The sequence below is a fragment of the Coffea arabica genome, chromosome 2c (assembly GCF_036785885.1).
Source record: "Coffea arabica cultivar ET-39 chromosome 2c, Coffea Arabica ET-39 HiFi, whole genome shotgun sequence".
NCBI lineage: Eukaryota > Viridiplantae > Streptophyta > Magnoliopsida > Gentianales > Rubiaceae > Coffea > Coffea arabica.
The window spans coordinates 22,001,210-22,145,388 of record NC_092312.1 but is presented as its reverse complement, the minus strand read 5'-3'; the positions used below and the strand labels follow the sequence as shown (position 1 = coordinate 22,145,388).

Below are 144,179 nucleotides of genomic sequence, written 5' to 3'. Positions count from 1 at the left end.
GTAAGATCTCAGAAGAAAGCTGTCAGCAAGATTCAGAGGGTAAGTGAGCTGATCAAGGATGGTAAATGGAATAGAGAAGTGCTGATGCAGGAATTTGAGGAGAAGGACAGGTTGCAAATACTAAAGATACCACTGAGCTTGGGGAAGGTTAAGGATAGGACCTATTGGGCAAAATCAAGTTCTGATGTATATTCTGTCAAGACTGGCTATAAACTAATTAAGGAAACGAAGAAAGGACAGTGTCAGCATAGAGGAACTCCAAAACCAAGCAATAGTAGGAGGATCAAGTCTCGCAACTGGAGTTTTCTATAGGGTTTGAACATGCCAAATAAACTCAAACACTTCATCTGGAAATGTTTGCAAGGAATACTGCCAACTAATATAGTGGTGAAGGGGAAGTGTGGCAAGGGGGACCATGTGTGTAAGTGCTGTGGAGACAGCTATGAGACATTAGGGCACATGTTATTTCTATGCTGTAATGCTAGAGCAATTTAGAAGGTGGCACCATTGAAGTGGGATGGATTGAAGATGTTTAGGAGTAATGGCATTGGTGGGAAGAACTAAGAGAGGCTGTGGCTCGAGAGAAGGGAAGGGAACACATAACTCTCATGGCACACATTTTGTGGCAGATTTGGAAATCTAGGAATGATAAGCAGTTCAACAACAGGAGCAATGAGCCTATGGTAGTAGTCAATAAGGCATTGATGGAATGGAATGAGTATCAATTGGCACAATGGGGGATCAAAACAGGACAACCTGGCAGCTGGAGGACAGGACAGGGGCAGGAAATGGGATAAACCTCAAGCTGACTGGATCAAAATCAACACTGATGCAGCTTTAGACCAAAAACTTAACAAAGCAGGGTAGGGTATAGTGGCAAGGAACAGCTCAGGAGAACTGGTAGGCTCATGGGCGAGGCCAACTGAAGGCTGTGCTGAGGCACAAGTGGAGGAAGCTCTGGCGATAAGAGAAGCAATAGTAATAGCTAAACAAATGGGATGGAGGAAAGTGGAACTGGAATCGGACTGTAAGCTAGTAGTGGACAAAATCAATGCAAGGGATGAGGGAGTCAGCATAGCCATAATTCAGTTGGACATTTGGAGGCTGATGAAAGATTTTGATAAATGTTGTTTCTCCTACACTAGCAGGAGCAACAACTATGTAAGTCACCATTTAGCAAAATTTGATATAAAACTAATTGATTCAGCTGAATAGAAGCTTAGCTTCCCAGCATGGCTGCTAGAGTTAGCTCAAGCAGATTTACAGGAGCAGTTGCTTTGACCTTGTATCTTTTATGTTTAATACCATGTTATCGTTTGGAAAAAAAAAAAAAAAAACCAAGGCCACTAAAACGGGATGGTAATACTTACAAGGAGGATATTTATATCTACTATAAAATAAAATAAAAAATGGTATCCGCTTCAAACACCATATGTGTAGGAAAGATATTCGTTCAATTCTAGATAAATTTATCTTCATCAGAACATGTACTAAATTGGATTGCTGAGTTTTTCAAAAACTAGTTTTTCAAATATTATTAAAATTTTTAAAAAGTATTCTAAAAGGTACTTTAAAAAGTAGTCTAATTTTTTTTATGTTTAAAAAATATCCCAAAATATATTCTAAAAACTCTTCTACTCTTAAATATCCCAAAATATTTTCTAAAAATATATTCCAAAATATACTATAAAAACTCTGATACAGTAAAATTTTTCAAAAACACCCCCGAAAATAACTAATCCAAACGGACACAAGATAATGTCTATCATTCACTAATTTAACAAAAGATATCAATAAGTTTCTTAACATAACGTATTAAAGTTATAATATATGTCATATAAATGCTCAACTACTCGTATAATATACAAAATTAAATATCAAAATTTTTCTGACTATTCAAATTTCGCTAATTTTACTTACTGACATGCCATCTTAATTGTATAGTGTAAATATCTATCTTTTAATAATTAATCATTTGTTTACAATAATGAAAACACAAAATATTTATACTCTCATTACACATAGTAAACTTACAGGTTATGAACATAAACCTTTAATTACAATTCTAATCTCACAGGCAACAAATTTTCAACATACACAAATGAATTACTCCCTTACATCAATATTTAATTACATCAAATCAATTAGCTCCATTTCCCCCTCATGACTAATACTACTATAACTTGAATTCAGCAACTTGAGGAATGTCCACATTATACATGATAATGGTCTCTTGTTTGGAAGCCAACAAAACACCTAAAATATATATTTATTAAAATAAAAATTTATAATGGGAGTGCCTCAAATACAATGACAAGAATAGCTATAAAAAACATAGTTAGAAAATGATAATTATTATAACAATAAAAATTAATTTAATATATCAACAAATATAACTATTAATTGAATCGCAAGAATGGCTCAATGACTTCAAATTACAGATAATGTAGTAAGAGATGGGCGGGTTCGAATCCTCCCACTTACACTATAAAAAAAATTAAAAAAATATAGTAAGAGTTTAGAAAAAAAACTACAACCCTAGAAAAATTCCATACGACTTCAAAAATCACACCATGATTAAAACCACCAAAAAAACATATGGTTAAATAATGATCTATTCATACTCAATTTCATCATTTAAATAACAAAACAAATAGAGTAACATCTTCTATTTGATTATGATTAATTAAAAATTGGCAACTGCTCATTTCATTACTAAATCTAATATATATATATGTGTGTGTGTGTATGTGTATGTCTGTGTGTGTGTGTGTGTGAGTGTATGTATGTAATAATTTTATTAACATCTAACCGTAGATGACATTTGACAATTGTCTTCCATCCATAATAACAAGATAAGAAAATACTCTATATTTGTTCGAAATCTACTGATATTTATCGCTTCAAATAACAGGTATACAACTTTTATGTTTTTCAACATAACATACAACGCACCAAAGGGTTTCGTCGTCGTCCTGTGCCGTCCACGTGAGCTGTCTAAGTCTGCGGTTCTCCGGATGCTCCATTGGAATGCTTCGGGTAATTGGGTCGCACATGGGTTTTCTACTTTGGAATGGATGCCCGTACCAGTTCCTTTCCTTTCCCAGCTCTCACAGCTGCATTGTCCGGAGCTAACAGCAGAGTGTTCTCAAGAATGGTAATTTGTATGATTTATCATGGCTGTGTCTTCCGATGTCGTCCGAATTCCAACACAGGTTGGTTGTGCCCTTTTTTCCTAGGGTTTTCTCATCTGCTTTCTCATTTCCATTTTCTCAAATTGGTTGTGCCCTTGAACCCATTCCCCTTTTTGAGCTGCTTCCTCTCGCCGCCTTCTCTGGCCAGCTCCTTCCTCTCGCCGCCTTCGTTTTGCCCGTTTTACTTCATCTCATTTCGATTGTGGTTTTGGATCAGCCATTCCCTCTCTTTCACCTGTTGGATTTTTCACAGCGGTGTTGCCTTCTCTTGGTTGATTTCATCGATCTTCAGGTGGCTTATGGGTTTTTTTTTCAAGGATTCGTTGTTTTCGTCTGGTGTGCGCTGATGTTTTGAGCCTTTGATTTTTGTTTCCCCGATTTGTGTTTTTTCTTGTTCCCTTTTTTTCTTGTTTTTTTATTTCGTTTCTTTTTTTCAACTGTGAAGATGAAGATACTGATTTTATTGCCTTTCGCTTTTAAGTTTTATTACTGAATCTGGGTTTTTGGTTGTTCCTTTTTTTTTTCCTTTAGAGTCTTCGGTTTTTGGCTCACTAATAAACATGCCGCAGCTTTCTTCTTCTTCGTTTTCACCGCCTTCTCTGGCCAGCTTGATTGCGAGGTTGGTTACATTTTCTTCTGCTATTTTTCGGTCTCGTCGAGCTTCTTTTACTGGTGTGTTTTAATTGTAATCGTGGTTCCTCTGCGTATTTGCTTTGCATGGATTTTTTTCCCCATGTTACACTGCAATTTGTTGTTGGCCATGGTGTTATCCTCCCTCTTAGATTTGAGTTCTATTTTATTAGATTTGTTTTTGTCGATTATAAAGGCTTCCTTCTCTTGTGCCTTTTAGATGGTTACATGAATTTTGATTACTGTTTGTATTTTTGTTATCAAATCATTCTAGGATGCTTAACTTCCCTCTTTCTTTTCTTTTTATTTTATATTTTTCGTGTAGCATGAAAATGTGTTGACCTTGGTTGATCAGTCCTTGGTTTTGATGATTAACAAACCAAAATGTAGATTTGGACTAATATTTTTTTTGTGAGAAATTTGTTAAAACAGGTCATTGATCCAAAAGAGAATCGAAAAGATTTGAATCAAAGAGAAGTTAAGAAATATGAAGGTTCGGACGTAGAGGATCGGACGCTCGATAGAGGATCGGTCGTCCGACTGACGACGACACTCTTCGGACGCTTGGATCGGACGCTCATTCATTGCTTCGGCCATCCGACACAAAAAGAATGAACGTTGAACATTCTGATTTCTATCGAACGCAGGGTGCGGACGTCCGATAGGTGGTTCGGACGCATGGTTCGGACTCGGAGCAAATGGTTCGGACGTCCGACAGGCCAACGGCTAGCTTCGACAGCATTTAATATTTGACCGTTAGAGAGCTTTTTGGAGTCATTTCTCACCTTTTATAAATACCCCAAAGCACAAGAAGACACGGACTTTTGTTCAACACTAAATACAAGCTTACAAATGAGATCTTTGAGTAGAAATATTCTTTGTTGGTTGTATAAGGGGTTGGGAAAGTTGGGTTGTGAGGTTGCTCAAGTGAAGGTTACTCTCTAGGAGGAGTAAAACCTTGGTGAAGGTGAACCTATCACTTGGAGTGGTAAAATCTTGATAAAGGTTGCATCACTTGTATAAAGTAGTTCTTAATTGAAAGGGTAAGCTTTCAATTGTAGCTAGTTGAGGGTTTGCTTGGAGAGTAGTAAAATTCCTGTGCTCAACCAAAGTATGTTTGGGGTGAGGAAGGAGTGAGCCTTCACTTGTACAAGTTGGTTAGCACTACCATCACTTGAAGAAACTATTTGGTGGATTCAACTCCAAGTTTGGAAGAAGTTTGGAAGTTTGATTGGTTTGAATTTCTTTTACTTTATTGTTACTCTATTTTTGTGCTTTAAAATTGCTTATATTTTTTGTCATTGTATTTACTTGACTACTTGTCTGGTTGAGTATTTTGGTTGTATTTGGTTGCATCGGGGCTTTCAAAATGTTATTAAACTGAAAGAGATTGTGGCCTCTCCTGGTACTTCTCCTTCTCCGTATGTTCAGAGTCGTTATTTAATTCATGAATATCGAACATATATTATATGTTTTGTTGTCTTAATTTTCAATCAAGAAAATTTACTCTTCTATGTATTGAGCAGACCTTCGGAGTTGCTTGTTAGAGCTACGAAATATGATTCGGCAGTAGACATGTGGTCAGTTGGCTGTATTTCTGCTGAACTTTTGCATGGAAACCAATCTTATATGGAAAAATGAGGTTAGGCATACACCTTGAGTTGTTGTACTCTTTTTTCAGCCTTTTTTTTTCATTATTTTTTAAAGAAAAAATCTGTCTTATCTTACTTTTTGAATTATCATAGCTTATTTATCTATCAAGGAATTTTGGAAGAGTTAAGTAGATGGTGTTTTGTCTTTTGTCACAATTGCCTTTTATGAAACGAACTTGGATGATTATCATGATTATTTATTAGATTGGTTCAGTTTGTATACACTAGAAGAAAGGATATGGAGCATTGTTGGCTTTTGGAGCATCCCAAGTTCATATACTTAATAATCAGCCCATGTTGAAAGCTTTTTATTTCCATTTAACATTTTTAGCACATCAAAATCTTGGAAAAAGTTGGTTACATCTTTAACGGCTGAGTCATCTGTCTTATTCTTCTACATACCTATAAGAATGAAACCATAACAAGATCTTTGAATGCCACGAGATAGTGCTCAGGCTTGGAAACCCAAGCATTCATTATGCTGTCTAAGCATGGAATCCCAAACAATTATCTGATGATACACTTAAGGGTTGCATCAACTGGTTGAGCCAAATGTTGTTTAGCCTTTTACTATGCCCTTTCTTTAGATTGCTTTTGTGAACTACTAATTGCAACAATTACTGTTTAAATGATAATATCTGTTCTACACAGTAATTCTCAAATTGTGCATATATTAAATTCTAAATGTGTCACTCTTTGAATTTTAAAGGTGATCATGTCAAATTCCATATTAGCTACAGCAGCAAGATTTTGAACTACAACCAGGTTTGGTGCTACCCCAAAAGTAGTTTGATTTGTTGGAATAATTACTCTCTCCTTTTTTCCCCCACATTTACAGTATGTTCTCGCTGGTGTATTGGGGTTACTTGTCATTACATCAAAAGACTCAAGTGCAGACACATACATTGGAAACAGCTGTTCGATTCATCTCTTAGTGTTAGTTTTCATTGTAATGGTTCTGCATTAGAGATACAAAATTTTTTATTTCTTACTTTGATTTGGAAAGAAAGGAGTGCATTTGTGTATCTAAAGAAGCTAACAAATGACGTTACACTGTAGACTAATAAAAAATAAAAAATGAGAGAACAATGTAAGCATGATGTTACATTGTAGACTATAGTAGGCATTAAAGGCACTCTAATGAAGCTAACAAATGGCTTTTTTTCAGCAATATCACATTAATTGCATAATGTTCTATGAATGCTGTTTATTGCCTAACCTGGCATAAGCCACCCTGCAGCCATGTTGATTATTATGTGTTGTATGTGATTCTGCATGCATTAGCGTTTCTGTGTGGGCTTTCCCCAATGTTCATTAGATACAACATATTTACACCGTCTATGACGCATCCAACACCACGACATCTACGGCCTGGTTATGGAATGCTAAGCCATTCCTCTGCTAGGTTTGATGAAGCCATGGCTACAGAAATGGAAAATTTAAGGTTAAAATTACCTTCGAAATTTTTACACAATATTCTTAAATCTTGTGTTCTATGTTTGATACGTTTCACTTTATCTTTTTGGTTAGCTTATAGTTTGATTTTGGATTATTTTTGTGGTTATAGTTTGTCAAGCATAGGATCTATGTATGATGTTCAGGATCTCTTATCTGACATGCTTCAAGCTGTCAATCCAAGTGATCGCTCAGTTGAAAACTCTTTATTCTGTTCATGGTTCCAAAATTTTCAGAAAATTTCCTCACATTTACTTCTCTGTAGGTTGTAAAAGATGAAGTGATGATATTCCAACCAGAGGAAATTGATATTCCAACCAGAGGAAATTGATGCAGATGTTGACTACTACAGGGTCTCTGTCTGTCTCTCTCTCTCTCTGCATTTCAATGGACCACTTGTCTATTCTATTCATTGCCCAGCTAAAACCAGGAAATACTAAGGATGGTAGTGGAAATCACCGTGACACAATTGCTTATTACTTTGAAGAAAATGCAGCAACATCTTCTTTCAACAAAGATTCCAGCATCAGTGTTCAGAATCAATTTCTCCAAGCTGAAGAACAGAACTCAGAAGCTGGTTCTTCAGTTTTTTTTTTTTTTTATAATTTTGCTTTCCATTCGTCTTGTTCAATTCATTAACATTGCTCACTTTTCATTTTAGAGGAACAACGATCTTCTTCAAAACCACGAATTCATCTCACAAGAAGGTTTAGAAATGCTGGAGAGATAGAAGAAGAACCTACAGAAGTCAATGACTCTGGCAACAGCAAAAAAACAAAACTTGTCTGATCTTTCATTATCTATGCTGCTCTTTCAAGTTGCATTACTGATGTTGCAAATCTTTTGAATACTGTCGAGAATAGACAAGCTCAAACAGATGCAAAGCTTGTGTTTTGTTGAACTAATATATGTGCATTGAGTTCCATTTAGATGTTTTTGCTTAGAACTAATGCTTCAGTTATCAAGGCTGACATATTCTACATTGTTGTCAGGAATGAATTTCATACGATGTAACTCCCAAATACTTATCACCATTTGGTATATTTATCTGTTTATTTATCAGAGCACCTGACTTTTGGAGCCAAGTAGCATTTTTTTGCTTAGTAATTAACTTAATGCATGCACATGGATTGCCATGATTCTATATGTGTAATGAACTGATCTATCAATTTGATGCACAATTTGATAGCTGAATCAAACAGATACATTTTGTTTCAAGTGAACTCTTTTTTATCTACTACACCAGTCAGTTTCAGAATTACAACCAATTAGACCACATTTACATTTTATACTCATCCTTGTATCTTTGCACACCATCTTTTTCCTTCTGCAACACATCGAACTTTCCTTTTTTCTTTATACTTTCTTACAGTAATTGACTTTAAGATATGTTGTACTCTTAATATTTAATCCAACCACGCCATTATCATCCATATAAACCCTTCTTAACCCCATCTAAAGGTGCATGCATGCTGGTTACTCCACCGCGCAACGCCGCGGTTATACCTCCTAGTAACATCCAACGCACACTACCTCAATCACTATCCACTGACACGTGTCAGTCCCAAATTCAACTAGTGGTAGCTCTCCCCGGCCTTCTCAATACGTTACTTCAAAACCATGTTGCATGGATACCAAATAAAGTGCAGGTTGTGGAAAGGTGTTGCGGCATTAGAGTTAGAGATTTGTTTAATTTTCGATCACTTGAGATCCTCGGTGAACAAAGCCAAAAAGAGACAAAGTCCCTGGAAGATTGTGGCATCGTTGCCCAATAAGCCCTGATGCTATCGTAATCAATGACCTCAGATTCAGTAACGGACCTGGAACGCTGCACAATTGAGCGTCCATGGAGTTGATCCAATCTTCTTTCTCATTCTCCAAATCAGCCATGAAGTACACGGTATCCTTGCCAGTGGAGGGCTTATTGAGGACGTCCTTGGTGCCTTTGGTGCCTTTGGAGGGCTTACACGGTATCGTTTTGGTTCAAAGTTTTAGAGAGTAGAGAAAATTTGTGTTAAATCAAACTAATTTGAATTATTAAAAAAATTAAAATGCAAATAATAACAGGACACTTGACGTAATATTAGAGGTGGCATTAGATTGGCACTCAAAATATGTCACCGAGGATCCCAAGTGCTTTTCGATTACCTAAAGAAATAAAAATATTCGACGTCGAACTTTTATTAGATAGGTCCAACCGTCCAATAAGGGAGACTGAGTTCTTTTTAAGTGGGAGATTCTAATACAGAACGAGGAACTGGTTCTTCGATCTTTTATTCTACATCTACAAGATTGCTCAAAGTTAATTAAGGGTCTGTTTGGTTGGACAGAAAATATTTTCCCTACGAAAATATTTTCCATCGAAGTTATTTTCCTGGAAAATCACTTCCTTCTCCATAATTTTCCAGTGTTTGGTTATTTAGTGAAAATATTTTTCAAATTCCTTTTTTCATAATTTTCGGGTGATTGTTTGTCAGTGAAAATATTTTTTGACTTTCTTTTTTAATGTTTGTTGATATGTTGCAAATGTTTTTCTATTCTCAAAACATTCATCTCATTACAAGTGTTTTTTAGCTTCTATCCATTATAATCATATTATCATTTTTATAAAACATTTATTAAAATTATGCCATGAATTCTTAAATGGAATTATTAATGACACTAATGAATTGGTTTTTGATCTTCCTTTAAAAAAAATCAATAAGGGGGTGAAGATCCCAGGCACCTTCACCTTATTCACTGAACGGTGGACGCAATAAATATATACATATACATATATATATACATATACATATACATATACATATATATATATATATATATATATATATATATATATATATATATATAAAAGACTCCAAGGCAGTAACCATGCCAGGAAAGCAATCAAGCAAGCAACGTGCTGCCTCTTATCCACATTATGAAGTATTAATATCTTGGACTTCACAAAATTTTATCTAAATAAATGGCAGCTGTTCCATCAGATAGATATAGCATCTTTCACTTGATGGTAATGCATTCCGAAATGAACTGATGTTTGGCCTAAAACAGAAATGGAGCAGTCATCATTCTGCAACCGCCTGTGCATGCATGCACAAGAGAATTTAACACAAATTTTGAGTCAAGAGCCTGAATGGCCATAGTGCTCTCTAACAGAAACATGAGCAGCCAATTGATTGATTTGTGCTATGGTAAGAGCCAATTCAAAAAATATTAGATCTATCAGATCAATAATTTCAGTACAACCTTCTATGGAGCTCAAAAGCAACAAATGCACCCATCAGGGTTTAAATCTCGTCAGCAAACAGAAGTTGAGTTTACAGTCTGAGGACTAGAGAAATTTACAAAGTTAGATCCAGCCCGTCAAACCATATCTGTCAGCAAGATTGTATATTACCAGCTGATCCCAGGCATGCCCAAAAAGATGCTCTACTCCTATGGCAAAGGTAAGAGCCCACGAAGTGAGAAGAACAGTGAACGCAACGAACCCAATGGCTGATCCAGTTCTTAGTAAACTGGGGCCTAATGCTTGAAGGTGCTTCTGCATCTGACTAGCCACATTGAATCCTCAACCCTTCAATGGAGAGAGCTTCAAAATTAGCCATGGCTAATGGAACAAGATCTTCCAAAGACACATAATCTGAATGTACTTTATCTGATATTGAGCCTAAGTTTGGAGCATTCTAACTGTGATCTATTACTTTTTGTAAATCTTTAAAGGGAGCTTACTATTATGTCAGAAGAAATTAACGATGCAAGAAAATCCCTATTGCTTGCAGTAAGGTTCCAAAATAATTGAACAGGCAACTGTAACATCAGAGCTTCATTATCTTTTCCATAGCTACCAACATTTTCAGTCTTTCTAACAAACCAGAAGTTTCTTCTTTTTCCCTTCTTTTTTTTTTTCCGTTTTCCATCTTTCTTAGTGTTGTATGCGTGATACAGGGTTCCAGAAAATCCCAGCAAAACTAATGCAACATAAATGCCATAAACAAATAGAAACCTGTAATAACAATCCTGCTCAATTATTTACTATCCTTTCCTTTTTTGAGTTTTCTTGGTCCAAAATTACCAGTAATAACTTGTACAGTGCTATCAGAGCTTCATCAAGCTCTATACAATCTCCAAGAAACAAACACAAGCAAACCCAATGTGTGATTGTGTGTGTGTAGCAAAAATTATCTTAATGGGATACAAAAGTCATCAAAGCAAGAAACTTTTTCTGCAATTTCTTAAGGGAACAAAGCAGGTTCTCAAAAAAAAATCAACAATAAAACCTACCATGCATAAATCAAGAAAACTACCCACTCAAAACTAGAAATTCCAGTAAAAATACTACTAACGATCAATAAGCAAGCAATAAGTTTGACTCACCAGGACAATGAATTGCGATATGATCCAACCCTTCAAGAAAGTAGGAAAAGAAATAATAGAAAATGATGAAGAGCTTCAGCCCGAGACCTGTAAGAAGAAGGATTAAGAGAATAGCCCAATTGAAAGAGTAGCCTACCTCTGGAAGTGGGTCTTCGCCGGAGCTGGAGGCGCTGCCGGCGAAGAAGGATTGGTTCGCCGATAAGTTGTCAATCGATGGTCTTCAATCGTTGAGAATGGGCATCTGCTGAAGTGGAAGAATGTCTTTAGGCCGTGGTGTAATTTATTTTCCGTTAGAAATTATTTTTCCAAATTAAATTGTGTCCAAACAATGGAAAATTAGTAAAACATTTTCTGAAAAATATTTTCCGTCCAATCAAACAGACCCTAAGAGTGAATAAATTGGATAGTCATAGTAATTTAAGTACTATTTTTATTAGTTTTGTTAGAGTTTTATTATTATTACTAGTATAGAATGAACTTGATATTTAAAAATAATGGACAAATGGTGTCGGGTCCCATGATTGGTTTTATGTCGGGCGTTAGCCAAATATGTAGCTTTATTCGTTTAGTCTTTTAACTATGTTTTTTTTTTTTTAGAGCCAGACTCATTGTAGCCTATAAAAAAGCACATCTAGGATCTTTGTAATCACAAGACATTTTTCTCCAATTGTAATATATTGTTGCTTGATTTTTACCAATTATGAGAGTTTTCTCTTGTTGTTGCAAATCTATGATTCAATTTCAGGAAATGGTTCAATGAAACTTTTTTCTTAATTCACGCTTCTGTATTAAGTTGCAACCAAGCAAGTCTGATCGATCAAGGAACTAGGCCGAAAGAAATTTCATACAAAGAAAAACCAATTAGGCTTCTCGGCCAGGTACTATTCTACTTCGGACTTCCCACCCCAGTTATTTCTCAAGGACTTCTCTTCAATGAATGGGATCAAAATGGCCTAAAACTCTGATAGGTTGCAATTTTATCATTTATTTTATTATTAATTTTTCTTATTACCTGACTTGATATGGATTAATTATTAGATTCTACTCACTTTTCGTAATTTGCATTTATTTCAGGGAGTAGAACGAAAATACTATAATAAGGGCCAATTTGACAATTATCAGGAAAGAGTTCAAATAGCAGGCAATCAAGGGCATTCTTGGAACAAGAAGATGCAAGATTTTTTGGTAATTTTGACCGAAGACAGCAACTAAAAAAAGGATAAAAGAAACCAAACCTGGAAGGGTTGGGGTCGTCGAGGTGTTCCTTCCTCTTGGGAAGGAAGCCGCCGCACAGAGCCAAGCATTAGTATAGGCATTAGATAGGAATTGGGGGAGCAGAGGATTTGTCCTCTAAGGAGCTTTTGATCTTTGACTTTTCTTGTTGGCTTAGGAGTAGCCTTAATTCTCACGTATGTCAGGGTCAAAAAGGAAGAACTTTGACTCTTGCTTTCTTGCTTTCGTAGTAGCTTTCCTCCCTTGGTCAAGGATAATGGCTGCGGCTTCCTCTCCAACTTTGCGTGGATTTTGTTCACCAGGAATGAATTAATTTTTCTTTTTCTAGTCAAGAAACAATGGATGCTTTGGATCGCCTAAACTTGTGAGATCGATTTAATTTTATCTTTTTCTTTTATTTATTGATATTCGCATATTCCTTGATTGCAGTGCTTATGATTATTTGATTAATTGATTTTCTTGGATCCGGATAATTAATTGATTTGGTAATCTATTGTCAATTAGGGTGTTAAATCCGTAATTGTTTAATTGCTCTAAAATAGTGACAACTGGCATGATTAGATTTGTGTCAGGAGAATATGCGGGTTAATCTAAAATAACCCTGGCAGTACGTTATTTGGTTAGAATAGGGCTCCTCTAATACGTAAGGCAATTGGGAAATTAAATTCTACGGGCGTACCTAGGATTATTTCTCAATTAGAGCAGTGATTAACGGGCGTACCTTGATCACCGACACAATAAGGAGGGGTTGATTGCCATCGCTTGTTTGGTAGTTATAACCTATTTATTGATAAATAATTGGAATTGCCTTTGTTTCGATGATCAATTAGGTGCACCATTGCTGAAGTTATTTCTTGGCTAGATTCTTAATTATCACTCATTTGATTTTAGTAATTTGTTATTTAATTTTTAGTAGTTTCTTAGATTTTATTTGAACTTCTTTTATTGTCACCTTCTGCACAAAAACACCCCTTTTGTTACTGTGAACTTGAAAAGAAACAATTACTCCCAATCCCTGTGGATTCGACCCTGCTTACCACTATCTACAGAAATTACTTTTAGTTTGAGCAGATTTTATTATTGCACAGGTTTCGACAACCTGTCAAACTCTTACCCGGAAAAAAAAAACCAATAAATTAGTTAAGCAATTGTCAAGCAAATAATAATTGTCAAGCAAGAAGAGGGCAAAATTGGAAGAAATTTCTTATCTCACTTCTACAAAAGCTGTCAGGGAGGTTTCTGCAACAAATTGTTACTGTTCAGGGGAGGTGAATGCAATTTCAAAACCTAGAGGGGAGGTCAGTGCAAATGTCAAAAATTTCAGGGGAGGTTTCTGCAATTATCCCTTTTGCAATATCTAATATCTAATTTTATATTGAGGAAATAACTTTTGCGCAAGACAAGTCAAAATTTATATAATTTTTAATGCTTATTTGGATTGCAAGGGTGTTGCCCATTCTCAATTACATGTAAACATCACCAAGTTTGGAATGCAATTGAAGGATTGGCTTCTCGAAGCACAAACCTCTCGGTAGGCCAAAACCGACATCAGTCATATGAGATTTAGCAAACCAACGGCGAGCAACGAACTGGTTTGCTAATGGGTCCGGTCCAGCTCATGCATCTTTGTCACAATCCCTCTCTGTCTCTCTTGTTTCTCTTACAAACTCCTCCGTTAAGTAGTTGCCAACGTCTCTTTGTCTCGGCCGTTTTCTCTACTGCTGATGATCTTTGAACCGTTTGCCAAACAAAGCAAAACCGGCTTGGTAGCCTGAAAAAGTCAAGAGAACCTAACCGACATCAGTCATATGAGATTTAGCAAACCAACGGCGAGCAACGAACTGGGTGAATTGTGTGGGGGCAAATATACTAGTCAAATATACTGGATTTCATGCTTTGGAGGGATGTTGAAAATCTTCCCTAGTATATGTGAATAAGCATGAAATCCAGCCACACTACGACTACGCTGGAGGCGCTTCAATATTGTGTGGGGGGCGCTTTTTTCCTTTATTTTCGTAGGGCTAAACTTTTTCAAACTGGAGGGATGTTGAAAATTTTGGTCTATACACTTGGATGCATTTCAGGCAAAAAGAATTGTGGACATCAACTCGGGGATTTTTGTTGGGTGGGGGGCGTTTTGGATAGAGAAAATAAAAAGGAAAAAAGCTTGGGCAAGACGCGAATTCTTTAAGCACCAGCATTATGTATTTCTGTGTCATTATTTGAATGCAATTTCTAGTTCCAGTTAATGGAAAATTTTACTGTAATCCGAGGTTAACAAGTCAGGGAGGAAAAAAATCAGCCGCTATTAGCAAACTCAGTTGGAGTTTTATTGGGATCAGTTGAGGATAACCGAAGCACATATATTTGTGTGCCGCTTACAGTCGATGATCAAAGCTCCTGAAAATTGGTTTATGGATTAAACAGCATGCACGTCCCGTTCCTGCCTCGTATCACAAAAGCTCTTCCCCCTTCATAGTTGAGTCTGTTTATTGGTTTTTTTTTTTTTTTTCCTGGGTAAGAGTTTTAGGCCATTTTGATCCCATTCATTGAAGAGAAGTCCTTGAGAAATAACTGGGGTGGGAAGTCCGAAGTAGAATAGTACCTGGCCGAGAAGCCTAATTGGTTTTTCTTTGTATGAAATTTCTTTCGGCCTAGTTCCTTGATCGATCAGACTTGCTTGGTTGCAACTTAATACGGAAGCGTGAATTAAGAAAAAAGTTTCATTGAACCATTTCCTGAAATCGAATCATAGATTTGCAACAACAAGAGAAAACTCTCATAATTGGTAAAAATCAAGCAACAATATATTACAATTGGAGAAAAATGTCTTGTGATTACAAAGATCCTAGATGTGCTTTTTTATAGGCTACAATGAGTCTGGCTCTAAAAAAAAAAAAACATAGTTAAAAGACTAAACGAATAAAGCTACATATTTGGCTAACGCCCGACATAAAACCAATCATGGGACCCGACACCATTTGTCCATTATTTTTAAATATCAAGTTCATTCTATACTAGTCAAATTTACTGGATTTCATGCTTTTATTGCATATCTTGGCCCGGCTGATTCGTTAACCCTTAGGTTCAGCACGCCAACCAAGACATACGTGGGAATAGTTCTATGCATCCAAATAATCTATGAAACAAATCAGGGCGCGGTACCAGTCAAGGAACTACACAGGTGGTCTTGTCCCCTGTGAGGGTGGTTGCTGACTAAAAATGCTTCCAGTGAACAGATTTGTTGCCAGGTCGACAAGAATATTAAGAGCAGTTGTGATTCCTGTGAGAAGCCCTCTATAAATGCACTGAAATACCGGAAAGGCGGAAATGATGGCAAATAATCCCCAGGAAATGTAAAGGACTATTAGGCCATGAAAGTGCGGTAACATCAGTGATACTAGCGAGAGACATGAGACCACTCCAGCTGCAAGAGCAACGCGACTGAAGATCTTCGAGTGTTGATTACGGCGATTTCGTGATTGCGTCAACTTCAATAGCACCAGGGAATAAAGGAGAATGGTTATGAGGAAACTCCAAATGTGTAGAGCAAATTTTATGGATGGATCTTCAGAGCTCGCCCGATACTTGACCGCCACGACGCCAAGTAAAAGTGGAGTCAAAAAATTGAAGGCTGTATGAAAAAGAGGCTTGATACTGGACCTTTGCTTCAATGTTGCATGCCTGCTGCAATCAGGAAGGAAGGAACTCTCAATTAGTTACAAATTCACATGCAGACACAAATTTCTTTATTGGTAAACAGGACTCAATTGTTTGCAACTGAGATGGAGACAGAAAATAAGAGAGATTTGGACGAACCCCACCCGTCTCCATTCGCAGCAAAGTACTAAAAAATCCCAAAAAAAACAGGGAGTCACACAAATACTCAACAAGAAACAGAGAAAGAAAATGAAGAATTTCATCCCAAGAATACAGGCCCTGTTGCCAAATGCAGGGGCCCCTGTAAATTGTAATAATGTTGTCCAACAGGCCCTGCATTCTCAAGAATACAACCCTGTCGACACTACATGTTAAGAATATAGCAGAAGAGAACCAACCTGCGGCCCCGGAGTGGAAGAGAGAGGCCACTTCCAATGTCGTTCCGCCTTGTAAATCTTTTTCTCTTTGTTTTCAATCTCTGTGGACCAACAGAGTTTTCTTCCCCGACTGCTTCACCTGATACCACCATTGAATCCTCCATCCTTCGAACTGGAATGAAACAGAGTGTGCTGATGCAGCTGATGCTTGGAGGACCGATGTTGTGATCTCTCCACAAGCTACAATGAAAATCGTGAAATTTAAAGGGAAAATGACGAGATATAAATATCGCAATCCTGTTCTAGCTAGGCAGGGTGTAGGACCCCCTGCTGTCCTTTGGGCTTCAATTTTTCAAACCGTGTCTATTTGTTAACTTGCATGGTGCGCTCAGTTGCATTGCTATGCTATAGTAACGGAGAAAGGAAAAAGACGAATTACACTGCGATCCAATGCGGTTGGTGTATTTGGCGCCGCTTTGTCTAGTCCTGGATGCGGTTTCTCCCTTTTTAGTCCTCGAGATTTTGAATCATATATATATATATATATATATATATATATATATATATATATATATATTTTACAGCAACGATAATATTTCTTTAACCTAATCTAAGGGGAGAGGAATCTAAAGAGACTGTGCGTATAAGAAGTTAGTAGGTATTAGCTGATTCGATTAAAGGGGTATTCTGGCTACTCTTTTAATTTTTTTTTACTGCAAAAGAAGTTCCCCATACCTACGATCCAACGAAAGACTTAATCCATTTTTGGTAGTCACTGAGCCCTCAGATAATATAATGGAACAAAGAGCTAGATTTTAAAAAATTAAAACAGAAAGAAAAGAAAAAATGGAGGGTGGAAGGTGTTCTGTGGGAACCAGGCAAATGACGCCAGCAACCATCAAGCCATGCGCAATTGAGCGGTCCAAACTAGTCCTTTCCTTTCCCCCTTCTCTTCAGGACAGCAAATCTAAACAGCCGCAAAGTCCATCCTGTCCTGCTTTTATTACACTGCCACCTAATTTCTGTTTGCGTCTGGTAACTCCCAAGAATTTTCTGCTAACATGTAGTCCCATGAGGAATGTCACCGGGGATTTCCCCCCCTCTACCATCGAAATGTCTTTTGCGACCATCCCTCCCATGCTACGTCAACACCATATTAGCATCTGAAGTGTACTTATTATTTATTCCCTTAAAAATCAGCTAAGATCCGCTTAACAGTGGGATTACCATAACTGCGCCTTCTATATCCTTTTATCTTCGTTGTTCATCTCTGTAAACCAACTTTTGTTTTTTCTCCCTGACGTCGTCACCTAGAACCACTAACAAATTCTCCATAACACCACAACCGCGAACTGGAATGAAACAAAGGAAGCAGGACAGGCGTGTTGGTGCTTGGACAAGCGTTTTTCTGTCTTCTCCATGCTTCAATTAGTTATAAAATTCAAGTGCCTTATCTTATCGAATCGAAGGGATGGCTGGCCCCGACCGGAATTATGTTGGTCGATTTTGGGATTGTCTTTTTGTTTTATCAGTGCGTGTGCAAGTAACAATTAATGGTTCATCAGTACGTGTCCGTCCAAGTAACAGTAGTTATGCTATTTTCGAATATCTAATTTTATATTGAGGAAATAACTTTTGCGCAAGACAAGTCAAAATTTATACATTTTTTAATGCTTATTTGGATTGCTATTTGGGAAGTACTGATCATAAACCCGTCCACAGTACGTCAGCAAGTACCAATCTATCAAAACTCCATCGATAATCCTGCGCGAGATTAACTTGCAACTATTGCTTCAGAGATAGGAGAAACAAATTCTTGAAAAGGTACATGTTAAAGCAGTGAAGTAGTATGTAACGTTAGATGGGAGTTAGTGCAGGAGTGATCAGTAACAAACTCACCTGGGGGCGTTGCTGGGAAGAATATTATTATTATTTTGTTACTAGTAGTACCCCTGCGGCCGCGCCTTGTAAATAGGAGTATCCTTTTCTTCATTCTCAATCTTTGAGTGCGATGAATGCCAGAGCGATTCTCTCTGATTTCATGATCAGTTGGTCGGATCACAGGGAAATTCTCCATCACCCTGCAGCTGTTGAGCTCAATTGAAACAATTTGAGTTTGTTTGTACAACAAGAATTTGGGATAAAAATTTCAGAATTTGTTTTGCTTGCATCGTACACACAATTCTCAATCACCTTTTTATCTCACATACATCACATCATAAAAAATACTACAATAATTGGATCAAATAAATCATCCAAATAAATTCTTATCTAAACAAACGCAATGCAATCCAATTGCATGAAGCTTAACTAATTGGAAAGGAAGAATTTGATGGGGACGGATATGATGTCAGGTGGCAGTAATTTGACTTTGGGTGATACTGGGTGCTGATGTCGGCAAGATGACGTAAAACGTCTGACGTAACAGTTTAACAACATAATTGATGACGGACTGTCAGGATCTCAGCCCGCTTACCTGAAAAATTGGGGCAAAGTGAGTCGGGCAGAATGGGGCTTTAATGTAAAGTCCGAAAAAAATATTAGCTGAGTTTGGGCTTTGTTAGGCTTGACCCAATAAAGTTTAACATTCACACACACACACACACACACACACACATATATATATATATATATATATATACATATAAAATAAAATTACACAAGATCTACAAACTATTCTAGCAGACGAAATTGCCCCCTTGTATATTTTGTAGTAATTTTGCCTAGTTTATTTCTTGAATTCACTTAGTTTTCTCTACGATTAAATTAGTCTTAAATTGTTATACAACCAATAATGGATGAAATACCTAATAGTGATGAATGATCAATTGTTTAGTAGTGTTTGAAAAAATTACTAAATTTTTTTGTTTGGGAGTTTTATATTAATTTTGGGTTTGTTCATTATTCTTTAAACGAAATTTTACAACTTTAAGCAATTTTTTGAGTTTTTCTATAAAAAAAAATTAAGCTTTTGTATTCAATAGTATAGATGGCTCCATAAAAAAGTAATGCAAAATGATCATTAGACTATGTATTGAGGGTAATTTTGACATTTAAATTGTTAGAGAGTCTAGGTTATGGGTGTTTATGTCATTTTTAACAATAATGAAAAGTGTTGGAGCGTCTGAAACTTATTTTAAAGTGCTAGAAAATAATAATGCATATAATCTACTAGTATACATATTACAACGTGAGGACAAACTTATATATATATATATATATATATATATATATATATATATATATATATATTATGGGGTTAGCGGGGGTAATTCATAATTGCCTCTACCATCTCCGTCGCTGTCAACGTGTTATCAGTTGCTCCAAAGCCTCCATAAGAATGAGCGTATGCTTGCATGCTTTAAGCTCCTTTGAGATTTAGAGTTTTAGTACAAGTCGCTCCCACACGCCCTTTTCAGCAATTTTGCTGAGCATGCAGTGAAAGAAGGTATTCGTAACAATCCTAGTGAAAAAAAATTACTAGTTGCACGCGGTGCAAAAATGAAAGGCTGTACAAGACGTAGTTCATATGTTAAATTTTCATAAATAAAAAGTTAATTACAGAAAGTATATAAATGCAAAGAAAAGAAATAATTATCAGTGTATGCATTTACACGATATGTTATATATGATTTTGGTGTATTAATAAGTGCTCAATAGGTACTACTAAAAAAACTTTAAAAAAAAAAAAAGAGATACAGTATTGTTTCCAAAATTTGATGAGTGACTTAACGGCATAAATTTATGCATACGTTGATTTTAGCGTTTTGTTAAAGACAATGCATTCAGAAGTAGTGAAGTGAAATTCCATAGCCTTCCTTGACGGGAAACATTACATATTTACCTACACTTGGACGATGGAATTAAATTAACCACACGTGGACTAATGGAACCAGGGAATGAAATTAAAGGACTAATTGTGTTCATCAACTGAAATAGAAAATAATATAATTAAGTAGAGAGAAAGTACAATAGTTGCTCATTCGAAGAAATAACCATGAAGATCTCCTAGTGATTAGAAACAACCGCCAATGTTCTGATTAGCGAATAGTTATTAGTGGCCAAGGCATATCTAGACTGATGATAGCTGACTAAATCACGACAGATTTATAAAATGCCTTGATTTCATTTAGACCCACAGAGTATGTGTGCTGGTAATCTCTCAAGTTTAGATGTCCAAACAACTTATACAGAACTCTCAAAAAATATAAAACGACAAACGCCAACACAAATTGGTTCAGTTGACAAAAACGAGTTACAAACTCACAAAAGATTGTGTGTTCAAATTCCGCTGCTCATGTGAAAGTTATGTTGGTGGGTGATTTGAAAGTACCTCTATAAATAATTTATGGTCCCGAAGGTCTACCCTAACTCGTAATAGTGATCGGAGTCTAATCTATCAAAATTTTTAATTACAAAAAAAAAATGAAAGGCAAAATTAGTTTTACAACTTAATATAATGAAGCACAAGATAGGAGAAACAAATTCTTGAAAAGGTATACGTTAAGGCAGTGAAGTAGCAGAGGAAGAAGTATGTAACGTTTAGATAGGAGTTAGTACACGAGTAACAAACTGCCCTGTGAGCGTAGTAGTACCCCTACGGCCGCGCCTTGTAAATAGGAGTACCCCTTTCTCCATTCTCAATCCTGATGATGTCAAACGCCTGACGTAAATTGTCTGACAACAGCACGATGATGTACCGGCACGAGCTCAGCATGCTTAGCCTGAAATTTTTGGGACAAAGTTTCGTGTTTAATTGAGTCGGGCAGAATTTGGACTTAAATGTAAAGTCCGAATTAACTGTTCTAGCAGACGAAATTGGCCCTCTGACTATTTAGTTGTAATTTTGACTACTTTATTTCTTGAATTCTAGTATCTCAACCCTTGAATTAGTTTTAAACTTTTTCACAACTAAACATGGAGGAAATACCTAATAGCAATAAATGATCAATTGTTTAATAATTATTGAAAAAAGTACTAAATTTTTGTGTTTTCGAATCATCGATTACTTTTGGACTTATTCATTATTCTTTAAACCGAATTTTACAACTTTAAACAATTTTGTGAGTTTTTTTTGTAAAAAAAAAAATTTAAGATATTGCAGTCACTAATGTAGATGTCTCCATAAACAAGTAACGCAAAATGATCATTAAACTATGTATTGAGGGTAATTTTAACATTTAAATTGTTACAAAGTCTAGATTATGGGTGTTTATGTCATTTTTAACAATAATGAAAAAGGATGGATCACCTGTTAGTAGCTAGAGTTAAGACTCCACGAGTTAGAGATTCTAAGTTCTAATCTCTCTTCTAATCCCATCCCTTTCCTGCTAAAAAAATTAAAAACAAAATGGGCAGAGTGCCTAAACTTCTTTTTAGAATGCTGAGAATAATAATGCATATAATCTATTAGTGTATATATATTATAAAGTAACAAATTAATAATTTACATACAATTGTAGAATAATACATAAATATTAAACATATATTAGATATAATTTTAGTTTTGAGTTTGAACCGAGTCTGATATAAGTCCAAAGCCTCACATGTGTATATATATTTGTGAGTTGAATATGAAACTTATAGTATAAGCTTGACCGAAACCTAAAAGCTCTAATTTTTTTTGTGAACCGAACTTGGGTTTATCAAAACCCGACTCACAAAGCTTTATAGTGTTAGGACAGAAGGTTTTAGAAATAATAGTCAAAAATAGTTAGAATTAATGACTGAAATAAACATTAGTGATACGACACCGTTTTGAGGTCAGCTGAGTTACTTAGGTTAGTTAGTCAATAATAATAAGTAGGGCCCACACTTGTAAGTTTGCTCAGACAGTTATGAACAAGAAATCTCACTTTCTCTCTTCTTTCCTCTCTCTCTCTCTCTACATCTTTTCATCATTCCTTCTGATTCAATTCTACAATTCATCATCTCAATATTCTAAATTCCTAACATATTGGTATCAGAGGAAGCAAATCCTTGGACAGATCCTTACGAAATCATGGCAGAAGGCACTAGATTTAAGACACTGGAAGAACAAGTAAGGAGGCACGAGACTAAGCAACTAGAAATAATGGAGAATCTTCAATCTTCGCAGTCATCGCATCAACAACTCAAAGAGGAAATCCAGGTGGAACTAGAAGAAAGTAATAAACGCATGGAGAGCTTGGTAGCTGGAATGGAACAGAAATTTGATGCATTTCTGGAACACAAATTTAGTTCACTGATGCTAAATGTGATAGGCGGGAAAGAGAAGTTGCTCGAAGAGGAAATCAGGGGAAGAGCAGACCAAACACCGCCATTGTTACCAACTCCACCTCTTCAATCCAGACTATATCCAGAAACAAAACTTCCAAAAGCTCCTAGGAGAGAAGGTAAATTCCAAATCCTCCAAAAATTGATTTACAACTGTTTTCGGGGAAAAATCTAAGAGATTGGCTGAGAAAATGCAACAAATATTTTATCAATTACCAAATTCAGGATGATCAAAAGGTGACAATAGTAGAGATGTATGTTGACAGAAGGGCTGATGAAACCAAGACTAACCTGGGAGGAATTTAGGGAGATACTGTGTAAAAGATTCAATGATAATGGCTACAGAGGTGTGGTTGAGGAATTTAACGTGTTACAATAGAAGGGGAGTGTTGAAGAATACCGGGAGAGGTTTGAAGAATTGAAGCCATTAATGATGATCAAAAACAAGAATCTTCATGAGAGTTATTTTATTTCAAGTTTTATCAGTGGTTTAAAAGAAAAAATTAAGCCTATGATACGAATGCTGAGACCAACTACATGGTCTGAAGCTTTTGAAGTTTTTCAATGGCACGAACACAACATTAAAGTCCAATCTAGAGGAGTTAAAGAAGGCCACAAGAGTATTGCAGAGAGTAAGTTTGGGATCACCAAGAACACTGCTTCAATGGCAGTCAACACTACCACGTATAAAATTCCTTCAACTGGGAATTTTAGGAGCACTAAATTCAAAAATTTGCAAGCTGATCATCAAGATTCAAAAAGGATTTCACCTCAAGAGATTCAGTACAGAAGAAATCATGGCTTTGTTTTAAGTGTGGGGAGAAATATGGACTTGGACATCAATGTAAATTAGGTCATCTAAATTTTCTGATCTATGAGGAAGAAGATGACTCAATGTTTGAGGATGCAGTGGGGGAACAAGATGACCAAATAGGAAACCATGGCCAGGTTATGGAAATGTCCCTTCATGCCTTATTTGAGGCTTTAAAAGGGAAGACTATTACCATAACAGAGAAAATGAATGGGGAAGAGGTGTTAATTCTAGTAGATACTGGCAGTTCAGATAGCTATATCAACAGTGAATTGGTCATTGGCATGGATATTAAATATCCAATGGTCTCAAACCCTTTCTCTGTGATCATGGGAAATGGAGCCTGTGTTACCAGTAATGCAGTTTGTCCGGGTATAATGTGGAAAGTCAATCAACACAAATTCAGGTTTGATCTTAAGGTAATGGAGTTAGGAGGTTGTGACATCATATTAAGAGTGGATTGGATGGTACACTTCAGCCCAAGTACGTTTGATTTCCATCAATTGAGAATCTCCTTGTTCAACCAAGGACAGACAGTACATCTACAGGGACAAGCTGAAAATTGTGACTTAGATTTGATCAGAGGGAAAGATTTGAGGTATTTCATTGAATATAAAAGACATGTGTGTGCAGCTATGTTTGAGTCAATGTTTGAGGATGCAGTGGGGGAACAAGATGACCAAACAGGAAACCCTGGCCAGGTTATGGAAATGTCCCTTCATGCCTTATTTGAGGCTTTAAAAGGGAAGACTATTACCATAACAGGGAAAATGGATGGGGAAGAGGTGTTAATTCTAGTAGATACTAGCAGTTTAGATAGCTATATCAACAGTGAATTGGTCAATGGCATGGATATTAAATATCAGATGGTCTCAAACCCTTTCTCTATGATCATAGGAAATGGAGCTTGTGTTACCAGCAATACAGTTTGTCCGGGTGTAATGTAGGAAGTCAATCAACACAAATTCAAGTTTGATCTTAAGGTAATGGAGTTGGGATGTTGGGACACCATATTAGGAGTTGAATGGATGGTGCACTTCAGCCCAAGCACATTTGATTTCCATCAGTTGAGAATCTCCTTGTTCAACCACGGACAGACAGTACATCTACAGGGACAAGCTGAAAATTGTGACCTAGATTTGATTTTAGGGAAAGATTTGAAATATTTCATTGAATATAAAAGATATGTGTGTGCAGCTATGGAATTGAAAGAAAGTAAAGGTGGAACTGAGAGTGTGATACCCAAAGAAGTGGAAGACATTCTCAGTGAGTATGCTGATGTATTCAAAGCACCAGATTCCTTACCCTCTAATAGAAGCATTGACCATGAGATTACTCTCAAACCAGGATCTCAGCCAGTCAAGCTCAAACCATATCATTATCCCCACTCTCAAAAAGGGGAAATATAGAGACAAGTTACAGAGATGTTGAAAAATGGAATAGTCATACACATTACCAATCCCTTTGCATCTCCAGTCCTGTTGGTGAAAAAGAAAGAAAGGTCCTGAAGATTCTGTGTAGATTATAGGAAACTGAATGAGATTATTGTTAAAGACAAGTACCCAATACCAAATGTAGAGGAGCTACTGGATGAGTTAGCAGGAGCTATATTCAAATCAAAATTAAACATAATAGCAGGATATCACCAGATTCGAGTACCCACAAAACAGCCTTTCAGACTTACTGTGGCCACTATGAGTTCCTAGTCATGCCATTTGGCCATACTAATGCACCAGCCACTTTTCAATCCTTGATGAACAAGGTATTTCAACCATATCTAAGGAAATTTGTCTTGATTTTTTTTTATGACATACTAGTTTACAGTCCCACATTGGAGTCACATGTCTAGCATTTGAAAATAGAGCTTGATACATTGAGGCAAAACTAGTTATATGCAAAAAATTCCAAATGTGCTTTTGCTCAGAAGATAGTAGACTATTTGGGGCACATTATTTCTAAGAAGGGTGTTAGTATGGACCAATCTAAAGTCAACTGCATCTTGAAATGGCTTGTATCTCAGATTGTGAAAGAATTAAGGAGTTTTTTTGGGACTGACAGGGTATACAGAAGGTTCATACAACACTATGGGCATATATGTAAACCTCTGACTGAACTTTTGAAGAAAGATAGCTTTACATGGAATGAGGGAGCTCAGAATTCTTTTGAGCAATTGAAGCAACTCATGGTCACTGCACCAGTACTTAAACTACCTGATTTCAGTAAGCCTTTCATCATTGAAACTGATGCTAATAGAGGAGGTCTAGGAGCTGTATGAATGCAGGAGGGCCACCCTATTGCATTTTTAAGCAAAGCACTTTCCCCCAGAAATCTTGGATTATATGTGTATGAGAAGGAATTCCTTGTCTTGGTCATGGCTGTTACTAAGTGGAAGCATTATTTGGTAGGATATTACTTTATCATTAGGACAGATCACCAGTCACTGAAATACTTGCTTGACCAAAAACTGAACACTGCTCTATAGCACAAGTGGTTAACCAAGTTATTGGGGTTGGACTATGAAATTCAATATAATAAAGGTGCTGAAAATCTTGTTGCAGATGCACTTTCAAGGAGACATGAAAGGAGTGTCACAGTAATCAGTAACACTAGATCCTGCTTGGCCCTTTTTGCTGTAAAACCAGGCTGGATTGAGGAGCTGTTGAAAAGTTATGAAGGTGACTCACAGTGCCAAGAAATCATGTCTCAGCTACTATTAGATTCAACATCCTAACCTTCTTACACCTTGACAGATGGGATACTGAGATATCAAGAAAAGATTTATGTGGACACAGGGAATGGCATCAGAAACAAACTTATCATAGCCTTACATGCATTTTCAATAGGGGGAAATTCTGGACAGAGGAGATGTTGGCACAGGAATAAGTCTTTGTTCTACTGGCCAGAGTTCAAGAAAGATGTTATTACCTATGTATCGGAGTGTGATGAGTGCCAGAGAAATAAGCCTGAACACCTCCCATATCCTGGCTTATTACAACCCATTCCAATTCCTCAACAAGCTTGGTCCCACATTTCTATGGATTTTATTGAGAAGCTTCCCAAATCACAAGGCTATGATACCATTCTAGGTGTTATTGACAGATTTACTAAATTTTGACATTTCTTGCTACTAACACACCCTTTCACAGCAAGACAGGTTGGACAAGTTTTCCTAGACAATGTTTTCAGGTTGCATGGTTTACCAGAATCTATTATCTCTGATAGGAATAAGGTGTTCACATGTTGTTTTTGGAAGAAGCTGTTCAAACTAGTGGGAACTCAACTCAATTACTGTTCGTCATACCATCCACAGTCAGATGGCTAGAGTGAGAGGCTCAACTAATGTTTGGAATCGTATTTGAGATGCATGACTTGTGAGTTTCCATCCCAGTGGAGCAAATGGATACCTACTACAGAATGGTGGTATAATTCTGCATACCAGACAAGCCTGGAACTCTCACCATTTGAAGCTTTGTTTGGGTACAAACCAACTCCTCTCCCATTAGGACCCTATTTGGATTCAATGATACCTGCTGCAGCCCAGATATTGCAGGAAAGAACCAGAATTGTCAGCAGCATCAGAGAGCGCATATCCAAAGCTCAGAACAGGATGAAACATTTTGTTGATAAGCACAGGATTGAGTGAGAATTTGCAGTAGGGGACTGGGTATTTCTAAAATTGCAGCCTTATAGGCAGCAATATGTGTCAGTTAGAAAATGCTTGAAGCTCTTTGCCAAGTATTTTGGACCTTTTCAGGTTGAAGAAAGGATTGGGAAGGTAGCTTACAAACTGAAACTTCCTGCAAGAGCCAAAGTGCATCCAGTATTCCATGTATCCTTACTAAAGAAGAACGTTGGCCCTCTGCAACAGATGTCTACTACATTGCCAGAATGGGATGAACATGATCTGTGCCCTCTAAAATCGGAAACGGTTCTTAAAAGGAGGGCAATCTTACGGGATGGACAGCCTATTGTGCAGCTCTTGATCAAATAGAATCATCTCAACTTTGATGAATTATCTTGGGAGGACAAAATTTTCATTGAGTAACAGTTCCTAGATTTTGCAGACTTGAGGACAAGTCAGATCGAAAGGGAAGGGATTGTTAGGACAGAAGGTTTAGAAATAATGGGCAAAAATAGTTAGAATTAATGACTGAAATAAACATTAGTGATACGGAACCGTTTTGAGGTCTGCTGAGTTAGTTAGGTTAGTTAGTCAATAACAATAAGTAGGGCCCACACTTGTAAGTTTGCTCATACGGTTATGAACAAGAAATCTCACTTTCTCTCTTCTTTCCTCTCTCTTTCTCTCTTCTTTCCTCTCTCTCTCTCTACATCTTTTCATCATTCCTTTTGATTCAATTCTGCAATTCATCGTCTCAATATTCTAAATTCCTAACATATTGGTAGCCCTAAATAGTGACCAAGGTGGCCTAATCAAAAGACAAACAACTATTTAGTTACGAGAAAGGGATTAAAATTCTTAGGAATGTAAGTTGGGTGTTTGAAAACTACATCGTCAATTAAAGATGTAGAGGATATGCTGTACATTGCATCCCTCTTGACCCGATGGTCGACTCCTTCTAACCCTTCATGTAAATGGTACTAATTAATTAAGACCATATTCAGGTTAGTAGTTTTTTTTTTCAAGTTAATATTACTAATATACTAAAGGTAGTAGTAGTTCTTCTATTATTACTAGTAGTAATTTTAATATTACTTGTACACTATACAAACGATATTATTAATAGAGTTCACTTACAAAAAAATTATTCTAAATTATGATATTTCTAAGTGGTAGATACAAATATGAGAATTCTTAAAATTAATGAGGTAGATTATTTATTAGTTTGTTTTTATCACTTAAAGCGTATGTTGTTTAGTATATGATTTTCCTTATTAATAATACTAGTAATATTTTTCATATTATTATTACTTGGGTCCGTTTGGCTTGTATTCAATGGGCACTAACTATACATCACTTAGTGTAGAATTTTTCTTGTTAATAATACTAGTAATATTTTACATAGTATTACTACTTGAGGTGTTAAAATTTTTAAAATATAAAGTTAATTCGAAAAAGTGTATAAATACAAAAGAGGGTAATAATTATTAATACTTATATTTACATGATAAGTTGGTTGTGATTTAGGTGTGTTAATCATTGAATATTGTGTTTTCTTTTAAATTTCCTTACTTTTTGATAGTGGATCTTCATTGCTTACCCATAAAAAGACTAATTCGATTTGCACCCTTTAACCCATGACTAATTCTCATTTCGCACTATCAACTATAGTGCTATACATATTACACCTTAAACTTTAGATCCCTACTAGGTTACCACTTACAACTGAATATCTCTCTGTAGAATAGCATGTCTTTTAGGAGTATCTTTTTATGAACAGATACTCCTTTAACAAATAGATACCTTTACCACCGGGCACATATCTTTATCTTTATGTTAGGAGACACTAAGACTTGTTTGATAATCCAATTCAACATTTAAATTTAATGGATTCAAATCTTAATTTTTCAAATACATTTGATAATAAAAAATTGAAGCTGAATTAAAAATAATAATTATGAAATTACTAGAATTAATTTTGGATTTAGAAGGCTCGAGGCCTATGTGCGCATCCTTTGACATTTATACATTATTTAACCCAACAGTCATAATAGGTCAAATACATTAAAATTTGGAATTTCCCTCTATAATTTGTTCACTATCCAATTTTATTTTATTTTATTTTTATCAGATGGCAATATCTAGCATAACTTACTTCTACTCTTACTCCTATTCTAATCTATACTAAGAGAGGGAGATCCCCAGTGGAACCTAAAGAAATCGACGAGAACTGATCCATCATCGGACTAGATGGGCGCACTATGCATTCATATAAATTTAGAAGAAATCACATATAGTTACACATTGATTGGAGGCAAGTTTGAACTTTTGACCTTTCACCCCCACTAAAATTTAAAAGCCTTTGGTGGTGGCGAACCATCCAAAATGCCGTTGATTACTATCCAATTTTATTTGAATTGGTGTACAAATGTATGTAATCTTTTCATCCTCTACAAACTTTCCAATGTGGGATCATCAATAATTATATCCAAAAATAATGACATAGAATGTGTACTGTTGATGCTGGAAAATTTTGTGACTTAACCAAGCTTTTTATCCTTTTATTTTCTTAATGTGTCATCCAAATTTATCGAAAGACTGGTCTAGAAAACAAGCTCAGATTTCTTATTTTAGGAAGAGCGGGACTCGTAAATTTTGAAGGTAAAAACCCCTCTCCTTGGCTTGACGGTTAACGCTTCAACCGCTGCAACCGCTCTCCAATTGAGAACAAAGTGTGTGAGCCAAAAATTTCGATGAATCATGATGTGACCATTTCCCAGCATCTAAATGCAGCAAAATAATTTATATAGGCCAAAATTTAGATGCCAGGAAGGGTGGAGCCCCTGTATTAAAATTTTCTTCTGACATTCTTAGCGTCCAAATCCAAGTGAAGCATTGAGATGAGACGTAACTAAACTTGTGGTGGCACAGCACAAAGCTCCTGCTAGGCCAATAGTCGAAGATAGAAATAAATCATATTGCATGAACAAAACTTCGAAAATTAAGACATGATTCTCGAAAAGACAGCTCCAGTACGTATTTCAGGTGGGCTTTCTTCTATATTGGGTGGGAACGAGACTCTTCCACTATGGCTTTCTATTATTTGCTACCTAAAACTAAAAGTGCAACACCTTATCACAGATCTTAGCATGATCACGATGACATGCATCCCCCTTTAAGTATGAGATAGAACTCAAGTTTACCTCTAAAAAAAATCAGTGGTTCCATTCTTCTCTCTATCATGGAAACTTGTTCTCCCTTTTCTCCCACAAATCCCAAAATCCAACCTCATAGCATTCCACGTATGAATAATCCAAACAGAAAAAAGTAAAACCAAACTGAGTAGCTTCCCATTCTATTGTAAAATTGATTCTGCCAATTTCTTTGAATTGACTGAAAGTATTTTAGAGGAAAAATAAGATAAGAAATTGCGAGACAGATTAGCCAATCTGGGAGGAGAAGAAGGAGAAGACGTGAAGGGAGTGAGGAGAAGAACCCTAATCCTTTTTTTTTTCTTTTTTGTCTTAATCTCTCCATTAGAAAAGGACCATCGTTTGCTGCTTGAGTTGGTGAGAGTTGAAACTTACACAAGTCTTTTATAGTTTAAGGATGACACATGTCACCGTATTAAGATCTGAAATAGGGGTGTTATGCTAGTTCTAGTTCCATATCTACTGAAGATTCCTTATTCCATGGTTCTTTCCCTCAAATTTGATCAGGGCCACATTTGCTTTCCAGCCCAGAATGAATTCCAACATTAAAATGTTCGTGTGGCTTTTGCTTGTGAAAGGTTTGTGTCTGAGAATTGAAATGTTTTCGTGAAAATTGTAATTACAATACAAACACGTTGAAATAATATAGTAAAAACTAAAACGTAAAAGTTTACTGGATTTCATACTTGTTATTGCATTTAAACCTTAGTTTCAGCTCGCTAACCCAGAATCAGAGTGTGGCACTAGTCAAGGAATTACACAGGTGATTTTGTCCCCTCTTGGGGTGGTTGCTGAATAAAGATGCTTCCATTGAAAAGTTTTCTTGCCAGGTAAACAAGAATATTAAGCACAGTTGTGAGTCCTGTGAGAAGCCCATTATAAATGCCCTGAAGTACCGGAAATGCTGAGATGACAACAAATAATACCCAGGAAGTGTAAAGGGCTATTAGGCCATGAAAGTGTGGGAGAATCATTGATACTAGCGAGAGACACGAGACTACTCCAGCTGCCAGAGCAATGCGGTCGAAGATCTTCCAGTAATCATTACTGCGATTTCGTGATTGCTTCATTTTCGAAAGCATCAGGGAAAAAATGAGAATGGTTATCAAGAAACTCCAAATATGTACAGCAAATGTTTTGGATGGGTCTTCAGAGATCGCCTGGTACTTGACCGCCACAATGGCAAGTAAAGCTGGAGTCAAACCTTTGAAGACCGTATGAAAGGAGGCTTGGTACTGCATGTTGGATCCTTAATCCAACATTGGACTTATATGTGAATAATTATGTATTGCAAACTGTCAATTAAAGTTAAACCCAATTAAAGTGATCAAATATAGTTTGGGTTTAATGTATCTAATAGAATGTGGGCCCTTTTATGTGTAGAAACTTATGGGCTCCTATTTCAATGATGGGCTGAAATAGGGCTCCAAAGGTAACAGGAATGTTACCTATAAATAGGGTTATGGTCCCCAGGTCACAGGCATCGTTTCAGTTGTCGTATTTCCTAATACCACAAAATACCCCTTCCCTGATATCCCATCGTCAGGAAAGATACCAGAGAGAAACTAAAGGCCTCTCTCAAAGGATCGGTGAATACCTGTTGACCTGGAAGGCTACCCCAAATCTCTAGGAATTCAAGTATCAAGTTTATCAATATGGATTCAAGTACGCTTCCGCTATTTTACAGTTAATGTATTTCTTAATAATCGCCATACAGGTCTTGGGTTTAAAGGTGATGGTTTTCACCAGTGGTTAGATTTAGATAACCACCCCAACAAGTGGTATCAGAGCCCATATGATTGATTATTGGGAAATAATTTAGATTTAGTAATTTGTGTATACAGATATATTTTATGTCGTGTGAGTGTGGATTTTTGGTTATACGGTTATCTCTTAAATGTAGTGGCCGATTGTTCATATTTAGAAGTTGCGTGAATTCGGTAGAAACGAATTGTATGGAAACTCGTTCATGTTGTGTGAATTGGCTTGTCCTGAATATTGTTAGTTTTGTCTCTGGTGCTTTGGTCATAGTTATTCCATGCTTCTGGTTTTTTTTATTCACGGAAACCTTGGTCAAACACTATTCTACTCATGATTGTTGGAATATGGATTCAGGAGCTAATTCACGGACAGTATTACATATTATTTTGGTTACATGAATTCTGTGATCCCACTTTGGTTTTTGTTTTGGTTTCTCACATGGTTTACATACGGATATTTTAAGGATCCAAATTGATAATAGAGAATGCATGAATCAATTATGTGGAACTCTTTCATCCGATTGCATAATGTTTGTGGAATTTGCATGCTTGTGATGATGTAAGCTATTTTGTTTTCTGGCCACGGGAAGTCCCTTGTATTTTCCTCCATCATTATGGACTAGTTAATTTTGTCTTAACAATTTCACAATTCGTGGTCTTGTTTGCTTCCGCGGCTTGAATAAGGTGCTTCCGTATTTTGACTTTCGATGGTAGCAAGTCTTTGCTTTCATGGTCCCAGTGTCATTCACATGTATTGAATCAAGTATGAAATTCATGTACTGGCCTTCCATTATTTCTTTATGAGATTTTAAGTTGGTCGATTGTCTAATTGCCAAATTAATTGTTTATATTGCTGGAATTCAATTATGGGTATGCCTTTGGTTATAAAAATTAGGGCAATTAACTTGAATTTTTGACTTGTTTTTTTTTTATTTAAGAGCCAATACATATATTTTTATGTTAAGGATATTAGGGATTCTTTAATTTAAATGAGCCCTAATAAAGTTAAATAGGACATTTAAACTCTATAAAATTCATATGTGTGGCCCATTAATTATGTAGTTTTTTTTTTTTAAAGTACTTATGGATTTCAAGAAAATTTTTGGGCTTAAATGTTAATTTTGGGTCAAATTATGGATATGGACCTTTGGTCCAATAAGTCATGATTTAATTTGATTGATTTGACCATGTCTGATCACATTTTGACCAAAGTTGACCAAAGTTGACTTTGATCAAAATTTTATTTAATTTAGATAATTTTAATTTCGAATATTGGTATGATTATATATATTTTGGAATAAATTAATTGAAATAATATACCACCAAAGTGACCTCTATTATGGAAATTAATTTATTTTAAAATATAATTAGTTGGGTGCTAATAATTTTATAAATATTGATCGGCCCAAAGGAAAGTCAATATTTAATGAAATTACATGTACACTTGTGGTAATAAACATGTGATAATTATTCGGTTTTTTACATGTGAATTATAAATTGGCCCAAAGGAAAATTTATTTTTTGACATGTTATTATTGTCAGTGTTTATTATTGCGCCAAGATATCACTTAGAAGTTAATATTTTGTCCAAAGATAAAATATTAATGGAATATCGATATCTTGGGATGGGGTTACCATTATTTAAATTTATTATTATTTTGGTTTATGTGAGCATTGTTTTAATTATATTATGTTTTCTGTTCAGTTGCGAATGATCTTACAAATATTACTTCCAACATCAATAATATTCCTATGCTGAATGGCACAAACTTCAAGTCCTGGAAAGAAAATCTCTTGATAGTACTTGGAGTAATGGATCTCGACCTTGCGTTAAGGAATGATTCACCCCCACCTCTTACAGATCAGAGTACCTCTGATGAAAAGAGAAATAATGAGAGGTGGGAGAGATCAAATCGCTTGTGTCTGATGATCATTAAAAAGGTCGTTCCAGAAGCATTCAGGGGAACAATGTCAGAAACGACTGTAACCGCTAAAGAGTTCCTTCAGAACATTGAAAAAAGGTTTGTCAAGAACGAAAAGGCTGAAGTTAGTACGTTCTTGACACGCCTAGTTTCAATGAAATATAGTGGTAAAGGCAATATCAGAGAGTATATCATGGAAATGTCTCATCTTGCTTCGAAATTAAATGCACTTAAGCTGAAACTCTCTGAAGAGTTATTAGTGCATTTAATTTTAATATCTCTTCCTACACAGTTTAGCCAGTTTAAGGTGAGTTACAACTGTCAAAAGGAGACTTGGTCTCTAAATGAACTCATCTCACACTGTGTAGAGGAAGAGGAAAGGTTGAAACAAGAGCAGGCAGAAAGTGCCCATCTGGTATCAACCACTAATAATAAAAGTAAGGGACTTAAAAGGAAGAAGGAAAAAGAAGCTGCAGGTACAGCGCCACAAAAGAAACAACAAAAGAAATCAAATGATCAGGGAAAGAATAGTTGTTTCTTCTGTGGGGCTGAAGGGCATCAAAAGAAGCATTGCACCAACTATCACACTTGGCGTGCTAAGAAAGGTATGCTTCTTAATTTGATTTGTTCTGAGGTTAATTTAACTTCGGTACCTAGACACACATGGTGGTTAGATTCTGGTGCAACAACTCACATCAGTGTGTCTATGCAGGGTTGCCTGAATTGCCGAAAGCCTAATGATAATGAAAGATATATCTACGTGGGCGATGGCAAAACAGTTCAAGTTGAGGCAATTGGAGTTTTTAGATTATTGTTAAAGACCGGATTTTATTTGGATCTCTATGAGACATTTGTTGTACCGTCTTTTAGACGGAATTTAATTTTTATTTCTGCTTTGGACAAATTTAGTTATTTTTGTTCATTTGGAAATGGAAAATTTGAATTGTTTCATGATTCAAAATTGGTTGGTTCTGGTTCTTTAATGCATTACGATAATCTATATTTAATTGATACGGTTGCCTCATTTAATGAATCTCTGCATTTGAGTACTAGAGGAGTTAAAAGAAAATTAGCCAATGAGAATTCAGCTGCATTATGGCACAAGAGATTGGGACATATCTCCAAACGGAGAATGGAAAGGCTTGTGTCAAATGAAATTCTTGACCCCTTGAATTTTATAGATTTTAATGATTGTATTAATTGTATAAAGGGGAAACAAACCAATAAAAGGAGATTTGAAGCCAATAGGTCCTCAAACGTCTTAGAACTTATACATACAGATATTTGTGGACCATTTCCTACATCTGCCTGAAATGGTCAATAATATTTTATAACGTTCATAGACGATTTTTCAAGATATGGCTACATATATCTTATTACTGAAAAATCACAGTCACTGGACGTGTTCAAAAATTTTAAGGTTGAAGTTGAGAATCAACTCAACAAAAGAATTAAAAGTGTCAGATCTGACCGTAGTGGTGAGTACTATGACAGATATGACGGTTCAGGTGAACAACGTCCAGGACCATTTGCTAAATACCTAGAGAAATGCGGTATCGTCCCACAATACACTATGCCGGGTTCACCCACTATGAATGGTGTAGCTGAAAGACGAAATAGAACGCTTAAAGACATGGTAAGGAGTATGATATGTCATTCTACTTTACCAGAGTCACTCTGGGGTGAAGCACTTAAGACTGCAGCATATATCCTTAATAGGGTTCCAACTAAAGCAACTATCAAAACCCCTTATGAGCTTTGGACAGGGAAAAAGCCCAGTTTAAAGCATCTACATATTTGGGGATGTCCAGTTGAGGCAAGGCCTTATAGGCCTAATGAAAAGAAACTGGACTCAAGAACGATTAGTTGTTATTTTATTGGATACTCTGAAAGATCCAGAGGTTACAAGTTTTATGATCCCACAACTAAGTCAATTTTTGAGACAGAAAATGCTCGGTTCTTTGAGAATGTCGAGTTTGGGAGAGAAAATACAGTAAGGGATATTGTCTTTAAAGAGGAATATATTAATATTCCCACAGGTGTCATTGCTCTTACTCGGGACCCTATTCCTGAATTTGATCATGACATGACAAATCAAGACAATGTCGAAGAGCAAACTGTTATGGAAGAACAAACTCTTCCTCTTCAAGAACCAGTGCCATTAAGAAGATCCACTAGAGAAAGGAGAAGTGCAGTGCCAGATGATTACATTGTTTTTCTCCAAGAACATGAGGATGACTCTGGATTGATGGAAGATGATCCAATTAACTTTCGTCAAGCCATGGAAAGTTCAAATTCTCAAAAGTGGATCGATACCATGAATGAGGAGATTAAATCCATGAAGGACAATGACGTTTGGGATCTTGTCCCATTGCCAGAAGGAGCGAAACCCATTGGTTGTAAATGGATATTTAAAATCAAGAGGGATTCGAAAGGCAATGTGGAAAGATACAAAGCTCGTCTTGTTGCTAAGGGATTAACACAAAAGGAAGGTATCGATTATAAAGAAACCTTCTCTCCAGTCTCTTCAAAGGACTCTTTTAGAATTATCATGGCATTAGTGGCACATTTTGATCTTGAGTTACATCAGATGGATGTAAAGACAGCGTTTCTCAATGGTAACATTGATGAGACGATTTATATGGTGCAACCCGAAAACTTTGTATCAGGAGATCCAAAAAATTTGGTTTACAAACTTAAAAAATCCATCTATGGGCTCAAACAAGCGTCTCGACAATGGTATTTCAAATTTCATCAAATGATTATCTCATTTGGTTTTGAGATGAATCTAGTAGATGATTGCATATACCATAAGTTCTATGGGAGCAAATATATTTTTCTGATATTGTATGTTGATGACATTTTGCTTGCCAGCAACGATATTGGTCTATTGCATGAAACCAAGAAATTTCTAACTAAGAATTTTGAGATGAAAGATCTTGGTGATGTATCTTTTGTGTTAGGCATACAGATACACCGTGATCGCTCTCGGGGTATTTTAGGACTATCACAAAAGGGTTATATCGAAAAGGTTCTTAAAAGATATGGCATGCAAAATTGTAAATCAGGTGACACCCCTGTGGTTGAAGGAGACAAATTTAGACTTGAGCAGTGTCCCAAGAATGCTTTTGAGGAAAGAGAGATGCAAAAGATTCCTTATGCCTCAGCAGTAGGGAGTCTAATGTATGCTCAAGTATGTACGCGTCCGGATATTGCGTACATTACTGGAATGTTGGGTAGATATTTGAATAATCCTGGATTAGATCATTGGAAAGCAACCAAACGGGTCTTACGGTATCTACAGAAAACAAAAGACTACATGCTCACGTATCGGAAGTCAGATGAGTTGGAGATCATTGGGTATACTGATTCCGATTATGCTGGATGCAAAGATACTATGAAGTCAACGTCAGGCTATGTCTACTTGTTGGCTGGAGGTGCCATATCCTGGAAGAGTGCTAAACAGTCCATCATAGCATCTTCCACTATGGCTGCAGAGTTTATAGCTTGTTATGAGGCATCCAACCAGGGAATTTGGCTGCGAAATTTCGTCACAGGATTACGTGTAGTGGATGGCATTGAAAGACCACTCAAATTATTCTGTGACAATAAGTCAGCAGTCTTATATTCCAATAACAATAGGAGCTCGACCAAATCTAAACATATAGATATCAAGTTCCTGACTGTTAAAGAAAGAGTGCAGAATGGACAGTTATCAATAGAGCACATCGGGACAAACTCCATGGTTGCGGATCCGCTTACTAAGGGATTGCCACCCAAAATGTTTCATGAGCATACTGCTCATATGGGTGTCATATTAAATGATGTATCGTTTTAGTGGGAGTTTGTTATTTTAAATGCTCTTATGATATTTTTCAGTTATTAAGGATTTAAGGATATTTTATGCATAAATAAAGTTTGGATTTATTTGCACTCTAATTTTTGTATGTTTTGATCTCATAAAATTTAAGGTGGACCAGTTGGAAATAGGAGTGTTTTGATCACATTACATGAAATTTTCATGCTACACATCCACATCATAATTCATGTCATTCAATTGCACTGATATATGTGACCATTAATAGGTCGAGTTACGAAATTGTAACAAAAGCCGCTTTGATCCTATATTGGTGTAATTGATGGACCGAATTGGTTACAGATACATTGTGATAATGACAGTAAAGTTGAGCTCATACGGTTAATTGCAAAACATAATTATAAGGTTACATATATAGTCCAAGTCGAAGATTGTTGGATCCTTAATCCAACATTGGACTTATATGTGAATAATTATGTATTGCAAACTGTCAATTAAAGTTAAACCCAATTAAAGTGATCAAATATAGTTTGGGTTTAATGTATCTAATAGGATGTGGACCCTTTTATGTGTAAAAACTTATGGGCTCCTATTTCAATGATGGGCTGAAATAGGGCTCCAAAGGTAACAGGAATGTTACCTATAAATAGGGTTATGGTCCCCAAGTCACAGGCATCGTTTCAGTTGTCGTATTTTCTAATACCACAAAATACCCCTTCCCTGATATCCCATCGTCAGGAAAGATACCAGAGAGAAACTAAAGACCTCTCTCAAAGGATCGGTGAATACCTGTTGACCTGGAAGGCCACCCCAAATCTCTAAGAATTCAAGTATCAAGTTTATTAATATGGATTCAGGTACGCTTCCGCTATTTTACAGTTAATGTATTTCTTAATAATCGCCATACAGGTCTTGGGTTTAAAGGTGATGGTTTTCACCAGTGGTTAGATTTAGATAACCACCCCAACACTGCAATCAAGTGGCAAGAAACCCAATTACTTCATAGTAACATGCAGGCGCAAATTTCATTATTGATAAACAAAATTCAATTGTTAGCAACTGAGATGGAGACAGATTCATTTGCCAATAAGAGAGACCGGCGAACCCTACCCATCTCCATCCGCAATAAAGTTCTCAGAGAGCCACAATACCAAAAAAGAAACAGAGAGAAACCGAAGGAAGTTCACTCCAAGAATGCGGGCCATGTTGCCAAATGCAGGAGCCCCTGTAATAATTTTGTCCAACAGGCCCGGTATTCTTAAGAATGCAACCCTGTCGACCGTATATGTTAAGAATATAGCAGAAGAGAACCAACCTGCGGCCACGGACACCGACTGGAAGAAAGCGGCCACTTCCAACGTGGTTGCACTTGCGCCTTGTAAATCTGTTTCTCTTTGTTTTCGATGTCAGTAAACCGATCGGGGTTTCCTCCCGGACTTCATCACCAAGGATGACCATTGAATTCTCCATCTCGCTACAACCACGAACTGGAAATAGAATGAAACAAACGAAACAGAGTGCTGATGCAGCTGATGCTTGGAAGACCGGTGCGCTGACTCCAGTAAGCTACAATGAAAATCGTGAAATTTAAAGGGGAAGTCGTGAAATTTAAATGTGGTATCTTCTGCTAAAAATGGTAGGACCCCTCCTTGTTGGTTGTCCTTAAAATGGTCGGGACGGTTGTCTTGCTATGCTATGTCATCAGTGACGGAGCCACGATTTTTTTTTAGGGGGGGCCAAAATTTTTTCTTAATAAAATTATCTTAATATATTATGTTCAAAATAATTTTCTTCTATTTAAATATATGACATCTAAAAATATCAAATATTAAATTTAATTATAAAGGTATGTCTATTCATAAATATGCGGTACAGTCATAACAAAAATTAACAAAAAAGATAACATTTGATTAAATATTTTATAACATCACAAACCATCCAATTTGCACATTATAAGAAGATGTTCTCCAATATGTCACATATGCAATATATATATATATATACACATATATATAACCATGTAATATAAATATAACTATTTTCAATTGAAAAAAAATAAAAGTTATGTTAACATACTTTGAAATTTCAACATCTTTTTTTAGAAGTAAATTGAGCTCTACGCTCTTTCATAAAACTAAATTCATCTATGATTGAATCACTGCTAAATTTTTCAGCAATTTTCTTTTCTATATACACAATTAGACAATCATTCAAGAAATTATCTTCCATATTATTTTGGAGCTTTGTCCTGATTATTTTCATAATTAAAAATACCCGCTCTGTAGTTACAATTGATACAGAAAGAGTAAGAACAAGTCTGATCAATCTATTAATAAAAGGATATATCACTAATTTTCTTGTCTTTACCAAATCTTGACATAACTCATTAATATAATTCTTGCAATTCAAGATGATTTGGAATGTTGAACTCAAAATGTTGAAGTTCTATTCTTAGATGTACTAGTTCTTACTCTATAAAATCATTCGAATAGAACTTCTCTGCAAGTTTACAAATATTATCAATCTTGAACATCATAAATTCATTTCTAGGATCTAAAGCAGTAATCAAAACAAGCAATTCCACAATATAATCATTAAACCTGCTATGTAACTTTTGCAATTGATAATCAATTGTTGCAAGAAATATATCCACTCGATAATAATGCTCCATACTAATCTCATCATGATTACTTCGAGATCTACCACATCTTGCAATATATTGAGCATTCATACATGGGATGTCAATTTAATGTTTGCTTACAAAATAATTTAACTTTCACCAAGAAATCATCCCATCCCGAATCTCGAAAATTCTTCAGTAGCTTTGTTGTGCTTGAGACAAGATGCATTGCATTCAAAATATCTTGAGATTTACGTTGCAATACTATACAAAGAAGATGAGTAACTTCCATAATGTCTTTCATAAGATGTAAAGTTAAAACAAACGTTAAGAGTATGGATCTCCATCTACTGCAATGTTACTTAAAATCACACAAGTAGCATTGAACATTTTCAGTAAACTAGAAATATAATCCAAATGAGAACTCCAACGAGTATTTCCAACTCGTTTTAAAGTGCCAATTTGATTAAGCCCCCTTCCAGTTTCAAGTTCACCATTAGCAATCTTAGTAGCAACTTCAATTGCTTGAACCTTCTTTAATTCATCAGTACATTTGCTAGATGCAGTAACAATGTTGATAATGAAAACTAAATTGGAGAAGAATTGGTGAACAGAAGCTACTTCTCTAGAAACTGCAAATAAAGCAAGTTGAAACCTATAAGCCAAACAATGAATGTAATAGGCATATGGACATTCATGTCAAATTAAAAGCTTGCAAGCCATTCCATTCAAATATGACTAATTCATATATATATATATATATATATATATATATATATATCAACTCTCATAATATAAACTAAAATTATAAAAATTTAGGGGGGGCCAATTTTATTTTACACATATATTTACATATTATGAATTAAAATTTTCAAAACTTAGGGGGGCCATGGCCCCCTTCTGCCCCCCTTGGCTCTATCATTGTATGTCATACAGACAACGGAGTCGGGAGAAAGTACGGTTGTGTTTGTATGCTGTTGTTAGTCTAATTGATCCCTTTTTTGGTCGTCGAGCTTGGAATCATATGCCAAGTCCAAAAAACAGGATCCGCAATCTAAACAAAACGCGCAAAAACTCCTGCTTCTATTATTAAACCACCCAATTTCACCTTGCACTCCCAAGAATTTTCTGCTGGACGCAAACTCATCGGCAATGTGGCAGGGAATGTTCACCCCTTTTAGCATCAGAAACCCTTTTTGCCACCATCCTCCCATGGTACATAAGACACACATGCAACTCCGATGTCTTCCCTTAGTGCGCAGGACCCATGTAAAACCCTCTGATGACGTCACTTTGTACGTAGGATCATCAAGACTCTGGAAATCCTCCCATAGTGCGTAGGACCTGTATGTAACCCTTGAACTTGAGAGGAAGTTCTCCGTTGGTGGGTGAAAATTTTTCAATTTCTCACTCGCCATCTAAGCTCATTGTCGCTTTTCCAAATCAGCATCTAAAGTGTAAGAATTGCTTGTAATTATCATCTTTGGCCATTTTAATATCGATTAATCTAAATATTAAGATTCAATACTTCTATCAGTTGAGTTGTTGTACACTTCAATATTGTGTGAAATTTAGATAAATATGTAAAACAACGATTAGTTGTAGCTTGTGTTTCCTGGTAAATTGTTTCTTTCTCTTTTTTTTTTTAAAAGAAAAATTTTAAGCAAGAAAAGAGTGGGATGTAAAAAATTGGAGATTTAATTTTGATTTTTTTATGTTCTTTTTTTTTTTCAGGTAAAAGACTTGTTATGTTTACCCTTCCTAGGCACGATCAAGGATGGCTAGCCCCGCCAACATATATTAGTTTAGTTGACAAAAGCAAATCATTTTTTATAAAAGGTATGTAATTGAATTTCATTCAAAATTATATTAGTGAGGAACAGGGGCAGAGCCACAAAAAATTTTCAATGGGGGCAAAAGCAACTCTAAAATTTTTTACCTACTATTTTTTTTAGTTTTTTAAGGAAAAAAATATTCACCAATAAGTACAAATGATGCATATATTTCTTGAAAAATATCAAAAAACAAACTCAAAATTATTAATGTAATAATAATTTTATTTCAAAAGCAAACTAAACCATTTACAATTGCTCATGACGAGTTTTCATATTTTGATAACGGTTTACAACCTTTTTATTTTGAATTTCTCGAAGTATATTTTTCTTAATATAAGTAACTAAACAATTAGTCATCCAAGTGTCTTCCATTTTATTTTGTAACCGATTTTTCACTATATTCATTATTGAAAAACCCTTTTTACGGTAGTTGTAACAACAGGTAAAATCAAAGACAACTTTAAAAGCATATAAACCAATAGATACACAACTCCAAGGGGCACACTTGAAATTACATCAAATTTTTATAGGTATTATAGAAATTTAAGAGGGACAGTGGGGACCTATAAACCAATAGATACACAAAATTTCAGGAAGTACAGTTAAAATTACATCAAATTTTTATAGGTATCATAGGAATTTAAAGAGCCCAGTGCCCCCAGTGTAAATCCGCCACTGGTGAGGAATTTGTAAGTATTCTTGTAAATGACATATAATTTCAGTGCATGTTACGATCGATGATAATAGCTAGAGCTGAATAATTTAACCCTTTTCCTATTTAGAAAGAGGATGGGGTAGGGATAGCTGGACAAGGGGCCGATTTGTGCATTTTTCAACAGCGCGTAACATTTTTTGTACAGCGCGTAACTTTCTTTACACATGAAATAACTTTAGAACAATTTTTTGTGGGCCCCACACATGACGTGAAAATCGAGTTACATGTTGTAATCTGAGCCGCACAAATTTTTGAGCCACCTTCAGGAACGATTGTCTCTGTCAACCGTTTCTGCCCCATTTCCGGTACAGCTGACCCTGACCTCCCCCGTCCCGGTAGGAAATAGGTTGGTCATTTTTCAGATTGTCATATATTTATTAGTATATGTGCAAGTCCCAAAGATCTTTCAATTGCAGAGTGCCAGTTTCAACTCTCGACCTCTAATTTAGACAGGGATTTTAAATCACTTATGACGGCGAATATACCTTTCACAAGTTGATTATTAGGAATCAATCAATTGCAAAGCCAGATAAGCGGTATTTGCCGCAAAACCTTCATAAGAATGAGCATATGCTTGCACGTCTGAGCGCCGTTGAGTTTTAGAATTGGATAATTTTAGAAGCCTCTTAAGATTTTTAATAATTTCATCTAACTCCTCTCTAAATTTAAAAAATTACACTAACATCCCTTATATTTACTGTTTGGGTAACAAAATTTATAGAAAGACACAAAATTTTATATGGGAAACCTAAATTACCTTTCTTGTTAAAAAGATTTAAAAAAGAAAAACTTTTTTACATTCTTCACTATACCATCAAAACCACCAACACTACCATCCTTTTACCTCTATAACCACCAAGAAGTCCCCACTTCTATCAAAACTACCTTAGGCTGCCAATTAGAGAAGAAAATAAAGAAAGTAACAGGGGACTGTCAAATATTCTTTTCTTTCTACCATTAGAGCCATGTCACCACTAACATTTCTATCTGTGTTACTTACTATCATATTCCTAAGGCAAAGTTTTATCAAATTAAAAAAAGAAAAAAGCAAAAAAAAAAAAAAACCACATAGAGATGTTCCAACAATCCAATGTAGGCTACTAGTCAAAAAAACAAATCACGTCTTTTGGTATACCATATAAATCACTTTCAGTAAAATCCATAACAAAAAAAATTCACTAAAATAAGCTGTTTCAATTGGTAATTATTTTAAGATGTTACAAAAATTTTTCCAATGAGTTTTTTTCTGATTTTTTTTCCTATTTTTTCTCTTTTAAAAGTACAAGTTTTTTCATGTAAAATAGTGAGAAAGGTAAAAGCTACTTTCAATAAGATGTTACAAAAATTTTTGCAATGAGTTTTTTCTGATTTTTCCCCTATTTTTTCTCTTTTAAAAGTACAAGTTTTTTTCATGTAAAATAGTGAGAAAGGTAAAAGCTATTTTTACTAACTCAGAATATCAATGGAGGTCGGTATAATATTTAAAATTAAAGGGAATTTAAGTGAAATTATCAGAAACTTGAGAGGAGGTTTATAAAATTATCCCTTTAGATTTTTAGTACAAGCCACACGCCCTTCTCAGCAATGTTGCCGTAAATGCAGCCAAGGAATGTGAGACCCCTAACAATACTCAAAAATTCTTTTGTTGCGTGAAGGGTTAAAAGGAAATGAGATACAAGTTGTTTCCAAAATTTGATGAGTGAATTAACGGTGTGGACCGTGGATTTATGCAAATGTTGATTTTGGCCTTTGTTAAAGAAATTGTTTGCGTAAGTAGTGAAGTGAATTCCATAGCCATCCTCGATGGAGGCTCATAAGCCGAGCAAAGAAACCTAACATTTTCATACAGATGGACTAATTGGACAAGGGAATTAAATTAACCGGCTGTTGTTTTTATCAATTGAAGTATAAAATATATATATATAAGCAGAGATAAAATACCAAGAGAAGCTCATTCGAAGAAACAACCATAAAGATTCTGGCTAGTGATTAGAGAGACAAACACGAATTAATGTTCTGATTAGCCGATAGTTATTAGTGGCCAAGTCATCATTAGACCAATGATATTTGACTAAATCACTACAGATTTATAAAATGCCTTGATTTCAATCAGACACTTCTCAAAAATGTTTTACAGCATGTGCTAAACCAGTTCTTTCTGCAATCTTCAATTATTATCTTATCCTTGATCGTTTGGCGAGCCAAGACCCCAAGATTAGAGAGAGTTATTCCTAACCGCATAGAGAGTGTAATGATAATGGAGATAAGACCAATAAACATTGATGTTGGACGTGCCTCTCTTTTCTTTTCTTTTCTTTTTTTTTTTCAATGTTTTGTGACAACCAGAATAAAAGGTGGTTCTCTTGACGGGGTAAAAATTAAGGCAGCCCCATGCATGCAACCCCGCGACGTTCATATTGCATCTACGCTTATCAAAATTTTTCACGGGACTCTTCTGGACTTGAAGAACCTAGAATGGGAAGCAAAGCATAATTGCTAATGTACACTATAGCTGTTACAATTTTATTTGGTTTTGGCACATCGTTCTCAAAATAGGTCTCCTATGGCCTAAATAGTCTGATGTTGGTCCTTCAAAATACTTTTTTTTTTTTTTTTTTTTGGAGTTCAAAGGAGATTCCAAATATTACAATAGAAAGAAGGAAAGAAAAGAATTTAAGAGTCGAATCACGAATTTCACGATCGCCTAATTAATGTTCTTGCCAATTAAATTGGATGTTGGAGATAAAATTTAAGTGCTTCAATAGATTACGCCTTTTTTGTCTGTTCTTTTTTTTTTTTTTTTTGGCAACAGGGAAGGGTTAGGAGTCATGGGATTTAAGACGCATTGAGGGACAAGGGGATTTTTTGGCCTGGTTTTTGTCCTAATGTATTTCAACTTCTTCGTGAGTAATCTACTTCGCAACTTCTTTGCGTGTAATTTACATTTTTCCACCCTTTCTGGGCTCAATTAATTGTCACACGGATTCAAGGCCCAATAAAAAATGCTGCTTAAAAGTTGAAAGTGAGCCCATTTATTTCCACGGAGGCATTTGCTCATTTGCAGTCCTAAAACGTCATTTACTTGTCATTAGGATATTTGATTCCGACAATTACTAGGAAATAACCAGGCCTTCTTCTGGTTCTCCCAAGTCCCACCTCACTGCCACTGGGTAGATTGTAGAAATGGTTAACCTCTCGATGGTACTTTCTCTTTGCTTTCACTTCCTAGTTGCTAATTACTATTCCGGTATCTTTATCTGAATCTTGGTTTCTTGGCTTCTCTGATTTCCTACCTGATTAATTGGACACAGAACCCATAAAGAGTTTGACTGGTTTTAGCATATAGCTGGTTGCTTTTTATTCTATCTGATCCCCAGTTCATCTTAGGCAAACATTACTTAATTTCTTTTCCAGTAAAAACGTATCATACAATAATCTTGGTGGAGGTTTTGGTAGTTTCAAACTATAGGAAAACCAAAGAATCTTTGAAAATGCAAACTATAGGTGATTTACATAATAATTTCTTGGGTCCAAAATGATGACATGATTCTCATGGGTTCCAGAAAAAAGCTTTGTTACTATCTTTTGGATCTACTTCTTGATTGAGTGCATCTAGTTTCAGAAAATTCTTTAAAAAAAAAAAAGATTTCACCAATAAGGAAATTAGGCGTGGATTTGGTTTTCATAGAATTTATCTATTATGTTTGATCTTTGAGGTTCTGGGATTGCGTGAATTTGCTTGAGATGTTTCTGCTTGCCTTCGAGTGATTTAATTGATAAGAAATTTCAACCTCTTATGGTTTATATTAAAAAACGGGTCTAATAAAAATTGCGAAATCTTTGTTGGATTCGTAAAAGCGAAAGCCATTAGTTTATAAGAAAGTAGACGGTCATGTGCCTCCCTGTTTCAACTATTTTTTCCTGTTCGATGACTGAGCTTCTTTGCTTCGTTAAAGATCACTTTGTTGGTCCTGTACTTCTTTAAGCCAAATGGTGGAGTCATGTAGTTCAGCTTGATTGGGGAAAACCGTGGACAACAACCGGAACTTCCTTGGTAGGCAATCTTAAACAGGGGCTGGAAGCAAATGAACTCGAGAATAGATTGAGATACAATGATAGAATGGTGTTGTATTTTCTATGATTATCTTTACAGTATATCTGAAAATGACTATCAAGTTCCTTTTGGCTAACCATTTATATTTTAATTCATCCTAAATCCTAACTTTGTCGATTTCTTCCTATTTCTTTATCAGCTTGGACACTATGTTGAGGTTTACTTTTTTCCTTTAATTGACTAAATGATTGTTTCAAAGCATCAAATCTGGAATCAAACTCATTTCTTCTGGGTAATGTCGACACTGTGACGGTGAACATGAATAGTATACTTTCAGTGCTCTGGTTTTACTGATTGTGGCATTGAAAGTCCTTGAGTTGTAGCGTAAGTTCTTTGTAACACCCCAAGAGGTTTGGACCTTTTGCTTGTGATTTCATTGGAATCTTAACTGGAAATATTGTGTAATACAGCAAATGGACTCGGTTAGCTTTTCTCATTTTAGTCTATACTTGAATCTTGCTGAAGATTTTTTTTATTTCTTATTCAGGTAAGTGTCAGGATTTTTCCATCTTAGCTGTTGAGCTCATTCGTGGCAGAAGGAATGGCAACTTTAGCCCATTCAACATCTTTCTTATCGGTGGGTAGTCTATCCTCTGACCACCATAAGCAATTGAAATTGTGGAAATTCCAAAAGCCACTAACAAGAAGAGGCTTCAAGCGCCTTGCTCTTTGCTCTTCAAATATGACCCCGTGGGAACCTGCGGAGATTGCGTATGCTCCCGCTAGCGATGCTGAAGGTAGATTCTTGCAGAAGTCTGGCACTATATTTGAAGCCCTGAATTCAGAGAAAACTGATGAAGCTACAGCAAAAAATTCCAAAGAGGATGCAAGTCATCGGCCAATGTTGCTGCTCCCCTACCTGAGATGGACGGTGTGGCTTTTGGGACCTCCCATTCTGTTAGCAACAGGCATGGTGCCCACCTTGTGGTTACCAGTTTCGTCAATTTTCCTCGGTCCAAATATTGCCAGCCTTCTTTCATTGACAGGACTGGACTGCATTTTTAATCTTGGTGCATCCCTGTTTCTCCTCCTAGCTGATTCTTGTGCTCGTCCAGAAAATTCTGGACATGCTTTCGGCAGTAGGCCTCCTGTTAGTTATCAGTTCTGGAACATGGTTGCAAACATAATGGGCTTTGTTGTTCCGCTGTTGACGATGTTTGCTTCTCAAAAGGGTCTGCTTCAGCCTTTTCTGCCTCCTATATCATTTTTGGTTCTGTTGGGTCCCTACCTTCTCCTTCTGTCTGTACAAATACTGACAGAGATGCTTACGTGGCACTGGCAGTCGCCAGTATGGTTGGTGACCCCTGTTGTGTATGAATCTTATCGGTTATTGCAGCTGATGAGGGGGCTGAAGCTGGGAGCTGAGCTCACTGCACCAGCATGGACGTTGCACACCATCAGGGGACTGGTTTGTTGGTGGGTGCTCGTTCTTGGCATGCAGCTCATGAGGGTTGCGTGGTATGCTGGTTTTACAGCTCGTGATCGTCGTCAAAAAGAGCCTTCAGTGCTTGTTGGTGGTAACTAGTTTGTAGGGCCAAGCCGGTTTTGCTGGCTGCATAAGCAAATTGTAAGTAACAACTGAATTGGTATAGGTTGTATACGTAGAGCAAGGCAATATGCCTTCATACTTTGTTTGGTTCATGAGAAAACCAATGTTCAAGCATTGCATGCATGTCTCAGTTATTACACTTGTGATGTTTAATTTTGATTTGTCTTGCATTTAGTTTATTTTCACATGCACTTCTTTAGTCTAATGTTGCTTAGCTGTTCATATTAACGATACGGACACCCCAACAAATATAGACGAGGTTGCTATTTTTTGGAATAACGAGGAAGATAATATGCCTCCTTTGGCTGGTAATAAAAACAGACGTTTTCAAGGATAGAGATTACAGTTTATGCCCTCTGTTTCTACTGGTAAACATCTTGGATACCATGCAAATACTTAGCTCCACTCATCGTGGATGTAGTTTGACAATTGAGTATTGATTGGGAAATGGTTCATTCCATGTTAAGAAAGACATTTTCAATCTCCCAATATTAATGCAAGAGAAGAGGGGATTGACCAGCAAAGAGACTGTAGAATTATCTGATCTATGAGTTTTTCTTTTTCTTTTGTCAAAGGACCTATGAAATTTTCCGCTCTACCATGTTTACAAGCTTTTGTGTGCTGAATCGGCTTCTTTGATTGCTTGTTCAAGATGTTGACCTTCAAGAGTTTGTGGAGCGGTCTGTCCACTTTAGCAAAGATGAATTTGAGGCAAGAACAGTTGTAGCAGCAACAGTTCCTGAACATTTTACGACGGGGCAGACTAATTTTTTCTACGACGGGGCAGAACCCCATTCCACTTGCTATTAGTGCGTTTGTCAAAGGAATTTGTGGGCCAAAACATGTGACCAGCATCAGCAAAGCGCTGATTCCAGATGACAAATTTGTTGAGATGATTGTTTTCTTTCACACCATAAAGTTGGTAATAAGGAGAAGAAAGTGCATTTTACCAAAATAGGCGATTGTGCGGCCATCTTCCTGTGCTCTTGGAATCTCTAGCTCTGTCGGTTCGTTGTAGGACTTTTCTTCTCTCCTCTAGTTTTCCCTTTTGCACTGAAAACAATTGTCCTAACTTCTTTTGGGATTCTTGGCTCCCAATTCTAGCCAAACATTTATCTAATTGTTGTGGCTGCACACGAAACGAAGAGACTGGATCTCAGCTTTGGTAATTGGAAGTTGGAGGTCAAAATGACACAGGAATCTCTGAAGATGACTTTCAGTAAAGATCTGTTCTTGTTTTTTTTTTTTCCGGTAATTTTCATCACTTGATCCAATTGAAGAAAAATTATTCTTTAATGAACAAGAATATTTATATCCGGTGGAGCATGGATTGAATATTTACCCCTTCTCTAGTGCCATTGAAAGTGGCATGCTTTCCACTTTAGGGTGTTTTAAATTGTGGATTATCTTATCAAAATTAAAATTACTTTTGATCTATTTTTTTCAATAATGTTATCTCCATCTTTATCTACATTATATGCTAAATTCAAACTTGAAAATTGAATTTTTAAGAACAATTATAAAAACAAATCCACTAATATCACTAGTATCAAGTCACTCTGTACTTAAAAAGTTGAAATATCGAAATATGACGTGCAATCTGGGACTCAGAGGATACTTACTTCGAACTGTCGTTGACTCTACATAATGGCACATTTCTTTTCTTTTATGATCGCACGCTCGCAGCTCTCTACTGCAAAAGTGAGAGGGGAATAATAGTCAGGTAATGACGTAGGAGACAACAAAAATTTTAATGATGTCAAAATGTTATAAAGTACCACCAATTGATGCATATTTAAGATATTTTTCATGTACTAGCATGTAATGAATTCGTAGCATCAGCAATATATTGAAAATTAAAAATTTTTCTCCTAACCCCTTCTGCAATTTATCTCACCCAAACAAAATTTGTCCAAGTAAGGCTGCAAACGAATCTAGCCGTTCAGAGTTAAAGCTTGATTCGAGTTTGATCAATATTGAATTCGAGTCGAGTTCGACTTAACTAAATCAGAGCTTTTACCACTATACATATCGTACGTTTTCCCCTTTTAAGTTTTTGAGGAAAAACTTGAGATAAAGAACACCCGGTGGAAAGCGAACACATATTATTCTTGGTACGGTTGCATGCCCAATTTGCAAAGAAATTCTTTGATGCTTTTGCCGAGGGAGGTGGTAATTAGGTTGGTAAGGAAATTCAAAGGAATTATGGGTTAGAGCTCTCCCTTTTATAACGTGTTGGGCTGTTTGCATGTGGTTCAGGCACTACCAAACCCAATGGTACCTTCATAAATAAGGAGAAAAGTTGCAGAGATTGATTGCTCAAGAAGGGAATCATCACATTCCTCAAATAGTAGTTGTCAATTTCTAAAGATTTTTTGCCTCCCCCCAAAAAACACGAAATGGTATAAAATAAAGAAGATAATTCTTCTGAATGTGAAAGCTCTCTTCATTGTCTTTGATACGTTACTCGTGGTTCATGTGTTATTTCTTGCTACTGAACATTTTCATCAAATAAAGAGATAATACATTAGTCTACAAAAGAGCGAAGATTGTGCTTGGATTGCAAGTTTTCAAAGAAAAATTGTTACGTTTTTCGTAAATATATTTTTCAATCATTTTTTTATCTTACACATATCAAATTATTACGAGAATTTTTCTACAAAAAAAATCTAGAAATATACAACCCAAACAAGGCATAAAGCGGTTGCAGTATAGAACGACTTGTAGCCGAGCAAGTCCGAGTGGCATCCAACACACAGACAAAACGCGACTGTCCCACGCTTCCTCTCTACGCTTCATTTAAGAACTTAAAAATTATTCCTAACTCTCCAGATCGATTCCAGCCCATTACCCCTCTCTGTCTCTCTCTCTGTTTCCGTCGGAAAACCAGTGTTCCGTCTCCACCGGTAGCCGGGAAACAACTTTCAGTCTCTTTTAGCCGCAACCTCTGCCGGAAAAGTAACAGTTCCTTCCCTGTTAAGTAGCTAATAGGGGATCGTATTAACAATGGGCAACGAGGAATTGCTTCAAATCGAACCTCAAGAGCTCCAGTTTCCATGTAATCTCTCTTTCTCTCTATCTAGGCTCTTAAGCTACCATTTTGGTATTGTTCTTGAATTTTTTGAAATTATTTTACTTTCCAGATCTGCTGTTTGATTTTCTTTGCTTTAATCAATTTTTTTTTTGCCTGTGTTTTTTGATTTGGTAAGTCGAATTGAGGAAGCAGATCTCATGCTCTATGCAATTAACCAACAAACGTGATAACTATGTTGCGTTCAAGGTATTTGTAACTAATTCTTACTTTCACGCATAGAATCCTGCAAGTATATTTTGCTGAATTTTGTGCCCTAATTGAGCAGAAACATGGTTTTTAAACTATTGTATTTTGTTGCGAACAGGTGAAAACGACCAATCCGAAGAAGTACTGTGTACGGCCTAACACCGGAGTTGTCATGCCTCACTCTACTTGCGATGTTATAGGTTTCTCTCTCTTTCCTTTCTGCGTTTATGTATAGGTGTATATTTTGTGGCTGTAGGCAAGGTGGTTTGAGTGATTTTGTGTTTAAAGTGGAGCTGACTACTCGGAAGAATTTCTTGTTTACCGTAACAAAAACTTCTATGCTTTATCGGGAGACTCTGTCATTTCTGATTACAAAGAAAAAGTGTACTCGTAATGATTGGTTTACATGGTTGTTCTTTTATTATTATTTCAAATGTAGAACTTCAAAGCCTAATATATTTACACTAGTATTAAAGGAAAAAAGTAATTATCTTGTATTGGTGTGTGTGTGTGTGTGTGTGTGTATGTACGAGTGTTCTTATGTGTGAAATAGATGGATGACATATTGGTATCTGATTGCAAAGAAAAAGTGTACTCGTAATGATTGGTTTACATGGTTGTTCTTTTATTATTATTTCAAATGTAGAACTTCAAAGCCTAATATTTACACTAGTATTAAGGGAAAAAAGTAATTATCTTGTATTGGGGTGTGTGTGTGTGTGTGTGTGTGTGTGTACGAGTGTTCTTATGCGTGAAATAGACGGATGACATATTGGCATTTGTACATGTGTCAGTAACAATGCAAGCGCAAAAGGAGGCTCCGGTGGATATGCAATGCAAGGACAAGTTCTTAGTCCAAAGTGTACTTGCAAGTCCAGGAGCTACGGCCAAGGATATTACATCCGATTTGGTAAATTTCATCATAGCATGTGAGTCATTTGATGTTTCACGGTGTGTAATTAAAACAAGAGTGGTTCATGTGAATTTCTTGGTTGTAGTTTAATAAGGAGGAAGGACATAATGTTGAGGAGATCAAGTTGAGAGTTTTATATGTTGCACCTCCACAACCACCATCACCTGTGCGAGAGGGATCTGAGGAAGGTTCATCTCCGAGGGCTTCAGTTTCGGACAATGGTACCATCAGTGCATCTGAGTTTAGTACGGTGAGCTCCTGAGATGTCCTTATACTTTAATCTGAACTCGAAGTAGTTGTATGTGAATGACAAGTTTATGTACTTTAATTTTTGCAGGGTACAAGAACTCATGCTGAACCACAGGTTTTAAGATCACATGCTGAGGCGCAGGGTTTAAAATCAAATGTTGAGTCGGTAGACAACTCCTCAGAGGTCATATCATACTCTTTCTATTTTTTACTGATAATTTGATACTTTCTCTCTTGGTAGGAGGCTAATTATTGATGTCCTATTTTATAGATAACTGGGTGTTTTGTCTTGTGCTATTTAATATTTCTAGGATTGGTTGATAACAAGCTTCTTCTCTGACTCATTGGGCATTGATTTTATTTGAATCACTACTCTCATCTTGGTTTCTTAACTTTTGAATATAGTTTCATAAAGGCTAGTGTTAATTTCATGAATTATTGTCCAGGCCAGAGCAAATTTGCACTATATGTTTTGTCCTCCTCAGCAATATCAAATTTTCTCATTACCTAAAGCGTCCCTTATCTTGCCACTCTCTTCTCTTTCATCTCTGCTTTCACTTTCTTCTCTCAGCTCAACGCTGTTGCTTTCACAGTCAGCAGTGATCATCAACTAAAGTGCAAAACTAGCATTATATTAGAATTTTGAAATGTCTCAATAACTGATATAGTACCATTTCTGGGGGTAATATAGTACTAATTACTTGTGGTAAACCACCTGAAATTGTACAACATAGGATTTATATGAGAAGCTTCAACAAAGCACCCAAATTCGTATAACAATCATAGATATAAGCACATGGGATGAAGAGTAGAGGTGGCAGCCATAGTTCGCCATATCATCCGAGTCCGAGTTGACTCGGATGATATGAGAAGCTTCAACATGGGATTTATATGAGAAGCTTCAACAAAGCACCCACATTCGTATAACAATCATAGATAGATAAGCACATGGGATGAAGAGTAGACGTGGTGGCAGCCATAGTTCGCCATATCATCCAAGTCCGAGTTGACTCGGATGATACATAACTGGATCGAGGCTTGCCGCTACGAGACCGACACCCGACACTCTGATTTATCCATTTCCATGACAACTCGTCCAAAATTGGCCGATATCACCTGAGTTGGCACAGATAAATGAAATATCAATGCGACTTGCCCAAGTCTTACTGAGTCGTCTTGGAAATTAGTGAGCTTCAGTAGCAGAGACCAAATTAACAGTAATCATCGACCTATTAATATAGAGGAGCAAGGATATTTTCTTTAAGATTAGCAGCTTCACCTATTTGATATTTGGTGAAAATTGTGATAATTTTCAGTAAAAGTAAAGAAGTTTCATTCAGGGATAGGTTTGAGAAGGGAAACGAAAGAGGAGAAAACAGAGGCAGGCAGAAGGAGAAGGAAGAAGGATCATGGAAGGGATGGGTTGATTTTGTAAAGAAAATAAATTTGAATGGTCTTGGAAACTTGGACTATTATGGTGACCCATTTCAGCCCAAGTAGCTAGACGGCAGATTGTGGGCCTAGAATTGTCTGATTTTGGTACAAGGAATTGTAGGCTCCATTTATTTTCTTTATTAATCAGGTTCTTTTCTTTTTTGTTTTCACTGTCACTTTGATTGCTAAGGTTGAGTTGTAATTTAGTCTCCATTATAATAGTATTGCCCCACATTATATAGCATATGATTATTTCTATCATATATTTGGATTTGATATGTCTCCTAAAACAGTGTATTTGACTCTAGAATCAATTTTCTTTGTGATACTTGTTATGCTATTGGTTAAATTTACCGATTATCCCGATTAATGTAGGCATACAGCAAATCTAATTTGATCATTGTGCTTGTTATGGTATATTTTCTATTTTAATGATTTTGTCAAAATTTTTGAAGAACGTTGTATGTTAAAGTGTGTGTATCACCCGATTCGCGACCGATGTGGAATCACTGTGTCTGATACCGTGATTGTGACTGTGACAGCCAGCCATGGTTGCAGCAGGAAGGGAGAGATAAATTTCGTTGGATGGGATGCCATGGTGTTTGTGGGGCTGGGAGGATGATGACTCAAATAGTTTTGAAGGGGCTGGATGTGTGGGATTGGAGCAGGAGGTGTAGCAGGGTGAGGGGGGATTTGAGCCGGACACTAATTGGAGAGAGAGAGGTTTGAGAGACCCATGAAAAATTAGTGAGAGAAATGATTTGACTTGAAGGGTAATTTTGTCAAGTAAAGAAAATTTGCTTTGGCTGGAAAATAATTGGTCTGGCATTAACAGCTGCTTTTCGTAAATTGTGTTGCGTGATTTTATGTGCTAAGACCCTACTATGAATTTCTTGCTTATGTAGCATTATTATAATTATTGAGTCCTCTTAATTTGTTGTGGGTGCTAAACTTTGGACATTTGTTTGATAAAAGCACTTTGCCTTATTGTAATTGAATTTGACAAATTTAACAAATCATTTTTTAATTTCTCATTTATTTGGGAACCATCTTGTTCTGCCATGGTTTAATTGTATGCTGAAAGTTCTATTGAACTTCTCCATGTCCACTTGTTATTTGACAGGAATATATAGTAGATTTGTCGTTTCTTTTTTAAGTGTAGATTTCAGTTGTGTTTTCTTGTTTCTTCCTTTATGCCCCTCTACTGGACCACTTGCATTCCCATGAATAGTGTGTGGATCTTTTCGGATTCTCTGGGGCATTGATTATAACAAGTTTGTCCTCTTTCTTTGAACTTTTGACGGCATATACTCTAGGTGCTGGAGATATGTAGAAAACAATTCTTCTATCAATAGTTTTGCAATGGAAATATTACTCCAACATCATTATCTGGGGCTTTTTGCTACGCATCTAAGCTTCTCGTTTGAGCCTATCCACATGAGCTATTCTAATTACTTGCATGTTACGTAGACGAGAAAAGGAATCAAAGGTACTGTAGCTAAAGCTGCTGATGGTTTCTTACTCCAAGCAGCAAATGCTTGTATGCTAAATAAGTTACCATAATTAATTAGTGGAAAGAACTTTTGGTACCTTAGACATTAAATTTGAATTAGCTGAAACGGGGATAGCTGTTCAAGGCAAATGGCAAGTGAGTTTTTGTTTTTCACTTGGCCTGCTAATTTAGGTCATTATGATGCTTTATTGTTTTATATTTAGCTCACACTTTTCCTTAGTTTGAGCCTCTTACGCAGAGATTGCTATTCATTATATTAGTTTAATTCAAAAAAGAATGTTTAATTTGAAATAAAATCAAAATAACCCATTTGGCTGCAGTTGATGATATTTTATGATAATTTTATGGATCAACATGTCTAGGTTATCGTTTGGATAATGGACTGATTCTTGGCAGAAAGTGCAATCATGTGTTTGAACTGAACTGCTATTTTGCTTCCTTGTTTCAGGTCAAGGCCCTCATTTCTAAGCTGACTGAGGAGAAAAATTATGCTGTTCAGCAAAGGAATAAGCTTCAGCAAGAACTGGTAAAACAAAGTCATCTATTTGATCCCTCTAGTTGCACTGTGTTTTGCGCCTTGGTGTTTTTGTGTTTTACTTGTACCACATTTGGTCATTCAGATTTACATTATATGAATTGTATTCACCTGAGACATTCCTAGTGAACGTAGTTTGTCCTTTTTTCAATTATAATTTTCCTTTCACTACCACTTGAGGAACCTCTAGAAGTCCACAAATACCAATGAACGCCTTGTGGAATTATATGAGAAGGTAAAAAAAAAAATTTTAAAAAAAATAGCAATGAATATGGAGTGTTTTTAAACAGCTAGGCATGACAAGTGAAGCAAATAGCACTATTTTTCAGCGTGAAGATATGAAAAAATGGCCTAGTATAATGACCATGAAGATTCAATCAGAATAAGCTATATTGTAAGAAAAAAGTTAACCAGAGACCACTGGACTATGTTTTTTATAGGAAAATGCGCATGCTATAGCTGTACAACATGAATACATATTATTCATTCACTTAAGCCTGAGGAAGGATGCATGAATTTGTTTTGTGAAATGTTCTAGGATAGTTTATGATCAATTACTCTTATTTCCTTGTTTTAATTTCATTCTTTTAGGAAAAACAGGGTCTATTTTATTTTTGATTAACACCTGGATTTTTTTTTAAATTCCAATTTATTTTGAGCCAAGTAGTGGGTGAGTTCCTATTTTGAGTATGTCAAAAAGTAAGTGCAGCTGCTATGCCGAATTAGGATTGCTTTACATGAGAAATTTGAGTGAAATTACTGGCTTGGGAAATTTGGATTTTTATGGACCTGTAATAGATTGCCCCTTAGCTGTATCATATGCATAAATCGGGATATTATGTTGGCATCCTTTATTGTACCAGATGAAGTACTACCAGGAGAAATTCTGAATGGAAATATGCCACTTTCTGAAGCATATACCAGAGAACCCCTATTGTTCAGCCCTTTTACATCCATTTTGGTGACTTGGAAAATTTAAATAGCTGAAGCTTGTGTAATAAAATTCTGCAATTATTTAATGACTTAGATTTGTTATACAATTCTGGATAGTAAGATTACAATAAACTTTTTGAACATTCTGCAATAATTTTACTTTATAGGAAGAAAATTGCTCATGTCTAGAAATCCTAGATGTTTGACAAGATTTGCATTTAGCACATGCAGTTTAGATATGTCAATAACTTTGATAGATTTCTGTATTATATTGGAATGATTTTTTTGAGCATTCTGCAAATGATATACTCAAGTAGAATGATAGTCTGGAAAACTTGATGTTTGAAAAGATTCCAGATGCAGTTTGGATTTGTCAGTGCCTCTCAGAAATCTGCCCCTTGGCTTTACCCCAGGCTTAGAGATGGCTTGCTGGATTGGTCTATTTTTATCTATTGATTTTCATTGTGAATTTTTGTGTTTGAAGGTCCTGTCGATTCAGAAATAGCTCATTTGATGCCCACTGTCTTGAGTTCATTTTTTTTTCCCTTGATTTCTCTGTTTTGTGTTTTGGCCTGTATGGTTGCTTCTGATCTCTCATGGTTTGGTATCTGTAGGGTAGGAGAAGGGGCGGTAGGATATGGTGCTAGAAATCCTATTTTTTATAAGAAATATCTCCAAGTCAATAGCTTATGTAGATGAAAGCCTTGGGATATTCTGCCTTCTAACTCTCTGACCTTTGTCGTGTCGTTTGCAGGATCTATTGAGGCGTGAAAGTAACAGAAGCCGTGGTGGCATCCCCTTAATGTATGTCATTATTGTGGGTCTCCTTGGCCTTCTCCTGGGTTATATTTTGAAGAGGACGTAATCAATGGAGGTTTTGCATAACCTGCAATATCATGTGTCACGTAGCCTGTTTCGAAAAAATTTAGATCATTCAAGACAGAAGTACAACTGATCGGGAAGAGCTCTGTATTGTGTGTAGCCATCTGATTGACTTTAGAAACATGCTTAAGAAGGTGCTTGATGGGTTTTTCTTGTTGCCTTTGGGGCTCTAGAGCATTCATTGTGTGACTAATTGCTTTAACATGTTATGTTGGTAACTCAATGAGAGGGACATAATTTTTATCATGCATTTTGTTGGCTTTTGCCCCCGGTAGCAGTTAGACCTGCATGCGCCTATATTGAGTGGTCATACTTAATTTTCCTCTTTGTGGCCATGATATAAACAATTATTGATTCATTTTCTCATTGTCTATTGTTGATTTGTTATAGTTAACGTGTATACTACACAGAATATGCTAAATGCTAAACTATTCGATTTGGAACCTTCATGACCTGTGCTTTCAGTTTCATTAAGCGCGCTGCAAATCTGCTGCCGTGGTTTGATGCGTACGTAGAACTTACATTAGCCAACAGTTATTGAGGGTGTCAAGTCAGCACACCAGAATAGTTTCTAAGTTTTAACCAAGAATAACACTATCCCAATGTCAAGGAACCATCAATAAGATTACGAGGCTTTTCATCTTTTGAGTTTCAGAATTTTGTCTGATTTGAATAATAATAGAAATCGAATTGAATTACTTTTGGAATTGAGTAAACAAATAGCACCTGCATTGTTAACTATTTGGTTTTTTTTTTCCCCTTAAAAAGTTTCTTGTTTGCAAAAGTACAAGACTAATAAAATATAATTTGTTTTTGAGAACAAAAGCAAATGATCAATAAAGAAATATCTGAAGTTTTGACTTTCTTGTTTTGACATCTGCATCACAGCATGAAGCTGCATCCCCCGGAAAACTTCTTACCATTAGTTATCGACAGAGTTTTCATTGTGAGTTTGTCGAGGCTGCATTCAATCGTTTGACTTAATCAATCGGAAGATTCTTTTGATTTTGCGCCACTCATGGAGGGAAAAGATGAGCTTATTCACAAGTCTGGGAATTACGAATTGGACTTACAGGAAACTTCGCCGCACTAAAGCTCTCAACCAAGCACAGCCTGCGAACATTCATTCACATGTAGCATGTGGGACATTGACCCCCACATAATTGGCTTACAGGAGCAAAATATTCTAAAAATGCAAAATAAAGATGTACTCCTTTCCTTGCCTCGAGCAAGATCACTGTACAAAAGCCAAATGAGGTTACTTTCGGCAACTAAAACAGCCCGAAAATGGTTAGCCACAGGAGGGAATTCATTGTAACCTCAAGGCAGTGGATGAGTGGATCAAGAAGCACAATGTCAGAGGGAATGTTTGTGAGTTTAGAAGACAAAATTGAGAATAAGGAGCAATCAGCCCAACACAGATAAACACTAACAACAGTTTAATTACAATCTTATCAATAAGACTGTTAACATGGTAGGATCCTGCATTGGAAAAGGATATAGCTTTAAATTACAGATATTTGGTTAAATTGCTATACCTACTCTGAAGCTTTGGAACTTTAAATCAGTCCAGCTCAACCATTTGCAAATTATGCTTTCATGTTTTAAAAAGCCCTAATGTTTCAAACCCCTACAAAATCACTTTGGAGCATTTCTACCATTTAGCCTTGCATCCCAAGTATAGAAAGCATCCTGAAATCAGCAGAAATCGAAGGATCAGTAATTGATTCAAAACACCATCCCAACATGATAACCAAGTCACCTTCACATCTTATCCAGCTGAAATGAAGAGCTTTCAAATTTCACAAGATTTCCATTTAGTGATTGCCATAACAGATAAAAAGGAAATATGGAGCATTGATTGTCCCAATATGCAAATCCCTATTTGCTACCATACCTAGTAGTAGTAGATATGTTCCAAGCTTATCATTCCATTCACACCCATCACAGCAATTTAGGATGCCTGTATCATGCTGCATCGACCAGCAATCTTGCGAAAATCATCAAGACTTAGCTGCAAGAAAGTGAGTTACAGGGCCTGGATGAGTCAGTGAAAACACAAACCATGGCAAATCAAGAACTTCTTTCCAGGAAAAGTTTTCTAAATGTTGTAAAGGTCAACTATATTAACCCAAGGTAAACTGACAATATGGACAGATAGGAAATGGTAGAAAAGGATAGTTTAAATTTCAATCATATGAAGGTAAACTTTACACCACACAAGCTAGGTGGAAGGTTTGGGCGAATGATATTTCAGCACACTTCCAAGCCACTTTATTTTCCATATCTTAGGACACTCATCAGGGACCCTGAAAGGGCAAGTCAGATGACAGAGAGAAAGCAGTGACCTTCCCATCTCCATCAATGTCAAAGCACTTTATCATATCTGCCATCTCCTTGTCAGACCATGTAAAATCATGGGCAACTGCTACTCTCCTTAGATCTCTCAGGGTTATGCCCCCTTTTCCCGCTTCTGCAACACAACATACACAAGAAGAGAATGTTAATGATATGTGGAACAAATGGAGAGTACAAGTAGTAAAAGAATCTTCTATAATATAATAAGAAACATAGGGAAACTTCAGTCAACTTCATTTAACACTGATAATGCTGCAGTTATTTTATATTCCTAAAGAATGTAAAACAAGGAGCTCCAGGGCAAGCATCCACAGCATGCTCCTAAGTCTGATTTATGGAAAAGGAAATGTAAAGTTCCGCATGCTCCTAACTCTGAAAATATGGAAAAGAAAAAGTAAACTTCATCACTAATTAAATACAGCAAACTGTTTTCAACTACACCAAAATGGACGTTGCTAACTATTATAACATGAATTAAATGAGCACTTTTTGGCAAATACTAATTACTAAAAGAACTTTATATGTCAAACACTGATACTTCTATCTTCCATTTGTCACACATTACCTAAAAGCATTTAATATAATATCAAGTGCCTTATACTCTCAAGACTTGGGTAAATCAAATATATTTGTTTGATTGCATAAAGGGATGATCCTTTTGACTTCTTGATAAGTGGCAGACACCCTTGCTTGCCTCTTAGTGATGATCCACATTTGCCTATCAAGGTTAACATGTAATGTAGTGCCGATGCCCAATCAGGCAATCAAAAAAACAAAAAACTTCTAATTCCTCAACATGTTTGGTTTAATAGATAGGAGCATGTTATCTGAAGTAGCAAATGGAGAAATTGCCACTATTCTGAGCTCCATAAATGGCAAAGGATCCATTTTATATATTGGAAGAGAATTTTACTCAGGTGCAAAATACCTATGACATTATTTACTTGTTATGCTTATAGCTGCATTCCACTCATGAATAAACACACACTGAAGTCTTCAGGAATACCTTGACCCTATATTATAGCAACTTCAGAATTCTCTGACAATAGCTTAAAATCTTATAAAACAGATGCACCATTACCATCAAACTGAAAGAAGTGTAGAATCAGTTCATCTTCTGTCATTTGCACCCGACTGTTCATCTGCTGACCACAAATGAAAGCAAAAAAGTCTAAAGTCTGGAGTAAATGAGAAATATCACACAAGACAGAGGAAAAGAAAAGCTCTTCTAGTAGAGCCACCAGTCTAAGCTGAGACGCACTGATTTTTTTCTCTTTCTCTTTCCTGCATCTTCCTGAACGTGGCTATTTTCTTTTCCTTCATTGGTCCTACCGTTTACATGATAGCCAGTGGAGCTTTGAGAAGCCCCAGTCCTCCTATTGGAAAACCCTGCAGAATCTTGAAGTGAAAGAGCAATTGCCTGAAACATAAAAACTGAAAATCAGTGCGGAAAGCAACATACTATCAGAAACTGTTGGTGGATTCATTATCAAATGACAGTTTAAGAAATTACATCAAAAAGAAACATGCATCAATTAAGTTATTAGAGCTTCCACCTGCAATAGAGCGTCGTTATCATCAACAAAATCCAAGTCATTCACAGGCTTTTGAGGGGTAACATTTTTCTTAGGCATCTGAATTCTGTTCTTTGCCTGGAAGAAGAGATTCAAGGGAAAGAACATTAGAGTCAGCAACTGAGCATGTTGGATATCAAAATCAGCAAATCCGTCAAATCAAAATATAGGGGATGACCCAAAACATGCAACCGTAAAGGCACTCCAAAACTGAAAAGTTATCAGATTGAGCCTATATGGACTCTAACAATAATTGAGCATTTTGTTGATGTGCAAAAAACTCACAGGCACGCAAACCATAAATTGGCTATAAAGATCATTGCTCTGAGGCAACTTCACCTTCGTGGAACTAAATCTAACAAAATGCATACAAAAGAAAAAGTCATGAATGCAAGTTCTTGATGAAGGACAAAGTTTAACGACGAGTAGGATGAATAGTTGAGCTTCTATACGGCTTGAGCTTAAAAAACACTTTGTACTGAGAAGGACATAATTCTAAGACATGCAAGTGGTGATATCACTAAAATCTATATAACCACCTGCAAAGTTAACCCAAACCGACAGTTAATATGAGATAAATCCAAGAATGCCATCTAAAATTGTAATTTTTTTTTCTCTTATTTCATCTTCTTTCAAAGTTAATTTCTCTCCTTTATTAGTATATACATGCAGCAAAAAATTAACATTCAATTCATCTTTGCTGCTTGCCAACCACTAACTGCAAGCAGAGTTTATCAAATAACTTAAAATGAGGTCTTGAAACCTGACCATACGTTAGCTACATTCTGAATGACAGCCTCTTTAAATCCAATAACCAAGGTGGCAAAAACATCTCAACACAATTGCTTTCAACTTTCAAAATGCTTATTACAGATAGAAAGTAGTATATACTGATCAGCATCCACCTTTGTGGTTAGAAAAGCTAAGTTGCATGGAAATAATCTCAACAGGGCAAACACCAATACAATTAGACTCACCTCTAGAAATGTCTTTCCTCTCTCTCTTTCTCCTTTTTCTCAAAATCAAATCCTCAACAGGAAGTTCGTTTTCTCCTAACCCACCAGCACACAAACCGCCCCTTTCTCCAAAAAATTAAAATTATATAAAAGGAAAGAAGTTTGAAAAAAAGACGTTTCAGTATAAGGGTTTTCTTTTCAAGCAAGAGGCTTTTTAATCCCCCTATTACCCAAAAAGAGACCAGTCACACTGTCATTCAACTCCCAGATTCTCTCTTCATTAAATCATGCCAAACACTCCATTAGTGTTTAAATTGAAACCAATACATAAAAAACTTGGAGGAACTCTCGACTCGTTGTATCCAATATGATCCTGATAAGAAAAATTTCTCCTGGTTTATGAAGCAAAACTAAGAACATAAACTATCTAATTAACTCCAATACTAATCCAACCAATTAAAAGTCCACTCTACAACTCCACCATAACGTTTTTCCCTCTATTATTAGCAAGCACACAATAACATATACCACCACAATCATTAAGAAAAAATAAACCACAGCAATTCAATCAAAAGTACTACTATTCAAACATGGTTCAAAATCAAATCTTTTAGCACCATAAACCCCAGAAACTGCCAACCATACCTTAAATGAAAATAATTAGTACCTTCCTCTTGGCACTGGACCCAGAATAGTCTTCGTCATCAACATTTGTGTCATCATCTTCACTTGAAGAACTCAATGCTTCTTCTTCACCTTCATCAGAAGGTCTATACTCTTCATCATCATCATCCATTTTTCTTTTACCTTTTTTGTCAACCATTTCCTTGGCTGATTTCGTAAGAGAACCCACAAAAGAATTTGCCATTTTCTTCAAACCCAAGGCCTCCATTCTTGCTCTGTTCTCTTCAATCCTCTTCATTCTCTGCCTCTCATATTCGGTAATTTTCTTCTTCTGGGCCACGTTATTTTCTGGGACTTCGACCTCTTCCGAGCTCGATGATCTCTGAGCCGACTCAATTTCATGAGAAATCGAATACGAGTTCTTGCTCTTGGGCATTTTTCTGCAACTGGGGTTTTTTATTTTCTGTTCGTCGGATGACTTTTTGAGAACTCCTGATCGAGAATCATTCGTAACCCCGGTCTTTTGGGGGAAAAAAAAAAGTTTAAAAGTTGGGGGTCATTAATAATTACATTTTAGTTATTTTCTTGTGAAAAATTAATGAATCAGTTATTCAATCTTACTTTTTTATATTCATGTAAACTTGGTTTGTTTGATAACTCAAATTAGCACGGATGAAGATATTAACATGTATTAAGATATTAACAGATATGTTTGATAATAAAAAAAAAATCTGTATAATAATAAACCGATGTGGAGTTCATTTGGTGTTAACTTTTTCCATTAATCCTTAGTTAATTTGATGTTAATTTTATTCATTAACCCTTAATTACCAAGATAACCATCAATTCACATAACTACCAAAATAACTATCAATTCATTAAAGAAAATTTTATAAAAATTAATTTATTCTTAAATTGCATACACATGGATGTGCCTTTAGCATTAGTCTAAATAAATTTTGAATTGTCTTTAATTTATTTGAATTGTGTAGGTAAAATTTATTCTAACAAATAAGTGATTGATCACTTAATGCAGAATGCATGGTGATGTAGAATGGGTATTAGGATTTTAGTATTTACAATTCAATAAGTTAATGGATTCAAATTTTATATTTTAGATTTTAATTTTGGGAGAACTGCACAAGTAGTCCCTCACATATTGCAAATGTGAAAATTTAGTCCCTCAAATCGAAAATGATCAATTTTAGTCCTTAGCAAATAAAAAAGGATCAATTTAAGTCTCTTTTCACTTTTCCGACTGATTTTTACCCGAAATATCTCACGCGCACACCACGTGGCTAACTTTTCAAGGATAAAAAGGCCAAACCACTTATTTGTTGACCAAAACCAAAATGTAAATGACGAATACTTCCCAAAATTCTTCTTCTCCTTCATTTCAACCAAACCTAAAAGCAAAGCTTCATCTCCATGGCAAAACCACCAACTTGTAATTGCGGTGTACCAGCTATGGTGAAAATGTCGTGGACAGTTGCAAAATCCAGGAAAGAGGTTCTATGGTTGCGCTTACTACGAAGTAAGTGTGCCTGATTTCTGTTTCTTTTTTCTTTTAGAAAATGTGAAATTTGAAGAGGTAATTTTGAATAGCATAATAGTGGTGGCGGCTGTGGCTATTTCAAGTGATATGATACAAACAATTGCGAGAGGTGCGATAAATTAGTGAGACATACAAGAAGATTGACGAACAAATTAAGAGAGTTGGAGGCAAAGTTGGAAGAAACAAGACGCAAGAAGAAAATGATGAAATTGTTGTTGTTTGTGGCCTTTGTTTTCGTAGGGCATAATTTGCTGAGCAAAGATTGAGTTGTAATTGGCACTTGTTGGTGCAGGTGGTGAACTGGGAACTGGGTGGTTTTTATTTGTTGTATTTAGGTTGGGTTACGTTTAGTGGCCCTGTTGATTGTACAAATGGGAGTTGGAATGCAATTATGAAGCTTAAGTTCTCTCTGATATATTGTGATTTTTTCTTGAATATGAGCTTACAGCATAAGATGGAATAAAAGTCTTAACTTGAAAGATAATGAAGATGATAATGGCGATATTATAAGCGAAAAAAGATTAAAAAGTGAATCAATAATCAGTCCCTTCAAAAATAAGAAGAGCATGCATTCTATTGCAATGAAAAAATAGCATATAATCGAGCCAAGTACATTCATTACAATACGCCTCTTATAAAAAAAATGCAATGAATTAAGAAGCCAATTCCATTGCTCCAAAAAAAAGGTCTGCTGAAGTCAAATACAAGACAAAAGTAGATATCCATTGCAAATACAATTCAAGTCAAATTCCATTGCAGCACTTTCAGAAGTAGATGTCTTTGCAGTCATCCCTCTTTGCAATAACATACTGTAGTCATCTAGACCTTTTTAGCCCTCTTTGCAGCACTTTTAAAAGTATATATCTTTGCAGTCTGATACAAACAAAACAATGAGGAGGTCATTACTTACAGTCAATAGCAATTTTTGCAGTCTTAGAAGTAAACATGTAGTAGACAATACTTATAGCCAATCCAGGTGGTTCCTATGGGTGTCTTCTATAGAGAGAGGCCAATGTTGAATCACAACTACTTCGAGTATGTCCAAATCTCCAACATACACCACATTTGTACTTGATTTTCTTACCCTGCCAATTGGCAACCAGAAATTCAAGTAAATAATAGTATAGAAAGAAGTCAACATGCTATTATTAGTATGAACAAATAGAGAAACATGAACTGAAGATGTTGCATTCTTTGTTGTCGATGTTGGAGTAGATGGTTGGCTTATTGTAGGTTGATCTGGGATTTGACTGATGAGATCAAACAAGACTTGGTCACTTGTATCAGTCCCCAAGCCATTTTCACAAAAAAATGCTTTAGGTGTGAAATTGGACTGCTTGATTGCAATAGGAGTAGCATTTTGAGGCCGGTAATCTATTTGGGAATGCTGAGGTTGGGACTGCTGAGGTTGGGACTACTGAATTTGGGACTGCTGAGATTGGGCTGCTTGTTTGCACCAGGATTCACAATGTTAAGAGTCTGCTGTTGTGGCTAAGAGCTACTTGTAACCGCAGTAGCTTGTTGCTGGACATTCCCTTGATCATGACTGCTTGGACACTTCCTACTATTGTGGCCCTTCTGTTTACACTTTCTGCACTTATAATCCATTAGGCCAACTCTAGACAATCTCTTTGTTTGTCCTTGAGAAGTTGTTGTAGCTGGTGGCTCATCTGGTTCTCTCCTTCTTACCTTCTTTGGCCGGCCAGGAAGCTTGATGGTTTCAAGTGGCAAGACAGACCCCTATTTCAAATCCTTTCGCAAATGCTCACAATTGAAATGATATATTATAAGCCCATATGCGCTCATATAGGTCTCTTTTGAGTAGCATTCATGAACAAAGTTCTCGAAAGGCTCTTTTGTCAAAGCAATGGCACTCATTGCATAAGCACGAGGAATGCCATTTAGTTCCCACCTTTTATAACTACAAGTTCTGCTAGCCAAATTCACAGTGTATCTATCCCCATACATACATCTTACCTCATAATTCCAGTCCCCTGAAGGTGTAGCTATGCATGCACTAGAAGCAGTTTTTAACTTTTTCAACTTTTTAAAATTTTGAGACATACCTTTCCTGTATACTTCTTCATCCACTCCCTCTTATTCTCCATTCTAACCATTAAATAAAGTCGTATTGTTTCCAACATACCTAGTATAGGCCTCTACCTTGCTTCTAAAATGCTAGAGTTGAAACTCTCACAAAAATTGTTCAATAAAATATCATATTTAGGGGAGGTTCTGAAGTAAACTCTGGACCATTGCTGCGGTGTTGTGTTGTCAAGCAACCATTGACATGCACCCTCATCAACTGCTTTCAAAACTTCCATTAAAGCCTTGAACAGATTTTTATAAGGAGCTCTTGCAAGTGCCCAAATTCTCTCATTTAATGCCAAATCACCATGTAACTTTTTTAAGTTATTGTACATGTGTCTCACACATATCCTATGCTCCACATCTGAAAACAACTCTTGAATAGCTTGAATCAGTCCCTTCAACAAATAAAAAGGTGAAAACAGATCATCAAATTAAAACTAGCAAACTCAGCTTTAAAAAACCCCAGAAAAATACATTAACATACCTTTTGTTTATCAGTAATAATTGTCCAATGATTTTCATTTCTGATTTGGAGGTCATTCAACAATTCATCCACGAACCATTTCCAAGTCAGCTTATTTTCTATTTCCACCACAACATAGGCAATGGGTTACAACTGATCATTGGGGTCAATTCTTACAGCTGTAAGCAACACATCTTTGTGAGGCCCTCTAAGATGGTAGCCATCTAACCCGACAACAGGCTTACAACCACTTAAAAAGCCTGTCTTGCATGCATTGAGACAAATATACAACCTCTCAAACCTATCTTCTCCCTCATCATCTTCAACAGTAGTCATGAAAACATTTGAGCCAGGATTAGCCCTCTTTACTTCCCTACAATAGTTTCTTAATTTGTTGTATTGGGTTTAATGTTCACCATTAACTAAACCCTCTACCCTTTTCTTGATTCTATAAGCTTGTCATCTAGAGATGTTGACATTAACATCAGTATTTACTTTATTTATAAGTGTACTCACCTTCATGTCTGCCATAGCAGCCAGCTCTTTTTTGTATCTATCAACCAAAAAAGTTGAGTTTGCTAGTTCGTGGTCAATTGTCATCCCACAACTGTGTTCACCTTGTATGCTCTTGATTTGAAAAGTCTTTTTGTCTAGCATAACAGCTGTAGAAACTTTCCAACTACAGTCCGTGCAATAAGCCGTAGCTCTTTTACCATCATTTTTATTGAACTTTATCTTCCTTCCGTGAATCACTCCATGGCTCTTGCATGCCTTTATGAACAACTGCTTACAAGCAAAAATCTGTCCAACATCAAATTTGGGATCGACCATATCAGTTTCAGGCTTAAATTTTGGAAACTTAGCTCTTTTTCTTGGCTGATCTTCTTATTCTAAGTCACACCAACTATCAAATTCATCTGAATCAATAGCATCTTTTTCCATCTCAGCACCATTTACTTGACATGTTCTTTCCTTTGTACTCTTATTTGATTTGTAATTTTTGATAATTTTTTCCCATTTAGCTTTTCTGTCTTTAAAAGATTTTACTATATTTTCTTCATCACTAAACTCATAGTCACTATCAATGAATTTGTGACCATCACTAGATTCCTCATCTTTCTCAATATGTGTCTCCTTCTTACTCTTCTTCTTTCTCTCAATTTTTTTAGCCTGCTCTTTATTTGTTGAGGATTTTTTCTTTAATGATTTCTCTTTTGGTGATTTGCTAGTAGAAAGTGCATTTTTTCCTGCATTCTATACTTCTGAGTTTGTCCTATCTTGTTCTTTTCTAAAATTCTGATCAGACCCTCCTATATCTGCTGCATTATCTCATTTATCAGCAACTCTAATGTCAACTTCTGAAAGCATTTCACCTAAATTCTCCTTTCTTATAGCTGCTTCCTCTATGTGTTTATTAGCTCCTGACTCACCAGCACCTATGCTATCCTTTTCACCCTCATTTTCAGATTAAATTACAGAAATATTAGTCATCACTATTTCTTCTACATCAGAAGATTCTTCATGCACCTTACCACCTTGTTGATTTTCCTTAGGATCAGTCCCCTCTTTTGGTTTACATGATCCAGCTTCACATTCACTTATGGAGTAGGTTCTTAAGTGCACAAAGTATATATCAACCAAACTATATTTCACTCCGTCTCTAACTAAATCCTGAGCAACATCTTCACATAATAAATACACTAACCCATCCTCCATGTTTTTTTCGGGTATTAAATAATAGTATATTACACTAAACTCAGGATAACCTAGTTTTTCTGCAACCCTATCAAGTGTACATATAGACCATCTGTCAGGATTACAATAGTCAACAATTTTTACACTACCCCTATGGTATTCTTTGTTCGGTAACTCAGTGAATTCACCTCCATAGTGGACCCTAATAGAAAGTCGATTCATACCATCTGCCAACTATTTAGGAGACAGTTAACAACAAAAGAATTGTTTTGGGACCGACCGCCCATCTATGTAAAGCGACAACACAACACAATACAAGGGACCACATGTACTTACAACAATTTAATACATAAAATTGACCACCATCAACCCTAATCAATATATTAATACTTCTTAACTGCACAAATCATGCTTATTGCAACTGTATTTAAACTATTCACATAGTATCTGACATCATTCCATAAATTTTACAGTTTAGGGTTTAGAAATACATACTGTAATTTGGGATCCATTGAATGTGTACTTCGTCCATCACTCTGATACGCTTGTTTCTTCTTCGCTTCAATCACCAACGCTCATTTTCATCAAAATCAGTCCACTGCTGGGTAGTGATAATTAAATTTCTTTTTATGTTGAGAGGAACGGAGATGGAACGGTGAGTTAGTACCAAAATGGAGGTTTTTTTTGGGAAGTATTCGTCATTTACATTTTGGTTTTGGTCAACAGATAAGTGGTTTAGCATTTTTACCCTTGAAAAGTTGGCCACGTGGTATGTGCGTGAGATATTCCGAGCAAAAATCAGTCGAAAAAGTAAAAAGGGACTTAAATTGATCCTTTTTTATTTGCTAAGGATTAAAATTGATTATTTTCGATCTGAGGGACTAAATTTTCACATTTGCAATATGTGAAGGGCTACTTGTGCAGTTCTCCCTTTAATTTTTATCAACACACACTTGGTCTATAAACTTATTTTAAAAAAATTAATCGAAAGGCTCTAGTATAATGTGTTGGTCTTGTGTTTTATCCCACAAACTGTATAATTTATAAAGAGGACACGATCTTAGAATTCACTAATTTGTAGATGCCTAATATGCAAAATTTGTACATTTCATATAAAATCTAATACAAATACTCCTTATGACGATAAACATAGAGGTTGCATCCTATTGAATTAGGATAATACAGTATGTGAATTCTATTTGAATGGTTTTACATTTTTGGCTTAGAACAATATATTACGTGAATTCAGTTTAGATGATTATAACAAAAAAAACTTTTACTTGAACCGGATAACACTTAATTGAACAAAAAATTTTCAAAATTAGAATATCGACCTAACATAGTTTGATTGGTTTACATGCATTGATAAAAATTTGTGAGGGATTAAATGGTAAGGTAGGGGAGATTGTGAATGGGAGATCTTAAATTCAAAGACTTCAACTTTGGGAAAAAAAATTGGGATTCATGATTTATTTTCTTAAAAAAAACAAGAGAAGGAAATATATGATTTCTGGTTGGTATGATTTGAGAACTTGCACAATGATTCTTTTAACGAGGGAAAAGGAAAAGAAAAGAAAAACAAAGTCTTGTTATCAGCCTTGTGATATATCCTTTGATGTCCTTTTTTTTTTTTTGTCAAAACGATAGGATTCCTATAACCTAAACTAGCCTATTCTAAGGGGAGGGGGGAGGGGGTTCGATGTGAGTAGAAATTCACTCGAAGAAAGTCAAAAAAGACCGTCACATATTATAACAAATTTTTGAGGGAGACGGGATTTGAATCCATAACCTCTTTGCATCACCAAACCTTAGAAGGTTTGGGATGATCACTGGACCAAAGGCCCCGTGGCTTGTGATATATCCTTTGATGTCCTTGGTGTACTTCAATTTGTCTTATTGATCTCGAAATTATCGAAGTCTGAAAGCAATTGCCCATTTTCCATATCAGACCTAACAGCCTGAATACATAGGTTTCGTTTCGTCCAGAACTTGAACAAAAAAGGAAGGTCGTGAAAAATAAAAAACACATGCGGCCGCTCTCATTATCCTAAAATTACAAAATTGTTCCATATTCTTCGTCTTTTCTCTCCCTTCACAAAACAATGGCGACAGAGTATAATTACACTTGAGTCCTTGCTCTTCCCCTAAATTTACTAGCCAGGGAAAAAATGGCTGCCTTTTCTGCTTCTGGTTCTGCTTCTATTTCTTGCTCTACTTCATCTTCATATCCTTCCTGCGTCGACGTTTTTGATAGATGCAGCTTGATTCCGCTCTTTCTCACTTCAGTTCGCGGGTCGCACTCCGTTCATCATCATCGTAGTGCCATTAATTCCTCTTTTTTTTATTCTGCTTCTTCTTCTTCTTCTTCGGTGAGAAGTAGTCTAAGATTAACCCGACCGACCACCCGGTTGTCAGATTTGAGAATAAGTCTGGTTTTTGATGGACAACCCGCGAGGCATACAATTGCTCGACCCAAGTCCCGGATTCCTGGGGGCATTTCTGGAAAGTGCTTTCGACGGATTATCACTGCCGTTGCGAGAGCTGAGCCTGACCGAATTGATGACTCTGCCCAAATTAAAGATGTAAATTTTCAATTAAATCAAAAGTAGCTTTTCTTCCTTTTCTTTCTTTTTCTAATTCAGTTGCGCGTGATATACATCGTTTTTTTTTTCATTTTTTGCTGTATGATGAATTGATTGTGAAAATTGAGTCATTCAATTTTAGTTTTCAGTGAGAGAATCATATTTTTATCTCATTTGGACTTCAGCAATGTTCATATGATGCAATTTTGGCTTTTTTCTAGTATTATACTCTTATTGATAAAAAAAAAATTAGGAAAGGTTTGGTTGACAAGATTGAAGTGTTAAGTTTTGCCTAAATAATGGTAACTGCTTCATGCGAAAAGCTGTGCAAGTCTGAGTTTTTCAACCATGGTCTACTGTTTTTTGGATGGTCTTGTTAGACAAGGGACTGGGATTTTGGATTGGATAGCAAGATAGTAATCCTTTTTGTTTGGTCATTTGGGTTATCTGGAAAAGTAGAAGGCAACACAAAAAGCTAAAGTGTTTTGCTTGTGAGATCAAAACAGTACTGGTGCTGGCCTTAGTTGACAAGAAGTGCGAGAGTCCCTTAAAGAATTCATTTCAGTTCGCATTCCTCGAATTAAAGGATATGCAACTGGCACATCACTTCTTTGCATATTCTTCATAGACAGATTTTTTATGATGACCATAATAATTGTGAAGATTAGATTTTTATAGGATAACTGCTGATATTACTCTTCATTTCTATGATTCTACATTGTTTTCCAATGTAGAGATTGAAAATTACAGATAATGCTTCAATGTGCATTCTTTGATTATGCAAATGAATGCACAATAGATCTTAGGCTAATTTATGATTTACTAAGAATCTGAAGAAGTAAAATTTGAAGCTCAGAGAAGCATATGTTGTACATCAGACTGATATATCTGGATCTCTTTAGGCCTCTTAAGGTGATTAAAATGGAGTTTGGAATGTTGTAGGAAGCTAACAAAGGCAATGATCTACCAGTGAATGAAGATTCAGTCACAGAGAGTGAAAGAAAAGCAAGCCAACTGAAGAAAAGGATTTTCTTTGGACTTGGCATTGGCTTATCCGCTGGAGGTATAGTTTTGGCCGGAGGATGGATCTTTACTGGGGCTCTTGCAGCTGCTGTTTTTGTTGGTTCCAGGGAGTTCTTTGAGCTTGTACGAAGCCTTGGAATTGCTGCTGGGATGACCCCACCTCCTCGATATGTATCACGAGCTTGCTCTATTATTTATGCTCTCATGCCTTTATTCACACTGTAAGATTTATTGTTATACTTTAGTTTTTCCTAAAATGAATTCAAAAAATTGTGCAAGCATGTTATAAGATTGTAAAAGGTTAATTTACTAACTTTAACTGGATTTGATATTTCTCCTACGGGAACACCACCTATCACAGGGCTCGTATGGATTGACATAGCTGTTTCTCTGCAGTACAAATTACTCGGGATTTCAAGTCATTTTGAAATGTTTTTGAGTCAATTCAAGCTTTGCCAGTTAGACTTGTGATGGCATCCCCTATCACAAATTACCAGATGGCTAAAGATTCAATGGCATACATAGTCCTTTTGTGATTTTACTATTCAGATTGCTTTATGCTAATTAATTTTGTGCCTTTTGTTATCATTAGCTGATGGACTAGCATGCACGATCACACTTGATAATAGGGGAATTTGGTTTGGGTTTCTTTTCTTTGAAACTTTTCTGATCAATACTCTGTCACTTTTTTCTCAGATACTTTGGGCACATTGATGTTTCTGTGGCTTCTGCAGCTTTTGTTGTTGCAATTGCATTGCTTCTGCAAAGGGGAAGTCCTCGTTTTGCTCAACTCAGCAGCGCAATGTTTGGCCTGTTTTATTGTGGTTATCTTCCTTGTTTCTGGGTTAAGCTGAGATGTGGTTTGGCAGTGCCAGCCCTGAATACAAGTAAGAAGTGGTGCCTCCATTCTTTTGGTTCAGAACAATGAAAAATGGGTTCCCATTTTATTTTAAATAAAATAACTTTGTAGACATAATAGTAGAATGATCTATTGCATCAAATTTAGTGTCCAACTCATTTCTATTTCTTCATAGATGGAAAATGTGGAGAATTGTGGTCCTTGGTTATTGGCTGAAAGCTTGCACTGACATTATAGGTTGCCAGCATGATCATATCTTATTCCTTACAGTAATTAAAACCCAAAAGGAAAGAAGATGCAGGAGGGGAAAAAAATACTTTGATGGGATTGAGTGGCTATCATGTGGTCAAAGAAATGTTGGAATTTTTTTGTTAAATTATCAGTTCTAATCTTATGAATCGGCATAGTATTCAAGTTGTCTTTTTTCCCCTTTTTCTCCCTGCATGTTTCTGTCATATCTGGATATTTGGTAGTATACACTTTGTAAAAGGTTCTGCCTGCTTGATCTAGCGGTTTCAGCTATCCTTTCCTTGGGGTAAATGGTCAACTGGGTTTCTCTTTGCAGAAGTGGCAGCTGCCTGGCCGGCATTGCTTGGTGGGCAAACACAGTGGACGGTTGGTCTCGTGGCAACCTTGATTTCAATCAGCAGTATTATTGCTGCAGATACATATGCTTTTGTTGGTGGAAAGGTACTCTTTTGCCTTGCACATCATCCTACCTACTATTGCTCTACGCTCTCTTTCCTTTTGATGACCATTCATTGACCAGAACTTTAGAATGTAAATCTCTCCCAACTAGGTATGAGGACTATAGGTTGCGATCACCAAGATGTGTGACTTGGAGATGATGAACCAAGATTTGTGACTTGGAGATGATGAGTCGGACCAGAACCTTAATTGTTTTGCTTATAATTGTGAACCAGAGTAAAAGTTTCTAGGTTCATTCTGGAGATGATGAACTAGTGTATAAATGGATGGAGAAGATTTGGAAAACAGGATTCTTGCTATTATCACTAACAATCAACATTTGCCTAAATTTTTCATTCTAGGTAATTATAGAGATTTTTTCTTAGGTTAATTTTGAAGATTTATAGTTGTGTATTTGTCTACTTGATGATAGGAATGCAAAGCTGACAATAAGGAGAAGTTTGCCTCCAATGAGTAAAAGGAAAAACAATCATTCAACTTTGGAGCTATGTTACTCGGATTCTTTGTTTTACCCCAACAAAGCTGTCTCAACCCGACATGACACTGGTACTGCTGTGGGATCCATTTGGGATAGTTTGAAAATTTTTTGGCTTTTTGACTTCATTGTCTATGGATGTTGATAGTGAAGGAGGAGAGACGGAAAGTGAAGTTGAAAACTTTAGGACTTTCAGATTAGAAGGAAATGCGGCCTAGCTATAATTGCAAATTTCCGTTAAATATGTGAAATATCAAAAAACTCCCTAGTAAGAAAGTCCCTGTTTGTTAATGAGTAAACAATGATTTACATAATTTGTATATTTGCTAGAATCTCCGTTGTACTTAATTACCAGTATTTGACTCTTTAAAAGTGTCCTCATATCCTTGTTTTAGATGATTGACGAAGTAGACAATTTTGACACATACCTGTTTCTGACTCCCATGCCTGAGTTCGAGTAACATAGCTTTAGAGGAAAGGAAGCTCTTCTTCCTTTTGGGTAAGCTCTTCTTCCTTTTGGGTTGGGGGGGGGGGGGGGGTTGGAGGAAGCGGGGTAGAAATGGTTGTTGTAAGTACATGCCCTTGTATGCATCTTTAAATAATTCTCAACATGGTGTGGATATATTGGTCGGTCTCATGTCTCATGAGTGGAAGACACGACTGTTTTGTACTCAATGCAGGCCTTTGGTCGGACACCACTAACCAATATTAGCCCAAAAAAGACGTGGGAGGGAGCTCTTACTGGCTTAGGCGGTTGTATAGTTACTGCTGTACTGCTGTCGAAGATTCTAAGTTGGCCTGGATCTGTGCTAAGGTGAAAAGCTTTATTTCATATTATCTCCTCTGAGATGTTTCCTATTAAATTGCTGTTCAAGCTTTCTTTTGTCTTATTTTTCAAAGTGCAAAGAATTTCTTAGATAGAAGGTACATTTAACTGGAGAAAGATGATGGAGGATGGCACTGATGTTTCTCTTCTATTTGCGAGAGTATCTATTGGAATTATCCATTAAAATGTTTGTCATATTTGACATTGTCAGCTTGATCTTTTTCATCAGAAGCATCTTTAGGAGTTCTCTGTAATTAGTTGCTTTTTGAAAAAACAACTTCAACTTGTTAGTATCATCTATAGTGGTTTTCCTTTTCTCGATGTGGCATTATGTTGGTCTTCCAGCATATCTTTTGAGTGTCAAGGTGTGCTCGTGTATAGAGGCATTTTTGTTGTACATGTTACCAGTTTCATGACAATATTAGTCTAGAAAATGGAATAGATATGGTTTGCACTTGAAGTAAAAGCTTTTTTGTAAGATATAGGGCTATAACCATCAGACATTACTTGGGTGGAAGGAAAAGTCTATTCTCTGGTACTAAAGACTGCACACCTTGACAGTCACATATTTGGTTTGAGTTGATGGTACTGCATCCCAGCAGTTTGAGTTGATGGTATCAATGTGAGTTTGATAGACTGTGGCTGTAAAATTGTCGTGATATAACAACTGAATAGTGGGACAGTTTTTAAGAAACTACTGCAGATGCATAATTAAATCATAGTTCAAAAGCTTATCTTGATGCAGTCTAATGTTTCTTTAATTTTTCGTTTTGGCCAATGAATTTTTAGTGCTGTGGCATTTGGGTTTTTGAACTTCATCGGATCCCTTTTGGGTGACCTTGTTGAGTCAGTAATCAAGCGTGATGCAGGTGTCAAGGATTCAGGGTCTCTTATACCTGGGCATGGTAACTCTCTCCTGGCCTTTCTGTAATTATTTTGTCGTTATGCTTAACATCTTGGATTGATGCTACCTGGGAAGAAGATACTCTTTTCTCTAGTTGCCTTTACTGTATAAGAACATGTTATGCTGCTTAAGTTTCTGTCACTGGTTAATTGGTTTCCGGGTTAAATATTGTTTTAAGTTTCTTGGTTATCTGTATCATGAATGACTGATGTTGGTTTCTTTTATCTGAGACGAGCGTGCTTGACTTGCAATGTTTCAGTTTTGTGTGATTTGATTGGCGAGTAACATGGAACTTGTGCAAGACATGCTGTGCATTTTGCAATCTAAGCATTTGTATGGATGCGGACTGACCCATTTTTCTGGAACTGAGTTGAATGAGATTGTCTTCAACACTTCCCTTAGCCATTCTTCGTTTGACCAAAGCTCTCCCGAAATCTGGAGTGTTCATTTTGAACCCAAAACCACTAATCTACCCGGGCCCACGGGCTTGAAATGGGTTTCAGTTGCTAAAGCCAAATTTGGTTGATGTTTGTTGCTTCCCAAAATTGTGACAATTTAAGGGAGAAGTTCGTCTCTCCTGTTTTTTAGGGGCTATATAGCAATCGGTTGGGCCTGTTTATCATGAGACGGTATTCTTCAATTTGCAGGTGGAATACTAGATAGGGTGGACAGCTATGTATTTACCGGCGCACTGGCCTATACCTTTGTCAAAACCTTCCTCCCACTTTATGGAGTTTGATAAAACATTTTGGCTGCTCAACAGAGAGGAAGCAGAAGCAGAAATGTTATGACACCTCTATTGGCATACCCAGAAGCAAATTTTGGATCCTTGAGCTCGCCAACAGAATTGCAAAAAAAGTGGAGAACACATCCTCAATTCAGCCAATTTGTTATAACAAGCTGGCGTCTGGTTGGGGAAGAGATTTCGTGCTCCAATGCTTGAGATGCATTGCAGTTTTAGCGTCTTTGTATACTTTTGACATGTTCTTCATGGCTGACATGTTTTGGCTAGACATCTGGTAAATCCAGATGGATCTCATGTTTGAATGGCGATTTTGCATGCTGAGGCCAACGATTTGTGATATATAATTGTAAATTTGTTTTTAAAGCATGACAATTTTCTAATAAGATTCTATTCAGGGGTGACCTCTACTGGGAAGCTCTTGTCAAAAGTATTTTAGGCGCATACTTTTAACCTCTGCAGAACGGTCTTGCGCACGGTTGTATGAATTACTTGTATGTAAACTGCTAAGGAACGCATGAAATAAGCTGTTGTAATCCAGCAGCATGGAAGAAAATTGCTGCCCTTGGAACTAAATCAAAATGGCTCCTGTGTTTCAGTTGTGTGTGCGCTGACGGAAACTGTTGCTTCCTTGGGGCCAATGGCAGTAAGTACTTTATGTAGCTGATATTAAACCAGTTCAATGAATCCAGGTGACTTCAGATTTCTGCCATTCGTTGTTACCACTTCTTAGGAGTCTCATAGCTCCTAATGGTACTCTGCACCATTTTACTCGCATGCATATTGATTTCAAGGATTAATCTTTTCTATGCCAGCGAGCGAGCGATGTATATAATTTTTACTCTTATTAGATTATTTATGTTATTCGGTAGTAAATCAGGTCAAAACATTTACTCGGGTGCATGGCATGATGAAATGCTAGAAATTAATTAAAAGGGTTAACCAGAGTAAGTATCTCCTCCAACTAATCGAGCCCTTAATTCCATAATCTAGTACCGGCACATTGTGACTGTAGTTTCATTCACCAAAAACCAAAAGAAATTATGAAATCTATATATAATTAATTAAAAAAATGTTTTTTTTTTGGTTTTTGTTTGCGTGAGTGAGGGGGAGGTGGGAGTGGTGTATTGGGCAGGGGGCCAGGGGGCATTTATTTCCAAAAGCTGAAAACAGAGGAGACAGACAGGACAGCTCCAAACAGCACAACACAAGAGGTGCGAAGCCTCGGCTTTCACGTGGATTTGTCTCTTTAAGCTCTCTTTGTGCATTTATGATTTGCCCTCTCTCTCTCTCTCTTTCTGCGGCTCCGCACCTCCCTCTCTGTGTGTTTGCGTGACGATGACATCATCAATTGCACAATTTTTTTTTTTTTACCTTTCTTTTCATTCAATTTACTTTTGTAGATATGCTGACATGTTTCGTGTAGCATACATAGGCTTTTCTCGAGGCGTTTCGCAACAAAATGCCTTGTATTTATTGTTTGATGCATGATTAAGTTGTGTTTCCAATAGTTTTTACTGACGCAATTTTTATTGGAGTAAATCATTTAATACATGTTAGTGCTGGTGACAATTGTTTTGAACCTTCTTTTGTATATCTATTTTTTGTATGAAAAAATTTGGATGAATGGATTCAGTTCCGATCACTGCTACTAATCAGAACGCGCTTTCAGAATCAAAAGTCATTCACAGAATTCTTACAAATCATTCGCAAACATAATCTTCGCATTAATAACAAAATTCGAATACACAATCTTTTTGGTTACAATAGAAAGAGTTCTAAATTAACATGTTGTTGATGCTATTGTTGTTATAGATCATTTACACTTAGCGCCCAAAATAGAAATGGGTGACGATGGTTTTGGAAGTTGTTAGGCACTTGAGCTTGCGCGTTGGGCTCCTTGGAGGAAAAGCGGGATTTAATGATTTACGGGCTTTAATTTTCTTTCCCCTTTAGTTAGCGCTTTTAGAGGAAATGGGGCAAAGTCTTGAGGCCTCTTTTCACCTTTTAAATTTTGTTTTTACGTTGATTAACATATGGGGACCTCTGGCCAGACAGGAAATGGGTTTGTTTGGATACCTCAATTATTCCAAATAATATTTCGCTTGCATCATAGACACATTTTTCAACCTACCTTTTTATATTTCCAACCACCTTTTTATCTCACATACATCACATCACAAAAAGTGATACAGTATTTATTTCAAATAATATTCCAAATAATACACTATCCAAACACTCCCAGATCTATTTAATTATGTCCCAAAAGAAAAAGAAAGGGGAAGAAGAAAAGAAAAACAAACAAAGAAAAAACAAATGTTCACAGTACAAATTGGAAATTAAATCATGACGAAACAGACTAGACAGGTGCACCATATTGGGTTGACCTTTCATGAAAGGTCGCAAAACGAAAGCACATAAAGAGTGGAGATAAAGAAGGATGCGCGGCCATGCGGTGCAATGCAGCTGCATGGACTTTCTTTCCCTTCGTAAAGCTTCAGCATTACATGCACAGATAGCATGGGAATGTGTGGGAGGATGAGTGATCGGGAGACCAATGAGGGAGTTGTATAGTTTTCGGGAGGGCCTACCTCTACTAATCTAGTGACTTTTGACAAGCATGAGTGGTTGTTACTTTTTAAGGGTTTTTGGTATAAGCAAACAAATATGTGGGAAGGAAAGATTGCGTTATTTTAAAGCGGACTAAGAAAATGGAAGCAACCCCATATGAAAAATTGAGGCGATGAAGGAAACTAAAAGATGAGATTGGGGATGGTGGTGGGCAGGCATCTTAAAAAGTACGAAGATTGGGAGAGAAGAAGAAGAAGAAGAAGAAAAAAAAGCTTTGCCTGATGACAACCCGAACTTTTCTTGCACACGCACATCCATGTAGTAGTAGTTTCTCTTCACTATCCTAACTTTTCCTTTGCTTTTTTGTCACTTTTCTTGGGCCATATATGCCTTGGATGCTCAACATATTGGATTTCTTGGCCTATTTTTTTTTTTTCGTTTTTGTACCTTAACGCATTCTGGTGCTTAAACTTATCATCGCCCCTGTAACTTTTAAAAATACTCCCTCCGTTCCTTATTAGATGTCCTAATTCATTGTTTCTTTTTATCTGTCATTTTATGATATCAAGAAAGTATTTATGAACTTTTTTCCAAATTTACCCTTGCTTACCCTTTCAACTTTCTTGAATTGGAACTCTAAATAATTAAATGCAGTATTTGTAGCATTAACAATAAAAGTAGTTGAAGAGATGAAGAGAGATAAAGGGTAATTTTGAGAAGTAAAGTTAAACTTTTGTTGACTTTTAGAAAATAACCAACTTTCTTAATCTAAGAGAATTAATTATTCAGGCCATCTAATAAGGAACGGAGGGAGTATTGATTTGGTTATAGAAGTTAGGTGCTTCGGTTGATTAATTGCCAGTGTCAAGAATTTATAATCATCTTTATTCCTTCGAGAATAATTGAGGGGCACACGGGCTTCTTCGTTTGCCGAGTAACCAGTAATATACTAAATTTATTAGTGAAAATCAATAATGTAATATGAATTCTTTTTTCTCGTCAACCCTAATAAACATGTGTATGTCTAGGAATGCAGGCCAATTATACATTTTAGGTAGGGCTAAGGCATACCGAATATTGGAATTCATCTTGCTAGCTTTCGGTAAAGTAATTAAGGTAATTTGTGGGTGTCAGGATTTCGTTCTTATCTCTCTCTCTCTCTTTTAAAAAAAAAAATGTTATTAATTCTAACAAGCTTATGATTTTTCTTTTGGTCCCACAAATGTCTTTTTCTTTTTTTCAATAGATGGAGGCTTGGAGGCTTTAGTTGACATGCAAACAAGACTACAGGACTGAGGATATGGCCATTCCTCTGAATTATTAGGCTTTTTAGAGAGTGACCCCCACTCATCTTTGCCTTAGCAAACATATTGTATCTTCAAAGAAGGCAAAAGCTGTCAAAATGTCCGGGGCCATGGGGCATATAATAGCATATCTATCGAAAATGTTCTCAAATGGCACCCAAATCCCTCACTCCAAGGAGGCTTCTGCATGACAAAAGACCTTTAACTTACAAATTTCAATTCCTTAATGAAAAGTTGATTATCATTATACTTTCCATGCTAACGGTGTGTGTGTGTGTGTGATTTATTTATTTATTTTTTTTTTCCTTTAAGACCATGCAAAAGTTGTCTGCTTTTTACGTGTTTCTATATCTAGAAGATGCTTCGATGTTGCTCGGTGCTCTTTCCCCCTTCCCCTTTCCTCTCTCGCTAGAATCTGCTTTCATTTTCTGAGGTGACTAAAGAAGCATCAAATATGCACGGAAGGTCCATATATAAATCAAAGAGCTTATAAGAATTATACGTTTATGGTTCTCGAGTACTAAGGCAAAGCCTCTTTTTACATCCCTTTTACATTCATCCCCTACTGCTGCCCCTTCAACTTGAAAATGTTTAATTTTGCTGGTTTTGGCCACCTAGTATAATCCCAATATTTGACACTAATAGAACCGTGATTCTGTCACACTAGAAGATGCGATTGGCTTTTGGCTCTTAATAGTCCTCAATAGTTGCACGCACGTAGAGAATGGAAAATCTAAACACATTTTTACACCCTTCTTATATTTATTTAATTTTTTTTGGGCATGGTTATACATTCTTGGTACATTTGTTTAAAGTCCATAAGGGACTTGATCTGGAGGAATTAATAATTATTGTGATTACATGGTCTAGTACTTTAGCTGCGAATTGTTTCTAGTGAGACACAAAATGAGGAGTATTCTTTGTCCTACTACTCCTAGCTACCGTCAAAAAACTTGGGTTTGACTTCTATTTTTAATTTGCATGCATGTTGTACATGTTAATTAAAGTATAGATCAATAAATTTAAATACCTAGGATTTTACTAATCGGAGGAATTATCAACCTTCTAAAGCTCTTTGATCTAGCCAGCTCTGTCTCAGAATATAGGATGAGAAATGTAACGACACAAGTTGATTCATTTGTTAATGACAGATCATTTTCCTACAAAAGATCATATGTTCGAATTTCGCTGCTGATGTGATGGTTGTATTAATAGGAAATCTGTAATAAATTTCGTGAGCAATTTATGATTTTGAAGGCATATCTAACTCATTGTAATAATCGGAATCGAACCTATCCAAAATTTGTTTAAAAAAAAAAAAAAAAAGAAGAAGCGAACGAGAAATGTATAGGGTTTTGATGAGCTGATTATGAATGGAAGGACCGGGAGGCTGCTATCCTCTCGAAGTCTCCCTCATGATTGGCCAAGGCACAGCGGTGAAAGTAGCTCGACCAAAGTAATGTGGGGCTGCATCATGCAATAAACTTGCGGACTTTGGAGTTGTCGAGTCCTGGAGGGGTTTGCATTTCAATCAATGTACTTGCCTTGAAGAAGACGTCCTTTAAGATTTTGGAAATATCCCTTTTCAAAAGCACATATTAGTGATAAAGAAATTCCCTTTGTTTTCGACTTCCAAGACCTTATATTTTGCTCTACCAATTATAGAGCTTCAAGCAGGGACTATGGTAAAGCTTATCCTCTTGGTATGCACTAAAAAAAGATAGGAGATCGAAGTTGACGGGTTTTATAATATATTGCACCACAGTTGACATATGGTCCATGCTTCGTGATGGTACCAATGGCCTCTGCCCCTCGAAAGCGTTAATTGGACCAGCAGAGCGAGAGGGCTTTACAAGTTGCAAGTTGCAACAGCTGATCTTGCTTTGCTTGACGTCTCGAAAGAACTAAGGCTGAGTTGAAGCATTACTTGATGTGTTTGTTTTGGCATTGATAAATATGTGGCAGTAAAACTTCGCAAATAATTGAAGCCGTGAAGTCATAATCCTTATCTAGTTTCCTTGTTTTGTGGAAAAATTTAGTTGGAATTTTTGAAAGTATTTCCTCAACGCATTCTTTAGTTACTCGTTCACGTTACATAAATTACATCTTAAAAAAGTGATATATATATATATATACACACACATATATACACCTATGCAGCACTGTAAACAGGTATCTCTATCTTTGATCAAACAAATTATGTACATTTCCGTCCGACAAAGGTACTTGAACTTAATAGGTAAGCGTCATAGGCCACATGCTAATGCCATCTATTTTTGGAGTAGCACTATACCAATAACCTATGCGCGAGGGGAGTAGGGGAGATATGCATCTAGCAGATATGAGATTCAAACTTCAGCAAGTCCTCGAGAGATATGCTGACATTATTCATTTGGTCCAGTCTAGAGTGCATGATGGAGCTGGAACTTCCTGCTAACTTGAATCAGTAAGGGAAAAAGCCAAAAGAAGATTGCTTGCTTGAATCATCATTCTTCTCCATTTCAACAAGGAAAGCTTGATAGTGCATGGGGCGACATACTATCTGCTATAATTTCAGAAGCTGGAAACGAGGGAACTAAAAAAGATGAGATGAATTTGGGAAAATTCCAAACAGGAAATCGGTTGCTTGATACGCTAACATCACGAAATTTTGGGTAATCGTTCCTTAACTTATGTGAACTCATTACTTCAGAGCTTTCCTTAGTATGGAAACTGGAATATCATCCATACATAGCTGAATACGAGTTTCTAATGTTGCCATGAGAGATATATAATGCGTGAAAAAAAAAACAAAAAAGAATCCCCACTATCTGATATTGGAAAAATGATACTGTCACACTAGATAGCAAGAAACAAGAAAATTACTGAAAGTTCTAGTGGAAAAGTGTAAGAGCAAATCTCAGTGCAAAATTGATGGTTGTTTAAAGTGCACCTCAAGCTTATACATATTTCACTTATGCAAGAATCTTATTAGGCCATTAAAAAAGAAAAGGTAAAACAGTCTTAATCAATGGACGTAGGAAGGCGTTTCTTGGTAACAATTAAGCACGCCTTCGTACCATGCATATGCATGGGAACCAGGTTATTCTTTTGGCATTGATTAATCATCGAGATGGATTGTCTCGTTCGATGTCCACCTTTAAGCCAATCAGGCTTTTATGTAAAGGGTTTTATTAAAAGTCCCCCATATGTACTCGTGAAATGCTTTTGCAACAACAACAACAAAAAGGTGAGTTTTTGTACAAGGAAACGTCAATTGGGTACATTCTACATCGTGCACTTAGCCCTAGGCATTTGAATTTCGTACAAATTTTGATTCCAAAATAGTTCAAATATTGGTTGCATGAAGAACATTTGATAAATTATTTGACCACATATGCGATATTGCGATGTTGAGGCGTGGGATTCTAAATGAATATTCTGCTTTTATTTTCCTTTCCTGCCTTTTGTTACTCATGCAAGCAAGTAATGCATGCCAAACTTTTTTTTTTTTTTTTGTTTTCTCCCGTAGGAAATTAAGTAGGGTAAGATATGCAGTTAATTTTTAGTTGGAGAAAGACTACATGGGATAAGATTAATTTTCAATTTGGTATTTTGTATGAATTGGAAAACGGAATTGAAAGTATTTGATACATTGATATATTTGTACAAGTGTCACAATAATGTGCTAGCTTTCCCATACTAATAAACTTTTAATTCCCATGAAATTAAAAGTCTAAGATGTAAAGTGCCGAAACAAAGCATTTCTAGGGTGCAAAAGCTAATTAAACCATTAGCAAATGCTTCTAATTAAAGCTGCTTATGTTTATTTTTTTTAAAAATTAGAAGCTACTGTCCGAAAGTACCATCACTTGGGTTGATTAACTTGTAGTATTAGACGAGTGTTGCGATGAGGAGTTGACCTGACTTCTGTTGTCACATTATTGTTGCTTGTCGGAAATGAATAAGGATCCTCAACAACCACTTCAAGACGTTATTAATCTTGGGAGTTCAATTAATTAACATCCTGTTGAAGAAAAACGCAACTCCTAACAATTTTTGGGCTTTTTTTTTTTAATATGCTTTTTCCATAGATATGGAAGAAACACACACACAATTAGATTAAAACATTTAGAAAGTCATCGTCAAATTGAGTCAGAGACTAATCTAAGGGAGACCTACAAATCAACACCATCCAACCAATTGATGATAGGAGATGTGGCTAATAACCTTAAATCCAAATTAAAGAAATCACAATCTTTCGACGTGGGACGGAAAATTTTAATATGCTAATGACAAATTTTCTCTCGATATTCTGAGATCGATTCCTTTCTCCACCAACTTAATAGTATCGAACACCCAAGGTGCAATTATAACCTTCAACAGATGACATCAGTATACGGGGTCACTTCAGCAATCATTTAGGCAATACGTGCAATCCTATCATTATTTTATTTAAGGGCTAAAGTCTAAACATCTACACAAAAAAATATATATATCAGTTGATAAATTCAGCAACTGCCATGCTTGTCATCACCTAATTCTATGGAGTTTGTGACGTACATAAATTTGATAGGGCACAATTCACAAACAAAACCAGATAAAGGGCAAGAAAAAAAAAGGAGAAAACTTAGAACCCATAAAACTCACTAAAAAGTTATAATATGGAGATAGTAAATGGGAAGTCAATTTATGCACATAATAATATGTGTAGGAGTAAAGAGATAATATTATCAATATATCATTAATCACACAATAATGGTAAGAGCGTAAATCTTCCACTTTCCTCAACTGATCAAAATGATAAGACTCCTTGTTTATAGATTAGAGATTTGGTAACCAAATCTTACAACCACAAAATTTTTTTTAACAGAATACTAATTGCTAAATAATAAAGCTACCATAGTTATGACTCCAATAGCATTACTAAATTTTAATTTGATTAAGATAATATTAAATAATAATATGAGAATTTCCATTTTTGATCCTTGATTTAGTATGGCAATAGAAAATGTACTACAGTATATATGAAGCTTAGCAGAAGAGCATTAAAAGGAATTTACTTGCGCCAAAAACGGGACATTAATTCGTGATTCATAATATGTTCTCTTTGTTTTTACCTATGAAGGTAACTGCAAAAGTGGCATGACCCAACTAACGGGACAAGTCACTAGATTTAAAAAAAAAAAAAAAATTGTACTGAACTAGTAAAACTGCAGTTTTTTAAGGTTAACAGCTGTCAATTTCGGTCGTGTTACTTCTTCCTAACAAATATACTGCATCCGTCACCATCATTAGAATTGAGGTTTAGCCGAACTTTTCCTTAATGGACAAAGATATATAATTACGACAGAAAGAATTGTGATAATTAATATCTCAATCGGGTTTAACTGCATACAATAATGTATTATTTAAGTGGAAGTCTTCATCCTCTAAAACTTGGAAATCAGTTAGCTAAGCATATCTGAACGATGTAAGAAAGCTGTTTAAATTAATCAATTTTGTCTTCAATCTCTTTTTCCTGCTAATCCAGCTCTCAAGGCAATTAGACATACATAAGTATACCCCAATCCTTTTGCAATTGCTTGACGCAAGCAATTATACTGAAAATAATCCAACCGTGGCATGCGTTAAGGAGGCAAAGCATTATGGTCCACGGATAATATTATACTACTAAACATGTTTTCGGTGATTTAATTATGTTTTCCACTGCAAGTTGCATAGACCAAAGTACTTAAGCATAAGTAGTTCAATCGTGTATTAGGTACTCCTTTTTGGGAAATCGAGTGTTTAATTACATCATTAGTTGAATATCAGTCTCAGGTAAACTGTGGAACTTTTACTTTTTATACAAAGCACCTTCGAGTTTTTCCTAGTGATGTGATTCATCATGTCCCAAAAAAGAAGAATCAACAGTGCCCTAAAGATCTGCATATTTTCCCGTACACTAAATTATTATTATTATTATGAATAAATTTTATATACACTGACAATATATATACTATCATGATCGGATGCACGATAAATTTGTAAAATTTATGTTTCAAATTCAAATTTAGATTATATGTCATGCATCTAATGGTGAAAATGTATACATTATCGGTGTATGAAAGATTAATCCTATTATTATTATTATTAACAATAATAATCCATGATCGGATTAAGTATAATCTTACATCTTTGGAGTTTACAGTTTAGTAAATGGTCTTAACAAACAAAGGAAATCTAACCACTCTTGGATCCCCAAGTCCAAATTTTGTAGGGATGGATTTGGTAGTTGGAATCAATAATGATTCTAAGTTATATCTGCAGAACAGTTTACTGTATCTTCTTCTTTCCTAGGCATTGGTTAGATCAACTTGTCAGCTCAAGTAATGATCTAGTCAAGTCAAAGGTAGAATATGTCTTCTGAAATGATTTATTATTTGAATGGCTCCTCTAATGCAACAAGCAAGACATTTAGTGGTAACGATGTTGATAACATGTAGAGCAAATCTTTAAATATATATATATCAGATTTCATGTGCTTCGAGGCATTAAGTTAATCAAAAAAATTGCATGTTCGGAGAACTTGCAGAGATGGAAGATTTTCATCATTAAGAAAAAAAAAAGGAAATTATTTTGTTTTTTGGTTAGTTTGGCAGTTGGGAAAAAGGAAAATTGGATTATTTTCAGGCACGAGATTATAACGTGTGATGTTGAATATAGAAATTCTCTTTATTAAATACATTAATTTGACATATTAAGAGGAAAATATAGATTGTGTTTGTGTTCTTATGCAGCACTTCTCTTGGTCATCTCCTCACGATCGTAATATGTAACTAAAATCAGGTATTTTTCTGCAATGCTCATCTAGGGTTTCCGGTGCTCTCTAGGTCATACTAATTTATAACAAGAAAATGTTATTCTTTCTTAATTATTTTATTTACAGGCTATAGATTATAGCAAAGGTCATTTGACTCACCAAAAATTCCCAAATTATAGTAAAGCATGCCAAAAAGTAAACTTTGAAACTTATAGTGGAAGTTTTTTTTTACCTTTTTTTTTTTTGCTTGGAATGGCAAAAACAACTAGATTTCATTGCATCAAACTGAACAATCTTTACAGAGTCATTTGTGTAACTTCCATCTCCCACTCTTATGATGTCAAGATGATGTTATAACGAAATTATTCATTTAAAATTCTTTAATGCCTCATTAACAACTCTTAGTTACTATGTTTAAGCTAGAGAGGATGCAGCAAATAACATTTACGCGTGAAAATTAACAAGCCTAATTTTAGCTTTAAAAACATGCCATTTCTGAACCAGCTATTCACATGTATCTGACTTTTCTTGTTTAAACTTACAGATTGTTCGTTAGAAAGGATTTGAAGGGTAAAAACATCTGCAGAATGGCTGATAATTTGAAGGGCTCCGCTGGTTTAGACTTGTTTTCAAATTTAAGAAAGAAAAACAGAAAATACATAAAGGTTGCAAATAGGGTCCTTTAGCCTCTATAGAAGTTTAGTTTAACTAAAAAAAATTGTAAATATTAACATCCATCAAGCCCAGAGAAAAGAACAAAAGAGACATATTTTCAATGGGGGGAGAAGAAAAAAGTTGTAGGGGAATAGTTGGGACGGAAAAAATGACAGGACTAAGGACTGGTTGCCATTAAACTGCGAGGCTAATGGGGCACACATTGCAGACAAATTTAGACAAGAGACAGCCGGTCCACGTTCTGCCTTCTTCTAATTTCACTTACATTACTATTGATTATGGGACGAAATGTGCTTACCAATAATCCAGTCCTTTGACATAGAATTTTTTGTTTTTAGTTTGTCTAAAGAGAAATATACAATTTCTTTAGCAAAAATATAGTAAAACGTCTCTTCCGGCACAGGGAAGAAAAATCCCTATATTTATTTCACTCTATCTTCTTTTTTTTTTTTTTTTTTTAAAGTTTACCCTATCCATATGTAACGGAGTACAAGAAGGAAAACCAATTGCCCCGCTTTAATCATCATGCAGAGGTACGCGCAGAAAATGCATGAAGAACAAGAATAAAACTGATTGTCTAAGAGAAAAGAAAAAAGGAAAAGGAAAGGTACCATTACAAAAAAGTGTTCTGTTCTCTACTGTACATTTTATTTTAGGCTTTAAGTAACAGTACAGCTTATATCTGCCAGACAAGACTCAACAGTGAGACGAGGCTTTTGTCCCAACAAAAAGAAAAAAAACAAAAGTAATATAGTACCAAAACAATAACACAGAGAAAGATATAGAAGCTTTGAGAAAATAGTTTTAGGTTCTAATTCAAGGATCTATAGTAGAGATTTCAAAAATCTAAATTAATCACTATTAAGCTTGTTTTAGTTTTGTTTTTAAAGGATTAAATGGATTATTATTTAAACATGCAGGTATGTACCTTTCTTCTAAAAAAAAAAGAGAAGCAAGCGAGCAATAAGATTCAAGAAATAGGGAGGGGCGAATCCGTTTGGATTGGCCATTTTTTTAAAAAGAAGTTTTTCAAACATAATGCTACAGTACTATACAAATAAAAATAACTCAAAAAACATCTCATTCATACAATATATCAAATATTTCAAAAAATATTTATAGTAAAAATTTTTCATATACACTGTTATAATAAAATTTTTCAAACGGATACTGCTAAAATAAAGGCTCATCAGCTAAGCATGTACCTGACACGGCACTTTTGTCCAACTAATAAGTATATCGAGGCCTTAATCTCGAAGAAAAGACAAAGCAGTAAATATTGATAATTACTATATTAGCAAAATGAGAACTTCATTTGATACCCTCATCCTCTAATCTGAAACTAATTCATGGTGTTTATTGGCCACTTGTAAGTAGAACGTACATATTGCAGGCATTTATATTGTCCAAAAGACTAACGTGCTTTCCCTCTCTAACGTGGCTGAAGTTTTATTAGCTGTTTGCTTAATTATTTTCTCAAATCAGATTAGTGTGTTTTAGGACCAATATGGTATGTAAACATACTTGCAATTAATAACTTGTGAAATTAATTAAATTACTTTTTTTTATCAACATTAAGAACGAGAAAGAGATATATTCAAACTTATAAAGACCATTTAAACTATTGAGCTTTTCTTGTACTCCGTATAATTACCTTAAAAAGCGAGGGATGGTTTGTTTACTTTCGATTTAAAAAGGGAAAAAAAAAAAGAGAGGAAATGAAGAAAGAAATAAAAGCGCTGAGAAGGTAAAGAAGACATGTCAGTCTGTCACAATCGATTGGTATAATGGCCCCCCAAAATACTTTAATCAACGCAAGCTTTATTGTAATCAACAACGTTAAACAACGATTAAACAAGCCAACTAATGGCTCTCGTCATATTTAAGACTATACTTATTAGGACAAAAGCATGTCTCAACGTCCCAAGTCTTGTGAAAAGGAAATGAAGTCATTATCTGTCTCAATATGATTATTACTTTGATACTTTCTCCCATAAAAGCTGCACAAATAATCCTCAACTGTCACATACATGATCACCAATGAAATGCAACAGTATTCTGATACTCTATTATTCACACAGTATTCGTCAAAAAGAAATATATATATATATATATATATATATATATATGTATATATGTATGTATGTAGATACACACATTAAAATTAAAAAATCCACCACCCCAAGGATTGAGGGCAGTTTGTAGCTTCTTCTCACTGGCCTAGGGCTAACTGGCTATCATACATGTTCAATGAAATGCCCAATGTATGTAGCTGTACTTATTACATCCCTTCATTACTAAAAATTCAATTGTAAAAAGGTCATTGAGCCCTCCAAGGAATATAAATTGTAAAATATGCAAAAGCAGCTAAACTACTACCATCACAAAAAGCTCTTAATTTCAAATAGGAAAAAGAAAGCTCTTTGTAGGGCTGCAAAAGTTCTAACTATTTCATGCACCCAATCATATATATATATATATATATATATTAGGCTCAATATTCTCTCTGTCCCGTTTTGATAGATTTGATTTTTTTTTTGGTTACATACTTTAAGAAAAATAGTTAACTTTATTGAAAAAATAAATCTAACTCACTATCTTCTTAATATACCCTTACATTAAATGGAGTATTACTAATTAGCTTTATATTATATAAGTTAGGTTATACTCAATAACAACTTATATTAACTAAGGACATTTTAGAGAAACTATAAATTAACTATATTCTTCAATTGGAAGTGAGTGCCCTATAATTTGGAACGCATGAAAAAGAAAAACAAATCTGTCAAAATGGGACGAATGGAGTAGTATATAGAGTAACAAGAAGTTTACAAACCATCTCTCTCTCTCTCTCATTGACATGCATGTAGTTTCCTAACAAAAAAATTTTTACGTTTTCTGTAAACGTATTTTCCAATCACATTTTTACTTCACAAATATCAAATCGCTCGAGTGCATTTTTTAACAAAAATTCAAAAAAAAAAAAATTTCAAACGCGACCATAATTAAAATAATGCTTAGGGAAGGACTTCCAAGGCGATGATAGGGTGAGTTTAAACTAATCATGCGGGGGTCCAATGGTACAAGTCCCATGTGATTTGATTAGGACAATCGTTATAAAAATTGGCATAAGCCTAGAGAGCAGCAAATTCAATGCATTAAAATACAGTTGTTAGCATGCATGGTAACGTGCTAGATTATCTAAAAACATTAACTGTCTGATTAAACTAATTCCGAGGGATGATTGTATAATGTGCCCACCATTGATTTTTAATCATTCAAAATTGCTGCAATCAACAGCATAGCCCTACGGATGCATGTACTAAATGGAATACAGGCCAACATCCGATCGTTGATAACTACAAACACCCGAATTCTACGCCCACCGTCGTACAAATGACGGTTCCAAAGTTGCACAAAACAATACTACTAAACTATATATTTTAGTTAAGTTTCAAACTACTGAGTTGGTTCATTCTTCTGCTCCGAGGTAAATAGCCATGCACTACTGTCATCGACTCCCAGCTCTCAAGAGGAAGAGAAGAATGGGAAACCATTAGCATAAGACATCTAACACAATAGATTGCACGAGTAATTGGACCACAATCTCCATCTATGTCCCCATTTTCATGGTCATTATGCCTCAAATCTCAAATGGGATTTTTTATATTCCACCTCTTTCTCTTAGAAATGAAAAAAGCACCCAAGTTCAGAGTTCCTCGATGTTTCATCAAAACAAAAGCAAGATAATTCTCAACTACTAATGTAACAAGATGCACCAAAATCAGTTTGTTTGCATAAACTTTATGGGGTTCTAAATAGTAATGAATGGGAATGTTTTGTACTTGATGAATTTATTTTTGCTCTGTCAATGACATGCTATCATAGCTAACAGAATGGAACTAAAAAACCGCTTTCAATCACCAAAAAGCATTGGACATAGCCTACAGGCCCAGATATCACACCTTGAAGATGTGCCTAACCAAATTTTTAAGAACTTTCTCTTCTCCCTTCTGAATGCATAGATGTAAAGAGAAGTTATATGGGGATGGGGGGAGAGAGATGGGAAAACTTCTTTGAAGAATTCTTTAGCGGCCATTCGGAACTGATCAAAGATCAACCTAGACAACTGAACTGGTATGTTTTGCCATTGACAGAAAGAGGACAAGAGCTGGTAAGTAGAAAGAAACTAGGTCAAATCATGCTAGCAAAGCTTAAAGGAGCTTGAATTCTGGCAAACCTTGTACATCAGAACAATCCACTAAACTATAACTGCCAAAGAGCTTGAGTCGAGGGAAAGAGACAGCTGGTCAAGACTTGATGAAGCTAAGATGAATTTTCTATTATAAAAAAACATACAAAATGATGCATCAATATAGAGGTAACATCATGTTTTTCCTCTTGTTAATTTCTGCTTTGCAATGTTGTTGAGTTTACAACAGTCTGAACATAAAATTAGAACCATGATGCCATTCCCCAGAAATGTATAACAGCACCATAACTATGGATAATTGCGTCCAACATAATACAATGGAATAAGATAACTATATTAGAACATCCAGTTACTAAAATGTCTGGTTCCTCTTTAAATGGAATAATCTGCCTAAGCCACAGAGACAATTAGCAGAAGGATATATCACAAGCATGAAAAGTTCAAAATGTCGAGAGACTAAACCAGTGAGTTGTGAGTTAAGAGGCAGCTTCATCGATGAAATCAATCACTAGTATCTTAAATATCATTTGCTTAACACCTCCAAGCTGAAGCTGAGATGAGCTCCTTTCTTTGCCAACAGAGGACAAGCGCAGACTGCCTCTTCTCGACATGGAATCCACGAACAGGGGTCCTCTTCACGACGCACTCAGCTTGTGATTCTGTAAAATTGCTGAAAGTTAATGGGGAGAAGCCAGATGACAAAAACAGGGTCCTCCAATGTTGTGTCTTTTCAGGGGAATGATAACGACCCAACAGAATTCTTTCGATCCCAGGTTGGAGCAAAAACCTCTCAATCTTTTGCAAGGAATCTAAGTTCACATTTACAGCGTCAAGGGACTCGAGAAGATTGGAATAAGACTGAAGGGCATGAATCACATGGTTTGGAAATGGAAGGTCAGTCCTATTACAACCTCTGTCAACAGATACCACAATCTTTGGAGACAACTGCTTCACAAAACGGAGAATCAGAGAGAGTGGCAATTGACAGCTCGAGAAAGAACTGACAGGCAGATTAACTGCTATGGCTTCATTCTCTGAGACGTGAAGAGGCAGCGACCATGAAGCAGAATTCAAAGAATCAATGCTCACAATTTCAAACTCAAATGCCATATTTATCTCACTGGCAAAATGCATTAGATTTTCCCGCATTAGGCCGAGCTCAAGCTGATCATGAGTTGAGGGAGAGGCAAATGCAGTAATTCTCAATGATGGTGCACCACCACTTCTCAAGGCAAGCTCTTGCATAAAAGAAGCCCATTGACCACCATAGCCAATATCAAAATCGATAATATGAATTCGATCAAATCCCTCTAAAACCTCTAGCAGGGCTTGAATGCAAGTGAAATTCGCAAATTGTACAACTGGTGAGATCTCGGAGAAGGATTTATATGCACCAATCTTGAAAATGAGACTAAACGGCGACGAATTGGCCGTACAGGGATTTAAGTTGTTAGTATGGAGTAGCAATTGCAAGGCCTCCTTACAATAAAAAGCAGCCCTTTGGAAAGGCTTACCAATAGGAGAGAGCTGGTGATTGAGCCGCGCCAATATCCCTTGCGCGAGTAATGGATTCCCCGTCTGGACCAACTCTGCTGCCTTGTATAGCTGGTCAATTATTGCTTGCTGCTGCTGCTGCTGCTGTTGCTGATGTGAGTGCCCCATTTCATCCCCTATCATTTTCTGCTTTGGACTCGTTGCAGCAGGCCTCTGCTGCAGATAGTGAGGAAGCAACTGAAGCTGATGAGATAGCCCCTGAGGCATTGCTTGCTGCTGCTGGTGTGGCTGTTGTCTTCCTGCAAAAAGCTCTTGCCCTGTATCCGAAAACGGAGCTTTGGAGATCTGGAAGCCGGGATCAGTCCCTCCGATATGTCCTGGATTATGTCTTTTCGACTGTGGTGGCATCAACAAATTCTGCTCCTGCTGTCCATATGCCAAAGGCATAAAAAAAGAGGGGTTCTGCGGGTGCTGAGCTTGGTGCTGGTTTATTAACATTTGTGGATTGAAAATTGGGGGTTTCATCTCAGCACACTCAAATGCTGCTGTTGGTGTCTGTTGGATAACGTGCTGTTGCCCTTGATTGAAGGCAATAGGGACCCCAAGATTGCTCGATAATGCAGGAAAAATCGAATTCTGAGGGTTAGATAGCTTATTCACAGCAGGACTTCCTGACGAATTCGCCAACAAGCCAATCTTTTCACCATTCACCCTATTGCTTGACAAACTGGCAGAACTGGCCATTGGCAGTGAGGGGTTCATTGGAGGCAAAAAATTGGTCACTTGGCCAACAGGGTCAGCTCCAAAGCCTTGATCAACAACGCCAAAACCGGGATTGAACTCGTCGTCTGCGGCCGCAGGGCCACCACCAATCTGGAGAACCTTGTTTAAATTGGCCATAGAAGGGTCATCCACATCCCCCATGATCCAGCGCAGAATAGACTGCTCTTGGCTGGGGGAAGCAGCCACGGACTCCGGTAAAACACTCTCCCACTCCTCCGCGGCGGTGGTGCCACCACCACCCATCTCAAGAGATGGTGGCACAGGTTGGAGCTCAGATTCAGCTGCAACATTTGAGCTGGTGGTAGTGGAGGGGGCATCTTGGTGCCATTTGATGGATGAATTTCCTGAAACCGCCGCCACCCCGGTTGTATCTGTAGAGGCACCACCCCCACCACCAGCAACTGCACCTCCGCTGTTTTTGTTGGGCCCGCCTCCTCCTCCTCCTCCTAGAGATGAAGACAGGGTTGAAGAAGATGTAGGAGGACTTTGACTCCTTATGTTATCCAGGACAGATGTGGGCTCACTATCACTGGAAATGCTGGTATTACGGTTCAAGAGACAATTTGCCTTACAATTGCTAGCGTTTTTATAGTTCCAAAAAGAGGAAGAAGAAGAAGAAGAAGAAGAAGAAACAAATTGTAAGTCTAAGTCTAACACCCCCTTCCCCTGAAAATCAAAGGGTAAGGGCATCCCCTTCATTTAAACAAAAACAACCCAAATCACTATTTCTCCCCAGTTTGGAATCACCACAACCACCAAACAAAAAAGAGAGATAGAGAGAGAACGAAATCCAAAATTATATCTCGAATTGAAGCAAAAGAGGATGTAGACTCCTAAGTTTGACAAGCCAACCCAAAATCTCTCTAGACAGTGATCAAGAGTGATGCATGCAACTCAAGAAGCCCACCCCAAGAAGAGGTAGATTCAAGAACTATGTATGAAAAATCACCTAGCTAGCTATTTACACGAGTAACCAGAACACCCCAACCCAATCAGAGGTAATTGTACAGTGGATGGCTGCTGCCTTTCGCTTGCTGCGGATGATTTTTGTTTATTTTTGAGGATGAAAGGAAATGCTACAAGACTGGTTGTACTAATAGGTAGTTAAGGTATATAGGGGGTGGAGAGAAGGAAGGAGAATGGATTAGTTAAAGGAGCTGATGATATTTTTCTTGTTTAGTTTCGTTCGCCTCTCCTTCTGCTGTCTGTCTTAGTTTGTAGAACTCTTCTGTCTTCCTTCGGTTCTCTGCCATGGATGCGTGCAACATAAAAAAGTGGTTAAAGTGCTCCCTCCTTCAATTCATCCCTTCCCTTCTCTCTCTCTCTCTCTCTCTCTCTCGATATCTTTCTTTTTTTTTATTTTTTTTAAAAGCTTTTGCACCTTTAGTTAATTTTTGTGGCTTGTCTGGAGACGTAGTTATCTATCTTGCAGCTAGGGTTTGTGTCCTTGGCACAACCACCACTCGCACCCATCGAGCGTGGATCATCGGTACTCATTCTGTGCGGCAGTAATTAATAGGGTTAATATCAGAAACCACCCTCGAAGTTTCTCTTAATATTACTTAGCGCCCCTAAAACTTTTAAAATATCACCTACCTATTTAGTAATTACAAAAAGCCCTCACAATTGCATAATTCACATATCAATATATCAAATAAATGGAGTTCAAAAAATATGAAAATAAAAAAAAGAAACAAAAGTTACTTTCTTATCTTTCTCTTTTCTCCAACGCTCTCTCTCTCATATTTTTTTTGGATGACAATACAATTTTTTATTTATAAATTATTGTAAATTAAATTTTTTATTTTTTTTTTACTTTTTGTGATTGTGACAGAATGGGGTGTAATTTCTCTGTTTTATTTTGGGTTGATTTTTATAATAATTAGAACAGTTTAAAGGCTTGTGCCACGAGTTGAGAAGAAGTTGAAAAAACAATATATAAAGTTCACAAGAAATTGGTTTTGAAAGTATAGAGTTACATTTGTGCTAATGCATTTCTTTACAAATATCTTTTTTATTTTCAAATTGATATTTTTATGGACTATAATTTTGTGATGTGGTGGAATTACTAGAGATTTTTTTTAGATAGTGATTTTTTTTTTGGAATAAACAAAGTGGCTTATGAGTATTTTATTTATTTAGTAAAATGAGCAAAATGGTAGTTCAAGGTTTCTGAAAACTTTGTTAAGCAAATAACAAAAGTAAGGGGTGATAAGTGAAATTTTTAAAATTTTAGAGGTGCTAAGTGATATTAAGAAAAATTACAAGGGAGGTTTATGATATTATCCCTGATTAATCCTTCAAAAAGGCAGCATATTACTAATTTACCAAAGAAAGATTTTTACCGGTCTTTTCCCCTCCCAGCTTTCTTGATGAATGATGAGATGTCTAAATGAGAAAATGGATAAATTCAAGTGCAATGAGACAAATTACACACCTAATACTAATGAAGTTAGTTTTTAAATTTTCTTTTAATTTAAATATTTTTGGTCTAATATGTTTAGCAATTTTTAATTAATTAATTACAATAACATTTGGGTAAAGGAAGCGAAACAAACATTGGTTTGAGAGATGTGGACTGGACTCAAGAATTATCCTTGTCCATTAACAGCCCCTTTCTATTTATTTAATGCATTGCTTTTGGCTTTTAAGTGGTGCGCTTCTAAAACTATTTCCCATTCCTTTACCTCTCTAACCATATGGCTCTGGGCATCCTTTTAAATGGCCACAATTTTAACTTGACTAGGCAATTAATCAATTAGACACAAGAGATTAATATCGCATGAAAGCACTGATTTAGATAAAGGGTCCACATTAATGACAGGATTTGATGTGCAATAAATGAGTAATTACATGCATGTGGATAATTACACATTTAAATGTCTGTATGAATAGAAACCTTCATGTAATTTGAGGGATATTAAGCATTAATCATTTTAAATAATTCATTAATGACAGAGGTCTAAACATGAGTACCTGATAATTCTGGCTAGCTACATAAATTCTACGTATACAACTAAAAGTCGACAGTCAATACATGATATATTCAAATGGATTCTGGGTTATCTAATTCAAAGATGGAAAAAATCAGTTGTATTAACCAAAAAAAAAAGAAAAGAAAGACAAAAGAACAGTTTCATGAATTACACTACAATGTGCTGTAAGATTGTTGTCATAAATGTTCAATTACAACTTACATGAACAAGAACAACCAAACAATTTATTCAAGTATTTAAGTAAAAGAAAAGTCCAAAACATAAATAGGTGCGTAAATTTTTTTTTTTTTTTTTGTCAAAAAATAGGTACGTAATTTAAGTCACATAATAATTATGTACAACGCACTCTATGCTAGTACGAGATTGTCCTGGCTGAATTAAATAATAGGTCTGCTGGAACCTATGCATCTAATGGTGTAGCTAAATCTACATACTACCATTTTACATTTTCTTTTTTCTATAATTAAAAATATCCGTTTTTTTTTTTTTGTATTTTTTGGTGCCAAATTCGTATTCATTCTGTTTAATTGGCAAGGTTTTACTATAAAATTCTGCTTTAATCTGCACAATTAATTTTTTCATAAGATCTCAATCAATTACGTTGGAGCACTTAATGATGAGTTACTTTTTCCTTCTCAGGGCTCCTAAAATTTTTAAATTTGTTGAATTTTCTTTGATGTCGACACAAGTTGAATGGTCAATTGCGCTTAAACAGCCTCATGCCTCGACCTCGGCCTACTTGCGCTGCAAGCACTTTGGTCTGTGTAAAAAGATTGCGGCAATTTCATAAATTAAAATATTTGTTTTGATGAGAATGTCGAGGTGGATTTCTAATGGAGCAGATATATTATGTGCTCGAGATTGGGGCGTGAGGCTGTGATTCAATACTTGATTAATTTTTTTGGAAAAGTAAGGTCACACTTCATCTTTTTTTTTTTTTTTTTCCAAAACTAAAAAGAAAACTGAATCGGTTTTCAATTTTATGGGGGCTTTGAAAAAAGATCGAGTAACATACACTAATTAAGCATTTCTTGTGTGCGTAGTTTGGATAAAATTTGATGCATTCTCAACTATATATAGTACATGCATTGGACCTTTGGATTAGGTGCTTCAATTCTCATGCATACAAATTAAAGAATCAAATGATTTTTTGGAATGTTGGTTTTGTAATGAAAATGAAAAAAGATACTTCACAAGGGAAGTCACGTTTAGTTTCTTGATTGATTAGCATTAACTTGTTCTTACAGATCGAGCAGGAAAGCCCATGATTTCAGCTGCAAAATTGCACGTAAATTTCCACTGAGAATTAATGACTGTGAAATACTTTTATCAACGCCTAATCTGCATGCATAATTCTTATTGTTTGCTTTGACATCTGATTTGACTCTGGAAGAGAAACTTTAACAGTGTGTTTGGATTGTATTTTTCATGGAAAAATTACTGTAACGATTTCATATATGTGAGGGAAAAAGATAATAGGAAAATGTGATTACGGAAAACGACGTAATTTTTCAACGAAAAACAGCAATCCAAACAAGGCCTAAAAGAATATCCCAAATTGGTTGCTAAGTAAGTTCTGTTTGGCTTAATTGAGAAGGATTTATTCTAATAGTTGAAATCTTAAAAATTAATGATTTTAAGTTTAAATCCTCTTTCCTTTGGCTTTAATTAATTCTAAAATCTTAGAAAGTGTCGCAGGTCAAGGTGGAAATTTAATTTCTAGTTTTCAACTTCATAAAGTATGCAAGACTAATCAATCACTCGAGGTTGAATTTGATGTTTGATGTCTTTGAAACCATGGACAACTTTTTTGGAAAGGCCCTTCTTTTTCCCCATGCAGGAACATTAGGAAATTTCAAACATGTTATATATACTGACTAAACTTCATTGATTTGTGGCACGAATAAATCTAGAGAAAGTTTTGCATTCATCAAGATGCTACAAAGGGCGCTTCATTGGCCAAAAATTGGAGTGCGAACTTATGTTGTAGGTAAAAGAGAAAATGATCCGAGTTTACAACACTATCTTCAACATAACTTCTATTTGATTGATGATTTGATACTTTCGCATGTGTAAATGGTTTGGTTAAGCCACGGTCAATCATTAACTATCCGTGTTTAACTTGTCATCATGGAGGGGTGAAGGATTAGGACACAAAGGCAACAACTAAACGTTCAAACCTTGGAAATTGTTTTTTACTTTTATATATATATATATATATATATATATATTTTTTTTTATTATTATTTTTTTTTTTTGCTTGCACTCAACTATGATTCTTAACAATGTACTAATTAATTATTTTAAGATAAAATTAGCGTCTCATTTTCATATGGTCCACGTACTCTGACTATTTAATCCAGATGACGCCAAGATGTGAAATTAGTACAAATCAGGTTTCAAACCCCAAAAGAAACACCAAACTGTACGTCTATAGATAATGTAAAATTTTCAAGACTTAGGCACTCTGCAGGGATCCCTAATTGTGAAACAGGTGCGACTGTGGGAAGTGGAAACTTGAGCCATCAGTCAGCAGTAAAATGTCTCTCTCTACTCTAATAATTATTGAGTATATATGTGCGTTTAGTTGGAAAGCCAAGTAAATTGAGCCCTCAGTCTTAAAGCAGTAAAACGTCTCTTTAACTAGTAGTAGAAGAATTACGTAATCGGTTAGACCATACGGGATATGCCCATATGTGGTCATTTTCTCATTCTGGTTCTTGAATGTCCATGGTCAGACGAGGAAGATTGATTGCAACATTTCTTGAAAACAATTAATTGTACGTGAGAATTTATCACGACAAGATTTCCTGCAACATGCATGAGCATCTTAATTCTTGTAACTGGATCATGCATGCATGCATGCATGCAGGCAGGCAGGCAGGATGGATCGAAATTTATAAACCCTTCAAGACTCTTCCCACAGGAAATAAATTAGAAGACGAAATGCCAAAGACAGCAATAAGGGCAGGCAGGCATCGATACACTGAACTTTGATTGATTGCACATGTACTTTGGGGACAAATTCTTCCTCCTGAATTTCTTGACAAGAGATGCACACTGCACTGTAGCTTCCGACACGAATGTTATACTGCTCCTGACCGTATCTTTGGCCTGTTCATCTCCCGGTTGACTATAACCAGAATGTCTTGCGCAAATTGGTAGTGGTTAACGCCTAAGTGCAAAGATGCTTGTTGTTTGTTAGGATTTAGAAATCGTTTTCTGCTGTTGGACTCGGGACATGCATTATTATTCTCTTCTTTATGGCTAATATATATACGCGATCGATCTTATTTAAAGGTTTTACTGCATTTCCCCCCCCCCCCCTCAATTTAATTAGTAGATTCAATGGCTTTATCCTAGATGCGTTTGTCATGATGATACATATAAAATATGAGGTACGTTTGAGGTTCATCAAGAAGTTCAACTGTACGTATGTTAATTAGTTATTATCATTCATTGCAAATAGCAACCGTTACATATGTATATTACTACTTGGCTTGTTTTTCATCCTTCATTTCATAAACATTTTTCAAATCAAGTCAGATTGCAACCCTAAGAATTAAGCACAAAGAAAAGATCATTCAACATTAATCAACTCAGATTGCGACATTAGTATCAACAAGATAGATAGATAATGGAACGTTGACATACAGGAAGAGTATATATATATATATATATACAACCATCTTCTTTTTTTATAGACGATCGAAGACAAATTAGCATCACTAACGAAATGGAGGCCAAATTCAATGGAACAAACATATCATTGGCCATAAAAAGCGGTATAAATAAAAACTAACAAGTTTAGCGATAAATTCTCATGCATAATGCGCATAGCTAGCCTTATTACCTACCCCCTGCTTTTTAGCTAAAAACCGAAGGGTTATTTAGGTGGAAGGAAGGGCAGGTTTATGACACCTAATCGTGTATTTGAATAGTTACTTTCCTCTCCCTTCTGTCCTATACCCTCTCACCCAAACCAAAACAGTGATAAAGAAAAATGGAAAATAACCCAAAACACAGGGGGGGAAAAAATGGAAGAAAAATCCAAGGGTCGTGGTTGACAGGTTCGAATGACTTGTTTAATTAGCTGCCTACTTGCCTGGACAAGAATTGAAATTTGGCATGTATGTGGGAAAGAAAGGGGGGGACATACTTAGTCCCGGAAAGAATAGTTTAGCAATGCCATGATTTGGATTTGTCAGAAAAGATGTTTAGTTTAAGCCCTTAGGCATGTGATGGGTAACAACTTCTTCTTCCTTGATGAAGTGGAAAGTGAATCCAACTCACAGGGCCTACCCTTCCTGTTATTTTATTTTTAATTGCTAATTCCAATCTCTAATCATCTCTCTCTCTCTCTCTATATATATATATTTGTTTAATAGCTTAAAAAGGTTGATGACATGTTCTTTTCTCTCTTCTCAAGGCACCCTACATCTCAAGCAACACAAAAAATGAAAGAAACTCCTCATCTAAGCCACCAAACTAAAAGTAAAACATAATGGTTACAACACAAAATCACTACTTTTTGTTTGAGAAAGCTTGAAACTTATTGGATTTGCATCAACCATTTTGTTTCTCACGATCAAATAGATGTAAAAAAGTTTCACAATCCATCTGGCATCGGACTTCCTCAAAGGCCTTCAGCCAGGGAGGCTTCACCAGCACATAGTTCTTCCCCGTTATATAATAAATAAAACGAAGTATGTTTTTCAACTAATTGATCCATTCCGTAGAGCTATTATATTTGTTAATTTGACCTTGTGTCCCGTTCTTTTTTTTTTTTGTAGGGACATCTAAAGGACAAATGATTAGGTTACTAGGACAATCAAAACTTAGGGTGTGTTTGATACAAATGAAATCTAAAATTTGAAATCTAAAATTTAGATTTATTAAATTATTGAATTGTTAACTATTGCAATTTTAATATTTATTATCAAACACGTCTAAATATATTAAGATATGAATTTATTAAATTTAAATGTTAAATTAAATTATCAAACAGGCTTAGTAATCCTTCTACTGCTTATATGGATCACGGGTTCATTTGATTGTCACTGCTCCCACGAAAACAATTGATCAAGATTAAAGGTTAACAAGGTACATGCATTTGCACATACCCTGTAGTCTTTACCAAATACTTTATCTAGCTACAAGACTAGGATGAAGAAAATGCAAACCTTTGAAGCGCTGGAACCAAATATTTTTTTAAGCCTTAGTTCAATAATTGGTTTTCTTAAGCCTTTTTTTTAAGTTTTTTTGTTTACAAGAATTAGCAACGGTTTTCTAGTTTCACCATCTTCTGTCATTTCCTTTTATGAAATACTTGAATATATTACTACTTTGAACAGTGGTAGGAGAATGGCTGCCACGAAAAACAGAGAGCAAGTCTTTTTGTTTTTGGCCCCACATTTTCCCCTAGTAATCTTTTTTTTTTTTTGTTTTGTTTTTGGACACGGTGGATTCTATTCTATAGGCATTCGGTGGCGAATTTTTTTCGAAAAATCCTGGATTTAAAATGCAGGTAAAGAGATTTGATCTCTTGATCTACACACAAGTAGAGTCTTAAAACTCTTTTAGTGGCCAACTAATTTATAATTAGTTGGTTTCCCTAGTAGTTGATGTGAATAGAAGGTTTGTCATCTAAAAAGTGTCATCGGCTGAGACCTCCTCTATGAGCATGCAACGAGACAGTGACCGGGAAAGAAAGTACACACAAGAGAACTTGTCATCAAAACTGTAACCTTTATAAACTACTGCATAATTTGCTCTAGCTATTGAGATTGTAGTAAAGTGATTAGGGGCAAGTAGGCATGGCCTATGCTGGTACGTAAAGGTTTAGCATTATAAGGCCAACAGAAGAAAAGGCAGTTGAGGGATAATGCAATTCAACTGAGGGGAGGCCGACAAGCTTCAACTTTTTGAAAAAGGGCTTGTGTAGATGTAGTGCTACCAAGATATTGAGCCTCAGCTTTCAGGACGACAATTGTATCTTTAATTAGCTATTGTGACAACAATGGCCATTATGAGGTTGTGATTAACATACTTTGTTAGTAGTTAATATCTTAACATAATGTTTTAAGGCAGATAAGATACATCAGTTGTCAAAGAATCACACGGTGATGGTGCTGGTAACAAATATATTATTATCTAATATACTTTCATTCACAGATACCAGTAATCCCGTCGGTACCATGATGGGATCAATAAATAATATGACATTATGATGGGATTGATCATTAGACTTGATTCTTTTTTGCTTTTGTACTAGTGTAATTGCATCTTCTTTGTGTTCTTTCTTTCAAATCTTTGCAGCAGCTCATTTCTATTGCATATTTGCATTGCATGGGATAAAAGCAGCCACGTTGAGGGGAAGTAGTTTAATTTCTTTAGGAAAATACCAAACTAGAAACAGAATGGATACAACTGATCATTGCATCATTTGTAAAATGGAAGAAAGCAGCAATGCAGACCGCTCGCCTGTGTTAATGGGCAGTTGGAAGGGAACCATATGGCTGGGGAAGTGCTTAGAGTTTTTGCCCTTTCCCTCTTGTTCGTTTCATGGGCGTTGAGGGTATTGGAGATGGAAAGATGTGCTTGCTGGGCTAGGGGATGAAACGTGGAGTCAAGTTGTGGGCTGGAAACAACAGTTGGCATTTGGTCGCATTAGATTCAGATAGAGACAGACACTGGAAACCACAAAATGGGCTTAGAGATGGCCCAGAATAGGACACATCAGAACAAATTATAATTTGCTTTTTTTTTTTTTTTTTTGTAGCTCGAAACATGCCCCGACCCGAGCCCTTTGGACCCGAGCCGGCACACCAAATCGGAGGGAAGCCGATAGCCCCATACAGCTTTCTCGGACGAGTCAAGATATGCAACGCAGCGGACACGAATTGAACTCCGATTAGTGGGGAAACCAGCAACTCAAGGCCGACCCCTCAACTGCTGCGCCATATGCCTTGGGGCAATTTGCTTGCTTCTTGCTCCAGGTATCATTGTGGTTTTTTTTTTTCCCCATCGGTCCACCCCCAACTATCAGGCGTTGAATGTATTATTGTGGCTTAGTTTGCTATTCGGTGGAAAGAAGCTCTTAACGTTGCCCCGCCCAAATGCCTAATTTATAGGAATGCAATAGCACCATAAAATCCTCTTATTAACCTATTTAAGGAAATCTTGTTAACAAAATTTATCTATTTTTTGACTGCCCAATTTAGACGGTTTGGGTGGAATCGGCTTTTGCCATGGCACGAGCAGAAAATTGACTTAAACGAAGAGGGCCTTTTAATTTGGAGCAGGCCGACGCTGTCCAAGTAGGACCACAAAGTGCTTGGCACCTTGGACAATCACATATTCACAGTCTATGGTCAACTAAGCCCTTTTATAGATGTTGAGCCCTTCCTCTCTTTCCTTCATATTCAAGTTTCTTGAACGCTTATTCGGATTCCATGACCTGCTTAACTTCCATTAAATTTTTGAAGCAAAGAGCAGGGGTGAACAAAATTATCTGCTATTCTGAAAATCTATCACATTCTATCTAATTCGATTCGAAAGTTATGATACTTGATTTGTATTATCTAATCGAGTCAAAAGAGGGTCGAGTATCCGCTAAAATACAAGGCGGGTTAGGAACTTAGGATCACATAATTAAAAACTCGCGAATACCCGACTCGCGCCACATATATTTTTTATTATTTATTTATATATATACTATAAAATAATAATTTAGAGCTAAATAAGTAATTTCATTGAACCAATTGCATTACAAATATGAGAGACTATAGTTTATTTACAAGATTCATTTATAGATATCATGATCTTATGTTTTATAGAAAAGAGTTTAATTAATGTGGAACATATATTTAAAAAAATGTGCTACTATTTCAAATTTTTATTGATTTTGAAATCTTTTAATTTTTTTCCTTTATCTTGTATTCTATTTGCATGCTTGTTTCTTGGTGGGAGACTTCTTTTGAGAAAATTTTTTTTATTAAATCTTAGATGAATGTGTAAAATATAAAATTAAATTAGTATAAATTATTTTTAAAAAATTAAATGATAAATAAGGCGGGACGGGGCGAGTACTCGTTGATCCGACCCTATCTCAACGGGTACCTAATATGCAGGGCGAGTAATGATCAGAAAATGGCTGACCCGCAAGATGCGGATCGGATAGCTTAGTGTTATTCAAACTCGGTCAACTTTAATATTGAGCCTATTTTTTGAGTTCATACCCAATTCTACCCATGCACAACGCTAACCCAACCCTTGAATTATAGGGTCGGATGGACCAAGATCGGGCCATCCCCACTAAGTTGTAATTATTAGTAAATGTAAAACTAAAGTAGACTCAAACTTTCTAGAGTAGAATTGGGTATTTGAAATATTGACCCATGGGCGGTTTTGGCACCCTACTTTGGATGAAGACAAATCTAGTCCTCAATTTACGATATTTAAGCACATTTAATACATTTGACTGATTTTTTTCAAATTCCAATTGAAAAAAAAAAAAATCATGTGATGTCTGTGCCCAGCAGCGAAATTTTTTAAAATTTAAAAAAAGTGCTAACCTGATGGGCCAATTTAAGGACTAATAGAATATGGTCATTCATTTAAGAACAAAATAACTTAGAATTGAGCTAATGATACACACTCAAAACTCCCCTTTTCTCTCCGTACTCTCTAATAAAAAAAATTTGAGAACATTAGTTTAGTCGAGCCTTTATTGATTCAACCATGGAATCGGGAAAAAAATTTGTGAAATTTAGTTTTACATGAAGAGCTTGAAGTAGCAATTTCAAGATCGTTCAATTTGGTAACAACGTTAAAGTTTTTTTTTATGATTTCATTGTCAAACACATGATAGCATGTACAAATTTCGAAAAAATCTGTTAAGGATACCAAATATGCTTAAATATTGTAACATTAGGCATCAGATTTGCTTTCATCTAAAGTTTGGATATCAGAATCGCTTAAGAGTCAAAGTTTGAATATCGAAATTGCATTTTACTCAACTTTCGAAGATTTTTTGACGAGTTGTAAAAAGAATTCAAATTGAAGGTACAACTTGGTATACCTGTATAAATTGGCCTCACCATTTTCTTCAACATTTGTACCCTAATAACATAGTTATTTAAACAAGTTAACAGTTCATCCGAAAGTTCATTGGTTGAACTATAGTTATATCATAGAAAAATACTATATTTAAGTTTTTACGTGTATAAATTTTGAAAATTTCAAAGAAAAACATAAGTAACAGAAGGAAATTGCTTAGCAAACTTACTGCATTTCCTCCAACTGAAAAGTTATAAACCTCAAAGGCCCATGAAATAGTAGAATTGGTAGTTAAACTGTGATTGAGCCGACCAATTTCGTAGGTTTGACTTCTTATTTTGTTTAACTATTAAGTTGGCCTGCCTAGGTGGCTCGTTGAACTGCCTGGCCGGATCGAGTTTAAAAATTATGTCTAATAATATTCCATTAGTATTTCCCATACGTTAGGGATGTTAGATAAAAATGCCAATTTATATGATTAGATAATAGTCATGCTTAATATTATTATAGTTGGTTTTAGTGTTAGAATCAAAATGCTTTGAAACCGAAACTGACAAATGAATCGGATGAGTTTCCGATAGTCGGTTCAACCCTGGCTCAACGATTTTAAAAATATTTAGTTATTTTAATATCAAATTATTTGGATAAAAATAATACATAAAGAAAGGAAATATTTGGTGAAAATCAATTCAAAGGCTGATTTGTTAGTGCTTTTAACTGGTTTGATCAATTCTTGATCTGGTTTCACCAACTTATTTGACCTCCTAAGCTAAATATAAAATCGGATCGGGCCATAATTGGTTCACGGTTCAATTGATCGAAATGATCAATCCAATCCAATTTTCAAAATGCTAACTAGAATGCACTATATCACTGTTACCGTGGCGAGTATTTTTTAAGAGCGTTTGATTTCTGTTCTATCCTTCCCTCCATTCCTTAGGTTACATACTTAGAAATATCCAAGCGTTCACAGCGACCAAACTTGAGAAAGACCAACTGAATTGTTTCTCAAAAGAAAGTTTGGGGTGAAACTAAATTGTTGTAATGACTTAGAACAGCGTGGAAATTAAGTCTTATTTGCGCGCTCTTAGGAGATTAGAAAACTGATTGCGTTTCATAACTAGTTTAGTAGAGTACCAGAATTTTTACGTCTTTAATCGTTTTAAGTAAGATTCCTTGTTGCGTAATGGCATGCAGTCGGCCTTTTGGTTGATCTAGTAAGAAGCTAGAGAAGCAAATCTGGCGCTTACACTAAGGAACGCAAGAGACTCGTTCAGTAAATTTTTCTTTCTTTATGGAAATTTTGTTGGATGGAAAATGCTTTTCTAAATGAATCCCAGGTACTAGCGACCAATTTGCACTACCGATTGATAAGGACCTTTATTTTCTCACCTTCTTTGTTTCTTCTTCCATTGCTGCTACTTTTTGCCCACTTTTCCCTTGCAGAAAGCCTAAGGAAAAAAACAACTGCTGATTTCACTCTCACCGTTTCACGTCTTGGAAACTTTGGTTATTTTTTTCTACATAGTGTGAAAAAAATGATGATAAATGGTTTAGCATCATCACAAATGGTTTAGCAACATTTGTATGCGCTTAGTGAGGGCTAATTATAGTTTTCCTGCCATATTTGTGAGCCAAACAATAATATTTCTGCTTCAAAAGAGAGAAAAAAGAAAGAAAGGGTTGAAACTTATTATTAAGAAACATTTGGGTTGATTCAAAAATAAAAAAAGAGAAAGAAACAAAATGCAAATGTGTCAATCAAATGAGAAAGTAAAAAAAAAAAAAAAATCAATTTTGGCCTCTAAATTTTGATATTATGCCTATTGAGTCTCTTAGATCAATGTTATTTTTATTCAAGCAGTCCATTGTACTAATTGTGTACAAGTTTCGAAACTCAAAGAATCTTGTAGTAAATTATTCAAATTTTAGACATGTCATATATCTACTGGTGATGTTATATATACTGACACTACGTACTGACAGCATATATAAAATTAATCCAAAATGTTTTGCACCGCACCCTAAGAGTCGTTTGGATTTTGGAACCGTTGAAGTTGTTTGACAAGCTAAGCACCGAAGCACGTACGTATAGATGTTTCTTGGTTACTCCGAAAGAACCACTTAACAAGTGGAGTAATCTATTTCTTTGGTACTCACATTGTTGGCTAAGCAAGATTGCCTTCGGAAATTTGTCGTGAAGGCATTGCGTGATTAAGTCCGTTGTATCTTGCTGCCTTAGACCCCGGCCGTGCAGTTTTGTCCCACAAGTAGGATGGGCAAAAGAATCAGCTAAGAACTTTCGTATTAATTATGGTTCAGAACCGCATTTTTGCTGTTTTTCTTGCTGCACGCACCTGATTGTTTTTGTTTATTACCTTAGAGAAAAAAAAAAAAAATTTTCGGACAAAAGAAGCATGACTGGTTTTCTCATAATGAATATAAAAAGGGTCTAGCCAATTATCAGGTACGTACTATCAAGCTAAAAATCTGTCCAACTGAAACATTTCCTTTTTCCTGTTTTCTTACATTACATGTCAAACTAATTACATACTGCTGCATGTATTGATTTACCATTTGTAACTAAAAACTGTGAGGCGGCGGTGCAGTGGATTCTAATTTGATATTTTTGTAGGCTTAGTACTACCAGAAATAAGATCAGTTAATTTGACTGTATGTACTCCACAATTTTACAACAGAAATCAGGATCAAACAGGTCCAAACATTACAAAATTAAACGTACATTAATTGCAAGTTATATAGCTAAATTCTTTCCAGGGTTTAATTACATGGAATCTTTTTTTTTTTTTTTTTTTTTTTTTTTTTTGCGAGGGATGAGATGACAAGCCTTGTGGACATCCACCAGGACCACCACTGCTTCCAAGTCCCAAGTCCCAGCTTTCTTCAAGAAAAATTCACACTCACCCGTGTCCGCGTACAAGACTTTCAATTAACTGGTTAATTTGGAACGGTGATGGATATTTTTACTGATATTAATGCATGGTTTCCAGTCTAGGATTTAAAAAAAAGAAAAAAGAAAAAAGAAAAGAAAGATTAGGGTGGGGACAGCGGTGATGAGCCGTCCAAGAATGCTTGGCTTTAACAAGACACACACGAGCTTGATCCGATTGTCAACGCCAAACAGAGTATTCTGCAAAATGAATCCCAATGCCGCCTCGGTAACCTCTGCTGTCCCGCCGTCGCTCTAATCCACCACCACCACCACCACCATTTTGTGTGTGTGTGTGTGTGTGTGAACTGTAAACTTCAAGTACTAAAGTGGAACAAACAAGTGATCGAAAGAAAACAAATCAATCAACACGAAGAAGCAATTAGGGAGTTGGTGCATGGTTTCACTTTTTTCCTGTTTATTTTCTGAGATTAAAGAGGATTCTTGATCAGTTAGAATTATGCATTAGTATGAACAACTGCTGTAGATAGCCATGCATGCATCAAATACTAGTTAAAGAGTAGAACGATTGTTTATTTATCCATGTATAAGTGTATATTTACCATCTCTTCTTCTTCTCGAGAAACAAAGGAGCTACTATTTCTTTGCAAAATTTTGTCTATATGCTTCTTCTTCTCACTTTCTTTTTTTTTTTTGGTCCTCAATGATTAACTTACGACGATTTCTACGGTGGATCCATTCTTCGTATGGTTATTACATTGCTTCAAACGACCACCTAGTCCTAAGAGAATTACTACCATATATATATATATATGTGCATAAAAAATATTTGGCGGCCTATGTGGGGTTATGACCACGTGGCAAGTTGAGTCTCCTGGATAGGTGCAACGTGGCGGGTGTGACCGTTATTGATGGTCCGTTTAGGGCGTTCTCCAATGTCCCTGACAAGAGTAACATGGGAGGGATAGGCCATATAACAATAATGTCTCGTTCTGTGACTTCTGTTCTGTCCTCAGAGTCTTGTCCGTGCTTTCACCTTTCTTCCTCTTTAGGTCTATGTTAAATTGGAAGTTGGAACCCCCCACATATACATGCTATTTCTTCCGTTTTAGGTCCATGTCTACGTGGAAGGACTTGATTTCAATCACTATCACGGGTCAGAGCATGGTTTAGAGCTATATATCATAAAATTTTTTACAGATAATTTACTAACACAATTTTTATATTGATAGCGGGATTCGAACACAAGATCTTTTGTCAAAAGATAGATCGTTCTTACTAATTGAACCAACTTATATTGGCGTTCTATTTTCTTGCTTGAAATGGGGAAAAAAATGGAAAAGAGAAGGAACAGTTGAAACTCTCATAGTGTCAAGACAATAAGAAGCCTATTTGAATTTTCATTTAACGTTTTCAATTACATGAACAAGTAAGAAGGATAATTACACTTGAGGTTTTAGTTACATATTTTCATGTTACATTATATCACACAACTTTTAAAGTGACAAGAAGAAATATTTTAAAACTCAAATTCTTATTCATTATTGCATGGGACATGTGTCAATCAACTAAATAATATAACGAGTGTAACGGAAAATATTATAACAAAGAATCTCTTGTCAAATAATTAGCTTTCAAGAAACCGTATCTTTATAATTTCAGCATTTAGCATACAAATCTTTCGTGAAGGGATTAACAAATTTTGGCTATTACTTCGATATTTAATCGCTCCATAAACGAATTTTTACAACACTTGTCTCAGAAATGTTTATTGATATTTGCCATAGTGACGACTCTCGGTCAACTAGTCATAGGCTGCTGATTCTTGCTCTACAATAGCAGAGGTCAAATTACGTTTAAATGATAATTGCTAACCCCTTTACTAAACCATCAAAAAGTCCAACCAAAATACAGGGAACTTACCCCAAAAATTAACACTTTTTTTTTTTTTTGCCCCGGCGGGTTTTTTTTTGGGGGTGGTGGTAACAGTTTTGTACACAAGAATGTCTTTTTCCATGTGTCAACAGGATAGGTTATATTTGCATAGAAAACATACAAAGAGGGGTTGCAGTTTCTCCTTTTCCTTCTAATCCTTCTCCTATTAACGAATTACGTTCTGATTAGCGTTGAAGCTGATCGAGCAACACAAGAACCAAGGTTTGTTTTTAGTACTTAATCGATCATTCCCTCAATTTAAAAGTTGGGGGTCAGGGGACATGCAAAGTGAAACTATTGTACTGCAAATCTTGGTGCTTCGTCAACTTAAAAAGGCTACTTACTTTTTCGCTCTTTGGAATAGAATAATCATCGATCTTCATAAGATTTTCATGGAATATGGTGGGCAAGAGCTAGAAACCAGGAACCACAAGCCATGAAACACCACAAAATTCATACACGACAAGAAATGAGGTTCCTCGGTGGACACAAAAATTCGACAGGCTCTTGCTTTATTGTTTCTCTTGTTCTTTCTTTTTACCTTCTCATGATCTTCTACTTTTATTGCTTAATGCTTTGAACTTTGAAGGAACAAAAATCTCTCTTTTTGGACTCTTATTTCTTTCTTCATATTCATATATATGGCAAAATTCAGCGAGTCCTCCTCTCTTTCCTTGGTGGGGTTTCTGTCTCTTGGTCCCAATTTGATAGACATCTGAAAGAGACATACAAGAAGGCCACCCATATCTTCATCTTCCAACTTACTTCTCATCCCCCATACATTTGCATGTTCCTCAAAGAGAACCATTTGATCAGCATTTAATGCTCATTTTGGTTATTTTAGTACTACAAATACCATTTCCGGCTGTGCAGAAGAAACCAACAAATTTTGTTTCCTCCTTTCAGTTGCTAGACCATTAGTCAGATTCATCACTTAGTATCACTTCCAATGTCAAGCACGTCCTTCTCTATTGTTCTTCTACTTCTATTTGTTGCTATCTATTCATGTAATGCTCGACCAATTGGCGCCATCAATAAACAGAGCAACATGGCAAAAAATTCCCATTTTTCCAGCAAGGTTAGTAAATACTGCTTAGAGGATTTCACTTTATTTTGTAACTTGATATGGTTGATAGTAAAAATTAAAAGTTTTAGGGCCGTCTTTTTCGCAGAATGAAGAGAAGTCAAGTCTTGCTAGGGTTTCTGTTTCCTCAAACGAAAAACCCTCGATCCAAAACAAATCAGAAGCACCCAAAGAAGGCCTGAACTCCCCTGCGGAAAATGGGGTGAATGAGAACAATCAAGGGAGAAAAGCTCAGAAGCTTGCAGAAAAGAAAGATGAGGTGAAAGATGGTGATCATGATGAGAAAATTAAAGATGGAGATGATGATCATGCTGTTCAAACAGAGTCTATTGCTACTGTTTCTTGGATGTTGCCTCACCGCAAAAGAGAAGAGCCGCAACCGGGGTTCAACTTGGATTATGATCCACCCCAGACACATCCTCCAGTTCACAACTAGCAATATATGTTGAGCTGCTCATCCATCATTTTCTGCTGTATCTGACGATAACTATTCTACCACCTTTCTGAAAGCAGATAAGTTTTTGAGAAGTTAGCTTTGTTATCTCTGGGCTGATCCCCTGATGATCATGATTCATGATCAGTGCTCATTACTATCGACATGATCTGTTTAACAGCCTTAACAGTTTGTAGTGTAGTTACTTTAACATCGCACCATGAACTTGATGCTCTAATGATGTCCCGTCGATCAAATGACTTAATCAACTACTGTAAATTGAGTTATGTTTTGAAGAAATTGAGGCTGAGTAAGCCCACATACTACTACTACATTTTCCTTCATTAGAAGCTCTATGTTTTGGTTTCTAAATTTGATATTCCCTCTATTCATGGTGCATGATCATTCGACTAATTGAAACTGATAGCAAGATAAGATGAATATATGAGTTTGTCCACATGAAACGACAAAGTGGATTTGTACAGCTTTACTAGAGGATGAAGGAAATCAAACACGGAAGAGGATTTGCTTGTAATCAAAAGTATTCATGCATTGATCGTCGCAGAACTGGGATGCAATCCAATCTTCTTATTTCTTGCATGGAAAAAAAAAGTACTGGTTCAGATCAAAGTGGATAAAAACAAGGCCCTTTTTCATCAATGTATCCTGCTTGTAAATCAATAACTATATTTGGAGAATGCCAAATTAAGAGAACAACGATAATCAGGGATATTTCCTATATCTTCCATGTTCGTTGGCAGCTTTAGCCTTTGGGGTTGGTGGTTAAGTATTCATTGATTCATTACGAGAATGTCGTTATGGGTTGCTGTCGGCACTTTCAGTTTTATGTCAATTAACATTTCGCAGAAGATATTTGGATTGGTCGGTGGATTAGTTGGGAGCATTCAATTCTACTACTATGTATGATCAGCTGTTCAAGATAATCCAGCATTCCAGCCTACTTAGGAAAACCTCTTTATGGTTAATTGTGGTTGCACTACGAGATAATTGTCATGGATTACAGCAAAGATCTTCGTACAATACCTATGTTTCTTTTTTGATAAAAAAAAAAACAAATTTCATAACGAATTGATGGAAACCGTTCAACACAATACCTACTAAATATGATTGTATTGAAATAATTCTCATGGACCACTGCAAAGATTTTAGGATCATAATAAGGTGAGCAAATTAAACCTTTTTTTTTTTTTGTGTCAAGTGGGAGATTTTGAACCTAAAATCTTCTACTTACAATCCATTTCACTTTACCACTCAATCCAACCATTTTCCTGTGAGAAAATTAAGCCTAACCTAGCTTCTCTAATATTAGGAATATTTTTTATGTCTAAATTCTATGATTTGATACAACAAAGGATAAAATACAAAGTAACAGTTATGCATCCCTTTTCTCTGCCTCTTTAGATGTGCTAAACTATTTAGTGGTAGATACATGGCGATTTGATTAGGGCAATAGATTGTATATTTACATCTCAGATTCGTCTAATAATGGATAATTGATGGACATTTTGTTGGTTGAACCAAATTGAGATTTGGAAGGCAAGACTAACAAATATGTATACTTTAAAACTATTTTTTTTTACAAGAATATGATTTAAATCTTTTACCATTTTATGCGAATTTAAAAATATTTTTAACTTTTGGTAGGCAAACTCTAATTTTCTATAAGGATATAAATGAAAACTTTTATTTTTTTAAAATAATTTTTAAAATCTTGAGGAGGTCGCCCTTCCTGCCCCACTTTGCAGCAGTCAATTTGTCATTATAGTGAGGTTTATGTGTTATATTTTCTAAGAAAAGTAAAATTAAGGTGTCAATCGTTTAAAAAGGTAAATTAAATAACTGCCTAGATGCAATGGGTAGTGATAAATGGGACAAAGTTTCTATCCCAAGAAAGTACTGGCCGTTTCATCAAGAGTATGAGTTTCAGCCATTCCCAAATTTGAGACTGAAATTTTGCAATTTAGTTAAAACCCTAATTTAATACTGCATATTGGTATTTCTGCTTGAAACCAATTCTTAATTCTTTGAATCCACAAGAATTAGGAGCATCGCTTACTCAAAAAAGCTAAAAATGAAATAACTCAATGAAAATGCCATCATTTACTTGTAAACTCGAAAATTCTTTGTTCTACCATACAAACGATTTATAGCTGGTGTATATTTGCAGATGTCTTACCTACCTGTATGTGAATATGCACTGCTATTAGTGAAGAGAATTTGAATTATGTTTATAATAAGAAAAAAGAACAAACAAATCTTACCTTAGAATTGAAAATATGCATAATGCAGTGCAGAAGACATGCTTCAATACGGCAAGTACTACTAGACATTACGGTTGGGCAAAGACAATTAAGTTGGACCAGTGTTATCTCATAAATCTCCTTACTAAAACTTGGATTCCGAAAGTTTTGTATAATGTAAGAGCTGAAGCAGTACAATTAGAGTCAAGCTACTGTAATAGAAAGAATACGAATCCAATAGTCTTACTCACAACTCCAAAGCGTATTACACCAAGATGTTCAACATGATATATATATCAAACACGCCAAGAAATGAGAAAAACAAAGTTTGGACAGAGGCTCTTGCTAATTGATTGTGCTTGTAAAGATATAAACTACAAACTCGATTAGGAATTAACCACCCTACTTGATCAATTGATTCGATGGATAATGTGCTTCTTTTAGATGAAGGATTTTGTATAGTTTCCAAAGTGTTGTTTCCTTGCCTTGTATCTCCATAAATAATACTCATGTGAACAAACGAATACCTTCTAATAAATATACGTTTCCCACAAAACTCTAGTTATTGTTTGAAGTTGAACCGATTCTATCTCTTATGGCATTGCGTTGCTGTCTTCTAGCTTTTATATCTCTCTTCATGTACATGGCAAAATGAACAAAATTACCTCTCTTCATTGTCCTCATTTTAATAGAAATGTGAGGCAGACGTACGAAATAGCACCCATAAGTTGTTCTTCCTTCTAAAGTTCTCAAAACTCTAATCGCCCATACAATGCAAATACAATCTGCATGCTCCAGCATCTAAGGCTGATTTGAGTTGCATTAGTACTATAAATACCCCTATCAGCATTACAGACGAAATCAACAAGTTTCTTCCGCCTTTTCAATCATCCAAAAACATTAGCCCTCGTACATCTCTTCCCATGTCTGGCACATCCTCTTCTCTCCTTCTCGTTCTCCAGCTATGCCTTGCTGTCTATGCATGTATCGCTAGGCCAATTGGCAACAATGAAAATGAGCCTGGAAAAAGTTTTCAGTCCTCCTCAGTCAAGGTTAGTAAAATCTTGATCTAACTTCATGCATCTTAATTTAGTTCCTAAGGGCGTATGCATCTACATGCTTTACACTTTGAGAACATGCACAATAAATTCATCAAGGGTTTTGTGCAGAATAAAGAGAAGTCAAGTCTTGCTGGGGTTTATATTGTATCGAATCCAATCCCCAAATGGGCACCAGATAAAATGGGCAGCTCTCCCCTGAAATATGATAAGGTGCATGAAGGATGCCATTCAATTGACATTTGCTAATTTAAACACCATAAACTTAATTATTGAGGTTAGCTTTTGCGCAGAATGAAGAGAGGTCAAACCCTGCAGGGGTTTATATTGTGTCGAACCCAATCCCCAAATGGGCACCAGCTAAAATCGGCACCTCCCTCTTCAAAAATGAAAAGGTGCATGAAGGATGTCATTCAATTGACATTTGCTAATTAAAACAACATAATTAACTCAATTATTGGGGGTAACTTTTGTGCAGAATGAAGAGAAGTCAAGTACGGCTGGGGTTTATATTGGGTCAAATCCAAAACCGAGATGGGCACCAGGTAAAAGCAGCAGCTCTCTCCTGAAAGATGATAAGGTGAAGGATGATATTCAATCGCCATCTGCTAACGATCATCTTGCTGATGAGAAACATGAGGAGAAAGTTGATCAGACATCTGAGGTAGATGAAGCAAATGATGAAGATACAACCGAGATTCCTGCGTCTCGGAGTTCCGAGGATGAGCATCTGGGACAGGAACGACCATGGTATCACGTCGATTACGCACCAGTCGGGACACATCCTCCACATCACAACTAATTGATATGTATATGTTCATCCTGTCGGAAATCTAAAGGACATATAGCTTCATGATCATGAGTTAATTGAAAGCTCTTTCAATCATATTTGAACCTTATTAATTATCCCTAAGTTGATCATGAAGACGATTGTCTCAATATATTACTACTTGGTTGCTGCATTTAAATGTTGAATTATCTGTTGAAGAAGTGGAAGATCAACAAGGCATTACTAAACTCTATACAGTACTAATTGTAGAGGTGTTGGATGCTTTTCGCCTTTTCCTTTTTTTCCTTTTTCGGGTTAATATGGGCAGCTCAATTCAAAGACGAGCGGTTCCATATATAACTCGTTAGTTCTTGTCCTCTATTTAGAAGGAATAAATGACATGCCACCATCTTATTAAAGTCTCACGAATCATGACTTATATTTGGGTTTATTGGGATTAATAGCCAAAATATTGCTACAAAGTAAATCGATAAATTTGAAGATGTTCATCAGCATTTGAAGAAATTGATAAAGTTGTCAAATCATCAACAAACAAAATTTCTTTTGATGACTACACATTAAAAAAAAAAAAAAAGCTTATCTATCTCGCCTCTATTTCTCTATGATGATGTCATCAATGATTCATAGAGGTTTCAAGTTGAACAAGGGAAATGCCCAAAGAGTCAAGATAGAATATTTATAAGGGTCCATTTAATGCCCCATCAAGCTACATTCGATTGGAAGACCGCCTCCTAACAAGTTTTTGCATGTTTGCTAAAAGAATGAACAGAATGTCTTTGGAAAAGGGAAATTGCTCAGCACTATTAAGGTTTCCAATTTTTTTCCCCAGTGTGTAAGTAAAGGTTTGGAATCCGAAAACTTTCCCTTACACTCCATCTCTCAAACCATCTAACCCATCTCTCCCTCTGTTAAAGTTTCCAATTGATCTCAATTGAGGTGGCTCGGATTCGAACCATTAACTTTTCAAGAAAAAAGGACAAATTGCATTTTTTATTTTAAATTTTTTAAATTGAATAACCCAAATCAGCCCGATTTAATTGTGGCCCAAATCTAAGTCATTAATTATTTCATTTTAATTGTGGGCAATTGGAAAGGGCTTTATCCATTCTATTAGTCAAATTTGTAGTATCTATTCTTTACATCTATTCTTTTGTGTATGTTTCATAACATAACTTTTGCTATTAATACAAATTTTAATATTTTATCACCAAAAAAAAAGTAAGGGGCCTCATCCCATATCTACAACCAATTTTGTTTCAACTAACTTAATTTCATGTATCTTTTCACAAAGTTTTTGTAATAAAATATTTCTACTAACACTTTCCAAACTGACCAATAACGTGTAAGTTTAACAAAAAATTCTCAAAAATAGGAGAACAAAGCATACAGCTTTCCTACGGCTAGGAGGAGGAATGAGTTAAGTGGCTTGGAAAAGGGAATATAAGTTAGAGGTCTTGAATTGAATCGCTTTGGCTTACATTTAAAAAAAAAAAAAAAAATCTTCCCTTAGGCTAAGAATAATCCTCAAAAATATAAATAAATTAAATAAATTTATTAGCAACAGTAGAACTAGAATGTCTGTTGGACTGATCTCGGAGAGGGCCCGCGTTCACCCCCGCTGCTATCACCACCACCACTCCTCCCAAAAAAATAAAAATAAAAATAAAAATCATGGGTTCCCGCCAGAAAACGAGAAAAGAATTCAATTCCACTTCATTTTCTCTGGGGGCCCCTATTTTGGAGTTTTTGAGTTAGTTGGGGAGAAGGAATTTTGAGGGAGATGGAGGAGGCGAAAGAAGCAGGATCTTCACTGGAGTGTCTGATGACGTCCTTCAACAATCGGATAGCCCAGCTCCAACAGCTCCTTATCGCTCGTAACAGTTAGTAATTCGCTTCCTCTTTCTCTCTTTAATCAAATGCCGATATTACGACTATCTTTTGGTTCATTTGCTTTTGTTTTTTTTTTTTGTTTTTGTTTTTTGGGTCATTAATTTCCAGTGTACCCAGCAAGCAACATCAGCGATTTAACCGCAATCGATGCAGCATTGAAGGGCATGGAGCTTCAGGTTCACAAAATCAAAGACCGCTTGCGCGAAGAACGCCAAGCTATCCCCAAAGCCCAAGTACTTATTTCTATCCAATTCAATCAGCATCCTCTTCTTAATTACTCGTAATATGTGATTTACACGTTAAATTCCCTTTTTTTTATATAGTACAATGTGTCAATTTCTTTGATTTCTGTATAGGATTTTTTTTTTATTAAGACCTTCATCCGTAAACGGTGGTTAATGATTAAGATTATGTTTCTTTACTACACAAAATCTTGGATTGTTTTATTTATTTATTTATTTGTCATTATGTAGTTTGATTCGGTTTACTTGTAAATTAGGGCAACAAAGTTGCCCCACCTTCTGTGGAAATCCCTAATTTATCTGATTTTGCATTAGATTTACGCAATGACAAATTTTGATCCGATATTTAGTATTTCTTTTAGATTTTTTTTTTGTTTTTAATTCTGCAAAAATATAACTTTTCTCAACTTGACTTAGTGCAAGTAGATTAGAGATAGGAGAAGGTATGGAATGAGGCTTTGTGGTTTCTGTAATTCTGAATTCTTGTTGTAATTGTAGAAACTGATAAAGGCATCATTGAGGCAACAGAAGATATTGAAGGATATATCTGCTTGTGTTCCGGCTTATTTGCCTGAAATGATGACTAGCAGAAACCAGATTGCTCAAAATTGGTATCTGTTCATTTTCTGTGTGTGTTTGTGTGTTAGGATAGGTTCATCTTTCTGTATTCTTATGGTTTGCCTGGTGGTTCACCTATCTTTGTATTCATCAGTGTCCCCAGTGTACCGCAGCAGTGCCAAGACTATCAAAGTATTGAGTCTTTGAAACTTGAGGAGCCTGCTGCACCCAAAGTAAGGAATCCTTCTCTTAGTTTATGTTCTGTTAAAATGTCGTAAAATGTCGTACACGTATTACTCAATCCTGGAATCAATGTCATGATGAATCGATCAGCACAATTACCTGGTATAGAATGTCAAGGTAATTTACACCATGTCACCTCTCAGCAGATGAGTTTGAGAGCTCATTGCTCTGTACTATGGTATTCTGCAGTAATTGTACTATGTAGATTATTCACCCACACTGGGTTTTATCAGTTGTGTTTAGTTAAATTATGGCAATATTAATGTTAATCCCATTTCTGCTTGAAATGAAGAGTGACAAGGTCATCCCTTTTTCCAATCTCATACCCAGGAGAAAAAGGGACGTGCATCTGCACCACTTTGGTATATTACTGCAGATGAATTGACTTCCTTGCCACAGTAAGCATATTCCAGAAAATTTACTCAGATAAGTTTGTGAGTATCAAGCATTAAGGATTCTATTTGCGTCCTTATTGTGTCTTTAGTACAAACAATTCTCTAATTGATAGAAGTACTTTCCTGCAAATTTCCTCCTCCATCGAAACTAAGTATTGCCCTCTATTTTCTCTGGCTTCTGGACTAGAAAACGAAGTACCTGGAAGGATACATTCAAAAAATCAGATATCTTGTAGCTGTATAATTCATGCATTCTTCTAACTTAGCAACATATAGGTACATGAAAGGAAGGCTCACACTGGACAAGGTTAATGCTGCCATTAATGACATGGCAGCCTATGCTGATGCCAATGCCCAACTTATAGCAGCACCACGGAAGAAGGTCCCACTGCATCTTTTCTTTTTCTCATTCACCTTTATCTTCATGCCAATTACCCTGATTGTGCTTTTGTTTTCCTTTTCTGAAGCTGAATGAGAGTACCTTGGAAAGAGCTTTGGTGAGTAAATCTTTCGCACAGAAGTTTATCTCTATTCATCAATGCTCAATTGAAATATTGATGTGTTTGCCTGTGATGATGTTGGCGTCCAAAACCAGTGCCTTATCTAGTAATCTCACTTCAAGCATGTCATTGGAAAAGATGGCACGATCAAATTGCTAATGGAGCTATTCCTGTATATGTAACTGTAAATATTGTAATCTAGGACAGGAGAAAAAAAATTGGTGTTAAAATCTAAGTTTGAATCTTCTAAATTGGTTCTGTTCCTTTCCATGCTTACCCGCACCTAGTGGTGTCAAGTTACTTGGAATTCATTTGCATAACATCTGATGTTGCTAAAGCCCTGCAGGAACTAAGGGAGATTGCAACGTCAGAGGTTATCAAAGGAAAACACTTCTTCCTCGAAACTGATATCAAGGGGCCTACATTGAAGTTTGACACTACAGGAAAAGGAATAATGACTGTGAGTATTTATTTAATCACTTTCTGATAACAAATTGTCTGCTAGAAGGGGGGTAATTAACTTAAGAGAAATCCAGATATAATTTTTAGTTAAGTAATTTATCATATCCAGGATTAGAGACAGTGAACACCAAGTGATACTGAACAAACATGTCCTTTTTCTCCTAGTGTGGCCTGTCTGTTATGGCATGTGGCTGCAACATTTTATGATCTTGAGACAAGTACCTATAGAAACAAAAATTAGGCAGGTCTTTAGATTGCATTTTTATAGGTTAACCTTGATGATTGCATTGCAGGTCCTTCGACATCTTGGTCGCATTACTGAAGACAGAATTGGGCATCATCGTGTAATCATTCTTTTGAGGCCTCGGTAGATTGCAGCACTTAGATTTGCTTATTTTGAACTGGAATTCATCACCTTACTAGCACGTCATAAGGCCAGCAGAAGCCATGGAATTTGGATTGAACGATATTTTAACGTTTTTCCTTTATCAAAATTGAGTATTCTCTGAGCCCTTTGTTGCGGAGGATTACGAGGCCTAAATGAGCTGGATCATTCAAGGATCTTTACACGGAATTTCATTAGCGCGGCGACAACTTCCAAAGTTTATTCAAGGATCATTCACCTTAGAATCATGAGTTGCAAGTTTTACTGCTTTAGAAGCTTCTTGATATTCAAATCCAAATATCAATATATGATAGAACCAAAAAATGAGACAACTACCTCACTCTCTGTTCTTTCCATTGTTTATGGTGCTTCAGAGAGAATGGAGTTCTGCTTGTGATTTGGATCATTTCACCATTGAGCCATTCAGGTGCAAAGAATTAGGTGCGAGACATCATTAAGAGCTTGGGACTCTTACTACTACTCAATCTGGACCGTGTGTTGAGCAAAATAAATCTCCATTTCTAAAACCAAGAAAAAGGTCGAAAGATTTTGAAAGGAACTCAAGTGCAATAGCTAAGTACCATTACTCCTGTCAACTTGCCTGAGAATTGTTTCTGGAACTCGACTCGACACATGAATGTATCTTTCATACTGACATAGTACGATGGACTAGTAGCAGTGATCAGTTGTGAATTTCAATAGCTAATGCGCTGTCCTGTCCTTGGACCAGTTTGACCGACAAAGTCTATGTCTGTGTTATGTCTATCTCCCTAGGTTGGCATAATTTGCTAATAGCACGGCCCCGGAGATTGTGTTCAGATACATTTTAGAATTCATCAAGTTGGCTACTACTTCTTGACCTTTTTCTAAAAAAAAAAGTTAGAAATTCGGCTTTTATAAACCTAACTCTCGGAAGAAACCTCAAAAGCCGGCAACTTTTGAGGTCTTTTAGGAACTTATAAATCCAAATCCAACTCCCTCCATAACCGATATGGGATGGCAATCCCACAAGGGCAAGCCAGTAGGCCCGCTGCTGCTAAGAAGTAAAAACCCCCAACGAAACCCAATAAACTACCCTTGCAGGAATTTGCCTCTTGACATTTTCTAACAGAAGCTAAAAATTCGACTTTTATAAATCTAACTTCCAGAAAAAACCTCAAAAGCCGGCAACTTTTGAGATCCTCCTAGGAATTTATAAACCCAAACCCAACCCCCCAAGAACCGATGTGGGATGGCAACCCCACAAGGGCATAGTTAGCTACTACCTAATTTGCCCAAAATGAAATAATGTGAACTAGGCAACTAGCCTCATGGAAAAATGTGGCTTGAAACAAGTTTCCTCAGCGTGTCTCTATGCTCTTATCCGTTTTTCTACTGAGGAAAATATTTGTAATAAAACTCTCCAATACAAAATCAACAAACCAAAAAAGGGCTGCCAATACTACTCGGCTGCCTAATGCATACAAAATCCTGCAGAACATTTAATACACATTTGTTATCTCGTCTGCTGCACGATTTATATGAGATAAACCGCTCTGTATTTTTTAGACACACCCTCCACAGTTTCAGCATTTGAACCTTACAAGATAGAAAATCGAACCAAGTAAAACGAGTGATGGTTGAAATGTTCTCATTCGTGTTCTAATGTCGAAATTTGTATTTGCAGCTTTTTTTTTTCTTATATATTATACTAGATCTAGATAGTACAACGAGCTAAGTTACAAAACAGTGCGCCATCAAATCTTTCTGCGCAGTCTCATTGAGCCACGCAGGGAAATTGCTTCCCATTTCATGTCACTCGTTAGCACTACTGCGCAAATTTTGCAAGCGTATGACTTGATTCATTCACGTCACTTGTGCATTCAGATATACTTTTCGGGTGAATTTAATAGATGGAAGTATACATTATTATTTTTTTTGACGTTAATGGAATTATAATACCCATTTAATTCCCTATAATTTTTCATAATATCCGTTTTACCCCTATAATATTTACATTTATCCACATAATTCTTCTATAATTTTATATGTAGTGGTTAGATAGTTATTTGATTTAGTTCCTAAGTGAGAGCAATACTAGTATTTCAACTAATGACATTACAAAAATTATTTTTTGGTGAGTTTTCACTTTCCATAAAATCATAAAGGGTGAATTGAATGTTTTAAAACATTAAAGTCATGTTATAATGATGAAACTATAGGGAGTCATGTGTAATTTAATCTAATTTTCTTGATCCCCGTTAATCCTTCACCCATTCTCAGATCAAACTAAACCGTGTTAGAGTTTCGATGTCCTGGTCTCCATCTAAATTATCTAAAACAAATTGTCCACGACATCTTAAGCAATCGCGCAGCATTTGAAACCATAATCGGTGCCTTGAATTGTTCTAGCTACTTGTCCACTCGGAATTTTCTTCTACAAATGAAGTTAAACACGTCTCATGGTTCGATTTGTTGCCACATTAAGAAATTTTTTAGTGAGTGGGATTCTTGAACCAACAATCCCTTACTTACAATCCCAATAATCGAACTAGTATACATGCCTTACTCTGCCGCTGCTTGCTTCACTCGCTCACCTAAACCATGGCACGGTCTCTCAAAGTTGCAGTCGTCGGAGCCGGAGTTTCCGGTCTCGTCACCGCCCGTGAGCTCCAAAGAGAAGGCCAACAAGTGGTGGTCTACGAGAAATCAAACCAAATTGGTGGGACTTGGGTGTACAGTCCTCAAGTCGAGTCCGATCCTCTGAGCCTTGATCCCAAGAGAGAGATAGTTCACAGTAGTCTCTACTATTCACTTGAGACCAATCTTCCTAGACGTCTCATGGGATTTTCAGACTACCCTTTTACCATCAGGAAGAATGGCGAGCTAAGGACATTTCCCGGACATCAAGAGGTGCTGCAATTCTTGAACAATTTTGTTCAAGATTTTGGACTCCTTGACTTAATCCGATTCAATACCGAAGTAGTTCGAGTTGAGCAACAAAATGATCAGTGGGTTGTTGAGTCGAGAAGGAGTACATGTGATGAATTGAGCTCATCAGAAGAGATATTCGAAGCAGTCGTGGTTTGTAATGGTCATTACACCATACCAAAAGTAGCAGACCTCCCAGGTAAGTTCTTGAAATTATGTCATTTGCCTAAGTTAATTGTTTAACTGCATAAGTTTAGTTCGGTGGACTTTTTATTGGTTAGTAATTAGTCTAATTTCCTTTGAACCTTGGATCCTGTATGAAAGAAAATTCCCCTATATATCATGCTTAATCTTGTGATTATCCGCCGGCCGCAGTCCTAAACCTATTAATGTACTAGCTAGCTACATTTGGATCCTCGGAAATTAAAACTAAGTTTGAAGATGGTATTCAACAAAGTACTTGGGAACAGTTGCCCGTGCTATATACCATCTACAGAGGCGAGGACAGCAATATGGTCAAGATGGGAAAGTACTTGAAGACAACTGTTATGCTAAGCTATCAGGAGCATGGTTCGAAGTCTCGGCCGAGACCGAGACGACTCGGCCGAGTCGTCACCGTCTCGGCCCCTATCGATACGATACCGTGACGAAACGATACCGAGATACTTGACTCGCCGAGAAATCAGCTGAGACATCACCGCGACGGATTGACTCGGCCGAGTCACTCCGAGTTATCCCGAGTCAAGACGAGAAATCGGTCGAGTTATACCGTGACGGATTGATTCGGCCATTTCTTTTGCTATTTTTTATTATTTTTGTTTAGCATACTTTTTTTATATTATTATCAATTTTTAGAATATTAAATACTTTAAAATTTGCATCTCACCGAGACCGCGACCGATATGCCGAAATCGATGTGGAACGTTCCGGGCCGCGACCGTGACCGCGACCGCGACTTTGAACCATGATCAGGAATCAACACTAAGGTATCGTATCGGGAGGGTTCAAGACGGGTCGTCTCGTCTTTGAACCATGACTCAACACTATGGTCTATATTGAAAAATATCACCCATCATATGTTTTAAAAGAAAGATTAAGGTACCATATTTAGTAACATGACTAAATGGGTTATGATGAACTGATAGCTAGTTGCACTCTCTTTACAGTTTGAGCTGGACCTACCTATGCACAAGCTTTTTTTTGCAGCAAAACTTCCCAAGAAAGAGGTTGCAACAAATGTTCAAGGCAACCATATATAACTTGCCTTGAGATCAGGGGCAGGAGCACGTAGTAAGCTATTGAGAGCAAGATACATCCATTAGCTCTGTATGTAAGATGATCTTTGATAAGAGTGAGATGGACTTTAGCCTTCAGAACGTGCCCTTATATGTTTTTTCTAGCAAGATATCTATATTTTGGCTCACAAATCAATCAGGAGTTCATGAGGCAAATTAATGTAATAGAAATTTGATGACATTGAAATTAGATTCACGAGTTCAAGGGGAAGAAATGAATTTTACCTACATCGAAACTCAACCAAGACAAACAGATACCTTGACCTAACCTTAAGGAGTTACTACGAAGAATAATTATTTTAGTTTTATAAAATTCAAATACAGTTGCTACTGAACAAATCTTAGACTTGTTGGCAGTTGTCTCCTCATGTTTACTCGTGCAATTCCTGCTGTGTGGTTTTTGTACTTGATGGTAGTTGATTAATCAGGATGAATCCTTCATTACCAACAAAAAGAGGAAAAGGTAAAATTACTTGATCAGAGTTTTGTACTGGATGCTAATTTTACTTTCTGGTTCCTTCAAGGAATCAAAAGTTGGCCTGGTAAACAAATTCACAGCCACAACTATCGAGTTCCTGAACCATTCCGAGATCAGGTACTTGTTTGCAATATTGTACTTGATTGGAAATTATGTGGTAAGATTATATGCAAAATCCTACATTGTCCAAGTTGGTGAAAAATACAGGTTGTAATTGTTATTGGTGCTGGACCTAGTGCCATGGATATTGGTCAAGAAATCACCAAGGTAGCCAAAGAAGTTCATCTTTCTTCAAGATCTCCAGAGATCAAAGTTTCAAAGTTGGAGATGTTCAACAATTTGTGGCAGCATTCAAAAGTATGTAATCCTGCATTCCATTGAGTACTGAACATGCTGGAGTCACAGTATGAAAAACCTACATTTGTGGACTAAAGAAATTTAACAATTGAAACTTCTCATAGATCGAGTATTGCTATGAAAATGGTCTAGTAGCTTTCCAGGATGGAACTTCTGTTGCTGCAGATATCATTCTGCATTGTACCGGGTAATTACCTCCTCATTTTGTTAACTGAATGCATTGCGTGTCAGAGTTTGCTCTTCTTCTTAAAACTGTCTCTTAAATGTTGCCTGCTAATACTAAGCCCCTTAACGTGTTTGCTGAATTTGACATTTTACAGGTATAAGTATGATTTTTATTTCTTGAGGACGAATGACACTGTAACTATTGATGAAAACCGTGTTGGACCATTGTACAAGCACGTCTTTCCTCCAGTACTTGCCCCAGGGCTCTCTTTTGTTGGACTACCTTATAGGGTCAGTTTATGAGATTTTGCAGCTGGCATATTTATCTTGCATACGTTTTTCCAAGGTTAATTCAAACGGTACCTAAGTATACCACGTTGTGCAAAATAAACTTTGCATTGAAAAACTTGTACAATAGTCATACAGGAAAACTTGCACGGTAAGATGTTGGTTGACAGTTTCAAACAAGCAAGCAACAATTTAATCCCAACAGTTGATGATATTGTGTATTAACAGGCTGTCACATTTTTCATGATCGAAGTACAAGCCAAGTGGGTTGCATCTGTTTTATCAGGGAAGGTGGTTTTACCACCAAAGGAAGAAATGTTGCATGATGTTGAACAACATTACCGGCTTCTGGAGGAGAACAGGATCCCCAAGCACCATACTCATAGGCTTCCACTTGATCCGGTAATCAAAGTTCCAGAGATTATTCATGGGTGTTTGTTATTTCCACTAGATTTACTACGATGCAGGTGTTTGAATACTTTATGATCATATCCATTTGGCAATGAAACCTTTGCAGTTTGAATACTTAAACTGGGTAGCTGCTCAAGTCAGATTTCCGGTGGACACTCAGCTACCGGAGATTTATCACAAGTTTATTGAGTTCATTTGTGGAGCTTCGTGGATTAAATTTAGGGAGCAAGATGTTGAAAGTTGGATAAACTAAATATTTGATAAGGCTTAGCAGGGTATCATGCTTGAATTATTCTTTACATTGCTCGTTCGAATAATGATTATAAAAATTTGCAGGATTTTTCCAAGGAATGTCCTAATGTTATTCCTTAGCACACATTTTTCACTATACTAGGTGGTAACACCGCGCTGTGCGCGGTGGTATACATGCCCAATTAACGTTTAGCTAGTAATATTGGCGAGAATGAAAATTAGCGGTAGAAAATGGAGCTATGGGCCTGTTTGGCACCCTAGTTTTTTACCAAGTTTTTTAGCTACTAGTTTTTTAACAACTTTTGCTACAGGAACCCCAAAATACCTTTTAAAGTTTTTTACCTACACACTTCAAAAATCTATACACAAAAAATTTCTCAAAAACTTTTCTTCCTCCCTCACCCAACCCACCACACCAGACACCCGCCTCCACCACCTCTCCCGGCGCCGGTCACCTATTCCGGCGCCGCCGGTAACCTCAAAAAAATTTTTGAATTTTTTAGTCCCTCACCCTCAAAAATTTATTATATATATTATATATTTATATATTTATTTAAACATATTATAAAAATTTTATTTTATTTAAAAATATTTTTATATATTTAAATAAATATTATATACCATATAAATTAATATTAATATAAATATGTAATTATACATTTATATAAATATAATATATTATATATTTAATATATATAATACATATTATATATATTACACATTTATGTACCTATATTTATGTATATTTATATACAATTATATTATGTATTATGTATAATATAATACATTTATACATAATATTAACACACAATATTAATTATACATTTATACATAATACTAATACATTTATACATTTATATTAATTACATTAATACATTTATACATAATATTATATATTTATATATTTATATATTTATAATATATTAATTTATATATTTATATATTTATATAATATTCATTTATAATAATATACAATTATTACATTTGTAAATATATTTATATTATGTATTATATATAATATAATACATTTATATATTTTTATTTAACTGTATAAATATATTTATTTATAAATGTATTATAAATGCATAAATATATATAAATATTTAAACAATAAAATATTAATTATACATTTATACAATTATATTAATTATATTAATACAGTTATATATAATCATCATATATATTTATAAATTATAATTTATACATTTATATAATATTCATTTATAATATATACATTTATATTAATTATACATTTATACATTTATAAATATATGTATATTATGTATTATATATAATATAATACATTTATATATTTTTATATAAATATATAAATATATTTATTTATAAATATTTATAAATGTATTATAAATGCATAAATGCATATAAATATTTAAACAATAAAAATTATAAATTATAAACATTATTAATTATACATTTATACATTTATATTAATTATATTAATACATTTATACATAATCATCATATACATTTATAAATTATAATTTATACATTTATATAATATTCATTTATAATTTATACATTTATATTAATTATACATTTATAAATTTATAAATATATGTATATTATGTATTATATATAATATAATACATTTATATATTTTTAAATAAATATATAAATATATTTATTTCCTGTATATTTCCAAGTCTCTATCTACGTCTATTGCCTCTTCTAAATGCATGCTCCTACTCCTTCTTAATTGTCTCCCTATATTTAATACACTAGTTCCTACTTGTGTGTTTTCGTTGACTGTTCTACTAGGTCCTGAAAATGATGTTCTACTAGCCATCTTTTAGAATTTTTGTGGTTTAGGATTTACTGAAAATATATTACTAAGATGTGGTTTACTCTCTTTCTTTGTTACAGGTAATCTTTTAAATTGGTCCGTTATTTCTTCTAAGTCTTTTTCAAACTTATCTATTTGTAGGACTCTGACCTTTTCTGTTATTGTGTCTACTTTTTTATGTAGGGATATTAATAATGCGATTATAGAGTTATTTTGTTTAGGATATATTTAAACATATTATAAAAATTTTATTTTATTTAAAAAATATTTTTATATATTTAAATAAATATTATATACCATATAAATTAATATTAATATAAATATGTAATTATACATTTATATAAATATAATACATTATATATTTAATATATATAATACATATTATATATATTACACATTTATGTACCTATATTTATGTATATTTATATACAATTATATTATGTATTATGTATAATATAATACATTTATACATAATATTAACACACAATATTAATTATACATTTATACATAATACTAATACATTTATACATTTATATTAATTATATTAATACATTTATACATAATATTATATATTTATATATTTATATATTTATAATATATTAATTTATATATTTATATAATATTCATTTATAATAATATACAATTATTACATTTGTAAATATATTTATATTATGTATTATATATAATATAATACATTTATATATTTTTATTTAACTGTATAAATATATTTATTTATAAATGTATTATAAATGCATAAATATATATAAATATTTAAACAATAAAATATTAATTATACATTTATACAATTATATTAATTATATTAATACAGTTATATATAATCATCATATATATTTATAAATTATAATTTATACATTTATATAATATTCATTTATAATATATACATTTATATTAATTATACATTTATACATTTATAAATATATGTATATTATGTATTATATATAATATAATACATTTATATATTTTTATATAAATATATAAATATATTTATTTATAAATATTTATAAATGTATTATAAATGCATAAATGCATATAAATATTTAAACAATAAAAATTATAAATTATAAACATTATTAATTATACATTTATACATTTATATTAATTATATTAATACATTTATACATAATCATCATATACATTTATAAATTATAATTTATACATTTATATAATATTCATTTATAATTTATACATTTATATTAATTATACATTTATAAATTTATAAATATATGTATATTATGTATTATATATAATATAATACATTTATATATTTTTAAATAAATATATAAATATATTTATTTCTAAATATTTATAAATGTATTATAAATGCATAAATATTTAAAAATATAAAATTATAAAATTATAAATTATAAAATACTCAAAAATATGTTTTAAAAATACCTCTAAAAATAATCCTAAAAACGTCTACAGTAACATTTCAAAAACTTCTACAAAAAAGTTTTTTACCTTACAAAAACTTCTACAAAATTTTTTCAAAAACTTCTACTGTGCACTACAGTAAAGTTTTAGACAAACTCCCAAAAAACTCAGGTTCCAAACAGGCCCTATATCATACAGGAATTTGAGGGAAAAATTGGTAGCACTGGAAAGAAGCTGTAATTATACAGGCATTGTAAATATGAAAGGCAAACAAGTTTAGTTTTCATCTTGAATGTTTAGATTGTGAAAGTTGAGCTGATGAACGCCTAGAAGATCATCCAAAAAGTACGAAGCTATAATGTTCAACGCAGTTGCTCGAGACAGCCTGATTGTTGAAGGAGAAGGTTGAATGCAGCAAATAAGTGTTCTTCCGTGCAATTTAAAACAGACCACTTTCCCCCAGCCATATAAAGAAACAGCATGAACAAGGGAAGCAGAATCTGTGAGGTCATACAATTCAACATCTCCCCTTTTTGTACCCACAGCAAGAATTTGTTGCTCTGAAGCAACTGATGCACATACAGCATAACCAGATGCCAGTTTCTTTTCGACTTTAATTAAATCAGCTTGCTTTAATCCTTTCTTACTTGCAGAACATGACACAAGTTGTCGATCACAAAAGAGCAAAAGCAGTAACCTCAGTGAGAAGGAAAACCCCATGTGCACAATAGCAGACTTCTTCCTCATATAATTCATGGGAAGAGAAACACCTTGTGCTCCATTAGAAGGAAGACCATTGTCCAAAGAATGAGACAATTTATCAGCTCCACTTCCATCAGAGAGTGAAATGTCAAGATCAACAACCCCACAGAACTGCATCACAGAATAAGTTAAATGATAACCTGATTGAACCTTTTTGAGAGGGAGATGCGGGTTTCTGGATGCTTTTCAATCTCCATTAACATCATGTTAAGCAAGTAGAAAGGGAATAGACACAGCATTTTATAATGGTGCTAAAAAATGAATTCAGTGCCTAAGCTACAAATATGCTTCTTCAATGTGCATTTGAAAGACATGGAGGAACTGCTACATTCACACTACATCTTTCTTCCATGATATATTATACAATGACCCATCAGAAAGTCCAACAATCATATGTTTGTTATCACAGATAATGTTGCTCCTGACAACAGCAAAAATAAAATAGTATCAGAAATTCATCTGGAATGAAATACATAAATATATCAGATTGTCAAACATCATATGAATTTCAATCTTCTGGACACAAATATATCAGATTGTCAAACTTCTGGATCCCGTTTCTTATAAAAAGAAGCACTTATATGAACTTATGAATTTCTCTGGTGATTTGCCTCTAAGGTATGTGAAACATAACCAAAAACCAAAATTTTGGAGTATCAACATTTCGATTATATCTTGATCCTTTGAATTGAGTAGATTCTTGCTCATGTAAACATGGAACCATGATTCCTTTTATCAGATTTACTTAACTCAATGATAAGTTGTACTTGGTGAAACACAACCATCAATCTATAGCAGGAAGGGACCTTATTAGTAATATCACGTGCACAGAAGTCCAAAAGCTTAAAGCTTAAAATATGCAACTGAAAAGTACCTCATAACATCAGTTGCAGTGATGTTTGAAAACTGAAAGCTTATCTACACCAATACACACACACACACACACACACACATATATATATATATATATATATTATGACAAGATCTTATACTATAACTGGCGACTTAGCAGATCTTTCTTCTAAAGGTATACTGTAAAAACATTAGTGGCTTGTGTAAACAATTCCGCAAGCCTAGACATTCATTAACATGCTTATGAGATCTTGTTCCTTATCTAAAGTAACCCTTTGACATATTGACATTAAAAACTATAGCATGTTGACAAATATACAAATGAAATCCTTCTTCTCCAAGGTCCAAATATCTGGGCCAATAAAATACAAAAAATGAATTTCAGCTCTGAAGTCTCAAATACGCACATTTTGTATCTGTATATCAGCCCTCAAAACCAGCAGTGACCCAAACCCCAAGAAAACATCAAGCTATTAAAAAGAACAACAAAAATAAATCACAGCAGAAAGTGCAGTTTCTTTATTACAAATAGTTTTAACGATGACATTAAAGCAGACACACTAATTTTTAAGAAAACTCAAAAGTTTCAAACAATGTCTAATCATTTATCACTCCGCATCTAAACTTCTTATACTAAATAAAATCATTTTTGGATTAGAACATTAAAGCAGACACATTAATTTTTAAGAAAACTCAAAAGTTTCAAACAATGTCTAATCATTCATCACTCCGCATTCAAACTTCTTATACTAAATAAAATCATTTTTGGATTAGAGTGTTGTTGAAACAAAATAGCACTGGACACTTCAGCATATTCAGATATGTACAAATTTTGGAGGCTCATACAACTTTCAACATGCTTAACTTTAAATTATGAGTTTTACTAGGCAAAAAGGCTTAGTATCTAGAATAGACACAAGCAATTTTAAGAGTTAGGACATGTACCCTTAGAGCCTACAAGGTTGAGTTTCAAACACCTGAAAAATGATTTAAGAATCCCTGGTAACACACCACATCCAACTGTCTAACTACCTTTGAGAAGCAGTATGATCACAGCTAAACATTCAAGAAGACCAAAAGGGTGCAAGGTGTCCAATTGGTTATGCAAACACTTAGAACAGCATTCAACTTGCATATGCAACATCTTTCCATCAAATTGTACCAGAAAGCAGAATGCATGCATTAGACCTTCCAAATAACATTTGATATAGCCTGCGATCCTTACTGCAGCTTCCCAAAGAGCTTTGATCTTAGAAAATAAGCCATTAGCATATCAAAGCCCTTAAATGTTATGATCCAAACAAATTGCTAAACCATATTATTTTACTGCTTGGGTTGTTAGAAGTGTATACAGCTAAGCATTTCAAATTTAATGCATATTCAAAACAATATTCTGCCATCAAAGAGGGAAATGAAAACTGTGAAGCTTGAAATTCAATTACAATTTCTAAGGGAACTGTGTACGCACACTTACAATGTCATACTCTTGCCTGCAAAAGGGATCTGCTCACTTAGAACTAAAGAAATGGTAGCAAGAAATAAATCGGATGGCTGCTTTCCTAAAATTTGTATTTTCTTTTCTGTGAAACAAATCTTATAAATATGAAGATAAAAAGAAGATGTCTGCAAAGAAGGCAGGAAAAATCGCCAGAAACAAATGAAGCATTACGTTACGAAGAAGGAACCAAAATGCACAATAGTGACATGAATTTAAAGTGAGACATTTTAGCCAACCCTTTTTGAAAGCTAAATGAAAGATCACAGCTATTTACATTTTAATACCATTCCAATAACAGCAATCAACCAGCCTTGCAATCATACCAGTCTACTTTCAATGTCATATATCAAATGTTTTACTGCAACAGCCGCCGAAAAACTCAAAATTCTCCCCATTTTAAGCAACGGTCCACATGGATACTGTTGATACAGCTAATGCAGATCTGCAAAACGTCATAATAAAAATTTCTTTGTAATGTCAATCCGAAAGTCATAGAGAATCCAATTTCTCTGCAATTCTTCAAATATCAGTCCCAATTATAGGGCAACATCACTATATTTTGCATGGTAACACTCAGTTATAGATAGCCTTAAGTTCTATTATAAGATCACCATAAATTGGATGAAATTTTTACTTAGACATTTTCTCAAACAACTCAAATACACTACACAAAATCACTGGATTCTAAGGCCACAACTAATGGACCACTCTAAGGCCACAACTAAGGTAAATCACAATATATCAAAAGCTCTACTACATCACTCAATACTAAATACATCTACCATCATCAACGTCCTCAAAGAAAAATCTCCAAACACTTCGCAGCCCGAGGCATATCTTCTATCACTACCTCAAACTTTATCACAATTCCATGAAAGCCTTCATAATACATATACCATAGCTTTAATAAGAGATTATCCATTTTGAAAAAATGTTGTTCAGGGGATTTTGAGAGGATTCAAAGAATTTATTTTTCCATGAGAACAGGGAAATTGACCAAAACTATCATGGGCATGTAATTAGTAGTTTTCAAGTACTCTTGGATCACTTAACGTATCTGTGAATGTTTCCAAGTGGATAGACAAAGACAACACAAATAGTAAGTTTTCACAAACTTTTCATTATAAAACACAATGCAAAAGACAAATAAACCATGTATTGAAATTCAATAGTGAAAGGCGAAGAATTAATAATATGCAAATATATGTACATATATGTATATGTAAGCAGAAGATAAAGAGTTGGATTATATTGGATTCTACAACCAAATGCTTCAATTAACATTAGGCTATATGTAAATTTTGTTTGGCTCACTTATCTTTTTCCGTAGACCCAGGTTTAAAAATAGATAATTAATTTAAAAAAGCATCGCATTGGAAAACCCACTAAGAGGAAAATATAAAGGGCAAACCAACTATGAATGAAATTAGCATTAGAAAGTTTTGGATGATGCAAAATGAAACCAAAGCACTTACAAATAACAAAACTCAGAGATCAAAAAACACTTACAAATACTCGAAGGAAAGCAATGCCAAAGTAAGACTACGAGCAGCAGCAAAACCAATAACTAAACAAGACATTAAAACCTTTAACCTTCAATAAAAATGAAAAAACGAAGAGAAAGTAGAAACTTGGAGGTCTAGTTTAGCATAGAATTAGAAAAATGATTCAAAAGTAAACTAAAGAAAAACTCAAACTTAAAAAAGTTAAATCTTTTTTGCTCCTTCCCGTCAATTTTACTTCCAAAAATAAAAGAACCAGGTTTATCTTCCTTTCATCCATTGACACTGTCTGCTCTCTGTACAATAGAGGGAAAAATTGTGAATCGAATGGAATAAAAGAGAAAATTCTTTTCACAATAATAAAAAAAAAAGTTCTCAATCAAATCTCTAAAACCATAAATGAAAATATAAAAATATGAAAAGTAAGTATGTCAAACATGGACTTCTAAATTCTTGGCTCAAAAAAAAAGATTTATTACCTTAGATCCCTTTCCTTCGTCTGTATTATCGCCCATCTAAAGAACACTTGCTTCAAACCTAGAAAACAGCAATGAGTAAAATACATAGTTAGATCGAAGACTAAAGAACGAAAGAACTGAAAAATAAAAAGAACTCCAAGCCTTCTTTGATACAAATAACGATTTACCAAAGCAAACGGAAGCACGAGTATTTTTTTTGGAGGAAAAAAAAAAGAGGAAGAACTGGAAAAGAGACAAGCTACTGAGAGGAAGAGAAGAAAGAGAGGGACGGCAGAAGTCTTGAGAGAGAGAGAGAGAGGACAGTAAATTTTGTAACTCTAGACATTTTGTGACAAAAAATCGAAGAGAGGTGGGTGTGATTTGACATGGGCCGCTGTTTGCAAGAGCAGCTCACCTGCTCTCTGACAACTGAGGAAGAGCAAGAAACAAAGAGAGGAAACAGGTTTGTCTGGCTAAAACAGCCTCAGGGTCTGGCCGAAAAGGGAGAAAGAAGCGGGCAGAAAGCAACACAGTAGCAAAAACAAGCGGAAGGAAAGATGAACGAAGGAGAGAGGAGAGAAAAAATCAGGTGCTACCAAGGTAAATTTTGGAATGGAAACAACACCAATATGTGGCTGAAAAAAAAAGAAGCAGCTTGGAGTGGATAGAGAGGAAGCTGATGAGTGGGTAGAGAGGAGGCTGATCAAGCGGAAAGAAGAAAAGACATCATAGAACCGGAAGCAACGAAAGACCGGACGAAGGAAGGGAAGGCAGAATCACGTGCAACAAGCACAATTGACAACCAATCAATTCGCGCCATGTCAACATCGAGCAAATCCCATCTCGCCAAGCGGAGGAAGACGACATCCGACGTGGATCCCGTGCGTTTCACCCTTAATCTATATGGTTAATAATAAATATCTAAATGCCCGCACTCGCATTTATTTATTCATTTATTTTTTTTTTGTAAGTAGAAAGTTTTGAATTTAGAATCTCTTACTTTCAATTCCTCCCGCCTGATCTCTAGTAATATTTGCAAAAGTTGGCATATTGGAATAGGGAAAGAATAAAAGATTGCATCATGGTGAATGGCAGAATTTGATTAGAAAAGCATTTTTCTTCCCCATAACTCCTTTGGCCAAAATGCCCAGTGTACAATTTTTGATGTGCAAAAGGATAAACATGCCCTATCAGGTATGGTACGTGGCTCACTTGCGGTGAAATCCCGTGTCCTTTCAATCTAGCAAGTAAAAGAATGGTTCAATTGATTACTCCTAGAAGTTTACTTAATGGACAAATAGCATAATGGACTAAATGAGATTTTGAAAAAGTTTAGTGAACAGTTCGTATGTAAGAGTTATTAGGTATTACTGCAAATCATGGCAACATATACTTGAGCTGATGGTAATTTTTGTTTGTTCTGTCAAAAACAATGTGGAAATCTTCGGCGGAAATTTTTTATTTTTTATTTTTTTAACTGATTCAAATTAACTTGATTCTCCTACTGTAAAATAGGACAATACCATCCTCTAACTTTCATACTTAGCCAATTTGGTCCCTTTTCACGGTGATGCCACCGGCAATTTCAAAGATCACTACCAATTGGCAAAATCAAGAAGGGTAAAATTGCTATCATGCAAAATCAACGATTGCCTAACGTAATCAATTTCTTATTCAAACCAAATGTCTTACCTAATGGTTGATTAGTAGTAGTGTTTCTAGTGCCTAATTGAACGGTGTATGATGGGCTTTACAAAATGTGGATAGTTACTATAGTTGCTAGTGGTGAAACCAAGACCAGGAGAGGGGGAACCATCAAATCCTACAAGTCTATAAGTGTAAATTGCTCTCTTAGATTTTAGTACTATGCAAATTATGGAAAGCCTTTTTTTTTTTTTGGTTACTTTGACGTCAATGTTTAATTTTGACTAGGTTCCCTACTTTTCAAAGGTAACTATTAGAAATATTTTGTACTTTAAGGGGGAACAAAATTTTATTAATCGTTAAGAGGACAGTAATACATAATGAAAAGGGAATTTCTGAGATTTAAAGGGGTGAGGCAATGTCACTAAAGGAAATAATTTTACGAAATTCAAGGATGTAAAATTTTAAAAACCTTGAAAACTACAAAGCCCATTAATATAGTTTTATCAATTTTGAGTGATAATCCGCTGTTTCATTTCAGCATAGTCAGTTTCTTGAGTGAAGCAACGCATGTAGGATTTAGGTATACATTTGAAATTGAAGTGCGAAACGTTTTACGACTGAAAACTCTGCATATAAATTCAACATACAAGTCTCCTGTGCTCGCAACACTAACATACGCTAAAACCAATTAGTTTTGTTCTCAAGCATTGAAAATGGTTCCCAGCATCAATTCTTTGTATTCTCTCCTGCTTTTTAACATTTTCTGCTTTGTCTTAGTCATGGGAAACTCTCCAACATACGCTCCAACTCGAGCTTCCTTGCCTAGCTCTAGCATTTCTACACCGACTTCAGCCCCAACTGCTGATCACACTCCAACTCCAGCACCCTTGCCCAGCTCTAACAGTTCCCCGGCACCTGCATGGATTTCACCAGCTCCCACAGGATGTTCCTGTTCTTTTGATCTGCAAACAGTGGCGGCCTGTTCTATTTTTCTTGGTAGTCCGGGAGGAATCTACGGGATCCCACAAGCCCTTTGTTGCAGAGGCTTACGAGGCCTAAATGCGGCAGATATTTGTTCTTTTGTTTGCTATATATGTGATCAAGTCTAGTGTCACGGGGCAACCTATAGCAAACCTTACCGTCGAGCAAGCTGTCCAAGTAGTGTCACTTGCATGCCGGTATTAGGACTGTCAATCTGATCATGTCTTCCGTTCAGCGACAGAGCACGGGCAGAAAGAATAATTCATCATCACTGTTTTATCCAGGATGTACTGGTACTTAACAATGTATGTCTTAAGAAAAATTTCACGTCTAAATAAGAATGTATGTGGGAAGATTATATATGTCGTACATGCTTTATTTCCTTTTCCAGCTCTATATTATGTCGTGTAGTATAATTTTGAAGCTTGAAATATTTTGCATAAAATCTCTGCCGAAGTATCTTCTCAAATTCCTTCACTTTTTTTTTGGGCGAGTGAACACTCTTGACATTTGTTAAACCAAGCTCTGTTAGTCCTCCATATCCACCACCACTGAAGGCACTAACCTCTACAGGGACAACTGATAAGGGGACCTTTCCACTGCCCCCTGACCGACTAAAAACAATAAAGAAGACAGTAGGGACAAAGTCAACTTATACATAGATCATCAATGTTGTCTCTAGTTGATTAGACAGACATGTTAGCAGAATGTATAGCCACAGAAATATTGGCGGTGTTAATTTACGGAAATTAATCACTTGGATGATAGAATGGAAGTAATGAAATGGAAAGCAACCTGATTCATCATTTCTTCACCACTAAAACCTTCTCAAGTCAAGCAAGCAAGCAAGCAACCGACTTGCGCAGATGTAGTGTTGTTTCCAATGCCATGAAAATGATCACTGGATTGCCTCTTTTGATAATCTTCCATGGTTCTTTCGAGACGTTAACTTTGTAAAGGAACTAGAAATGTTTTATTGATTTGATCATACGAATACGATTAAGGACTAAAAAGAATGACCGTGTCAAAAGCCACGATCGATCCTGACATACAAACTTAACCATCAATTCAAACACGAGGACAGCCACAATCACAATCACATGCATAAATTTAGACGTAGTAGCTTAAATAAGCTTATGCACACTTGAAGCCTTCTGGCACCTTCTTTCCACACGAATTGATCAGCATGCTAATGGCAACTGGTATCTTAACCTCGATCGCCCCTAAGATGTTGGCCTTGATGGCAGTGCATAGACATACTGCAGCTTCGAGGTCAGCAAGACCCTTTATCAGTGCACAACATTCGCCGCTCGGTTTTGCTCCGATAACCTCATGAACTAGACCTAGCCAATCACCGCAAACGCCAAATTTGAGGGCATCTTTCGGGCATTTGGCAGGTTTCTTGGGAGCAGGGGGAGTAGTAGACGGAGCAGGTTTTCTGGGAGGAGGACATGGAACAACCTTGTAAGATGAAACACAAGTGAAAAAGATCAGATTAAGTAAAATAATGATGGCAATTCCCTTAGAGCCAACCATTTTCTTGCTTGCTAGCTGCACACTTTTTGGCATCAACATTGGTACCTATATGCATGCGATTTATAGTAAATACTAATACTGATAAACTGAATCTATCAATTTTTAGAGAGGAAAAAAAAAATTGTGCCTTAACAAGTTCTGTGGTCATGAATGATCTTTAGGCCAGCTATTCTTTGGTCTTGTAATTGACAAAAATTGACTTAAGCTAACCACCCTTCTATTCTGGACCACCCTTGCGCATGATGGCGCATGGCACTCTGTGGCCAATAACGGTTGCCTGAAAATTTTCCTAGATCAGAAATGATTTCTGAGCTGATATTTTGCTCTTGTTCGTTTGTTAGTGCAGTATAAGATACTCCCAGGCTCTGTTTTGAAACTCGGACCGGACCGGCGGTCGAACCGGGAACCGGCCAGATAACCGGTCCGAATCTTATTAAAAAACCGGAAATTTAAAATCCGGTCAAAACCGGTCAAAAACCGGGTTTGACCGGAAAAAAACCCATTTTTCCGGTTTAACAGTAATTTTTTTAAAAAAAAATTCAAACTTTATAATATTATGTTTTGACCCCCTAAATTGTTAAAACTTATCGATATACCTCAAATATTTGATACTTTATAAATATTGTTCTAAAATTTGATGTTATTTTTCAATTAAACTCATAATTTTAATTCTAAACTTGTTAATATTTATTAAATAATATAAATTGCTACTTAATTGTTCTAATTTCTTTATATTTTCTTGTTAAATATATTTGAAACATCAAATATATATGAATATACCTTTATTAATATCAATATATTATTAGATATTATAAATATAATATTTTAATTTTTAAATAATTTTTATTTATAACGTCATTCGGTTCGACCCCTATCGATTCCCGGTCGAACCCATTGACCCCTGACCTTGGTCGAGTCGCTATCCGGTCCGATTCTAAAAACATAGCTCCCAGGAGATCTAGTGCATGAGGGATGAGTGCTCAGAATTTGTTGTCCTTTTCTATTCTTGTCTTTTTTTATTCAATCATTGTTCTTTTACGTTTTGTAAAAGGCAGAGTAGATTTCATCCGCACACCTCAGCTACCCATAGAGAACTGCTGAATGCACTTCTCACCCTTTTTCTTCACAGATGTTTTGATAATTGAAAATTTAATTGGTTCAGAGAGAAATTTGTCACCAAATCTTGAGTAGCTGCAAGGAAATTTCGCTGTTCTCTCCTGATTCAATTTCTTACCTCATTGTCGTATAGCCCAAGGAGTGAAATTCTTAGGGTAAATTACATATAACCCTCTTTGATTTCAACTATTGTAAATATGATCCTCTAACATTTCAAAATAACCATTTGGCCCCCTATGATTTTATAGAAAGTGAAAATTTGACGAAAAATAATCTATATAATGTCGTTAGTTGAAATATCAATAGTGTCCTTACTTAAATGTTATATCAATCGATGGCTTAACCACCTTTTATAAAAGTACAGGGAGATTACGTGGATAAATGAAAAAAGTCACAAGGGATAAAGTGAATATTTATACAAATCATAAGGAGATTATGTGGATATTAAAATTTTATCACACGCGCTCTTAAAACATGTTTGGTCTAAATATTGTAACTGATTGTGTATTCCGTCCATTTTCCACTTTATATAAAATCACAAAGGAATTATGTGGCTATTTTAAAATTTTAGAAAAATCATTCGACATTATGTAAAATCACAAGAGTGTAATAAGTAATTTATTTTAGGGTAAATTGCATATAAACTCCTTTATTTTTGTATACTGTCATAGGACCCCTCATAAGGTTTTAAAATAACTATATAACCCCTATGTTGTTTCATGTGAAGTGAAAAATATAAACGGAATGCACCACTAGTTGCATCAATTAAGCTAGAGTCACTTTAAAAATGCATGTGATGGAATTATAATCCCCATTTAATCCCCTATAATTTTTCATAATATCCATTTTACCCTAATAATATTTAAATTTATCCACATTATCCTTCTATGTAATTTTATATGTAGTGGTTAGTTAGTTATTTCCTGAGTGAGAGCAATACTAGTATTTCAACTAATGACATTACAAAAACTAATTTTTGTTGAGTTTTCACTTTACATAAAGTCATAGAGGGTGAATTGAATGTTTTAAAACATTGAAGTCACGTGATAATGATGAAACTACATAGAGTCATGTATAATTTGTCTAAATTTCTTGATCCCCGTTAATCCTTCACCCAGTCTCAGAACAAACTAAACTGTGTTAGAGTTTCAATGTCGCCACTTGGGATCTTCGGTGACATGTTTTCTATGCCAATCCAATGCCACTTATAATATTGTGCCAAGTGTCCTGTTATTATTTACACTTATGTTAAACCAAACAAGTTGAATTATTAGAAAATTAAAGTGTAAATAATAACAAGACACTTGGTGCAATACTATAGGTGGCATTGGATTGGCATAGAAAAATATGTCACCGAGGATTCCAAGTACAATGTCGCGGTCTCCATCTAATTTATCTAAAACAAATTGTCCACGACACGACATCTTAAGCGATCGCGCAGCCTTTGAAACCATGATCGGTACA

At 35.6% G+C, this 144,179-nt stretch overlaps 9 protein-coding genes and 2 long non-coding RNA genes across 24 annotated transcripts; 7 read left to right on the top strand and 4 right to left on the bottom strand.

Annotated features, from left to right (window-relative positions):
• Positions 1-10,081: 10,081 nt before the first annotated feature.
• LOC113726818 (uncharacterized) lies at positions 10,082-11,665 on the bottom strand. The gene is made up of 3 exons (XR_003457631.2): positions 11,442-11,665; positions 11,306-11,335; positions 10,082-10,505 (listed from the first exon to the last, which is right to left on the bottom strand). It is a non-coding gene; the product is annotated as an uncharacterized lncRNA (long non-coding RNA).
• Positions 11,666-46,207: 34,542 nt separating this feature from the next.
• On the top strand, positions 46,208-48,966 carry LOC113726817 (uncharacterized). Its single transcript, XM_027250695.2, has 2 exons — positions 46,208-46,345; positions 47,746-48,966. Exon 2 carries the CDS (start codon positions 47,800-47,802, stop codon positions 48,781-48,783), a length of 984 nt encoding a protein of 327 aa, XP_027106496.1. The 5' UTR covers positions 46,208-46,345; positions 47,746-47,799; the 3' UTR covers positions 48,784-48,966.
• A 2,631-nt stretch (positions 48,967-51,597) lies between these two features.
• LOC113726816 (vesicle-associated protein 1-2) lies at positions 51,598-58,912 on the top strand. Its single transcript, XM_027250693.2, has 8 exons — positions 51,598-51,865; positions 52,017-52,087; positions 52,206-52,287; positions 52,882-52,997; positions 53,086-53,250; positions 53,338-53,433; positions 56,645-56,722; positions 58,419-58,912. Exons 1-8 carry the CDS (start codon positions 51,814-51,816, stop codon positions 58,527-58,529), a joined length of 771 nt encoding a protein of 256 aa, XP_027106494.1. The 5' UTR covers positions 51,598-51,813; the 3' UTR covers positions 58,530-58,912.
• Positions 58,913-59,936: 1,024 nt separating this feature from the next.
• LOC113726815 (uncharacterized) lies at positions 59,937-64,690 on the bottom strand. Of its 3 annotated transcripts, none has more exons than XM_072075310.1 (7): positions 64,102-64,683; positions 62,461-62,556; positions 62,166-62,324; positions 61,986-62,046; positions 60,761-61,019; positions 60,444-60,560; positions 59,937-60,238 (listed from the first exon to the last, which is right to left on the bottom strand). In XM_072075310.1, exons 1-5 carry the CDS (start codon positions 64,492-64,494, stop codon positions 60,847-60,849), a joined length of 882 nt encoding a protein of 293 aa, XP_071931411.1. In that variant the 5' UTR covers positions 64,495-64,683; the 3' UTR covers positions 59,937-60,238; positions 60,444-60,560; positions 60,761-60,846. The 3 variants fall into 3 exon arrangements, with proteins under 3 accessions (XP_071931411.1, XP_027106492.1, XP_027106493.1); XM_027250691.2 differs by having other exon boundaries at positions 60,895-61,019; positions 64,102-64,678; XM_027250692.2 differs by lacking the exons at positions 59,937-60,238; positions 60,444-60,560; positions 60,761-61,019 and adding an exon at positions 61,038-61,276 and having other exon boundaries at positions 64,102-64,690.
• Positions 64,691-71,765: 7,075 nt separating this feature from the next.
• LOC113726813 (phosphatidate cytidylyltransferase 4, chloroplastic) lies at positions 71,766-78,414 on the top strand. 2 transcript variants are annotated; one of them, XM_072075309.1, is made up of 7 exons: positions 71,766-72,444; positions 73,387-73,688; positions 74,164-74,354; positions 74,892-75,016; positions 76,190-76,323; positions 77,125-77,240; positions 77,499-77,784. In XM_072075309.1, exons 1-7 carry the CDS (start codon positions 72,031-72,033, stop codon positions 77,522-77,524), a joined length of 1,308 nt encoding a protein of 435 aa, XP_071931410.1. In that variant the 5' UTR covers positions 71,766-72,030; the 3' UTR covers positions 77,525-77,784. The 2 variants fall into 2 exon arrangements, with proteins under 2 accessions (XP_071931410.1, XP_027106491.2); XM_027250690.2 differs by lacking the exon at positions 77,499-77,784 and adding an exon at positions 77,887-78,414 and having other exon boundaries at positions 71,768-72,444.
• A 15,218-nt stretch (positions 78,415-93,632) lies between these two features.
• LOC113726812 (uncharacterized) lies at positions 93,633-97,154 on the bottom strand. The gene has a single exon (XM_027250689.2). It carries the CDS (start codon positions 96,502-96,504, stop codon positions 94,060-94,062), a length of 2,445 nt encoding a protein of 814 aa, XP_027106490.1. The 5' UTR covers positions 96,505-97,154; the 3' UTR covers positions 93,633-94,059.
• Positions 97,155-113,095: 15,941 nt separating this feature from the next.
• Positions 113,096-114,556, top strand: LOC140035867 (uncharacterized). The gene is made up of 2 exons (XR_011839768.1): positions 113,096-113,785; positions 113,880-114,556. It is a non-coding gene; the product is annotated as an uncharacterized lncRNA (long non-coding RNA).
• A 2,784-nt stretch (positions 114,557-117,340) lies between these two features.
• On the top strand, positions 117,341-118,505 carry LOC113722715 (uncharacterized). Of its 2 annotated transcripts, XM_027245969.2 has the most exons (4): positions 117,341-117,537; positions 117,655-117,756; positions 117,837-117,938; positions 118,022-118,505. In XM_027245969.2, the coding sequence occupies exons 1-4, from the start codon at positions 117,409-117,411 to the stop codon at positions 118,343-118,345; spliced, it is 657 nt and encodes a 218-aa protein (XP_027101770.1). In that variant the 5' UTR covers positions 117,341-117,408; the 3' UTR covers positions 118,346-118,505. The 2 variants fall into 2 exon arrangements, with proteins under 2 accessions (XP_027101770.1, XP_071931409.1); XM_072075308.1 differs by lacking the exon at positions 117,655-117,756.
• Positions 118,506-119,903: 1,398 nt separating this feature from the next.
• On the top strand, positions 119,904-123,422 carry LOC113726811 (SKA complex subunit 1 homolog). The gene is made up of 9 exons (XM_027250688.2): positions 119,904-120,213; positions 120,332-120,456; positions 120,964-121,076; positions 121,178-121,256; positions 121,597-121,664; positions 121,938-122,043; positions 122,129-122,158; positions 122,508-122,621; positions 122,917-123,422. Exons 1-9 carry the CDS (start codon positions 120,114-120,116, stop codon positions 122,992-122,994), a joined length of 813 nt encoding a protein of 270 aa, XP_027106489.1. The 5' UTR covers positions 119,904-120,113; the 3' UTR covers positions 122,995-123,422.
• Positions 123,423-125,488: 2,066 nt separating this feature from the next.
• LOC113726810 (flavin-containing monooxygenase FMO GS-OX5-like) lies at positions 125,489-129,263 on the top strand. Its single transcript, XM_027250687.2, has 7 exons — positions 125,489-126,117; positions 127,738-127,808; positions 127,899-128,048; positions 128,153-128,235; positions 128,369-128,504; positions 128,730-128,903; positions 129,019-129,263. Exons 1-7 carry the CDS (start codon positions 125,592-125,594, stop codon positions 129,163-129,165), a joined length of 1,287 nt encoding a protein of 428 aa, XP_027106488.1. The 5' UTR covers positions 125,489-125,591; the 3' UTR covers positions 129,166-129,263.
• Positions 129,264-132,564: 3,301 nt separating this feature from the next.
• On the bottom strand, positions 132,565-138,313 carry LOC113722695 (uncharacterized). 10 transcript variants are annotated; one of them, XM_072075303.1, is made up of 5 exons: positions 137,624-138,183; positions 137,457-137,514; positions 136,985-137,273; positions 135,799-135,917; positions 132,565-133,236 (listed from the first exon to the last, which is right to left on the bottom strand). In XM_072075303.1, the coding sequence occupies exons 4-5, from the start codon at positions 135,868-135,870 to the stop codon at positions 132,640-132,642; spliced, it is 669 nt and encodes a 222-aa protein (XP_071931404.1). In that variant the 5' UTR covers positions 135,871-135,917; positions 136,985-137,273; positions 137,457-137,514; positions 137,624-138,183; the 3' UTR covers positions 132,565-132,639. The 10 variants fall into 10 exon arrangements, 7 of the variants coding, with proteins under 7 accessions (XP_071931404.1, XP_071931403.1, XP_027101754.1 ...); XR_011839207.1 differs by having other exon boundaries at positions 132,565-133,546; positions 135,750-137,273; positions 137,624-138,313; XR_011839208.1 differs by having other exon boundaries at positions 135,750-137,273; positions 137,624-138,312.
• Positions 138,314-144,179: the final 5,866 nt, after the last annotated feature.

Coding starts and splice junctions, on each gene's coding strand:
- LOC113726817 (XM_027250695.2), top strand. CDS start 47,800: ATGGCAACTTTAGCCCATTCAACATCTTTCTTATCGGTGGGTAGTCTA.
- LOC113726816 (XM_027250693.2), top strand. CDS start 51,814: ATGGGCAACGAGGAATTGCTTCAAATCGAACCTCAAGAGCTCCAGTTT. Junction 53,434..56,644: donor CGGTAGACAACTCCTCAGAG/GTCATATCATAC, acceptor TCCTTGTTTCAG/GTCAAGGCCCTCATTTCTAA. Junction 56,723..58,418: donor ATAAGCTTCAGCAAGAACTG/GTAAAACAAAGT, acceptor TGTCGTTTGCAG/GATCTATTGAGGCGTGAAAG.
- LOC113726815 (XM_027250691.2), bottom strand. CDS start 64,494: ATGCCCAAGAGCAAGAACTCGTATTCGATTTCTCATGAAATTGAGTCG. Junction 62,557..64,101: donor GGTCCAGTGCCAAGAGGAAG/GTACTAATTATT, acceptor CTCTTCTTCCAG/GCAAAGAACAGAATTCAGAT. Junction 60,561..60,894: donor ACATTGATGGAGATGGGAAG/GTCACTGCTTTC, acceptor ACTTTCTTGCAG/CTAAGTCTTGATGATTTTCG.
- LOC113726813 (XM_027250690.2), top strand. CDS start 72,031: ATGGCTGCCTTTTCTGCTTCTGGTTCTGCTTCTATTTCTTGCTCTACT. Junction 73,689..74,163: donor CTCATGCCTTTATTCACACT/GTAAGATTTATT, acceptor CTTTTTTCTCAG/ATACTTTGGGCACATTGATG. Junction 75,017..76,189: donor ATGCTTTTGTTGGTGGAAAG/GTACTCTTTTGC, acceptor TACTCAATGCAG/GCCTTTGGTCGGACACCACT.
- LOC113726812 (XM_027250689.2), bottom strand. CDS start 96,504: ATGAAGGGGATGCCCTTACCCTTTGATTTTCAGGGGAAGGGGGTGTTA.
- LOC113722715 (XM_027245969.2), top strand. CDS start 117,409: ATGTCTGGCACATCCTCTTCTCTCCTTCTCGTTCTCCAGCTATGCCTT. Junction 117,538..117,654: donor TTCAGTCCTCCTCAGTCAAG/GTTAGTAAAATC, acceptor GGTTTTGTGCAG/AATAAAGAGAAGTCAAGTCT. Junction 117,757..117,836: donor CTCCCCTGAAATATGATAAG/GTGCATGAAGGA, acceptor GCTTTTGCGCAG/AATGAAGAGAGGTCAAACCC.
- LOC113726811 (XM_027250688.2), top strand. CDS start 120,114: ATGGAGGAGGCGAAAGAAGCAGGATCTTCACTGGAGTGTCTGATGACG. Junction 121,257..121,596: donor AGGAGCCTGCTGCACCCAAA/GTAAGGAATCCT, acceptor TCTCATACCCAG/GAGAAAAAGGGACGTGCATC. Junction 122,159..122,507: donor GTACCTTGGAAAGAGCTTTG/GTGAGTAAATCT, acceptor AAAGCCCTGCAG/GAACTAAGGGAGATTGCAAC.
- LOC113726810 (XM_027250687.2), top strand. CDS start 125,592: ATGGCACGGTCTCTCAAAGTTGCAGTCGTCGGAGCCGGAGTTTCCGGT. Junction 126,118..127,737: donor AAAAGTAGCAGACCTCCCAG/GTAAGTTCTTGA, acceptor GGTTCCTTCAAG/GAATCAAAAGTTGGCCTGGT. Junction 127,809..127,898: donor CTGAACCATTCCGAGATCAG/GTACTTGTTTGC, acceptor TGAAAAATACAG/GTTGTAATTGTTATTGGTGC.
- LOC113722695 (XM_072075302.1), bottom strand. CDS start 135,870: ATGGGGAGAATTTTGAGTTTTTCGGCGGCTGTTGCAGTAAAACATTTG. Junction 133,237..135,798: donor ATGACATTGAAAGTAGACTG/GTATGATTGCAA, acceptor TCTGTGATGCAG/TTCTGTGGGGTTGTTGATCT.